A 130,918-nucleotide genomic window follows, 5' to 3' on the forward strand; every position below is an offset into this window, starting at 1 on the left:
TCCCCTTTCTTCCCAAATTTTTCCAAAAGTGTGAATTACTCCAAAGGCGTACTTAGAGTCTGTATAAATGGTTCCCTCTTTTTCCTTTAAAATCTGTAACGCTCTTAGTACTGCATATAGTTCACAAGCTTGAGTCGACCAGCTAGGACTCAGTGGTCCTGATTCTACTACCTCTAGGGTGGGGTTCCACTAATAATTGCATAACCTGATTTTCTTTTTCCTTCTACCACTCTAGAGGATCCATCCACAAACAGCTTTTCCCCTTCTTCTAATTCTGTTTCTTCTAAGTCTGGCCTGATTTTTGCCTGTTCTTCAATGGTATGGAGGCAATTATGGTTTAAACTTTCGCTTGGCTCCCCATATAGGAATTGTGCTGGGTTTTGAAGACTAGTTACTTCAATCTCTAACTTTGGTGAGTGTATTAATATTCCTTCATATTTGAGGAGCCTGGCGTCTGTTATCCATTTGTCCGCTTTTTGTTGAAGCACTCCCCTAATGTTATGAGGAGTCAACACCTTCAGATTCCCCCCAAATGTAATTTTATTAGCCTCTTCTACTAACAAGGCCACTGCCACTATCGCCTGGAGGCATGTTGGCCATCCCCTACTTACGGGGTCTAACAATTTAGATATGTATCCCACAGGCTTCCTTTTCCCAGCCCATTCTTGGGTTAATACCCCAAATGCCGTGCCATCATCAGTATTGGCAAATAAATAAAAGGGCCTTCTTATATCTGGTAAACTCAATACTGGAGCGTTGACTAAGTCAGTTTTTAATTTTTCTAATTTTTCCTCATCGTCTGGGATCCATTTAAGCAACCCGTCTTTTGTTAATTTCTGGTATAAAAATTTAACTTTTGTACTATAATTTTCAATCCATTGTCTACAGTACCCCAGTAGTCCAAGGAGCTGCCTAACCTGCCATTTGTTTTTGGGAGCCTGGAGAGAAAGAATTCCATTTACCCTCTCTGGGTCTAATTTCTTGCTCCCTTTACTAATCCAGTGACCTAAATACTTCACCTCTTCTTCTACAAATTGCAATTTAGATTTGGATACTTTTAATCCTTGGAGGCTTAAGAAATTTAACAATGCTTTCCTTTCGTACCATCTCTGGGTTGCCTCCTGCTAACAGAAGGTCATCTACATATTGTACTAAAGTAACACCTTCCCCCAAGTTATAATCTTTTAAGATGTGTTCGAGGGCTTGTCCAAAGAGGTTAGGGGACTCAGTAAAACCCTGAGGCAAAACTGTCCACCTCAGCTGTTGTTTCCTAAAGGTATCTGGGTCTTCCCATTCAAAAGCAAAATAATTTCTACACTCCTCTTTTAGAGGACATGCCCAAAAAGCATCTTTCAAGTCTATTACGCTATACCACTGATTTTCAGGATTCAATTGATAAGTAAAGTATGGGGGTTCGCCACTACAGGAAATCTGGTTACAGTTCTTTTGTTGATTTCTCTTAAGTCATGCACTAATCTATAACTCCCATCTGCCTTCTTAACGGGCAATATTGGAGTATTAAAAGGTGACATACAAGGTTCTAATAGCCCCTGATTAAGGAGTCTCTCTATTTCAGGCTTTAAGCCTCTCCTGCCTTCTTGCGGTAAGGGATACTGTTTGATTCTAGTCGGGATCTCTGGGTTCCTAATGGTGACTTCGAAGGGGGTGATATCCAATCCACCCACTGTCTCTGGGGTATACCATACTTCTGGGTTAATCTTTTCTTCATCCGCCACTGTGAGGGGGCATAATCTGACTTTGAGTTCTCTTTCTTCTACTTCCAGATTAATTCCCAATTCTATAATCAGATCCCGTCCAAGTAAATTATAATCTGCTTCTGGTAATAATAAAAATGTTCTAATCACATATTTGCATTTTGATTCAACAATCACATCATGAAGAACCGGGGCCTCAAACGGTTCACCTTTAGCCCCTATTACACTGATTTTTTTCTGATGATACTTTACAGCCTGGAGGCAGAGCCTGAATGGTAGATCTTTCGGCTCCTGAGTCCACAAGGAACTCTACCTCTTGTCGCTGAGGACCCACTTTAAGTTTTATCAAGGGCTCTTTGTTCTTTGAGTTCCCAGCACATAGAGTTCCTGACCCCACTAATCTTCAGAAAACATTTTCTCATCTTGGATTCTCCTCCAGCAAACCTTCTTCACATGCCCCTTCCTTTTGCAATAAAAACATTCCACTTCCTTCATATTAAAGCAGGCAGAACCATTCAATGAATGAAAATCTCTGATCCCAAAGAAACCATAGTCTCCAGGTAATCATCACATAAAACATCCATGTTCTGCACAGCTTTATTACATGCAGGTACTGGGGAATGCACAGAACAGTTTTCAGGCTAAAATAATGTAGTTTGCTGCATGTTTGAGCTGTTACACACTCTGCATTGCCTCCTCTCAACCTGAAACTCCTACTGGGTCTAGACATTTAGAGCAAGGGTAGTTTAAATCTACCGAGACTGTTGCCCATGTACTTCCAGATGCCATCAAATAAAGCATCTGGGCAGCTATACCACACACGCGCTGCGCGGTGTTTACATAGCACATCACAAATTACAAAACTGGTAAGCTCTAGGCCATGGCCTGTGAGGAGAAAGTCTGCAAAGGGCACAGCAGCATCCTCCTTCTTTGGAAAAGACACAACATTTATGAGCTGCCTAGTCAGTGTGTTACAATTATGTCAGTTCCCCATCTTTTGGCTAAGAAGTACAAACCAGATTAGCAGCTCCAAAAGAATGTGGTCTGGGGGCAAATTAGCTTGAACTTGGCTCCCCAGCCCATATACCTGCCTGTATGCTAGAACCCTGATTCTTTTTTTTTTTTTTTTTTTTCCAACTCCTGCCAATGATGTAAGAGAGCTGCCTGCTTGAAGAACAGGCAGCCAGATTAAGCTGCAGATCTGCTCACTTCTTTCCCTCTTGGACTATTGCTTTCACTCTGATAATGTTTTACTCCGATTTTCTTATTTAAATTGATTCATCACTGTTAAGAAAAAAAAAGCTGCTGAAGCTAGCCAAGGGCTTGTATCTATCACAGTATCTTTTGATCCTTGTCTACAGTCCTTAAAATACCAAGAGGATAGAAAGTTCTAAGCTGTCACCTTCTGATCACCAAGTCAAGCAGGCAAAGGTATACTGAATAATAAACGAGTTATGAAGAAGTGAAACAACATTTAAATAGATCATTATCTGGGTATCCAAACTGATAACGAGAACAATACCACCACTTCAAGTAGGAATCCACCTAAACTTTCTGAGCTTCTCTCAGCAATTCCTCTCCCTTGCCAATCTTCTATCTTTTCTAGCTTCTTCCTAATATTTGCCCAAGACTTAGCCACAAACTGAGTCTTTAATAATGCCTGCCCCACAGGGGTGGCAGGATCTATTCCTGAGTACAACTGTTATTAATATTCTGCCCTTGGGGAACTGACTCTCTTAATTCCTTGAATTATGATAATTCTTAAATTTGCCATGTGGGTTTGGTGGCCTGGGTCTTGATTATTCCAGTTGGGTTTTACCAACAGCCACTTCTGATCTGCTGTGGGACCCACTTGATGTTGCTGGTCCCAAAGTCTTATACCTGCCCTCCTGATCATATCTCGTTCCTCCATAGTAAATAGAATTCCTAGGATAGATTGTAATTTATCCCAGGTATATAAATCTGGGCCAAGAAACTGGTCCACCTGTTTGGCTACGCCAAGCGGGTCCTCTAATAAGTTCCCCATTTCTTTTTTAAAAATCTCTCACATCTCCAGTGTTGAGGGGAACAGTGACATACCCCGCTCCCGGTTCCCCTTGTGCCCCCACTCCTGGCACAAGCATTTCTCTAAGGGGGTATAATCTCCCTTCCTTAACTTTGCTTCGGGTAACCCGCTGAGGGGGTCCGGGAGATTCGGGGTCAGAATCATTGGTTACAAGTATGAGCGGGTTAGAAGGGGGGGGGGGGGGGGGTGGTGCTCAGCACAGAGCCCCCTCGAGACAGTTTACTGCAGCCTGTCTCTGAGCAGAAGCCTAAACGCTAATTTGGGGCCGCTCGGTGCCCCCTGCTCCAGCCCCAACCCCCACCCCGGGGCAGCTGGGTGCTCGGGATGGGCCCTCCCGGCTGGGGAGTGGGCAGCTCTGCCCCCCCCCTCCCCCACGCTGGGCCAGGCTCCGCGACACTGCTCCAGGGCTCGGCTTGGGCACGCTGCTCGGGTTGGGCCGGTGGCGCCGCGGGAACAAGCCCTGTCCCAGCTGGAGCCAGCAGCGGGAGGAGTTCAGCTGCCCCCTGCCATGGATCCAGAGGGCTTGCTTTCCCTCTGTCCCATCTTCCAGAGTGCCACTCACTCGCACTCTGGGATTATCAACCTCCTAGTGGGATATCCGGCAATTCTTCCTTGCCCCCACCCATGGATCCAGAGGGCTTGCTTTCCCTCTGTCCCATCTTCCAGAGTGCCTTCTTTCACACACACACACGCTCCCCTTATTCATGACTCGCTCCCTCACAGGCTACGAGAACTGCACTACTAAAGGGTTCGCACTCGGGTGATCTCTTCGAGACCTCTCACTCATTCGCACTCTGGGATTACCAACCCCAACCGAACAGATAACTGCACAAACGCAAATACTTACTCCTCCCCGGAGTCTTCGATCGGTCTTCGTGCACAAAATTTAAGGGGTTCTGCAGATTCTTTTGCTCACTCCCGAGTTCGAATTAAAAGGGGTTCGGATATCCAGCGTTTTGGCCACGAGATCCTCAGACTGGGGCTATCCGAAGATAGGGCGCCTCCCCTATCTGGGGTTTCGCACCAAAAGATCTGGATCCGAGTCACGGCACCAAATTTGTTATAGATTAAAAGTAATTTAGTGGGAAATAACCACTTCTCAATTTTTAGTGATCAATAATAAATTTATTAGCAAGCGGCGAGTGAGCAAAACAACACTGGGTGTGCCGGGAGTCTCTGCTCTACCAGGACACACACCTGACCCGGCAGAACCGAGTCCCTTTATAGTGTAGGCTTCATCCATATTCATGATGGGCGTACCCTGAGGGGTCTGCAAAGGTGTAAACAAGTTTCTCGGGCTTTTCGCAGGTTTCGGCGGGCTTGTCTCAGGTTTCCGTCACAGAAGGGGGGATGACTCAGCACAGGGGTTTTTGTAGTGGCTTGAAGATGGGGGCCATTTTAGCTCCCTTCTAACAACTGATTTTAACAATAGAAACTATATACATATATCTTATTTCTTATTTACATAAGAGAATTACAAAACTGTTCGGCCACAACATCCTGACTACAACTTCTTTTTCCCCTTGAGATTTGAATAACAAATACCATATATGTTTTATTACAGTGTGTGTCGTTGGTGAAAGGATTCACCCGCACACCCGGCCGTCAATAAAGAAGTGTCTGCTTATCTACAGCAAATTGGTGTTGATAAGTTTTATTCCGAGTTTTTCGGTAACACCACCACCCAGCAAGAAAGCGCATGCGTAATTAGGACGCAGATATTGTAATTAGTTCCAGGAAATCTAATGCATATGCAACTCATTTCTCAAAAAAGTTATGAATATGTATGATTTCACTGTGTATTAGCTGTTGCTTATAGATCTTGGGCACACTCACTTTTTGCGAAGCTATTCACGTGTGCGCCCTGTACTGCAATAAAGAATGCCTGCTTTCTAAAACTCCAAAACGAGTCTTAGAGAGTTCCTCTGCTGGCTTTTACGGTAACAGGGCCGGGCGGCCATTTCATTGCTGTTTCTATCACACCCGAGGCTACGGACCCCAGACTAGGCCGCCGTTGCCAGGGTGACCGTCCAGTGGCACCCCCGCCCTCCCCACCGCGCCGAGTCCCGCCCCCTGCCACCCCGCCCCCGGCTAATCGGAGGGGTAGTGGCAGCGGAGCGAGGTTCCTTTTGTTCAGCCATTTCAGGGGTTGGAGCGGGTTCGGGTACAGAGCTGTGGAGGGAGAGGACGGGTTGCTTCCTTGTTATTCCTCTGCCGCCAGGTTCTGGGATGGTGTGGGTAGGTGTTCGGATTGCGAGGGGCGGACTGAGACGTCACATCTCTGGTATCCGGTGCCTGCGGGCGGGGCGGGGCAGGGCCGGGCCGGGTCGGGTCGGGCCGGCAGCCGCGGGTCTGGCTGCCGTTAGGGGTTTTCGCGCTACCGTTGTGAGGGGAGCTGTGCGGGTCCCTCTGTGGGCTATCCTTTCCCCTTCCCCTCCTGTTGTCGCCGTGGGCTCTGCCATCTCGTGCCGGTGGATGGATGGGTGGGTGCGCCTAGGGGCGGGGTGGTCGCGGCATGAGGGGCGTCTAGGGCCTGAGGGGTCGAAGTCTGAGGACCCGGCACCCACCCCAGCCCCGTCGGCTCCTCCCGGTGCTACAGCTAGTGCCGTCTCTGCAGCCGGGCCGCAAACTCTGCCATTGCAGCGAGCCGGAAAGTGGAAGTCGCCTTGGGAATATAAGAAAGTGGCCATATTTCCTGCCTTTTTTTTGGGCTGTGTAGGGTCCCTGCTGTCCAGGTCTGTCTGGGTAGGTTTTCTTTAATTACTTTTTTTCCGAAGAAATATTTCAGATGCGTGAAATCCCATGTTTGTCTTGTACTTTTGTTTGTTTGGTTGGGGAGGTTGTTAATTTAGGCGCTCAATGGAAATAGCTGATGAAACTTGTAAAGTCTTTGTGGGGTGACTGTACAAAGGGCCCAAACACTTTTTGGGTTGGTATAAATGGCTTGCTCAGTCTTTGAGCTCTTTATCTCCTTGCTCTGAAGGTAACAATTCCTCTCCCTTGAATTTATGCTCAGGACCCTAGAGATCCTCTTACTGTGAGGCTTGTTCTGGTATGCGCTCTGGCCACCACAGGTTCATAACTTGTTTGCTTGCCTTCTTGCATGTTTAAGCAGTCCTTAATGTGGTATTTCAATACTTCACAGATATTGTTCAGTCCTTACAACACTCATTGAACAAAAAGTTAACTTGTGTCCCTTCAGTATGTGAGTAATTAAGCAGAAAAAATAATCACATGCCCAAGATCATACCAAGAGCCTTTGGTAGAATTGGAAACTGAGCTTATATTTCTAATCCAGAGTCTCAGCTATATTTAAAAATGACAGTATATGGTTTGTTTTTGAAAGTCCTTGCTTTGTATCTACTGCGTGAACTGTAGTTATTTTTGAGTTATATGTGGGAGGATGGAGGAAAGCTGGCCACAATTGGGAGGAATAGTTTCTATACAATCAGAATTACTTTAGAATGCATTTCTTCAAAATATCTAGCTAGCTTATACTCAAAGCAGTATAATACAAAGGGATAACTATGATCCTGCAAAAACAGGGATAAAAAGCAGTTTGCTCTGTCTTAAAGGAGGAAGGTTCTGGTTAGAGTTAATATTGACTAAGGACCATGTTTACCATTGGATATAGGCAGTGACACAGACTTCAGTGACTTTTGAAATTGATATAGATGTAAGCACAACTGCTAAATTGAGCTAAGCATGCCTTGTGGCAGGAACGTGAAAATAACATTAATGACGGTTTATGAATGTAGGCTTTTACTGGATTATCTGACATACATTTTTTTCCTAGTATATTTACTTAGATTCCAGTTTAGAAGTGCTTGTATACGGATATTCAAGAGAACAGATATATGTGCTTAATTTTAGGTTCATCATGTAAATTGGAGCAACCCCAGGGACTGAGCTACCTTATAATCAGGTGATAGGTATGCACAGAGCTGTCCAGCAGACTGGCAGAGCTGGAGTAGAGTTTTAATTCCACCAAGTTTCCTTCTTACTCCTGCCTCGGCCACACTAAGATGCTATAGCTACAAAGGAGGGTGGCAGAAGGCCAAGTATAATCCTCCTTCATCAAAGCTGATATTCAGAACCTGTACAGTTTAAAGATCAGGGCTGAAATCAATACTGAGTTTTTTTTGAGATGTTTCATTGATGGAGATCTCCTTTTGTAGACTCAGTGTTGTCACTGCATATAAAAATTTGAACCACAGGTTTGTGAAACTTACACACTGATCAGTGCCTTATTGTCAATGGAGTCATGCCAGTGATATGCAACAAGGGGAGGATTTTTCTTTGCTTTGTTTTTGAAAGGGCTGGGACTGTTTTTTTCCATTATTTTCATGTCTTAGTTATGTTGCAAATTTGATTAGTTTTGACCACAGAAGTTAATTTTACTTAGTTCCAGATTCTATGAACATTTAAATACATAAAACAGTAGTATGATTTGATCACCTATTCCATTTCTTTAAACTGTTTTATAGCATTGGTTTGGATAGCTTGGATAGGTTTTCTATATCTTTTCATAGATTTCATATCTATATGATAGTTAAAAATACATATATATGAAAATATGCAGAAACTATAGGGGCCCAAGATCAGGGCTGCAATTCATACTGAAATTTTATTTTTAAAATATTTCAGTGGTAGATATATACTTGTATAGACCCAGTGTTGTTGGGTTTATGTGTGTGATCTATCATATACAGGATAAATCAGTGTACATAATGATCCATTTATGCATGTACATACGGATGCCATGGAATGTGGCATCTCTTAATGATATAGAAATAAACTTTCAAACATCACTTTTAGCCTCCTGGTTTTCCAAACCAGATTTCAGAGTGTAATTTAAACAATTTTAAAAAATTACTGTTAATTTCCTGTGTACTGAATGCTTTTGAAATTTTGAGTTTGTAGAGAGATTATATATATATTTTTAATGAGTCAAATCTGAGATAAGGCCTAAAGTCAAACAAAATTCACGTGTAAAGAAAACTTATGGTTTTTAAGCCTTGAGTATAGAATATAAAAGTTTCTGTGAAATTATTCCCCTATTAAATAATTTAATTTTATATAGCATTTTCTACAAGCCATTGTGAAAACCCTTAAATATGCAAAATATGCTGCTTATGAAGAACCTGCCATTAAGGGCATTGATTTAAATAATTAATCAATGCTAAATATAAAAGCAGAGGGAAGGGCAAGACAAAATGGTTTTGGCAGAGACTAGAAAATAGATAGTAGGTGAGTAGGTACAAAGATGCAAGAAAATTGTTACTCTTATCAGAACCCAAAAAGGAAATACTTGCAGAAATGATGGTGAGGTAGCACAGACATGGGGTTTTCAAACCTAGTTAGTGGGTATATGATAATTATTGGTAACTTCTGGCATCAGGGTCACATGCTTTTTGGACCACACAAAACCAGAGCCTCATCTATGGCTCTTCTCCTCCCAGCTTTCCTACTGCATGTTCCTGTCTTCCAAGCTAGGATTGCAGTCCAGTGCTCACACTCACCTTCCCCATCCATTCATGCACCTGCAGAAGTTTACTCTAATTTTGTGCTTCAGCCACATCCTCTCCCCTGCACACATCAAATCATGAATCTTCTCTTCCAGCAAGTACAAAGCAGAACCTCAGCTGTGCATGCCATCACCCTAATCCTGGTTTTTCTACTTCAATATGTCTTGGTCCTCTTCCTGCATCCTGAACTAGAAGTGCAGGTGTGCCTGGGGGCAGCTAGAGCTGTTCATTATTGTTGGATGCAGGTGGTGGCTGCAGTAGTTCCTAACTGTGTTTACAGAGGCTGCACAGGACCTAGTAGGCAATTACTCTGCTGCCTGTGCAAGAGCAGTGAGAGCCAGGAGCTGTGGCTCAGTTGAGCATTGAGTACATCGCAAAAGCAGGCATGAGCGGTATGTGCACTACAGTTTGTCCACCTCTTATAGAGAAAGAAGGTAAGTCAGTAGAAGACAAGTGTGGAGAGACAAGAGTCTAATTCTCATCAGAGAATAAAAAGCACAGGTCTGCTTTTTAAGCCAAATAAGCTAAATCAACACAAAAGTCCAAATAGATGCCTGTATTTTAGTCTGTTTTACATCAGTTGAGCTTGAGTCCATTCCTTAAAAAAAAAACAAACATAAGCCAGCCTTAAATTTAAATAAATTGTTTCACACAGGACTTTGCAAATTGATGTATAGGCAAGTTTAAGCTAAATTGGTGTAACTTGTGCAGTTAAGTCCTGAGCTACGTGTTTGGAAATCAGGAAGGACTTCACTGCACTCTATTAGGTGTAATGTAGTTGGCATAAGAGGTGAAAGCTTCAGTTGTTGAATCAGGTCCATAAATAGTTAAAAACAAACAAGATCAGGTTTGAATGGACCTTTTGAACAAATGGGAACCAATTGCATTAACAAGAACACTAGAATCATGTAATTACATTCTTCACTGGTGTGAGAAACTAGTAAGCACTAAGCTGAAAACACTGGAGTCTAAAGTGGAGATGCTTTTGGAGCCACATGGAAAAGGAATTGAAGTAGACAGACTGATGAGAGGAAATGATAGGTTTTTAAAAAATAAAAAGAAGTCTATGGTTGTTTCATGTTTCTCTCTAACACAGAAGTGTATGCACTAGTGCAAGTATGTGTGTGTTTGCGTATCACATCTTCAGATATCTGCTTATCTTAAAAACTTTTAACCTTTGATATGTAAAAATCCAGTTGGTCATTTGGTCACATTACCAAACATCTTCAGACAGCCTCCCTTCCAAAATTTTCCTCTCTGTGGAAGACTTTCTATAGTCTTTCTCTGTTTCTTGACTAAAAACTGGGTAATACACTGTAATTTTACACAATGTTTTCCTTCTGGAGAATACCCTATGTCACAGATGAAAGTATTGACATGGTAATATTTAGTAAGAAATCTAGGTTTATTAATAACTAACAGCAATTTATTATTATAAAATAATTCAGAAATACTAAAAGAAAAGCAACTTATTCACAGATTCTAAAATGACAAGATTCACACTAACTTACTTAACAGTACCTTTATATATACATGCACATAATAAAACAGACAAACATACAGAAACAAAGATGTTTGGATTCAGTAGAATGAACACAGAACGGACATACACACACAGAAACAAGGGTACGTACCCACACACACACACAGAGTAAAGAGAAGCTAGCTCAAAGAAAATTTCCCTCTCGAGTTTAGAGCAAATGCTCACAATGCCTTGGCATTCCTCAACGGGCGATAATTGAGACTCGAGCGGGGAACTTCGCCCTGGCCTTCCGTCTGGAGCAGACGACACCTTAAGGGTTTGGTACCTGAGAGGCATCCCAGCTCAGGGGAGGTGCTCGTCACAGGCCCGCTGCAATCCAGGAGAACTCAAAGGGTCTCCCTGGTGGTCACCATTTATAGGGTCCAAGATAATTGACTTTTGTCAGATACCTTCTGGTGCCTTCCAGCAGTTACACAAGAATTTGATTAATGTGCGACTCTGTTATTGTTCCCATTTGACCACATCCCAGGCACAGGTGTGCCAGGCCCTTAGGAGTTGATGGGCCATTTTAACCATTTCCAAGCAATTGGGAGGGGCAGGAGCCAGGCTCGTTAACATTGTCAGTCCTTATCTCCACAGACTGGTGTATAGCTCAGGGGATGTGGGTGGAATTGCACCTAGCACCAAGCAGCCCAACAAAGAGAGGGGGTGGGGTGGGTAAGAATTGCACCACCACAATCCACCCCGTGACTAAAGTCAATTTATCTTGTCCATAGAGTGGCAGTGTGGTTGCCTCTTGCCTCTATGCCTATAAACAGAGGATGCCATTATCCAATTACAGTTGAAGGAAATTTTGTGTTTGATTAGCTTCAAAAAAAAAAAAAAATATTTTGGGATGGTGTACACACGGGGATACTTCTGCAACTGAGTAATCTGTTTAACCATCCTCCAAACCTTAATATACAATACAATTATGGGCAGTAAACATATTAAAATTAGAATTAAGAAAATCATGACCGGGTGGAACATGGAATTAAACAGCCCTGGAAGTAAACAGTCCTGTTGCGGTGGGTGACCATCCAGATAAGCTTTCCCACCACTGATGTTCTCCATCCCTTTTGACTCTTGTTAACACTTGATGTATTTCTTCTATATCATGTTGGACCGTGATAAGAGTCTTCTGTCCAGTTTTCTGTGCTTGTTGCAGGAGGTCGATTAAGTCAGGATGTTGGAGGAGTTGTATGGACAGTACCATCTATTAATAAGGAATCACATTGTGTTCGCATGCAAACACATCCTTTTCCAACATATATGACTACGGTTTCAGGGGTTTTGTTTGGATGGATCTCAAAGTGACAAATGTTTTGTTCAGTATCAAGACAAATGTCTTGAGCTTCAAGAGTATTTCCTTCACAAATGAAGCCTCGTTGTTCTCGCACAGTACATGCATTTACATCAATTGTTTGCCATTTCCCCTCCTTCTGGTGGGCCCATACTTGTAGGAGTCTGGGCCGCGCTGGGAGAAAGTTAGTGCAGACAGATGAATGCAAGGACGAAGACAAGGCCAGCAAAATAAGGCTGGCAAAAACACACAAGATAGCAGATAAGTGAGAAACACCTGTGGTCAGCAAAAGCACACAAGTCTGAGCAAAACAGGGTATGAGACAAGGGAGTTTTGGCAAGTTTTGGGCTTTACATGCTAATTGCAATTAACCAATGCAAATGCTTGTAGAGGCGCGTGAACAGCGCGTGTAGATGACCTGTAGCCTATTAGAAGATAGATGAGTGCGTGTATGGAACTTAGTAGAGTATAAATGTAACCAGAAAAGGAATAGAAGAGGACAATAATATATAATAAAAAGATGGACGACCTGATCATCACATTGGTGTTGCGTCGTTTCTGTTCCCTCACGGAGAAATAAGGACCCCGGCTAATGGTGACCCCGACACATACTTTATGTTCTGAGGGACAGAGTATGTTTCCATTGTGATTTAGTCCTAATGCAAGGATTGGGTATATGTTGTACACTGAAGCATTGCATATAGTGAGGACAAATGCAATAATCCTATCACCTTCTGTGTAGTGAGTAAAGTTGACCAATTAGACCTGCCTTTTCTTGTAGTGTTTTGATTCTTCCAGTGTATCTCAGTAATGCAAGATCCCAAGGATTTGATGTGTGAGCCATTGTAAGTGTCTTTACTCTCATGAGCAGAAAAAGAAAGAAGAAGAGGCGTATAGACACCGTTGTTGTAGCAATTGAGATATGATGGTGAGGAGAGAAAGGGTAGGCACAACGCTGTGAAGAGTCTCATATTGAAGATGAGGGTTGTTCCCACAGTGCTACTGGTGGACTTGCTGGGTATGGTGTCTGTGATAGACAGTAAACTGTTTGTTCATCAAATTCCATTGAAGATACTGGGAGCTCGTGACATGTTATTCCATAAACTATGTAGGCCTAAGCTTAATCTTAACTATTACATTGTGTAACGACTAACTGACTGCAAGTGCTTATCTAAGTTGAAATGCTGAAGCAAGGACTCCTACTAGGCAAAAGACTGAAAAGAGGGACAAAGGGAAGAAGGACAAAGGGGAGAAAGACAAAGGGGAGAAGAAGAAGAAAAAAAAGGGGGTAGTGTCTGTATTCTGTAAGATATAAACAAAAGCTTTGTGAACCACTCTCAGGAAAGCAGGAAATACGAGGAGCTGGTGACGTGAGGAAGACCCGGATGGAGCGACCCCCTAACTGCAAAGTGCGCAGACGCAGGGTACACCTCTCAGAGAGACCCGATACCGGAAGGCGGAGGATATAAAAAAGACGGACCCTCGGGAAGTGAGTGCGCGCCGTTGGTGGAGCAAGGACTCCCCGGCCGCCCAGCGCTGTTTTGCTTATTGCTGCTTGCTAAAATAAATAAGGGAAATTTAATTTGTCCTAACTTGCATCATTTTGGCAAAGATAGTCTATAACAGTGTCTGCTTCCACGGTGTCGTTGGTGGAGTCGGTTATTTCTGAAAAGGAAAGAAAAGAGAATGGTCTCGGGGGTGGGGGGGAAGCTGAACAGGTTACCCCTTAGGATGCTGGATAAATCCATCTAGTACTGATTTTATGTTTTATTCCATTATTATCAATAGCATCCCATGCTAGAAATCCTCTTGGCTTGACCAGGGTTACTGGTATTGCTCCTACAGATGGTATTTTTGCCATCACAGGCTGTCCTGCTTTCATTGAGGACCAGGTGAGCTCATTGTTGAGGGTTTTTCCTGAAGAAGGTGTTAAGAAGGCTCGAGTAATTGGACTTCCATAGGGATCACACTGATTATTTAACTGCTGTAAAATTTCAGAAAGACATCTGTCCCATTGTCCTTCATGTGGTTTAAGATATTTTTTCAGCAGTCCATTGGCTCGTTCAACTATACCATTAGATTGTGGGTAATAAGGTGTGTGAAATACCCACTTTATTTCTTTTTGCTTTGCCCATTCCTGTACTTCTTTACTAGTAAAGTGTGAGCCATTGTCACTCTGGATAGAATCAGGGACAGGTAAAATTGAGAACCATGAGGAAAGGCCTCGGATAGTATTCTGTGCATTAGCCTTTTGGCACTTGGTAGCTGTAAGGAGTCCAGATATTATCTCTACACCTGTTAAAATATATTTGTACCCAGCAGAGGATTTTAAAGGACCAATGTAATCAATTTGCCAAGTAGACCACAAAGTTTTCCCCTCTTTAATGTGTAAAGGTGATGCTTTGGCAGGATGGTCCATCTGCAATTTTAATTTACACTGGGGGCACTCAGGATGGTTTCACATGTTTTCCTACTGAGGGGCCATCCCTGGCTTCGAGCTGAAAAGTAAAGTGCTTCTCGACCCGTGTGGCCTAATTTTTGATGTAACCATTCTCCCAATCGATACCATGTGGGGTTTGAGGAATCTTCAATGTCTATTTTCCTAATTTTTGTCAATTCATCCACCCTTTGGTTCCAATTTGTAGCTGGTTTATTGTCATTAGCATGAGCTTTTACCCATCCTATTTGGAATGGTGTTTTTCTGGCCATGGTTAATAGTAATTGCCAGTCTTCAGTTCTCCAGATTGGTGATTTATTTATCTCCCAGTTTAGGGCTTCCCATTGACAAAGCCACTGTGTGGCACCTGCCCAGACAGCATAAGAGTCTACATAAATGGCTTTTGCTTCATTTTGTGCTGCCAAAACAACTGCTCTTAACTCTCCTACTTGAGCACTGCCTTCACCCTCTTCAATAACTTGTTTGCCTGTTTTGATTTCTAATGCAACAGCTCTATATTGCCATTTACCATCCACTCTTTTTGCCGAGGCATCAGAAAACCAGACACCCTCGGTTGGTGAATCTTCAGTGAAGGGAGGTGCATCTAAAATTGGTGAAGGTTTGAATGGTTGTTGTAATGCCAGGGGGTCAGTATTAACAGGCATTTGCAATTTAGAAACTTTTGTGTGTCCTTCAGTTAATTGCATTTCATCTGCCACACCCACTAGATAGGCATACCATTTCCTAATTGTAGGGTTTTGTGCAATTCCCTCTGGGGGAGCAGTCCCTTTTAGGATTGTGTCTAATAAATTGAAGGGACCTCTGGTCTGAACAGCTTGTTCTTGACGTATTTTCTCAACTTGTTTAACTGCACGGACTAGAGACAAAAGACCCTTTTCCCACTCTGAATATCTTTGTTTGGTCTCTTTAAATGCAGTTGAGCTAAACAGTAAAGGTCTCTTTGGCCCATTAGGGCCGATTTGAAATAAGTTACAATAAGTACCATGTTCTGCAAAACCCCATTCTGCTATAATAGGGTCACGAGGATGAACAGGTCCTAGGGATTGATAGGTTTTTAATTCCAGTATTAGAGTTTTAATGGCTTCTTCATGTTCTGAATCCCATCTCCACGATTTTCCTTTTCGTAAAAGTGAATACAGTGGGCGGGCAATGATGGAGAATCCAGGTACATGTTTTCTCCAATATCCTAAAGTGCCCATTAGCTGTTGTAATTCTTTTCTAGATTGGGGCATTTCTGATTGTTCTATTTTATTTAGAGTATCTGGTGGGATTGCTGCACTTCCAGCAATCCACCAAGTGCCCAGGAATTTCACTTCTTTACTTGGTCCCTGACATTTTTCAGGTGGAATTTCAATTTTTGCCTCATGCAATGTTTGCCAAACTGTTGCTGCCACTTCTCCCACCTTGTTAGGAGAGGGTCCTCCAATTAGAATATCATCTATATACTGATATAGTTTTACCTCTGCAGGGAGTGAAACTGTCTGTAAAAGTTCAGCAAGCGCAGCATGAGCAATTGTGGGTGAGTGTTTATATCCCTGTGGGAGTCTGTTAAAGGTATATTGGATACCCTCCCATGTAAACGCGAATTTTTCTTTATCTTTTTCCCTTAAAGGGACCATGAAAAACATGTCTTTTACATCTAGCAATGCCATCCAAGGATGTACGGCGGCGTTAAAGCTGCAATGTTGGGGACTGCCGCTGTCAATGGGGCTGTATTGGCATTTAAACGCCGATAATCGACTGTTAAACGCCACCTCCCGTCTGGTTTACGGACTGGCCAGACAGGAGAATTGTATGGGGAGTGAGTTCGGGAAATAGTCTGTCGTTTTTCTAAGTTTGCAATTACTTTAGAAATTCCAGTTCGTGCTGTAGCAGAAATTGGATACTGTGGGACATTAGCAATTTTTGATTCGGGAAGTGCTGGAGCTGCACGGAGTACATGCACTGTGGCAGTTTGTTGATTTTTATTATGGCTGGGGTTGGCAATTGAACCAAAAGACCACAGACTGCTGTCTGGCAAACGCCAGGTCCGGCCATTCAATGCGTCAAAACCCAGGATATTTTCATAATGCTCCTTGATCGCAAAGCGAAGAGATGTTACATGTTTTTCGCCAGGGAGCTGTAAATTAACTTTTGCTGTCTGGCACACAGTGCTAGTTCCTGTAACTTCGGTAATTTTAACCTTTCGCCGGCCAGGTCGTATGCCTAGCTTAGCGGCATCTCGCTGTGTAATTATTGAAATTTGTGCACCAGTATCAATTAAAAATTTTATTAATTGTTGTTGAGGACCAACTGGAATTAAAATGTAACGGCCGTTCTCATTTATCCACTGATAAGCTTTTACTTGCCGGACCAGCAGGCCCAATTGCCGTCCAGACCTTAACAGTTTTTTGATCTTATGTTTTGCAACTGATCCTCTTGAGGGAGGAAAGGCTTATCTTATTTTTTTTCTGGGAGCTGGCGATGGGGGGAGTTGGAGCATTTGAAGCGATACCTTTTTGAAATGCCTGAATCAGACTCAGAATGACGCCGGTAGGCTGTCTCTGAATCGCGGCTCTAGGAATTCCTAGTGACAATGCTTGCTTCCATAGTTCATTTCTCCACTCCCGACCCCTAGATTGTCGGTCAGAGGGTTTTTGTTCCTGAGAATTATTTTGATGCGACTGTTTAATTTGCCTAACAGTGCGACCTATATTTTTTGTTTCATTGGGGATTTCATTCCATCCCATTTCTCAGGCATGATTTATAGTTTCAGGCACTAAAGTTGCCCAAGTGGGTAATACTCTCGGTTCTAATTCTTCTTCCCCACTATTTCCAATAGTTTGTGTTAGATTTACCAATTTGTTATAATTTAAGTCTTTCTGGATCTCATCCCATTTTGCAATGAGAAAAGGTTTGAGCATGGCAGGGGCTCCTTTTATCAGTACTTTAAGTATAGCAGGAGCTACAGTTGCCAAAAGAGGAACATCAGTAGGTTTACGTTGATGCACGGCTTGAATACAGGCAGCTTTTGTAAAAGCTGCGGAGAGGTCATTTAGAGATTTGATAGGTATTAACAGAGGTTCTCCTCTCTCTAAGGCATCAATGCCACCAGCCCAATATGCCACTCTGCTTGTTAGTGAGTGGGGGTCATTCGGGGGGTTGGGACCAGCATCCAAAAAGACACCAGGGCCCCAATAACCACTGGCTTCATCACCATCTAGTAAAATTCTATCTCCCCCGTTTAGAGACACTCTCCATAGGTATTCAGTTTCAGTTTCTCCAGGTTTACAGCCATAACGATCTTGTAAATGGGCTATTTGAGTTGGATCAAAAGGGGTTGTTTTGCTGATGCGACTTCTCACACCACCCCCAGGTCCTGTTGTTTCTTCTGTTTTAATAATTGGTCTGACTGCAAGAGGGGGAGACTCAGGAGGCTGCAAATAATTATTTTCGTCTGAGTCGTCATTATGTGTATCACTCCAAAAGTTACCATCCCAGTCTTCAGGGGACACAATTCATTTTCTGATTTGAACAATGTCAGGGGGGTTCGGAGACTGCATTAGCATCATTTCAACGCGTTCCCCCAGTTTTTGTTGTTTCAATTGGGATTCCTTAAGTTGCTGTTGCAGCTGCTCGATTTTAATTGAGAACAGCAGATTGGTGGATTTGTGCCCTGTAATCTCATCTTGTAAATTTTGTATTTTACAATTAACTTTCTCTCGTTCATGACAGGCAGCTTCCAGGCACACTCCCAACATTTTACAAATCATACCTTTATTTTTTCCAAATTTAGTTGCACCTCTAGCAATAGTTAACTGTTTTTCTACCTCTTCCCAGTTGTGCCAATTATTATAAGCCCAATCCTCTGGGAAGGTGGGATTTGGTTGGATACCGTGTTTTTGTAAGTATTCGGTGATTTTGCTTGTCATCCTGCCGACTATGCCAATTTGTCACAGATGAAAGTATTGACACGGTAATGATTTAGTAAAAAAATCTAGGTTTATTAATAACTAACAGCAATTTTTTATTATAAAATAATTCAGAAATACTAAAAGAAAGAAAAGCGACTTATTCAGATTCTAAAATGACAAGATTCACACTAACTTACTTAACAGTACCTTTATATACACATGCATGCACATAACAAAATGGACAAACATACAGAAACAAAGGTGTTTGGATTCAGTAGAATGAACACAGAACAGACATACACACACAGAAACAAGGGTACGTACCCACACACACACACACACACACAGAGTAAAGAGAAGCTAGCTCAAAGAAAATTTCCCTCTCGAGTTTAGAGCAAATACTCCCAATGCCTTGGCATTCCTCAACGGGCGATAATTGAGACTCGAGCGGGGGACTTCGCCCTGGCCTTCCGTCTGGAGCAGACGACACCTTAAGGGTTTGGTACCTGAGAGGCGTCCCAGCTCAGGGGAGGTGCTCGTCACAGGCCCGCTGCAATCCAGGAGAGCTTAAAGGGTCTCCCTGGTGGTCACCATTTATAGGGTCCAAGATAATTGACTTTTGTCAGATACCTTCTGGTGCCTTCCAGCAGTTACACAAGAATTTGATTAATGTGCGACTCTGTTATTGTTCCCATTTGACCACATCCCAGGCACAGGTGTGCCAGGCCCTTAGGAGTTGATGGGCCATTTTAACCATTTCCGAGCAATCGGGAGGGGCAGGAGCCAGGCTCGTTAACATTGTCAGTCCTTATCTCCACAGACTGGTGTATAGCTCGGGGGATGTGGGTGGAATCGCACCAAGCAGCCCAACAAAGAGGGGGTGGGGTGGGTAAGAATTGCACCACCACACCCTATTATAGTTGTTCTCTGAGCCAATGAGTACTTCTAATATTTTACAATTTATGATGATAATATATCTTTGAGTTTAGCAAGGAAGCATATTTTAGGTTAGGCACTATCCATTCTAGTGAGTCTCTTAACTTTTCGGTGATTGCACAGAATCAAAATAGCAAACAAAAATTAAATAAAGCACAATTGGCAGTATTTTCCCAACTTCCTTCATTTGGAGTATACATTTCAAGGTGTGCTTTGTTTTGTTTGCTACTTACATTTGCAATTCTTTAAAATGTGGATTGGAAAAGATCATACTGATAAGGGAATTTTATGAGACTGAGGTGAATCTTGCATGTAACAACTACAGAGTTCAGCGTCTCATTAATAGTTGTACAATGTGTTTGAAAGATGAGATGGGTTTCTTTTAGATAAGAAAAAATTAATATAATATATGAAGCTGCATGCTTTAATATTTTTCCCTTTTCAGAATATGGACTTTTATATCTGTGCATGAGATTGAGATTATTGCCATTGCTTTGTTTCTTTTATGCTAGGTAACAGGGCTAATGGAGCATAGTGAGGCTTTGATAACCTCAGCTCCACTGGAGTAGAACTTTCCTTGTTCTTAAATAAACAAAATATGATAGCAGAGGCTGCCTTTTAAGGATCTTCTTGTAGGTCTTGCTCTGGATAAACGTATTTCAGGATGTTTCTAAATTCAGAAGTAATGCAGATTTAATTGGACATAAGGATGATTTCAAACTTTACCACACTTATTTCTTAAAGCTTTGGAGAAAGAGTATACCCCTGAAAACAAATAACTATCCTAAATTATCTGAGGTCATACAAGGTGAGCTTATACTATGATAGAAACTTTAAAAGTTGGCCTGTGAGTTGTTAGTAACCTGAGTTGCTATTTTCACAAATAACATGATACTTAGATTTTTACATTAGAGCCAAATATTTCTACATGTAGGGAAAACAATGATAGAAAATAAAATTTATATATTTGGCAGCAATAAGAATTTATTTATATTTTTCATCCAGTTTTCTTGATGCTCTTGTTTTATCAAAGGTAATAGCAGAAAACATAATGAAGTGTTAGAATTGAGTGATTTGGTGATAAAGTGATAAATAAGGAGGTGAGGTGTTAATTTCAGAAGTTACCCAGTACAGAAGAATTTAATATCTGTGATAAAACATTACATCTGTTGGAAAAAATTCTAGAAAAGATGCTGTAGTATGTGCTTTTGAGCTCTGGAACATCTGCTCCACTGTTGACCTCCATGGGCTGCAGGGGTGACAACCTGCATCACCAGTGTTGATTATTATCTCAGCTTTGGCCAGCAGCGGGTCCATCTTCAAGCTGGCTGGTACTGGCTCTCTCTGACATGGGGACAGCTTCTGGCATCTTCTCACAGAAGTCACTCCTCCAGCCCCCTCCACCCCCCCAACCTTGTCATATACACCCAATCCATTTTATTAATTTCTAAAGCTATTTCTTTATTCCTGCTGAGTTAATGTTGAAGCACTTGGCTAATACTGTGTTTTTATATTAAACAGTAATAAATTCAACTTGTATTTATCCCATCTTAAATTACTGGTGGTTAGAGGAGGCAAAAATATTTTTTTGAACAGTTCTGGAGGGGGGTTGTGTATCTATACTTCCACTTACACTTTGCACTCTTTTAATTCTCTTCTTTATCTGATGCTTACAAGACAAGAAATGTCTGTAGTCATTCTTTAGCTCTCTTGCTAAGATCAAGGAGGTTCTATTTGCTTACTTAAGAGTTTTGCTTACTTCATTAAGCTGGTTAGGGCATCATTCCTTTAGTTTATTGTTGTGGTTTAAACCTGGTCAGCAGCCAAACACCATACAGCTGCTCACTCACCCTCCCCTGCCCCAGGGCTGGGGGAGACAATTGGAGAGGTAAAGGTAGGGAGACTTCTAGGTTGAGATAAAAACAGTTTAATAATTGAAATAAAATATAACAACAGTGATAGAAAGTACAAACAGGTAATGCACAATGTGCTTGCTCGCCACCCACTGACCGATACCCAGCCCGTTCCTGGCTATCGATCCTGAAGAAAACCAAGATCCTGAAACCGCAATCCCGGAAGTGAGAACCCCCTCCTTCCCAGACAACCTTCCTTTATACACTGAGCATGATGTTACATGATATGGAATATTTCATTGGCCAATTTGGGTCCGGTGCTCTGGCTGTGCTCCCTCCAGGTTCTTGTACACCTGCACACAGGCAGGACATGGGGAGTTGGAGTCCTTGATTCCTTAGCAACAACTGAAAACATCAGTGTATTATCAACATTCTTCTCGCACCAAATCCCATACTGAATCCAAAGCACAGCACTATTCTAGCTACGAAGAAGAAAAATTAACTATCCCAGCCAAAACCAGGACTTTTATGTATATGATTGGAGTATTTAATTCCCCTCACTAATGATCACATGCACAGCTTTATCTCTTTTGGAGAGAACTCCATTTCAGTTCAGTAATTATTTGCTTACTCTTCCACAAGGATGGAAGTTCAGAATGTTTATCTGAGATTAGAGAAGGCCAAACAACTGTTCAGGCTCATAGGGCAAAAGATTGAATTCCAGTCTCTTGTCTGATGCTTTTGAAGTCTTCTTCCATTTGTGTGCCTACCAATTCATATATGACTCCAGTTACTCCCTGTGCAGGACACATACTAGCTCATTGGAGTCACACAGGGACTAATATAAACCCAAATACTGTCACTTCCTTGAGGCAACAGCATCTTAAGGATATGTCAGTGAGGTAAGGAAATTCATCAGCCCTCCAGGGAACAATGTGCCAGCCTTCTATTAAAATGACCAGTGATGTTGGTTTAGCCTACAATATTGGTGTCAGTATTGCAAGTATCACCAAACCACCAATGTTACAATCAATGACAGATCTGACAGTGGTGGTAGTATCACTTACAGTTGCATGTGTTAATGCATATTGTGTGTGAATGTTTTAATACATATTGAATATTCAGAAAAAAAACAAGGGGGAGGGAAGTAGGTGAGTGTGTGATTCTGAGTTCTGTACATCCTGAATGCAAGATATTTTGTCAAGAAGCAAAAATAAAACAAAAACCTGACTAATCAGATCTTTGTGCCCCCAATAACTTTTTTGCCTTGACCCCTATACTGAATTCCTAATAATGCTGGATAAGTTTTGACCAGAAGAGACTTCTCAGTTTTTGGAGACTGTCGGAGTCACCATTAGCCGGGGTCCTTATTTCTCCGTGCGGGAACAGAAACGACGCAACACCAATGTGATGATCAGGTCGTCCATCTTTTTATTATATATTATTGTCCTCTTCTATTCCTTTTCTGGTTACATTTATACTCTACTAAGTTCCATACACGCACTCATCTATCTTCTAATAGGCTACAGGTCATCTACACGCGCTGTTCACGCGCCTCTACAAGCATTTGCATTGGTTAATTGCAATTAGCACGTAAAGCCCAAAACTTGCCAAAACTCCCTTATCTCATACCCTGTTTTGCTCAGACTTGTGTGCTTTTGCTGACCACAGGTGTTTCTCACTTAGCTGCTATCTTGTGTGTTTTTGCCAGCCTTATTTTGCTGGCCTTGTCTTCGTCCTTGCATTCTTCTGTCTGCACTAACTTCCCTCCAGTGCGGCCCAGACTCCTACAGGAGACATTCTTTGTACTCATTCCTTTACCGTTGGTGCTAGTACATACTCTGAAAAGACACTGGTCTGATTTAAACTTTGTAAAATAACAAATTTTAGTAATTTAAATCAGAAAGCTAAAGTGCTTAATTTTGTGTATTTGGGTTTAATCTTGCTTTATACTTGTAGCTTTTCCTCAATAAACTGTTCTTATCTTATTTATGCATCAGAACATACTTGCAAATAAACATACCATTTGTCTTGTATTTGTTACTTCTTTCTACTAGCAAAAGGACCTCTCTACCTTTACATTTCTGTTTAGTATTTTATTAGATTCTGAATTTTTACATTATGTTAAAAATACCAAAGATGTTTCTACTGGATAATTTCTATTTGTGATTGTTAAGGTGATGTTTTATAAAAAAGCATTGAAACTATTTTTGTTAAACTGTCTTATGGTGGATATGTGATTTATACATATTTTGCATTAAAATTGATTGGTTTATTAAAGTATGTAATAATTACAGTTAGAGAACTGGTGATGTATTTTGGTTCATCGTGGTGCAAATTGTTCAAAGTTAGCTTAAAACCAGAGATAGCCACTTAGATCATCAATTTTTTTTAATAACTGTGAATAACTTAATTTAAAGGAAGGAATTTTTAATTTTTTTTTAACTAATCCCTTTTAGTTGAGGAAGATGACTACATAACTGAACAAAAGTAATTTCAGGGACCACATCTCTTTTCTCAGACTTCTATTATTCTCATCCATGAATGTGGCTTTTTTTCAGCCATAACTGCATTTTTAAATTATTTCTGCTACTTTTCTCAGGTATTCTCAGAAGTCTCAGTTCCAATTTATTAATGAGGAACAGGTTCAAAAGCTGTGTATAATTTTGTTTTTATCTCTGCCTTGGGAGGGCCTGAATCATCAGTTACAGAATTCTAAATTTATCCAAAATCTTGTGGACACCAGCTGCTTTGCCTCCTACAGCTAAAAGAAAGAATCATGGAATCACTTAGGTTGGAAAAGACCCTTAAGATCATAGAGTACAACTGTTAACCTAACACTGCCAAATCCACCACTAAACCATGTCCCTAAGTGCCACATCTACACATGTTTTAAATACCTCCAGGGATGGTGACTCAACCACTGCCCTGGGCAGCCTGTTCCAATGCTTGATAACCCTTTCAGTGAAGAAATTTTTCCTAATATCCAATCTAAACCTCCCCTGGTGCAACTTGAGGCCATTTCCTCTCATCCTATCACTTGTTACTTGGGAAAAGAGACCAACACCCACCTCCTACAACCTCCTTTCCTGTAGTTGTAGAGAGTGATAAGGTCTCACCTGAGCCTCCTTTTCTCCAGGCTAAACAGTCCCAGTTCCCTCAACTGCTCCTCATAAGGCTTGTGCTCTAGGCCCTTCACCAGCTTCGTTGCTCTTCTTTGGATGTGCTCCAGCACTTCAATGTCTTTCTTGTAGTGAGGGGCCCAAAACAGTGTTTGAGGTGTGGCCTCACCAGTGCTGAGGACAGGGGGACAATCACTTCCCTAGTCCTGCTGGCCCCGCTATTTCTGATACAAGCCAGGATGCTATTGGCATTCTTGGCCACCTGGGCACACTGCTGGCTCATACTCAGCTGGCTGTCGACCAACCCCCCCAGGTCCTTTTCTGCCAGATGTTGAATCTCATACAACTGGCCTTGGGCATCAATCTAGCCTGTCCAGATCCCTCTGTAGAGCCTTCAAGGAGGCTACCCTCAAGGAGATCAACACTCCTGCTGAACTTGGTGTCATCTTCAAACTTACTGAGGGTGCACTTTATCCCCTCGTCCAGATCATTGATAAAGATATTAAATAGACTTGGCCCCAATACTGAGTCATGGGGAACAAATAGTGAGTTGAATACAGTTCATGTGCACCTGACACTAATCTTGGTATGCTTGAAAGACTTTTAAGCTGGCAAAAAACACACACTGAATTACAGTGACTCAGGAATGACTCCTGCCTTTGAATATCCACTTACCTGCTTGGAACAGATTTGGTCTGTTAAAATGAGTGGGGCTTGTAACCTAGGGCAGTGCATTCTACTTTGACCTCCCAATCCATAGTTATCCTTTATTTTCTATGTCTTCCAAAATCCCATTCATGTTAGGCATTTAAAGAGGTTCATATGTAGGAGTTCTAAGTAGTCCAGAATTTGGAGAAAGAAGCTTATGTACTGGGGGGGAGTGAAAGGAAGGTTTTACTATTTGAATTCAGCTGATAGATCTGATACTTTCTGTCACAAATTCAGGAGGTGATGATTTTCTCAAACAGCCCTCTATTCAGTTTCAGAATGTTTTACGACTGTCAGCATTAAGAATATGTACTACCATTTTAATAACTAATATGTGTGATTACAGTGGGGCAAAGCATTAGCAACACAAGAACTTTCTGTTTGGTATCTCTATCTGTGGAAATGAAATAGCAGCATATTTAAAGAAATGATGCATCCAAATGTATCCTTGTCTAGAAGATTAGTTGATCAAAGGCATTTTAAATCAAGAGATCTTTGCAAGTTTGCATTATGCCTACCGCTTATTCACTCAGCTGGACTTTTTAATGAATTGTAAGAGCAGCGTTTCATCCTATCAAAATAGAATTCAAAGCATTCCTGATGATTTCCAAATTGGTGAAAGCTTAACAGGTTTCTGTCTCTGCAGCTGACTATATCATGTATCTAATTGAACCCAACAACTGCAATAGACTTGGTTTTCAGTTCTGGCTTGTATGTAAGCCTGTGCTATGTGCTGATGTTTATAAACCTAATTTGCATTGTCTTAATTATTCTACAAAACATCAAATGTTTATGCATTGTGTGGCCCATCATCCATTTTATCTGCAATGGTGTGGTGGTTTTGCACCTTCGTATGTATGGAAACTATTTGGTCTGTGTCAAGATTGGAGGCAGTTTGGGCTGCAGTGATTGTGCACTGGTGGAGTTCGCAGTCCTGATACGGGTCTGGCAAAGAGTAAAGTCAGGACCCTGAATTTTAGGAAAGCAAACTTCTAGCTCTTCAAGGAGTTAGTCAATGGGACCCCCTGGGAAACTGCCCTCAGGGACAAGGGAGACGAACAGAGCTGGCAGATCTTTAAGGATGCTTTCCATAGAGCATAAGAGCTGTCGATCCCCAGGTGTAAGAAATCAGGAAAGGAAGGCAAGAGACCAGCATGGATGAGTCAAGACCTCCTGGTCAAACTAAAGGGCAAGAAGGAAATGCACAGGCAGTGGAAGCAGGGATAGGTATCCTGGGAAGAGTACAGGGATGCTGCCTGGTTGTGTAGGGATGGGGTCAGGAAGGCCAAGGCGTGGCTGGAGCTGAACTTGGCAAGGGACACAAAGAATAATAGTAAGGGCTTTTATAGGTATGTCAGCCAGAAAAGGCAGGTCAAAGAAAGTGTACACCCCCAATGAACCTGACTGGCAAACTGGTAACAACGGATGAGGAGAAGGCTGAGGTACTCAACAACTTTTTTGCCTCCGTCTTCACTGGCAGCCTCTCTTCCCACACCTCTCGAGTAGATGGACTGCAAGATAGGGACTGGGGGAGCAAAGTCCCTTCCACTGTATGAGAAGATCAGGTTCAAGACCACCTGAGGAACCTGAACATACATAAGTCTCTGGGACCCAACGAGATGTATCCCAGAGTCCTGAAGGAATTGGCTAATGTAATTGCCAAGCCACTCTCCGTGATATTTGAAAAGTCATGGCAGTCGGGTGAAGTCCCTGGTGACTGGAAAAAGGGAAACATTGCACCCATTTTTAAAAAGGGTAGAAAGGAGGACGCTGGGAACTACTGACCTGTCAGCCTCACCTCTGTGCCTGGGAAGATCATGGAGCAGATCCTCCTAGAAGCTATACTAAGGCACATGGAGGACAGGGAGGTGATTTGAGACAGCCAACATGGCTTCACCAAGGGCAAGTCTTGCCTGACCAACCTAGTGGCCTTCTATGATGGAGTGACTACATCAGTGGACAAGGGAAGAGCTACAGAGATCATCTATCTGGACTTCTGTAAGGCCTTTGACACAGTCCCCTGCAACATTCTTCTCTCTAAATTGGAAAGAGATGGATTTGATGGATGGACTATTTGGTGGATAAGGAATTGGCTGGATGGTCGCATCCTGAGAGTAATGGTCGACGGATCAATGTCTGGATGGAGATCAGTGATGAGTGGTGTCCCTCAGGGGTCCATATTGGGACCAGTCCTGTTTAATATCTTCATCAACGACATGGACAGTGGGATTGAGTGTACTTTTAGCAAGTTTGTCGATGACACCAAGCTGAGTGGTGTGGTTGACACACCTGAGGGATGGGATGCCGTCCAGAGGGACCTGGACAAGCTGGAGAAGTGGGCCCATGGGAACCTCATGAGGTTCAACAGGGCCAAGTGCAAGGTCCCCCATATGGGTCAGGGCAACCCCCAGTATCAATACAGGCTGGGGGATGAAGGGATTGAGAGCAGCCCTGCGGAGAAAGACTTGGGGGTGCTGGTGGATAAAAAATTGAACATGACCTGGCAATGTGCACTTGCAGCCCAGAAAGTCAACCATATCCTGGGCTACATCAGAAGAAGTGTGGCCAGCAGGTTGAGGAAGGTGATTCTCCCCCTCTACTCCACTCTGGTGAGACCCCACTTGGAGTACTGCATCCAGCTCTGGAGTCCTCAGTACAAGAAAGACATGGACCTGTTGGAGCGGATCCAGAGGAGGCCACAAAAATGGTCAGAGGGCTGGAACATCTCTGCTATGAGGACAGGCTGAGAGAATTCGGGTTGTTCAGTCTGGAGAAGAGAAGGCTCTGGGGAGACCTTATTGCAGCCTTTCAATACTTAAAGGGGTCTTATAAGAAAGATGGGGACAGACTTTTTAGTAGGGCCTGTTGCAACAGGACAAGGGGTAATGGTTTTAAACTAAAAGAGGGTAGATTCAGACTAGATATAAGGAAGAAATTTTTTACAGTGAGGGTGGTGAAACAATGGAACAGATTATCCAGAGAGGTGGTAGATGCCCCCTCCCTTGGAAACATTCAAGGTCAGGTTGGACGGGGCTTTGAGCAACCTGATCTAGTTGAAGATGTCCCTGCCCATTGCAGGGGGGTTGGACTAGATGACCTTTAAAGGTCCCTTGCAACCCAAACCATTCTATGGTGATCCTATGATGTTTCTATGATGATTCTTTCCTCTGTGCTTGTTGGATACATGAGGAGCAAAGCTATTCATTAAATAAAGAAGGAACATACTTCTGTCTGAAGAGTGGAATTACAGGCTGTCAGGTTATCATGTGTACTATTTCATATGCTCAGTGGGATTACACAGTGCAGGCTTTTATGGACATTATCTGCAAAAATAAATACTGCTCTTCACCTTTGGGAAAATAAACCATGAAATTGTGGACAGTGATGCCACATCAGTGATGAGCCAGAACAGTGCTCTGTTTCTCACAAGCAACAGTCTACCAGATTTCCTGAGCAGGTGCATTGTCATAACTGTAGGTATTCTCAGAGGAGAGTTGATATTCCATGAAGAGCAAATTATATTACAGATTTATTTGGTTCTTATATTGAAATGTCCAATGTTCCAGGAAATTTGAGTTCAACTTCATTACAAGGTGTTGTACTATGGGATCAATTGCACATGTACAGTTTCTAGTATGATACACAACATAAGTCAAAACCAATTATAGAGAAAGATAACATAATTTCTCTTAGATTCTTCAGCTTCTTATTCTACATGTAGACCTACCAGCCATAGGGAATGAATAAGAATAGAAAATGAAGGTCAAATAACTGTACCCAAATCTGAAATTATATTATCTGAAAGCCCATACATTTGCTGCTTTGAATGTTGCTAACAAATTGCTCCTTACGGATAGAAGAAATTCTCCTGTAAAAGAAAGTTCTTTTTTAAGATAATCTTAACCATACCCATGAAGCAGATTCTTAGTTTGGTACATTCCACAAAACTTTTTACTTGAGCTCAAGGCTTACCATTGTACATTGGATCATGTCAGATTTGTCTTACATTCCATTAGGTGGATTTCCTGTTGGTACTGTCTTAGTCAGCCTTTTGTCATCCTCTGATATCGAAGAACTCTTAAAAATGTTTTTTGCGTCCTTGGTTACCAGAAGAGATCCCACTTCTGCATATAGGAACTTAATACTATTTGTGGAAATCTTACGATCAAGTCCTGTGTTCAACTTTTGGGGAATATTCTTTACATAATTTTACTTTCAACAATGAAATTAGTTACTGTTGCATTAGCCAAAAAGTAGTAAGCTTACAGCCTCTTATGGCTGATATTTTTATATAATTCTCCACAAATATAAAGTAATGTTGAAATCCCATCTGTTGTGGTTTAACCCCAGCCGGCAACTAAGTACCACACAGCTGCTCGTTCACTCCCCCAACAATGGGATGGGGGAGGAAATTGGAAGAGTAAAAGTGAGAAAACTCGTGGGTTGAGATAAAGGCAGTTTAATAGGTAAAGCAAAAGCTGCGATGCGCAAGCAAAGCAAAACAAAGAATTCATTCACTACTTTCCATCAGCGGTCAGGCATTCAGCCATCTCCAGGAAAGCAGGGCTCCATCATGTGTAATGGTTACTTGGCCTTTTCTACTTCCCATATTTATATTTCAGCCATTGTCCACCATATCAGAAAGACTTTAACCATTTGGCTTGCTTAACTGCAGCACATGTTTCACGTTCATGGATTACCTGTGCAATAGTGTCCATGGTCAAGTCCACCACTCGATCATGAGCTCATCTATATGTTGCATCTCTTCCCTGATGGCCTGAGGTGTCATGGGCCCACCGAGCTATAAATAATTCACCCTTATGTTGCCAGTCCAAATACACCTAAGTGTAATGGTTACTTGGGAAGACAAGCACCATCACTCTGAATGTCCCCCCTTCCTTCTTCTTCCCCCAGCTCTATATGCTGAGCATGATGCCATATGGTCTGGGATATCCCTCTGGTCAGTTGGGGTCAGCTGTCCCGGCTGTGTCCCCTCCCAGCTTCTTGTGCACCCCCAGCTCCTCGCTGGTGGGGTGGGGTGAGAAGCAGAAAAGGCCTTGACGCTGTGTAAGAACTGCTCAGCAATAGCTAAAACATCCATCAATACCGTTTCCAGCACAAATCCAAAACATGGCCCCATACTAGCTACTATGAAGAAAATGAACTCTATCCCAGCCAAAACCAGCACACTATCTTAAAAATATTTTTATGACGTTTCCTCAGACTTCTGTTTAAAACAATCCATCAATGCACTTGTGTTCTATCATAATAACTAATCAGTTCTGGAAAAGTAGAAAATTAACTTCATAGATGTTTCAGTCATGGACAGAAAATCCTTTCAGACCATCTTTCCATCTGCCTCCTCAGTAACCTCTCCCGTGCTTCACAGGGTCAAATTATCTTCTTCTAAAGGCTATTCAAATAAATCATTGTGTAATAAATATTAATCTTCTATCATATGGCTGAACTCAGGAAGATTGCACTAAATGTTTTAGAATGGATTCTCATTTGATATGCTGGGTGTGAGGACTAACATTATTTTTTTAAGTGAAAGCTTAGGGCATGTCTCCAGGCAGAATGTATTGCAACATAATGCAGTGATAGCTATTCTGCATGAGCTCCTTCGCACAGACACATTTATTCTGTGTTATATTTTTTTCTGCTTAGTTTAATTCACATCTCTCTTAGCCTGAAATAAGAGAGTTTACACAGAGAGCTATTATGGAATATCAGTGATTTCTTCTGTGCATACAAACCTTCTATACATAGAGGTACAGAGAGACACTATAAGCAGTCTGCATGGAAACTTGGAAGTTCTAGCATCTTAGCAACGGATTGGATGATTGATTCCCATTATAAAATACCAATATTACAGATATCAGTGTCTGAACTTTGTGACAAGAAGGAAGGTAGCTCATTAGAATTCTCTCTAAAAGAAAAAAAATAAATCTGATATTACCAATGTAGTAAAACTAAAGACAGGGAAAAAGTTTCCAAATGGTAAAGTGGCTGAAACTGTCTAATAATTCTGAAATTAGGACAAAAATGAGAATTAATTTTGATTAGAGAATAATTATTTGAATCTAGTTTAAAAACTGCTAGCAGTGACAAGTTGTACTTCCTAAAGGTACAGCTTGGAGGCTATAGCATTTGAGGGATGGGACATCTTCCTACTAGTTCAAATCTCTTTTCTGGCTGGATGTTGGCAGGGATTTGCACCAGAGTCTCCTATTTCTCTTTTCAGTGCACTGAGACTACTGGAGGGGTGGGGAGGGTATTCTGTTATAAGTCTCCTAACTATTTGTGCTGTCTACATTTGTCTTTTAAGTATTAACTGTCAATTATTATACAGGATGCTGATTAGTAAACAGTTTCTAATCCAAGTTCCCGTTAATACCTGTTTATAATGTAAGGGAAAACAACTTAACAGGAGAGATTAAAAGACCTAGCACCAAATACACTGTAATGTGATGGTAAGGATACTTTCCAGAAAAAAAATTGGGAAGAAGCAAGACTTGAAGCCTGCCTCATGCATTTGGAGCTACTACTGTAACTACTGCATTTTGAATGAGACAGCAATACTATATATCTTAGCCATTCCTTTTGTTTCCTTGTATGAAAAATGCCAGATATGCATCATTTCAGCCTGATCTAATGGGACATTCTGAGAGAGAAAGGGAAGAGAGTATTGGCAAGAAAACCAAAGATAAAAAATTTACTTGTGGGCTCTTTGTGGATACTCAAGTAGAACAAGGCAAGGTTTGTGGAGAGAAAAATAAAGATATAGATTAGTTTGTTTGCTAGATTTTTGATAATCTTTTAATATTATGCACTGTTGTGATACCAGTGGATTCTGGATAGTGTGTGACATTTGAAGCTTGGATAATAGAGAAATCAAAGATTAGCCTCAGAATTTGTGTAAGACTCCTGTCTTCAGTGAACATTTGTCTTCTTAACATACATAGGTGCAGCGTTTCAAATTTATTTCTGGTACATTCTACTGATTGAGTGGGATGAACTAGGCCATCATATGCTTTGATGAGTAGCTTTCCTGCTTCTGCCTGGTACTTAGTTTAACACTGATTCCTAATTCCTTTTTACACAAGAAGATCCTTGCTTGAGGGAAACAGGTACTAAGAAACAAAGACAAAGGATACAGAAAGAAACAATTTTCTCATTTTTTTCTATAATGTTCTTTGCTTTCAATCTGATTTTTTTTCTTGACTCAGTTAAATTATTTTCCCCTCTCCTGCTTCCTCACAGAATTTAAAGGATTAGAGATGGGTAAGAATAACTTCAAAGTAATGATCAAGAAGAGAAGGTATCCAGCAAGATGAGGTATCTGCTTGGATTTCTATATATGCTGAGTAGTTCCCAGTGACAAAGGATCCTGTATGGAACCTAAGGAGGAACCTACCCTGGAGGACAATCGTCTAAAGCTTTTAGATGTCCCCACTAATTGTAGAGGCTCCTATTCATGCTCTGATTTGTAGGCCTTTTTCTCTCTTTTCCACCGCAGAAAGATCTTACCAGGATTTAATTCTCATCATGTTCATGGAAAGGAAACCTATGTCAGTTTTTCTTAGTTATGGATCCACAGCCTGCTTATCTTCCTGCTTTTTCCTGTTCCATCTCTTAACCTTCCTTTCTGGTCTCCTCCCTTGTTTTCCATATTTAATCTTATTTTTGTCTAGTGCACTTGGTTTCCTGATAAAATTAGACATGTAATCCTTGTGTCATAATTTCTGAATAGTAACTTTTGAAGCTCTAATCAATTTCAACCAAATTTGACAGTGGACCAAAAGTCTCAAAGATAATAAAATTTCTACAAACTTCCTGGCAAGGCAGCAGTTAGGGTGATGAGACCCAAATTAGCACTTCCTTGATTTGTTGGACCTCACCTTTCATCTGCTCCACCTGTGCAAATATCACTATGGAGAACTCTCCTGACCATATGGTTGTGAGCCTTGAACATAGGTTTTAATGGCCTGGGTCTAGCTAACCCAGATCCTTTGCTTGACACTTTCCTGTACTAGAGGGAAACTAGTGGAGATTCCCACTGCTCACAAAAATCATATAAACCTTTGTGCCTGTCCTTTCCTACTAACTGGTGGCAAGCCTTTACTCTCCTGCCTTACTGACTGCATCTTGTAGGTATTTCAATATGATAAGCTCTCAAGAGGTGTGCTGCATTAGCTGTCTGTCTTCCAGATAGCCCTGTGATAACTATGGCAATTGCTTAAACAGAAGAGGTTAAGAAACATCCCATTTCTTGGTTGTTTTTTTCATACTTCTCTACTATGTAGCTGTTTCCTGCTTCTTATTCAGGTGTGCATGCTCTCCTGATTCATCAAGTACCCTCTTTCACTGTCCTCATTATCCAGATATGTAGATATTATAAGTACACTGCCTGTCTTACTAGTTGCCTATGATGGTTCCCTTTGCTGTTTTGCTGGAGGCTATGCTGTGGGTACTAGTTTTGGCTCCTTCAAGAGTGGTGGCTCACAGTAATAGAAGGAAAGTTGGCTCAGGACAGTTCTTAGCACCTGAGACTGGACAACTGACTGTAACTTAAATACTGATTTAATTGAAAGCGTTGGGGAGGTGAGATGAAGAGCCACACAGCAAATTACTTGGGCTACACCATTAGGAACCACTAATGTTCCCTGTCCTCGATGCCTCTGAACAGTTAAGGCTGTGATGTGCAGCATGTGTGTGGCACTCATATCTAGTACTGTGCTGCAGCAGAGGAAGCAGAAAGTGAAACTAGTTTTCAGTTAAAGTGGGGTGTAGGCAGGATGATTACAAACACAATAACTAAAAATAAGATTGTAAAAAGCTAAGGAATTAGTTTTTCATTTTCATATTTTAGACCAGTTTTAAACAGTGTATGTTATACATACTGTATATGTATAATATATATAAAATAGCAATATATATAATATGTATGTAATGCATATGTATTTATATATAAAAAAGGATTGGGTAATCATTAATGGCATGAAACTTAACAAGTCCAAATGCTGGATTCTGCACCTAGGATGCAGCAATGCCAGGAACAAGTATAGACTGAGAGGGGAGTGTCTGGAGAGCAGCCCTGCAGAAAGGGATCTGGGGGTGCTGGTTGGCAGCAGGCTCAGTATGAGTCAGCAGTGTGCCCTGGCAGCCAAGAGGGCAAACTGCAGCCTGGGGAGCATTAAACATGGTGTAACCAGCCGGTCAAGAGAGGGGATGATCCTGCCGTATTCAGGGTTGGTGCGGCCTCACCTTGAGTATGGTGTGCAGTTCTGGGCCCCACAGTTGAAGAAGGATGTGAAGGCCCTTGAATGCATCCTGGGGAGGGCAACAAAGCTGGTGACAGGGCTGGAAGGCATGTCCTGTGAGGAGCGGCTGAAGACTCTGGGCTTGTCTAGTTTGGAGAGAAGGAGGCTGAGGGGAGACGTCATTGCTCTCTGCAGCTTCCTGAGGAGGGGAAGTGGAGAGGGAGGTGCTGAGCTCTTCTCCCTGGGATCCAGCGACAGTATGTGTGGGAATGGCTCAAAACTGCACCAGGGGAGGTTCAGACTGGACATTAGGAAGCATTTCTTTACTGAAAGGGTGGAAAAGACATTTAAGATCATTGAGTCCAATTGTTAACCTAGCACTACCAAGTCCATCACTAAACCATGTCCCTAAGTGTCACATCTACACATCTTTTAAATACCTCCAGGGATGGTGACTCAACCACTGCCCTGGGCAGCCTGTTCCAGTGCTTGACAACCTTTTCAGTGAAGAAATTTGTCCTAAAATTGTTATAGGTCTCTTCCAACTGAGCTATTCTATATAGACAAAAATTTCTAATTTTGACCTGAGATTTCCTCTGATATATTTTGAGACTAAGGATAAGATACACTAGGTATTCAAAGTAGTTTCTTTTAAGTTTCTTTCCCCCCTTCTTGTGTAGTTGGTCTTATTCCCTCTTTACACATGAAATTGAGAACTTATGAAATCTACCCAGCATTAAACCAAATCACGTAGAAGTAAAGCAGACGGCAAAGGGGGTACCACGTTCTTAACTCCTGGGTCTGCATTTGCCTGACCCTCTTCTCCGTGGGTGGCAACCTCCTAGTTTGCTGCCAGGCGCAGGTGCGCGGCCACAGCTGTCCCGAGGAGGCTGGGCTGGAGCTTCGCTTTGCTCTCACCTGTTGGGGCTGCTGGAGCTTTCTATTTTCGGGTGGTGGGGAGGAGCTGTGTAGGGAGTGCTACGTTTTCCGACGCCCAAGATTGAGGGGCTCGTGTTTTGTTATCCCCAGGCTCCTGACGGTGTGGGACGCACTGGGGAAAGGCTGACGGCAGGCTGCCAGGTCCGAGGCAGCCTGGGAGGGTGGAGGCGTGCCCGGCGCTAGGACCTAGGAGGACGCGAGGAGGCTCTTAGGGCCAGATTGAAAGCTTGCTGTGACTCAGTCTGCTCGGTGTGGTTTACAGCGGGCGGCGGCAGGAGCAGGTTAGTGCTGCCCGTCTGTGGGGCTGGGCTGGGCTGGGCTGGGCTGGGCGAAGCGCGCGGGTGAGAGCGGGCCGGGTGCCGCGTTACTAGCCTACTTCCTTTCCTCCCACCGTACCCTCCTCCCTCCCTCCGGTCTGGGGCCTGCTGTGCCGCTAAGCGTGGCTGTTTCCTTGGTGTTTTTCAGCGAGCCAAGATGGAGTACGAGTGGAAGCCTGACGAACAGGGGCTTCAACAGATCCTGCAGCTGCTCAAGGAATCCCAGTCGCCGGACACCACCACGCAGAGAGCTGTGCAACAAGTATCCTTGGTCGAGGCCTGCGCCGTGCGGGCGGGTGGGGCAGGCAGAGCGGGGCTGCGGCGGCCCGGGCGGGCGCTGGGGGCAGCGCGGCCACAGGCCGGCGCGGCGGCCGGCCCAACGAGCGCTGGGAAGCCGCCCCAACGAGCGCTGTGAGCTGAGCCTCCGCCGGAGCGGGTGGCCGTGGCGCGGCGTTTAAACCACCGAGGCGGCCTATGGGCCGCGGGGCCGCCTGTCCCCGCCGGGAGCCCGGGCACCTGTTGGGAACTAGGAGCCAAGGTTCGTTTTCTTCTTTTTAAAGCCCTGGCTTTGGTGTGGCTGCTTCGGTATCTGCTGCTTTCTCAGGTTACCCCACGCTGGGCCGCTGCCAGCGCCTAGTTCTTAGCCGCGGTGGGTCTCGCCGAGAGGGCTGGGGTGGGAGAGCGGCAGGGCCGCTGCGTGTCGGGCTGAGTTGGCGGCGCGGTGTACCCGTCGCACCTGCGGCAATGTGGCGGTAAGCAGGGGCTTCCTAAACTAATCCGGCGCTGGGATTCAAGGTGAAAGCTGTAGCTGGTGGGAGGAGTGTTGCTGCTGGAGTCGTTGCCTGCATACTCTCGTTGGCCTACTGGCTCTGACACTATCACGTTGTGAGGATGTTTCTGCTTGCCTAGAATCCTGAGCCTGAAATACCACCCGTTACACTCTGTACATTTCCCGAGAAGGGGGAAATCTACGGTATGTGGCTTCTTGTGCAGCTTTGCAGTGCATTTTATGTTAGTGTTGTGGTTGGTTGTTCAGGTCTCATGTCTAGTATCTTGATCCCTTTTTACTTAAGGCATTTGCCTGAAGATCTTCACAGAAAGCAACAGAATTCATTTACATAGATAAGAATATATATGTTATTTTAGGAGGTTAGCTTGAAGCCAAATTTTCTTGACTTCTAGGCTTTCTTAACAGATGTGGTCAAACTTTGGAAGGCTTCTATTCTTATCTGAAAGGTGAAGGTAGTTTTCATCTTGTTCTTGCAGCTATGTTTCAGATTCTTAAGATGCTATTGCTTCCTTTGAAAAATACTATACAGCAGCGGCTAAGTGTTCTGATAATGCCTTGAACTTTAACAGGTGCTCTTCTTTAGTATTTCAAATGCAACAGTGTTTATAGTGTAATTTTCATGTAAAATTGTATTTTAAAGCTCTGCTTCAAGTAACTTAATGGTATCTGGTTAGTTTTTTGAAAAATAGCAGTGTATGTGTAGGATGGGCAATACAGGTGATGCTGTCTGTCTTGAAGATGAGTAGAAATTTACTAACCATAAGTGCTGTTAACTGATATTCGAAATTCTTCTTAAATGGCAGTGGTTACTCCCTGCTGTGCTGAAATACCTGTGCTTTCAAGGAGATCCTTATATGTTGGCCTGTAAAGGTTAGGTAAGTGGCACATTTTTACCACTGTATTATCAGTTTGGGAAAATGTTCTAATATAACTTGACAGGCCATGTTCTATAGTTTAAAAAAGTGTACTTTGAGACAGTTTCCACAAAAATTTGTGATGGCTGTTGTATTGTGGAATGCTACTTAGTAGCACGCCCAAGTAGGATGGTGATTAATGATTTCAAATTTAAAGTACTTCCAGTCCATAATTTCTTAAATAAGATTATCAGTGTGTTGACTCTCTCATGCTCTTCATGACATAGTTTTGGCATATTTAGGTGTTTAGAACTCAAATGTAATAAAGTGAGCATAAGTTAGCCAAAACCCTTTGTTAACAAAGTTATGAATTGGTAAGGCTTTCAAACATTTTTCAAATGAAGATCTAGATTTTTCTTGGAGTAAAAAAGAACAAGTTGAAGTGGGTGAAAAAATAGATAAGAAAATATGGCCTATAAGCTATTCCTTGATTCCTAGACTGATTAGGTGTTTTCTAATTAATTAATACTGCTCTTCCAGTTTTTTCTGCTTGCAGCTTCTTATTTGAGCCATTGGAATTCAGTTGTTAGTAGTGTTCAACTGACTGTTTTGGTGATCATGTTTCTGAAGCTTGGAGGAGAAGAACAAAAATTTGAAATGTGCTACCCTACTTCTTGGCTGTTCCTGAAAGACCTCTTTGGCATGGCACCTTTGACAACAATCTTTGGATGTGTGTTTCTTTGTTTCTAGGGGCCGTGTAGAGTGTTCTATATTATTTTTCACTTTCTGTGACCATCCTTCTGTTTACATTTCATCTGTGTTTCACAGCAAAGGAGCTTGTGGCTGTGATAAGTGCACTTTACTCTTATTAAGTGGAAAGAGGGCAGGTTTCTCTAGTAAAGTTACTACTTGATGTAAGTAGCCTAAATATCTAAAAATTAAGTTGAAGTCTGTGATTGAGACACTGGCTGTTGGTCATTGGAAGGGCAATCAATGTCCTAACGTAGATACATTTGGCTAAGGTTTAGTGACTTTGAATATTTAGAGATTTTAGCTATACAGCAAGTGAATGCATATGAAGCAAATAATCTTCTTCTAAGAATAATTTTTTATAAATGTCTTGATTGTTTGCCATACTGATGATATCTAGTAGGTTGAGTAACTTAAAGATGACACTGCAGGCTTATGACTTAAAATATTGTTGAGCATAATACTAATTAATACCAGGGTGTGAGAACAGGATACAAAGAGAATACCAGATCACTGTTCTAGCCAAGCAGTGGCAGAATACTTAGAAATTTGAGGCAGAAATAATGACAAATTTTAGAAAAACAACTATGTGCTTTCTAGCTGTTCAGAAACATCATTCTTCCTGCAGTTTCTCCAAGGACATAGTGAAGAGGCTGGTATTGCTAGTAAGATACTTATTCAGAGAGGTGTCACTCTAGAAAATGGTTTGTGCACAGAAGGATTTATTTTCTTTTTTCTTTTTTAAGAGATCATGGATAAGCATGAGCTGCTTGGTACAAATATCTGGGCATTTACAATTAAACAGGTTCTCACTGTTGAAAGCTCAGGCTGTGGCTAGTTAGCATCATAAAAAAGTATATGACTAATATTAAAGTGAGTAGCTTATCAAAACCATAATAGCTGTTGTATTTTAATGCTGAAATTATTTATTATGGAGAAAAAAAGATGTATTATGGGATTGTGTCTTGGTGGATTCCTTAGGTTTGACTGGCTTCTAAGTGTAAATATTGAAATCTAAAACTGTACAGATAAAGGTGGGGAAATTTGTTTGGTTGGGGTTTTTTTTGCTTTAAAAATATTTTTAAGGGTTTTTAATTTCTGTGTCTGTCCCTGGATTCTTTTTTCAGATTTCAACATAACTAAAAGCCACTGCTTCAGTATGAAAAATACAGAAACTGTTTTCAGGTGGTTCATACTCTGTATGTTTTGACCTTATAGTCACAGCTGTTTGAAATGATGCAGTAGTACATAACTCAATAATCATAGTATCCAGAAAGCTATACATGCTGCATGTGAAGATTCAAATTTCCTTAACAGTTTCTCTCTTCAGAAACTAGAGCAACTCAATCAGTATCCAGATTTCAACAACTACCTGATTTTTGTTCTTACAAAGTTGAAGTCTGAAGGTAAGTTCTTGAGATACTGTTTCATTCTATTTTTTTTTCTTGCTTTTTAAATTTACTTAGCTTGAAAGAAATAGGAAGCTGATTTCTATAGTCAGTTTGCTGTTTGGTTGATGTCCATAGTCACATAGAACTTTTTTATCCTCTCGGGAGTCTTTGTGGAAAAAGATCTGATAACATGGTGGTGTTTGTAGTTTCAGTCTTAGAATAGATTCCATTCTAAATGTCCTATGAAATCTTCCCAGAAATGTGGGAGCATCATACTTCTATCAGACTATAGTAAAATTGTGGAATAACTGCACTTCATGGTGATGAATCATGACTATACACAATATAAAATGTGTTGCTAAATCCAGCTGTGATTGTGATCTCCCTAGTAATCAACCCGTTAAATATTTTTAGGATCACATACTAGAGTTGTCCAAAGATTATGTCTATCAGAATCTTCATCCTGAAGTCTTAACTCTAATAAAATGTAGTTACTTCCTGTTGGCTTATTTTTATGGACGTTAGTACAAACTGTTTATGGCATACTGTGTGGCCTCTTCCAGTTGGTAAATTCAGTCAGTTCTTTAGTAATGGTCAGGGTGTGTGAAAGACTTTCTTTGCAGTGTACTACAGCTAATGATTTGTGAGGTCTTTGACAGTGAAAGACTTATTTCAAGATCTGTTTTGGCATATCTTCTGTCTTCTTTATGTTTGCTTGTAATTAATGTGTTTGATTTGGGGGGGTGGTTGTTTTTTTATTCCTTAGTGTCCTGCTACCAGTGCTCTTTCTGTCTTCTAGTGCCTTACCTCTGAGTTTTTGAATGCTTGCTTTTTTCACTTCGAATTAGATTTTACTTACATGTGGCCCTGTAACGTTCAAAGCATCAGCAAAAATATTTATATTATGTTTGAACTAGTGTTTTGGTTGTGCTGTTAGCTTACTTCAGGAGGAAGGAAAGAGAGAGGAGGAAAGTATATTTTCATATTTGAAGGCTGGAGTATATCCAAATGTTTTTGTGTGTTTTATGTGGGAAATCTCCTGATAATCTTTAGGGCCTCGGGGGAATACCTCAAGTTTGAGAGAGCACTTTCAAGACCTGAATCAGCCAGGATGTTAAACTTTTGAGCAAGGTGCTAGTGTAGATATAAAGTATACTTACTTGATAATGTGTATGCTATCATACTTTAATTGATCGTGTGCTTTATACCGTTAACAGAAACATGAAAAATTGAGTAAGTCTGGTAGTGGGTTTTGGAGTTTGTACAAAAGAGATGACAAGAAGGTTGCTCCATGTCCCCCCCCCCCCCCCCCAAATGTATTTTCTAATATTGCCTTACTTGACAATTTCCCTTTCTTCATTCTGTTCACCATTTGAGGTTCTAGATACTGATGTGTGTTTAGTGATGTATCAGAATATCTTTCCAACATATCTCCTTAGACTATCAAATAGTCTTTTTTTTTTCCACTTAATATTTATACACATCAGTTCATTTAGAATGGAATGAAGGGTAGGAGATTCTAACCATTGAAAAATGGTTGTTTTAAAGTATTAAATCTGGGGGGGAGGAATTAGGATCTGGCAGGTTGAGGGGGGCAAGCAAGCTGGGGAGAAAGAAGTAGCAAGTTAACCTCTAAGAAGAGGTGTTTGGGATCAGACTGCACTGATATCTCTCACAAGTACATCAGGTAGGTCTTCTGTGAGACTGCTGAGAAGCAGCTGTTGCTTCAGAGAAGCTCTTGTCCTGTATTAGTGACATTTTTAGTCATAATCTTTTGTCCAAGGCAGCTGTGTTTAACTTTGTGTTTCTAGTTCAGGAAACTTGCAGACTATTGAAGGTGCCATAATTGAGTCCAGTGTTGGTGCTTTTCATAGTACTTGTCAAGTTCCAAGTACATTGTTACCTTGCTTGGGTAGGACTAATGAGGGATGATGGAAGACTGTTGGTTGGATTTGCTTTGAATCCAACCAGCAGCCCTCTGTTGTTCCTCGTTAGTCTTGCCTAAGCAAGGTAAAGAGACCTTTAGAACTGCTATTCAGTAGTTAAAATATTCTTGCATCCTCTTTTGGACCAGCAGCAGAAAATGTGATGGAATCAGGTAGATAACAGTATTCAGTATAACTGGGAAAGTATTCTTTCCTCTCCCCTCCTGGAGAGGGTTCTGTTGTCAGCCTGTCCTACAGCCTTGCCAAGGTTGTTGGCTAGGGGAAAGAGCTAGTGTGCTTTACACCGCAGACCAAAGTAGAGGTATTTGTACTGTTGGAAGTTTACACTTTTGCTATGGCCATACTGTCTCAGCAGAAGGAGCCATGGAAATAAGCTTCCAACATCACTGACAGCTTATTCAATGTAATTTAAGGTGGTTTAATAGCTAGTGCATGAGAGAGGACTTGATTTGATAGCAGGTGACTAACCTGTGATTCAGTTTTTTGTGACTGCTGTAACAGCTGCTGAGAAAACTGTGCTTAAAGAACCATTTTGGTGACAGCTCCTGAATGTGGGAATTCTGTAATGGCTAATTAAAATCTGTGCTAAATACTCTTTATTTTACTGCAGTGGAGGTTGTAGCCAGTCGCCTGCAGAGGTGTAAGACTCAGGCCAAAGACAAATAACTTTGCAAGCAAACTTTTATTTGAAAACAAATAATTTTGCTTGCAAAGCTAGCTGTTTCACTGAGGCCTGCCTCTAAGATATCTTGGATATCTTGTGTAGGTTAGGGATTTGCTTTGTTTTAGCACTGGATGTATTACTTTTCAGTTGCAAAAAGCATAACTTTTTTTCCTCCAGCATTAGCTTTGCCAGGTTCGTGTGTCTGAATGCTTATGATTTGCTGGATTTAGGTCTGTTGTGGTACTCCTACACATGTATGTGGTGGTTTTTCTGTTTTAAAACTTCTGTGGGCCTTGTTAAGCTGTGAAAACTTGTTAAGCTTGTGTCTTCCTGGAAACAGGTGTTGCCATTTTATGATTTCATCAGCGGAAATATATGGCCTGGCTCGCAGCTATGGCGTATGCATGCCTTAGCTTTAAGCACTTCCTCTATTTTTTTTTTTTAAACTACAGTGCATTTCTAAAGACAAACCCTAATGTTAAAAATATCACAGAATATAACAAATACTGAGAAAAGAGTATGCAGTCCTGAAAGTCAGACAGTAGGCAAGCTGATGGGATAAAATATGATCCCAAACTGTTAAAGATTGAGGTATAGGTCACTAGAAGGTACTTCCTGGGAGGTATGGTGCTTGGAGATCTTCCTTAGTTGGGCAAGATGGAATTCAGATTAACTGAAAAATATCTGAATGAAATAAGTTTGTTTTTACTCATTTGTTTGTAAATGAAAACTATCATTTAGATGCTCTGTCAGTGTAGCTGTTCCTTCTTGGTTTGGCAGGCATAAAACCTGACAGATGGTGTAGTGGCAGTGTTGTGGTTTAGGCCCAGCTGGCAACAAAGCACCACGAGGCTGCTTGCTCGCTCCTTCCTGTCCTGTCGTCGTCGTTCCCTCCCCACCAGTGGAATGGGGAAGGAGAAGGGGGGGGGGGAGAGTAAAACCTTGTTGGTTGAGATAAGGTCAGTTTAATAGAACAACACGAGAAGAAAATGATGACAATAATGCTAATAAAATGAATATATGAAGTGAGTGACACACAAGGCAATTGCTCACCCAGGTACCCCATGGCCCTTTCCAAGCTGTGATATCTTCCCCCCCCGCGCCCCCGCCCCCCCCCCCCCCCAGTTACATACTGGGCATGACATCAGCATGGTGAAGAACAGTCCGTTGGCTGGTTCAAGTCACTTGGCCTGGCTGTGCCCCCTCACAGCTGCTTGTGAAAACTAACCCCCCCCACTGATAATGCGTGGAAACAAACTCTACAACTCGAATAGAGTTATAAAGTGGGTATGTTTATTCCAGCCGGGGTGCAAGGGGATTTCTCCACAACGCTTGCACACAGTCTCTGGCAAGTAGCCAAATATTTATTACACCAAAGCATACATATTCATTAGGAAAGGCCGGGTGATTACAATTAGTTTGGGGAATAGGCGTGATTATTATAATTATTTCTCAGAACTCATTTGCATAGTCTGAGGGTGTGTAGTAGAAATAGGGTGAGGGTCTTTGGTGGTCAAGGGAGAAGTATGTGGCTGTCTTCACGGTGTCCGCTCTTTCCAGGGCATGCGCTGTGAAGCAAAGTCCAGGTATCTTCTTCCTAAATCAGCGAGATCATCCTCCCTAGATAGCATCTCGGAGTCCTTTTGTTCAAGTTTAAGTTTGAGGGCTTTGGGTCGGTGCCCGTTGAGGGCTTTGGGTCGGTGCCCGTTGAGGGCTTTGGGTCGGTGCCCGTTGAGGGCTTTGGGTCGGTGCCCGTTGAGGGCTTTGGGTCGGTGCCCGTTGAGGGCTTTGGGTCGGTGCCCGTTGAGGGCTTTGGGTCGGTGCCCGTTGAGGGCTTTGGGTCGGTGCCCGTTGAGGGCTTTGGGTCGGTGCCCGTTGAGGGCTTTGGGTCGGTGCCCGTTGAGGGCTTTGGGTCGGTGCCCGTTGAGGGCTTTGGGTCGGTGCCCGTTGAGGGCTTTGGGTCGGTGCCCGTTGAGGGCTTTGGGTCGGTGCCCGTTGAGGGCTTTGGGTCGGTGCCCGTTGAGGGCTTTGGGTCGGTGCCCGTTGAGGGCTTTGGGTCGGTGCCCGTTGAGGGCTTTGGGTCGGTGCCCGTTGAGGGCTTTGGGTCGGTGCCCGTTGAGGGCTTTGGGTCGGTGCCCGTTGAGGGCTTTGGGTCGGTGCCCGTTGAGGGCTTTGGGTCGGTGCCCGTTGAGGGCTTTGGGTCGGTGCCCGTTGAGGGCTTTGGGTCGGTGCCCGTTGAGGGCTTTGGGTCGGTGCCCGTTGAGGGCTTTGGGTCGGTGCCCGTTGAGGGCTTTGGGTCGGTGCCCGTTGAGGGCTTTGGGTCGGTGCCCGTTGAGGGCTTTGGGTCGGTGCCCGTTGAGGGCTTTGGGTCGGTGCCCGTTGAGGGCTTTGGGTCGGTGCCCGTTGAGGGCTTTGGGTCGGTGCCCGTTGAGGGCTTTGGGTCGGTGCCCGTTGAGGGCTTTGGGTCGGTGCCCGTTGAGGGCTTTGGGTCGGTGCCCGTTGAGGGCTTTGGGTCGGTGCCCGTTGAGGGCTTTGGGTCGGTGCCCGTTGAGGGCTTTGGGTCGGTGCCCGTTGAGGGCTTTGGGTCGGTGCCCGTTGAGGGCTTTGGGTCGGTGCCCGTTGAGGGCTTTGGGTCGGTGCCCGTTGAGGGCTTTGGGTCGGTGCCCGTTGAGGGCTTTGGGTCGGTGCCCGTTGAGGGCTTTGGGTCGGTGCCCGTTGAGGGCTTTGGGTCGGTGCCCGTTGAGGGCTTTGGGTCGGTGCCCGTTGAGGGCTTTGGGTCGGTGCCCGTTGAGGGCTTTGGGTCGGTGCCCGTTGAGGGCTTTGGGTCGGTGCCCGTTGAGGGCTTTGGGTCGGTGCCCGTTGAGGGCTTTGGGTCGGTGCCCGTTGAGGGCTTTGGGTCGGTGCCCGTTGAGGGCTTTGGGTCGGTGCCCGTTGAGGGCTTTGGGTCGGTGCCCGTTGAGGGCTTTGGGTCGGTGCCCGTTGAGGGCTTTGGGTCGGTGCCCGTTGAGGGCTTTGGGTCGGTGCCCGTTGAGGGCTTTGGGTCGGTGCCCGTTGAGGGCTTTGGGTCGGTGCCCGTTGAGGGCTTTGGGTCGGTGCCCGTTGAGGGCTTTGGGTCGGTGCCCGTTGAGGGCTTTGGGTCGGTGCCCGTTGAGGGCTTTGGGTCGGTGCCCGTTGAGGGCTTTGGGTCGGTGCCCGTTGAGGGCTTTGGGTCGGTGCCCGTTGAGGGCTTTGGGTCGGTGCCCGTTGAGGGCTTTGGGTCGGTGCCCGTTGAGGGCTTTGGGTCGGTGCCCGTTGAGGGCTTTGGGTCGGTGCCCGTTGAGGGCTTTGGGTCGGTGCCCGTTGAGGGCTTTGGGTCGGTGCCCGTTGAGGGCTTTGGGTCGGTGCCCGTTGAGGGCTTTGGGTCGGTGCCCGTTGAGGGCTTTGGGTCGGTGCCCGTTGAGGGCTTTGGGTCGGTGCCCGTTGAGGGCTTTGGGTCGGTGCCCGTTGAGGGCTTTGGGTCGGTGCCCGTTGAGGGCTTTGGGTCGGTGCCCGTTGAGGGCTTTGGGTCGGTGCCCGTTGAGGGCTTTGGGTCGGTGCCCGTTGAGGGCTTTGGGTCGGTGCCCGTTGAGGGCTTTGGGTCGGTGCCCGTTGAGGGCTTTGGGTCGGTGCCCGTTGAGGGCTTTGGGTCGGTGCCCGTTGAGGGCTTTGGGTCGGTGCCCGTTGAGGGCTTTGGGTCGGTGCCCGTTGAGGGCTTTGGGTCGGTGCCCGTTGAGGGCTTTGGGTCGGTGCCCGTTGAGGGCTTTGGGTCGGTGCCCGTTGAGGGCTTTGGGTCGGTGCCCGTTGAGGGCTTTGGGTCGGTGCCCGTTGAGGGCTTTGGGTCGGTGCCCGTTGAGGGCTTTGGGTCGGTGCCCGTTGAGGGCTTTGGGTCGGTGCCCGTTGAGGGCTTTGGGTCGGTGCCCGTTGAGGGCTTTGGGTCGGTGCCCGTTGAGGGCTTTGGGTCGGTGCCCGTTGAGGGCTTTGGGTCGGTGCCCGTTGAGGGCTTTGGGTCGGTGCCCGTTGAGGGCTTTGGGTCGGTGCCCGTTGAGGGCTTTGGGTCGGTGCCCGTTGAGGGCTTTGGGTCGGTGCCCGTTGAGGGCTTTGGGTCGGTGCCCGTTGAGGGCTTTGGGTCGGTGCCCGTTGAGGGCTTTGGGTCGGTGCCCGTTGAGGGCTTTGGGTCGGTGCCCGTTGAGGGCTTTGGGTCGGTGCCCGTTGAGGGCTTTGGGTCGGTGCCCGTTGAGGGCTTTGGGTCGGTGCCCGTTGAGGGCTTTGGGTCGGTGCCCGTTGAGGGCTTTGGGTCGGTGCCCGTTGAGGGCTTTGGGTCGGTGCCCGTTGAGGGCTTTGGGTCGGTGCCCGTTGAGGGCTTTGGGTCGGTGCCCGTTGAGGGCTTTGGGTCGGTGCCCGTTGAGGGCTTTGGGTCGGTGCCCGTTGAGGGCTTTGGGTCGGTGCCCGTTGAGGGCTTTGGGTCGGTGCCCGTTGAGGGCTTTGGGTCGGTGCCCGTTGAGGGCTTTGGGTCGGTGCCCGTTGAGGGCTTTGGGTCGGTGCCCGTTGAGGGCTTTGGGTCGGTGCCCGTTGAGGGCTTTGGGTCGGTGCCCGTTGAGGGCTTTGGGTCGGTGCCCGTTGAGGGCTTTGGGTCGGTGCCCGTTGAGGGCTTTGGGTCGGTGCCCGTTGAGGGCTTTGGGTCGGTGCCCGTTGAGGGCTTTGGGTCGGTGCCCGTTGAGGGCTTTGGGTCGGTGCCCGTTGAGGGCTTTGGGTCGGTGCCCGTTGAGGGCTTTGGGTCGGTGCCCGTTGAGGGCTTTGGGTCGGTGCCCGTTGAGGGCTTTGGGTCGGTGCCCGTTGAGGGCTTTGGGTCGGTGCCCGTTGAGGGCTTTGGGTCGGTGCCCGTTGAGGGCTTTGGGTCGGTGCCCGTTGAGGGCTTTGGGTCGGTGCCCGTTGAGGGCTTTGGGTCGGTGCCCGTTGAGGGCTTTGGGTCGGTGCCCGTTGAGGGCTTTGGGTCGGTGCCCGTTGAGGGCTTTGGGTCGGTGCCCGTTGAGGGCTTTGGGTCGGTGCCCGTTGAGGGCTTTGGGTCGGTGCCCGTTGAGGGCTTTGGGTCGGTGCCCGTTGAGGGCTTTGGGTCGGTGCCCGTTGAGGGCTTTGGGTCGGTGCCCGTTGAGGGCTTTGGGTCGGTGCCCGTTGAGGGCTTTGGGTCGGTGCCCGTTGAGGGCTTTGGGTCGGTGCCCGTTGAGGGCTTTGGGTCGGTGCCCGTTGAGGGCTTTGGGTCGGTGCCCGTTGAGGGCTTTGGGTCGGTGCCCGTTGAGGGCTTTGGGTCGGTGCCCGTTGAGGGCTTTGGGTCGGTGCCCGTTGAGGGCTTTGGGTCGGTGCCCGTTGAGGGCTTTGGGTCGGTGCCCGTTGAGGGCTTTGGGTCGGTGCCCGTTGAGGGCTTTGGGTCGGTGCCCGTTGAGGGCTTTGGGTCGGTGCCCGTTGAGGGCTTTGGGTCGGTGCCCGTTGAGGGCTTTGGGTCGGTGCCCGTTGAGGGCTTTGGGTCGGTGCCCGTTGAGGGCTTTGGGTCGGTGCCCGTTGAGGGCTTTGGGTCGGTGCCCGTTGAGGGCTTTGGGTCGGTGCCCGTTGAGGGCTTTGGGTCGGTGCCCGTTGAGGGCTTTGGGTCGGTGCCCGTTGAGGGCTTTGGGTCGGTGCCCGTTGAGGGCTTTGGGTCGGTGCCCGTTGAGGGCTTTGGGTCGGTGCCCGTTGAGGGCTTTGGGTCGGTGCCCGTTGAGGGCTTTGGGTCGGTGCCCGTTGAGGGCTTTGGGTCGGTGCCCGTTGAGGGCTTTGGGTCGGTGCGTTATCCTATTAATTCATACCCCAGGGCTACCTGCTACTTTCTTATAGCCAATCCCCAAACTATCTGGTAAGCTACACTGAATCCACAAAACATACTGGGCACGCAGAATGCTTAGGCAACGTTCAGAAATCATCATATGTTGCTATAAGTAAATAATTTGCATGGAAATGGTCACTTCTCTGTATCAATTCCCCCCTTTTCTTTCACATTTGCAAATTCTTTTGCTATATCATGCCATTCCCTTTAAGGGTTTTGGCAAGGTATGCACCACTCTCCACCTTTTGGCGTAGCTGATGTCTTTTCCAATCCCCATAATGGTTGCTAGTATACTTGCATATCCACATAAACCACTGTAGCATGCAACATATCCATATTCCTAGAATAATTATGAAGACACAGGCTATAAAGAGCTGTTTTAACCATGTTAGGTCTGGTAGCCAAGATGTGAGTTTCTCCCATAGGTTTGTAAATCCGAATGATGTATTCTCCTGAGTTATTTGGTGTAGTATTTTTGACTGCTGCCATATTTGGGTCATATCTGTTTCAATTCTTTTATCTTGACTAATATATGAGAAGCAGCTTTGATTTATTATCAAACATACTCTTCCCTCTTTAGCTGTTATTAAATCTAAAACCATATGATTTTGTAAGACTACTTTACTAAGTGAGGAAATTTCTACTTGTAGCCCCTGGATGGCGTCTACAGTGGAATTTACTATTTTTTCCATTGTGGCCGAAATATTTACTATGGCCTTTTCTGGTTCACTGACTCCTAATTGAGGAAAGAGCCATCTTACAAAACTATGATAAGCTGTCGGTCTTTTTATAAGAGGGTTTTCTAGAGCCCTACACACCTTCCACCAAGGGGTCCATATAAATCCAGGTGGGGGATGTAAGTGGTTATATATTTTGTCCTGGGGAATCACATATCCCAGGGTGCAATCCCAATCCCAATATTTAGGCAGAGATTTCCTTGCCCTTCCATCCCCACACAACCACCGGTGACCATTAGGGATACAGTCATAAGAATAGTTGAACCATAGTCCTTTCAGTATAGCTGGTGGACAAGTGCTGTTAAGGGTGGCATGGAGAGTTTCTCTTATTTCACATTTGGTTATTTTTTCTAAAGGAAATCTTCCAAACTTCAGGGCAGTCTTGTTATTTTGTCTGATGATGATTGGCTTTTCTAATATTTGCAAATCAGATTTAAGTGGATAGCCATTTTTGCTCCCACAAGAATGATTGGGGACTGATTCCTTAGGAGGCAGTGGGCTCTGGGAACCCCAACATATGGTTTCTCCTGAGGGTAATTGGCTCTCCTGTTGGCCAGGGCCACAACTAGTACCCACGTTCCAGATTATGTTATCCTCTGTGGGCAGAGTGGAGTTATTTAAGCTATCGTGGGGCCAACTCCATTTGTTATAAGACACTGGAATTCCAAGGAGTGAAATCTCTAAATTTACCTACGATCCCTACCCATAGTCCAATCGTGTTGATAATCAGTGTCCATCCTTTTGTTGGATTCGGAGTCTTAGGGGTCCAGTTGATTTTGATTCCCATTGCTGTTTCAGGGCTCCTTTGACTTGAGTGTGATGTATCCATGATGATCGTTTTTTAATCTTGATTGCTGTATGGGACGTTAACACCTGAAATGGACCCTCCCACTTTGGTTCCAGAGGTGAATCTGAAAAAGATCTGATATATACATAATCACCAGGTTCAGTGTTGGGTACAGGCCTGTCCAGACCTCGAGCCCTGGTCCCCAGGACTAATTTCTCTATTTCTCGCAGTTGCTTTTGTAGACTTATAACATAATCTGTTAGTATTTCATCTCCAACCTGGGTTGATATTCCTGCTTGTATCATATATGGTCTCCCATATACTATTTCAAAAGGACTTAATCCCTCCTTAATTCTGGGTTTGGTTCTGATTCTTCGAAGGCCTAAGGGCAATGCTTGGGGCCAGGACAATCCAGCTTCCTGGCCTAGTTTTACTATTTGTTGTTTGATTAAATGATTCATTTTTTTCTACTTGACCACTGGCTTGTGGATTATACGGGGTATGTAATTATGTAATCGCCAGTCTATTCCTAAAAGTTTACTAACCTGCTAGACAATTTTTGCCACAAAATGTGATCCCTGAACTGAGGATATTGTTGCTGGAACCCCAAACCTTGGTATTATTTCTTGTAACAATACCTTAGTTACTTCTCTGGCTTTATTAGTTCGGCAAGGGAATGCTTCTGGCCACCTGGAAAAGGTATCTGTCAAGACCAAAAGGTACTGAAACCCCCCTTTTCTTGGGAGTTCAGAAAAATCAACTTGTTTTTTACCATCTGGAACCAAAGACTGCACTTCTACTTTACCTTCCTCAGCCACTCTTTTGGCCTCATGATCTGCCATCATTGCCAAGTTCATGGGTGGAACTTCCTCTTTGGTGAGCCTTGCAATGCATTATAGCCACCTTTTCAGGTAGTTGCACCGCTTCCAGGAGTTTGAGGATTTCTTTGGCATGCTTTATATGTTTTCCATGTGCAGACAGGAGTCCTCTTTCTTTCCACACTGCCCCATGAGCATGGACCACTTTGAAAGCGTATTTAGAGTCCGTCCATATATTGTTTTTCATGCCCTTGGCCATCTCCAGTTCCCATGTTGGAGCTATTATTTCTGCCTTTTGTGCTGAGGTATTTGGAGGAAGAGCTTTAGATTCTATTACCTGATCTTCGGTGGTTACCGTGTATCCTGCCTTGCGGATACCTTGTCGGACAAAACTGCTCCCATATTTATGCCAGGATTCATCAGCTTCCTCTAATGGTTCCTCCTTGAGGTCTGGCTGGCTGGAATAGACTGCTTCAATCGTTTCCAGGCAGTCGTGTGTCACTCGTTCTCCTGTGGTTCCACTGAGAAAAGAAGCTGAGTTGACAATATTAGTAACCTCTATTTCTATATCATCCTGTTCCACTAGGAGGGCTTGGTATTTCAGGTACCTTTGAGGTGAAAGCCAGTGTCCTCCTTTCATGTTTAGTACTGCAGACACTGTGTGGGACACTAGTACTGTGATTTTATGACCCAATGTGAGTTTGTGTGCTTCCTGGATATTTAAAACTACTGCTGCTACTGCCCTCAGGCAATTAGGCCATCCTTTGCTTACTTCATCGCGTTGTTTAGAGAAGTATGCCACTGCCCTTCCATCTGGTCCCAAATTTTGGGCCAGGACCCCTAGGGCTATTCCCTGTTTCTCGTGGGAGAATAACCAGAAAGGCTTAGTGATGTCTGGTAAACCCAAAGCAGGGGCATCCATCAGCTTCCTTTTCAGCTGATGGAATGCTCTGTCCGCCTCTCCATTCCAAGTGAGGGTTTTCAGATTTGATTTTAATAGTTCATAAAGGGGTTTTATCATGAGTCCGTAGTTATATATCCACAGGCGACACCATCCGGTCATTCCTAGGAACGTGCGGAGCTCTTTAGCTGTCTGTGGCTGAGGGGTCTGACAGATGGCCTCCTTCCTTGCAGTTCTAGGGTCCATTGACCAGCCGTGACCTCGTATCCAAGGTAGGTTACTTGCTGCTGAGATACTGGAGCTTTCTGTGGAGAGACTCGATAGCCATTAAGTCCCAAAAATTTAATAAACTAATAGTCCATGTTATGCACATTTCTTTAGTCTCTGTAGCTATTAATAAATCCTCTACATACTGCAGAATTTCCCTGATTCCATGCGGTCGCTCCCATTGCTCCAGGTCTTTAGCTAGTTGGTTTCCAAAAAGAGTGGGGCTATTTTTAAACCCCTGGGGTAGCACAGTCCCTGTTAATTGTATCTTCCTTCTGGAGTCCGTGTTTTCTCTTTCAAATGCAAACAATAACTGACTTTCGGAGTTCAAAGGCAAGCAAAAGAAGGCGTCTTTTAGGTCCAGTACGGTAAACGGAGCCAATTCAGGTACTAGTCTGATCAACAGTGTATATGGGTTTGCTACAACAGGATGCAGATCATCTCCTCCCTATTGCTGTATACTCTCCATGCTATGTCCAACAAGGTCTCCAAATTCCTACTCTCTGGCACTTTCAGCTTCTGCAACTTCTTTCGAATGTCACGTGCTGATTGCCCTATAAATAATGACAATGTTGTATTCCCACCTCTGATCCTGGATCTAAGGGTGTGTGTCGCCTCACGGTATCCCGGAGCTTCTCCAGGAATTCTGATGACGTATCTTTAGGTCCCTGTCAAACGGTGTATAGGGCCGCACAGTTAATTGCTTTCGGTACAGCCCGCTCCATGCCCCTTACAATCCAATCTCTATATGCATTTAGCAATCTCATATGGGCTCCTCTGTTGGGGTCCCAGCGTGGGTGTTGTATTAGAAACTGAAAATGCTTGGTCACCCCAACAGAGTCACTTCGATACCCCTTCGCTGCACTTTTCCGAGTTGCAAGATCAAAGGAAGTGAACGGGACTTTTATTCTGACAGCCCCACCCCACCCCCCCCCCATCCGGCCCTACGGCCTCCCTCAGAGCAGCCGGCACCACCGCTCGCTTCTCCCGTCCCTGTCTCCGATACGGGGAGCCTGGCTCTGGTTCCTCCAAACTTTTGCTCTCCTCCTGCCGGCTTCCTACCGGTGGTTTATAGTACTCTGGTAAATCCTTTATTTCGGCCCCTTTCCCTTTCCCTTCCTTCTTATTCTTTTTCCAGTGCCAGCACTAGTGGATCTCATGGGGGTGCCAGGCCACAGTCTGTTTGAGATTCAGGATGGTCTCGGAGGGTGAAAAACATGTCGGCATAGGAGACTTCATCCCTCCTTAAAACAGCATCACTTGTAACAGGGTGCTATAATTCAAGGACTCATTAAGGGGTCATTTTTCCCCTCATCCAATTTATATAGGGGCCACCACTGATTGCAATATGTTATTAGTGTCTTTTTATTCACACTTGCACCTGGAGGTCCCCCTGTCTTCTTCCAGAGTTTTAAAATACAGCCTAGGGGACTCTTTTTGATTATGCCCCCACTCTGGCCGCTTCCCATCTCGTCTACTTTACCTTAAAACGCTACCTGATTAAGCTGACAATATCCCCTCAGGCAGATGGTACAAAGGTGCACTCTCCCCACAGAGTATGCACCTAAATTCAAGACAACAATTAACACAGAATTACTGCCTCCTGCTAGAGGAGATATCTCACCTATGACACTTCAAACACTGAGCCCGAACAAACAGGCAGCACCGATGACCCAGTGGGCGGGCACTAGGGTGCTCTGTACTAAGGAATGTTCACTCGTCCTGCACTACCCCCCCACTGGTACAGAGTCTGCCCTGCGCTTCGTTCCTCTCCGGCCGCTTCCCTCATGGGATAACGGAACTGCGGGTCAGAGAACTCCGCACTCCGCAGCTGCAGCTGGGCTGCGCCTCACACCCGCAGAACAGTCACACACCCACACAAAGGGGCCCTTACACTTATTACTCACACAACATAAAATGACAAATTCTACAAACATCAAAACACCAATTACAACAATTGCTAAATCATAAAAGTCGTAAATCAAAGCCAAAAGCATAAATCATATACCATGAGCTGTTTGCCATTTATCATTTACCACAAACCTACACCTGATCGATATCGACTAAATTATTATAAACGGTACCAGATTTTACATTTGATGGTAACATGGCAATGCCCCACCACTCCCGTACCCCCGTACTAGGAGTACCCAGGTTGACCCAGGATACCAATGTGGTCAGAGTGTCGAAACCACTCTGTCACCCACGGGCCCACTACCACTCTACTTGGGGACTCGCACCCCAACCCCAGGGACGGGACGAGTACAGATGCTCTTTACTTCGCGTAGGACGTCTCCTTACAACTTAAAGGTCTCCCCCTTCTCCAACATACCTGATCCACCACTGATAGATGGTCCTTCTCTGCCCCTGCCAAGATCGGGAGAGCGAGGGAGGCTCTCCTAGAAAGAAGCCTCAGGGTGTGCCTGGAGCGTCCCCCTCTCAGCCGGTCCTGCAGCCGGACAGAGAGGGTCCCATCTGGGGTGCCAACTGACTTGTGGAAACAAATTCTACAACTCAAATAGAGTTATAAAGCAGGTATGTTTACTCCAGCACCGGGGTGCAAGGGGATTTCTCCACAAAGCTTGCACACCCACCGCACATCTTACCAAAAACTTATCGAGTGTGGATATACATATTCATTGGATTACATAACACAAACATACATATGCATGAGTGAGGCTGGGTTAGTTCTAGAGGCTGGTGTCAGCAGTTTATGTTCTCTTTGCACCTGCGCATTGCCTCCTGGGGGGCATCTTTGGGGGGCTTTGGGAGGAAGGCTCGTAGTCTTTCTCACCTTGTACTTTTCCCCGGAGCATGCGCAGATTCTCTTAGCCAATTTCTTGAACAACAAAAATGTTTTTCAGCCGGTTTACTCATTCTATCTTATCTAAGAGAACCAATGAAACTTCTACCATCCGTATATGGCTATCTTTACTCATTACTGAGGCCCAACTAGTTAGAGCACATCTGTTCCTCAAGGACAAAACCATGATATTTTGCTGAACACTGCAGTTCTTGGTAGATTTTCACAGTAAACTGCTTTGTTTTGATGGACACAGTAGTCCTTGGTAAAATTCCACAGAACAGTCTGGGCAAGCAGGATTCTTAGCAATATTCAAAAATACTATAAGTAATACTCTAACTTGCTATAAGTAAGGAAATAAGTTGCTAAGCGGTTTTTTATAAGTAAATAAGTCTTAAAACAAGTAACCATTTCTCTGTATCAATACCCCAGGGCTATCTGCTACTTTCTTATCATAGCCAATCCCCAAACTATCTGGTAAGCTACACTGAATCCACAAAACAGTCTGGGCACGCAGGATGCTTAGGCAATGTTCAGAAATCATCATATGTTGCTATAAGTAAATAATTTGCAAGGAAAGGGGTCATTTCTCTGTATCACTGCCCTGCCTTAGGTTTTTTTGGGTTTTATTTTGGTTTTGTTTGGGTTTTTTGTGTTTTTTGGGTTTTTTTTTTTTTTTACATATCCCCTGACCTGAGCTCAGAAACCTATACACCTCTCCTCTGTTAAAGAGTTATTTTCTGGAGTGTGTACACATTGGTGCTGCTGCTTCTCAGATCACTTCCTTTATTTTATATGTGTGTGGTGAGTTGACCTTGGTTCATTGCCAGGTGCCCACCAAAGCTGCTCTGTCAGTCCCCCTCCTCACCTGGACAGGGGAGAGTAAATATATTAAAAGGTTTGTGGATTGAGATAAGTACAGGGAGATATCACTCACCAATTACTGTCATGGACAAAACAGACTCAACTTGGGGAAATTAATTTATTGCCAGTTAACACCAGAACAGGATAATGAGAAATAAGAACAAATCTAAAAACACCTTCCCCCTCACCCCTCCCTTCTTTCTGGGTTTAACTTAACTCCTGGCTTCTTTATCTCCTCCCCCCAAGCATCACATGGGGACAACGAATGGGTGTTGTGGTCAGCTCCTAACGCTTTGTCTCTGCTGCTCCTTCCTCCTCACGCTCTTCCCCTGCTCCAGCACGGGGTCCCACACATGGGAGAAAGTCCTTCACAAACTGCTCCAGCGTGGGTCCTTTCCACAGGGTGCAGTCCTTCAGGAACAGACCGCTCCAGTGTGGGTCCCCCACAGGGCCACAGGTCTTGCCAGAAAACATCCTCCAGCGTGGGCTTCTCTCTCCATGGGGTCACAGGTCCTGCCAGGAACCTGCTCCAGCACAGGCTCTCCACAAGGTCACAGGTTTCTTCAGGGCGCATCCACCTGCTCTGGTGTGGGGTCCTCCATGGGCTGCAGGGGGCCAGCCTGCCTCACCATGGACTGCACCATGGGTTTCAGGGGAATGAATCTCTGCTCTGGCACCTGGAGCACCTCCTCCTCCTCTTTCTTCTCTGACCTTGGTGTTTGCAGGGTTGTTTCTCTCACATATTCTCTCTCCTCTCTCCCAGCTGCTGTTGCACAGCAGTTTCTACCCCTTCCTAAATACACTATCACAGAGGTGCTACCACTATTGCTCAGCTTTGGCCAGTGGTGGGTCTGTCTTGGAGCTGGCTGGCACTGGCTCTGTTGGACATGGGGGCAGCTTCTGGCATCTTCTCACAGAAGCCACCCCTGCAGCCCCCCTGCTACCAAAGATGTTGCCACAAAAACCCACTACAGTATGACAATTCTGTCAGTTCCCTGGGACTTTATTATTGTTATTTTTATCCTGTAATTACACCTTGCTTTATCTCACACAGCAACCTGAACTTCGTGAATGAGAGGTAGATCTGGTGTATGCTACGTGATTAAAAGATGATGGCCGTTGTCATTCACCAAGAATACTCTCCAATCTTTAAAAATTTAATTTGTCAGGGAGTATTGGGTGTGATGAGTCTATTGTGATCTTGCCATCTGGAGTACTGTGTCCAACTCTGGGGCCCCCAGCATAAGAAGAACATGGACCTGCTCAAGCGAGTCCAGAGGAGGCCACACAGGTGATCGGGGGGCTGGAACACCTACCTCATGAGGACAGGCTGAGAGAGGTGGGGTTGTTCAGCCTGGAGAAGAGAAGGCTTCAGGGAGACCTTATAGCAGCCTTCCAGTACTTAAAGGGGGCCTACAGGAACGATGGGGAGGGACTCTTTATCAGGAAGTGTAGTGATAGGATGAGGGGTAACGGTTTTAAACTGAAAGAGGGTAGATTTAGATTAGATACAAGGAAGAAATTCTTCCCTGTGAGGGTGGTGAGGCACTGGAATAGGTTGCCCAGAGAAGCTGTGGCTGCCCCCTCCCTGGAAGTGTTCAAGGCCAGGTTAGATGAGGCTTTGAGCAACCTGGTCTAGTAGGAGTCCCTGCCCATGGCAGGGGGGTTGGAACTAGATGGTCTTGAAGGTCTCTTCCAATCCAAACCATTCTGTGATTCTGTTGATGCAAGGTTGTATTAGCATACACTGAGATTATGCTGTCTACTTGCATCAGCAGACACTACTGTGTTGCCTCCTGGTAACATTTCTTTATTGAACTCAAAAGATAAACTAAATTGAGATTTGTAATCTCTGCAGACTATTCGTACTATGTTTATGCCTGTATCCTTTCCTTGAATGAGGTCTTCACACCTCTGAGAGCAAAGAAGGAAGCTGTCTTTATATGGTGTCAGAACTAATGTGGAGTTCTACTTAGCCTACTATGGCCTTCATGTTCATGGCTGTTTTATATGAAAATTGCTAGAATAGAAATGGCGTCAAAGCTTACTGCTTTTTAGGTAATATATGACATACCCAATTTCTCTCTATGTGCTGAAAAAAGAACAGAAGTATTGATGAGAGGATTTAGTCTAGTGAAGATTCAGACTGTCCATCCCTATTGCCAAAATATATATGTCCTTTCTCAGATCTACCTTTTATCATTCTTAGACAAGAGATAGAGGACATGGTTAGTTTGCACACACTTTGTCAAGTTTTGAGTTTGGCTTCTCTTCTCCTGTCCTTTATGAGTGTTGCTGGACTCTCTGCAGGACCTAGGCTTAACGGGAACATATATTGAGACAAATGCATGATGTTCCTGATCGCTTTCTGCTGGCCCATATAGCCACAGTTATCTATCCTGTTGCAGTTATACAAAGTCCTTGTGATCCCAAAAGGATGGATTGTGTTGTAGTGACTGATTCTTCACCCAATCCTAATGTGGGAACTCTAGTCTTTAGTCTTACTGGAGTGTTATCTTGGTGGACTGATCATGGCCTGGCGGGAGGCTATCACACTCAAGGATCAGAATCCTCAAGATGAACTTTTAGTCTGAAGGTGGACAAGCTGGGATTGACAACACTGCTTGAGTACTGCCTTTGTCATTAGCTTTAAGGATGGTCTTTTAAGTTTATTTCCAAAATGCTTTGGATTTTTAAAACCAGATTAAGATAGAGCAGTGTCTCTGCAGCTCTTGATCTTGTTCATATGATGACTTAGTCATTCAGAGTGCCTTACTTTGACATAAAATATTACCATGGAGGAAGGTCCTGTCCCCATCTTCCCCCAAGTTTTTGTTTCAGCAGAAGTCACCACAGATGGTAATTTATTTTCTGGTAATAATTACACTAACAATTCATCTAGCTCTGCAAGCAGAATTTGAAATGGCTTTTTATAAACTATTACTGGGATCCAACATGGTTTTGTGGTTTTGATGTTAATGTTTTCTGATGAGTGTTGGCATTTAAATTTGATCTGGACAGCAGTTTTCATGAGTCCATTCCATTAAGAACTTTCTTGGTGTGATGATGTTGAAAGATCTTTGAAGCTGAGCAAGAAAAAGACCATTGTATGAGGTCAGGTGTTGATTAACCAGCTTCCAGTTTCAGAAAGGTATTTTTCATAAGCAGGATTAATCCTGATTTTAACTGTTTTAACTAAAACACCCCCCTACTACCCATCCCACACCCCCCTATCATCCCATGCGATGTCATCGTTAAATAGACTAAAATAACTGCCAAGGAGTGAATCTGATCGGTTTACAATTCGGAAGTCGTTAGATTAATGTACCCTTAAGTTTGAAATGCTACATAACATGTATAGTGTCCTATTTTCCCCTTAAATTCAGATATGTTAAGAATTACAAGAAGAAATTAAGCCCAACTAAGTTTTAGTAATCAATGGATAAAGTAATTGAGATGCATAAACATATTAAGGGAAACCAAGTTATGAGATAATTAATTTTGTCATATCAGACCACTAAAAACTTCATTCCCCCCTTATGATGGCTAATTCTTCCTTTCCATGCTTCTGTATAGATACTGTAATGCAGATTTAAGGAAAATGCTTCTCCTAAGTAGTTCTATGGCATACATACCGCATGTGAAAAGTGACAGATTTTTATTTCTTCATTTAAGAGTCTTGAAAGAAACTTTGAAGTTATCCAGTGGATTGAGCTCAGTGAAGAGAACTCAAACTGTTGCCTAAACTTAAATTATTACTCTGTTTAGGTCAGTTCTGGTAGCTTTTTTCTTATGATTCACACTATATAACACTTACTTGTTAACATTGTTTAAAGCCTTTTTTCTTCTCCCTCTAATTATTAATTTAATAGGTTAATTGAATAGCTGGTATCTGAAGGTAGTGCAATACTGTATTTTGTAGAAAAACTGAACACTATTTTTGTGAGAGTAGGGGGTGGCCCACTTACTGCATAGTCCCTACCTCATTTCTAGGTCTTACTATGGTGAAAGCTGTGTTGTCATTTATTTCATACAGTCATAGTACTACAGCAAGCCTGTTAGTATAATCAGAATGTTTGAATGTCTTTGGTTGACTCATTTCTTTCATGAGTCTCATGTATCCCATGAGTTTGGATATATTCCTTGCTTATATCTATACAAAACTTTTTTAAAACATAGGATTTGCGATACTAATATTCCAGTTCTGAATAAATAGAAATCATAAATTCTGAAATTCAAAAACTTTGCTATGTGAATTGATAGGTGTATTTGGAAGGAGAGATAAGGAAATAAAGATTAATATTCCCTACTATAGGATTTGATCTTGTTGCATTGTTCTGGAAATTGGTTTTATCTTAAGAACTGATTGAAGTTTGAATGTAATCATTTTCCGTTGCAGATGAACCGACACGTTCTTTGAGTGGTCTCATCTTGAAGAATAATGTAAAAGCACATTTTCACAGCTTTCCAAATGGGGTAACTGACTTCATTAAAAGCGAGTGTCTGAACAACATTGGTGATTCCTCCCCCTTGATTAGAGCTACTGTAGGTAAGTTTACTCTTATTACTGTCTTCACACTAAAAATGTTACTGATATAAGTAAGAGCTGCACTAGTGAGACTTAAGCTCCTAAAACTGTTTCCTTCTGGTAATTGTCACAGCTACACCATGTTTTGATGCTGATATTAATTTTTGGTGTGAATATATGAAAGTCTGTGGGGACGAATTCCCGTACAGGCCACAGCAGACAAGACCACAGACAATCAATATGATTGGAAGTCAAGCTCAAACTTTTATTAGCAAGCAAGCCCTTATATACTCTTGTGCCTTCTAAAAATAGCAGCAAGCCCTTATATACTGTTGTGCATGCTTATTTCTAAAAATAGCTCCCCTCGGTACTTTCCACAAACATTGCTACCTGCACACAGCCAGTAGAGAAGTTCCTGCTTTTGCAATTCCAAAAGGTCTCTTCTTTATCAGTTTCTTCCTTAACGAGCACATTCTTTTCTTCTGGCCTTCTTGTAACTATTTGTTTTCAGACATCGTTAATGTTCTGACCCGAGTGCTGGTTGTACTTTTCCATTGTCAGTGTGGGCAGAAAGTTCAGTAAACCAGCATACGCACCCACAAAAGTCACACTTATTTTTGCTTCCTGTTCTTTTATAACTGATTTAGCGATTTGGTTCATATCTCGTGAAATGTGACTGAACATAAGTTTACTTGAATCTACTAAAATTGAGCTTGGTGCCAATTTTTATACCTAAACCCAGGAACAAGCTAAAGGTCTGATTTCGGAACTATTTTGGCACTCCATCTGCATCAATGAAACACTTCTGTTAGCTGATTTCCTCTCTGCACACCCCTTCAGCAAATCACTATACCATGCATGACACTAGTATAAGTTTGTTTTTTAAATACTTTCTGTCAGGAAACAGTAGATAAACTGTGATCAGAACATCAGCTAGAAGTTTTTGCTGCATGGATTTCTGATTTCTTAAATACTGTATTTAAGTACACCTTTTCCATAACATGCATATTTGTATTATTTTTACTTATTTCTAGGTAATGTTGCTTTTCTGTCTGTTTTTTGAGAATATTATTTCCCCCATAGTAATACATTCATAGTAATTTTCCTCATCCACTCCAAAAACTAGAAAAAAAGCAAAATAAATGTATATTTATGTACAGTAGAAAAAAAAAAAGAGGTGGGTACAAGTTCAGAAAGGAATTCAGCTTGTATCAGCTGATTTCTGTTGTAAAATAATCTACCAGTTATTGCTCCTTTTAGAATCATTTGCTTTTTCTATAGGATTCCTTCTCCAGACATCTGGGTTAAGGACTTTGAACTAGAGAAAAATGTCCATCTCTTTGCTTTTTCCTGCTGTCTCATCCCTTTGAAGCTGCTTTACTGTGAATTTTATTAATGCCCCATTTCCTTAATGACAGTAGAAACAAGTCTTTGAGTGGCAGGTACTTTTGTGATTTCACCTTGTAGAAGAGTTGTGCTTGTTTGTTCATAGGAGTTGTCAGTGGAGTATAATGAAGCTGACTAAAGAATATAAAAACATATTACAGCTCTGTTTGGATTGCTGTCTTAAGGTGGTGTGGTAGTGGTGGCAGCTGGGGGAGGGGGTGGGGTGCAGGCTGTTTGTTTTTGAGCAGTTTATTCTTTGATTTCTCCTAGTAGGAAACATTTGTGGATTAGTAGCTGAATTATTGTTGAGCTTTAAGCTGCTTTTTATTATTCAAGCATATATGAACTCTGAAGATGCGAACCAACTGATGAACTGGTATGCTTACATAATAAGAGTTGCTATTTAGCGTGTGTTTTGTATCCTCCTGTGTCAAGTAATTAAATGTTGGATCATTGTAGGCTTCTGTCTTAATAGTGAGGTTGGTCCAGTACTCACTGGTCTCTTGATATCCAGATCAGTATAGGTATAAATATATTGCTACCTGGCTAGGCTGCCTTGTTAGCATATGAGTTGACATGTTCTAGTCAGAGCTGCTCACTGAGATGTGTACATGGTTTTGCTGTTCAAGCACTATTAATTTAATGAGCCAACCTCAAATAAGATCTCTGGAATTCTGAGAGGAAGATGAGAAAGTACATCAAAATAGCATCAGGGAAGAAGTAATGCAGCCTTTGTGGTCTCTGGCATCTGGTGCTAACCAGACAAAAGCTGATACAATTTGATCAAGATGGAGGCAAGCTGATTGATCCCGTTCTCAGAAGTCGCCTCACTGAGGACAGTGAAGATGGCAATAGAGTCTATTTTAGAACTGTGATTCAAGACCAAATGGTAACTACGCACTGTTATATCCTTACTTAGCTTTTCCTTGTTTTAACCCCCCAAATGAGTAACAGTGTGGAACTTCGCTGTGCTGTGTGGTACAGGTTTTAAAAAACCTCGTGTCAACATTGAAATATGGATTCAAGTTCAAAAAAGATGGCTGCATGTGTTGAAGACCCACAAACTTACCAGGAAATAAATGCATCTGTTTAGGAGGTATCTATGACTGTTCTTAAAAGTTTCTGGGGATTCTGTCTAGGCAGGACCTTAGTGTAGCTCCCTGCTGCCTGCTGTCCTGGTTTGAGTGAGTGGCAGGGGTTTTTTGGTAGTGGGGGAGGGGGCTACAGCAGTGAGAAGCTTTTCTAAGTTCCCCTGGCTCCAAGTCAGACCCGCACCAAGGCAGGGCCAATTAGCTGCGCCTCTGTGATAATGTATTTAAGAAGGGGAACCTGGGAGGAGTTGTGAGGAGAAGTTTGAAGGAGAACATCTGTGTGGACACCGAGGTCAGTGGAAGAAAGGAGGAGAAGGGGAGGTGGTGTGCTGGAGCAGAGACTCCCCTGTATCCCATGGTGAGACAGCAGGGCTGCCCGCCCCCCACCCATGGAGGTTTACGGTGAAGACCGATTTACAGCCTGTGGGGGGCCCCACGTCCTCACGCCAGGTGACTGCACCTGAAGAAGTCCAGGACCCCATGGGAAGAAGGCCCCGCTGCTGTAGTTCAGCGCTGGGAGGACTGCAACATGAGGGGGTGACCAACACGCCCGTGGGAGTGACTCATGTTGGAGTTAGTTTGTGGAGGACTGTCTCCTGTGAGAGGGGGACCGTGCTGGAACAGGGGAGGAATGGCAGAACTTACCCCCCCACCCCGAGGTAGAAGCAGCTGAAGGACTGACCACACCCCCTATTCCCTGCCCCCCTGCGCCCTGGAGGCAAGTAGGCCTGGGAAGAAGGGAGGGAGGAAGGTGTTTTCAAGATGTGGTAATGCTTCTCACAGTCCTACTCTGTCTGTTAAGTGCTGTTGTTGTTAGTGTCTGTATTAAATGTATGTTTTGTTTTTCTTTTAATGAGCCTGTCTTTTGCCTGTGCCTTAAAGGAATAGGTCATCCCTCCTTGTCCTTATCTCAAGTTTTCCTCCTTCCCAGTGCTGGGGGGGGAAGGGGGGAGTGAGTGGCTGGGTGGTGCTCACTTGCCCTCTAAGCTCAAACCACAACACCTGCTTAAAAGCAAGAAGGGGAAGTAGAAATAGAGTGTTTAAGAGTAGTGGCAGGATTGGAGAGCTTCATTGCAGAAGGAAAGTGAAAGTTAGTGATTGCCCTATGAGGGGGGAATTTTGTCATGAATTTCAACTTAGAATCAGGGAGTTCAGAAATCAACTTTAGGAGCTACAGAGGCAAACCACAACCCCAAAACCTCCAACATTTTCCCTGTCCTGTTGTTGGCATGAAAGTACCGAAGCATAGTTGCTTTTTCTTTATGTTCAATTTTTTTATTGTAGAGTTGATGCTATAAATTGGGATTGTATGTAATTGGAATAGTGATATAAAAGATGCTGTCATGACAATTACAGTTCTGTTTTTAACTATTTCTGACATCCCTCCGGAGTCTGTTCTCTCTTGTGTTTACTGCTCAATTAGCTCAACTGCTGTAATTGTTAAAGTTTACATTTGTAAAGTGAAATATCAATGGATTCTGAAATTTGAATTTGTAATTGATTTGCAATGAACACAAAGACCACCTTTATAAAGATTTTCAGTTTCCAGTTTCTTACCTTGCAGTTTAGTATGTTGGTCAGAAGGAAAGGCCTCCCATCCAGAGGGAACTTGACAGGCTTGAGAGGTGGGCTCATGCAAACCTCATGAAGTTCAACAAGGCCAAGTGCAAGGTCCTGCACATGGGTCAAGGCAATCCCATGCACAAATACAGGCTGGGCGATCAGCGGATTGAGAGCAGCCCTGTGGAGAAGGACTTGGGGCGTTGGTTGACAAGAAGCTCAACATGACCTGGCAATGTGCGCTTGTAGCCCAAAAAGCCTTCTAGATTCTGGGATGCATCAAGAGAAGTGTGGCCAGCAGGTCGAGGGAGGTGATTCTCCCCCTCTACTCCACTCTTGTGAGACCCCACCTGCAGTACTGCATATGGCTCTGACGCCCCCAATATAAGAAGGACATGGATCTGCTTGAGCGAGTCCAGAGGAGGGCCACAAAGATGATCAGGGCGCTGGAGCACTTCCCTCACAAGGACAGGCTGAGAGAGGTGGGGTTCTTCAGCCTGGAGAAGAGAAGGCTCTGGGGAGACCTTATAGCAGCCTTCCAGTACTTAAAGGGGGCCTACAGGAAAGCTGGGGAGGGACTCTTTCCCAGGGAGTGTAGGGATAGGATGAGGGGTAATGGTTTTAAACTGAAAGAGGGTAGATTTAGATTAGCCATAAGGAAGAAGCTCTGTACTGTGAGGGTGGTGAGGCGCTGGCACAGGCTGCCCAGAGAAGCTGTGGCTGCCCCCTCCCTGGAAGTGTTCAAGGCCAGGTTGGACAGGGCTTTGAGCAACCTGATCTAGTGGAAGGTGTCCCTGCCCACAGCAGGACGGTTGGAACTAGATGATCTTTAACGTCCCTTCCAATCCAAACCATTCTATGATTCTGTGAACTGTCAATTCTAGCCCAAACCTGTCAAAAAGCGGAAAGCTACTAAATTGATTATTCTTGTGATGTCCTTGTTTCTGCGTCTGTGTTGCAGAGAAAGCCACAAAGGGAAATCTCTGGTGTCTTCTGTTCCCTGCTGGCCAACTAAAGCACCAGGCGGATGAGAAATATTTCTGTTACGGATGCTCTCAAATAAACAACCAACCACTAAAAATAAAAAATTAATTATTAATACAGTTAACTATCTCTCTGTAAATTACAGGTTCGAATGTCTGTGAGAGGAGAACAGAACAACTTTCTAGGGTTTAACGGCAACCCAAAACGCTCTATCACTCACCTGACAAGTGAGGGCTCTCAACCTCGAGGACCTGCTCAGGGCAGCGTCCTGACCCAAGGCACCTCGAGGAGTTTCCTTGGGCAGCGTCCCGAACCCAAGGGGAGAGTCCTCAACCGCAGCGTGCTGCTCCAGGGGACGAGCTCAAAATGGCTCCCCCAGGGGACTCCATTTATACCCAGGCCGAATCTGACCTGTAGTCAATAGCGGCTCCCTTTGACCAAAGGCCCCAATTACCGCGAAGCCCTGAGAACAAAGGCAGCCAGGAGCTGCTGCACTTCAGCAGCCAAGAAGCTCTGCTTTTACTGGGTGGATGTACCTGCCACAATTTCATATAGATTTCTTAACTTCAGCATAAGTGCCTAAAATGTTATTTTATATGGCTGTTTCCTCATTGTTCTTAAAACCTTTTGCAAAGCTTCAAATTCTGTACCTATTGTCTCTAAGTTCTTGATTGTCTGGTATTTATTTATTTATTTCTGTCCTCACCAATGTGTCTCTTCATTTAAAAAAGAAAAAAAACCTGGCACAACATTAAATGGCTTCTCTGCAGACCTTTACAGAAAGCTCATAATGACATGTACGGTTTGAACTGCGTGTGTCTCTGCAAGGGGATGATGGCCTCAAGTTGCTTTTTGCCTATATATCTGGAACCTTTTCTTCCTAGTTTATCCTGCTGCTGTCTAGGATAAGTCTTTTTGAAGAACACTTACAGAATCATAGATTCTTAAATTTGTTTCTCAACTTGTGTTAACTCTACAAACCTGTTCCAGATCTAAGTCAGGGAGACAATTTTGCAATTTAAATACATTGTCTAGGAGGCAAGAAGATTCATTTGTTTTGTTCTCTTTATGAAGTTCAATTTAATTTTTTTCTAAAGCAGATGATTAAGATCGAGATGTATTTTCTGTTAATGCGTCTGATATTCTTCACAGGACCATAATATTCAGGAGGAATAGTCTTTAAGACTCCATAGATCTCCATAGGCTTTTGGGTATCTTTTCTATTCAATTGCAATTACCAAGACAACTGGATAAAATACTAGAGCTCTAAAATTGTGGTTTACCTCTATCTTGGTTTTTGCCCTTTGTCTTCTTGGGTTCTCTGTCCTTATTGTATCAAAGGAAGCATGATGCAAAATATCTTTGTGTCTTGCCCAGAATGTCCTTTGGTCTGTAACGTTGTCCTGTATTCTTGTATATTTAATAAGAATTTTAACATTTTATTCCAAAGAAAAAGGATATATATCGTGATTAGTTCAATGAAAAAGCTTAGGAAAGCTTTTTTCATCCTTTGTCACTTGGGAGGTTACTAGTTGAGGCAAAATGGACTCAGGTCTAGTTTATAAGCCACCTTCCCCATTCCTGTCACCTAAGTGGTTTTTCCTGCAACTTCTGTATGTGCTGGAAATGGAATTAGTGACTCTTTGGGCCATCCTATCTGTTTGCTGGATCTGAATCAGCCAATCCCTGCAGCTGATCACTGGATGACCTGCAATAGTGTGTAAGATCTTAGTAGGTATCTCAGTCTTAGAATGTGTCCTTAATGTTTTGTGTAAACGTAGTAAAGTTATGAACACATAATTTACCATTGGGTTATGACATCTTCCTGTGTTCATGCTTTTGTATCATAATAAAGAGGAGGTGACTTGAGGTGGATACTCTGTTTATTGGAGGTCAGGATTTGTATGGTTTTTAGTAAACTTAGAGCAGAACCTGCCCTGTAGTGTTTGGGCATGATTATTTCTTTAACTTGAATTACTTTGTGCTTGAGTTCTCACATCTGAGCTCTTCATGGTAGCAGGAAGGAATAACCTGCCTTTGCATTTCAAAGCCTTTCAAATACCATTAGTAATTAAATATACTTCTTTTTTTTTATGCTTGCCAGCTCTTAATATAACAAGAAATTTCTTAACTCCTTAGATCTTTGAGAGGAGTAAAATGACAAAAATTGATGTGAGACCTGTGAAGAGATGAGATCTCCTTTCCTTTATTCCTCTGATTAACTTAGGTATTCTGATAACAACCATTGCTTCAAAAGGAGAATTACAGAATTGGCCTGAACTCTTACCAAAGCTTTGCAGCCTGTTGGATTCTGAAGATTACAATACCTGTGAGGTAAGGAGACTAATTTTGGAATGGATTATCATCTAAATTTGATTATTTTTTTTCTTCATAGATACTATATGTATGTATATTATTTTGTATGTATGTGTATGCATGTATATAATCTCTTCAGAGAACAGTGGCTCAAATTTGATACTTTTATTCTACCTGCATTCCATATTCTTAGTGTTCATTCAAATGAATTTGTTTTCTTTGCGTAAAAGCAGAATAAGACTGTAGATGGGTAGTCATAGTATTTTGGCTGAGAAGTACCCTAAAGTTTGTGATGCATAGGATAGAGTTAACTTTCCTTGAGCTGGGAGGGAGCACAGTTGGAGTGCTGGGCCTGGATTGGCCGTTGGAGTATTCCATATCATGTGACGCTATGCTCGGTATATAAAGGAGGCAGGTTCTCTCTCATTTCCGCTTCCAGTTGGCGCAGTGGGATCTTTCGTGCTGTCAGGATCACTGCTGGTGGCGGGCTGCGTACTGGTTGCTGGGTGGTGAGCAACTGCATTGTGTATTACCTGTTTGGACTTCCTATTGTTATTGTTGTTTTGTTACCATTACTAAACTGTTTTTTTTTAATTCAACTTATGAATTCTCTCTTTTTGTCCCTCCCCTATTTTACTGGGGGGAAAAAGAAAGGTAAGCAACTGGCTGTGTGGTGATTGGCTACCAGCCCAGTTCAAACCACAACACTAATCTTTTAGGCATCATCAAGTTGACCGTGAATTTTCTCTTACTTAAAAGTAGTGTTGTTCATTCTTCTTATAAGTTAATCTGGAAATGTGATATGTCACTGCTATATCGGGCTAGTTTGAAATGAACTTTTTTATTCAATGTTTATGAAGGAAAATAAATAAATATCACCTCAACTGTTTGAAGCTATGAGGAGAAAAAAGTCTTGTCTGATTTTTAAAAAATAAAAATCTGTGATCTCACAATCTTAATTACTTGATGCTGTCTCCATAAGTGTGTGAAGCATTTTGTATAAAATAATCCTTAGAGATATGACAGTGGTTTAAGATGTCATGCTGTTATGTAGTGTTTTAGTGCTGCTTTCTTAAGAAAAAGGGGGAAAAAAAAAAAAAACACCTTGAAAATGAAGCTCAAATTGACCATCATGTCCAGAGTTCTGTTTTGCACTATAAAAAACCATTAAAGGAAATAAAATCATATATGAAATTAAATTGGATGCTTCTGCAACTTGTCATTTATTTTTCAAATAAGATCTTGCTTTTAAGCATTTTTAAAAATATGATTGAATAAATGAGCATCTAATGCTAAAACTAAAATTGCCAATTATCTATTATAGGCTCATCCAGCTCGAGAGCTTACAGATGATGGTATAAGGTGCTGAAATAAAAAGCCTTTAAGGATGTTTTAATTTAACTCTGTATTTAGTTATGTTTACTTTGATAATTAGCTACGTTTACTGTGGTGTTGTGCTAAATTACCTGTTCTGTACAAAACCTAAAATGTTGCTTTTTTCGAAATGTAAAAGAACAGATTTTTTTTTTTTTATTTTTTTTTTTTAAAAACAGGGTGCATTTGGTGCTCTTCAGAAGATATGTGAAGACTCTGCTGAAATTTTAGATAGCGATGTATTGGACAGACCACTCAATATCATGATACCTAAATTCTTGCAGTTCTTCAAGCACAGCAGTCCAAAAATAAGGTAGGTTCAGGTGTTGTACTAGTTACCTTTTAAAAATTTATTTATGTGAGTAGCGAGGTTGATATTTTGTAGATCTGTTTAAAACATGCTTAGTTTTTTAAAATTATCCTGCATGTGCAAATGGGAGGAGAGAAGGCACAGAAATTTCATGCATCAATAATTTCCATGCTTATCTGCTTAGTTTATAGATCAGCCTCACGTCTTTATACATCTTTGAAATCTAGAATGTCTGACTTCTGAAAATCAAACTGTTCCTTTTAAAATTTTGCATATTATTACAGAATTTTCAATGCTATGGTTAAAATTTCGTATTCTGATTAGAAAGAACTATCTTGCATTCATTTTGTAATAACTGCAGCAATGGGAGAGTAAAAAATTGTTTCCTTATAATAGTTTCTGAGTTCTTGCATAAAAATATTTTTTTGCTTTAACTGCACCAAAATGTAGAAAGCTCTTTATCTTTCAGCTGGATCAAATTAAACGGGTTCAACATCTTTTTACTTTAATACAGTATTAATCTCTCCAAAGTCACAGTAGTATAGGATGGATGAAAAATTACAGAATTAACTTGTTATTGCTAATATTCATCAACAAGAACAGTAGCTTTTACCCTGAAATGAGCCAGCAATGTGACCTTGCCACAAAGAAGGTGAATGGTATCCTGGGTTGGAGTGTTGCCAGCATGGGAGATGATCCTTCCCCTCACCTTCCAGGTGAGGCTGCACCTGGAATACTGTGTCCAGTTCTGGGCTCCCCAGTACAAGAGAGACACGGAGCTACTAGAGAGAGTCTAGTGAAGGGCCACAAAGATGATAGAAGGTCTGGAGCCTCTCTTCTATGAGGAGAGGCTGAGAGAGCTGGGACTGTTCAGCCTGGAGAAGAGAAGGCTCAGGGAGGGATTTCATCAATGTATATAAATACCTGAAGGGAGGGTGTAAGGAAGATGGAGCCAGGCTCTTTTCTGCAGTGCCCGGTGACAGGACAAGAGGGAGTGGGCAAAAACTGAACCACAGGAGGTTCTGCCTTAACATCAGGAAATGCTTTTTCTTACTGTGAGAGTGATCAAGTGCTGGCACAGGTTGCCCAGAGAGGTGGTGGAGTTCCCATCCTTGGAGTTCTTCAGAAGCCCTCAGGATGTGGTCCTGTGCAACCAGCTCTAGGTGGCCCTACTCGAGCAGGGGCATTGGACAAGAAGACCTCCAGAGGTCCCTTCCAACCTCAACCATCCTGCGTGATTCTATGAAACGTGTTTTTTGTACTCCTGTTTGAAAACTATATTGAAAAATTCTACAACTTGGAGGTGACAATTATTGCCAAGAGTAGAGATGGTAAAGACTAAAAGGAAGAGTATAACTGGCAATATATCATGATAGGATTTAAATAGGAACTTAGAAAAATATATAACAAAACATGAACTTGCACTTGTGGAAAGATAACCTTAATACTTGATTGGAGCTGAGAAAGATGGATGCTGTGATGTTTGTGGCTTTGAGACAGTTAAACCAGTTTCAACTTTAAAGCAGATCACCTGCCAACCCCATGGCCTGGTTTCAGTACGTAGTGCTGAAGTATGAAGAATATTGGTAGTGTCAGTAAAATACTTAGTATTTAAAACTGTCAAGAGATAACTTTTGCACACTCTTATGAGAATTTCTTCCAAGAAATGTCTGAACAGACTAGATGTTTGGAGTTACATTAGTAAAAATACTTGAATGGATCTCCAAAGGCAGCTTTGCCTTGTGCCTTTACTTACGTAATTTGGCTTTTGTATCTCTGAGAATGAAAAAGACTTTTAAGTAATGGCTTTGCATGAAGTAGAATAGAAGAACCAATTCTTCACTTTCAGTATGTTTCTACCACAAGTGTTTTAGGTATGTATCCTGAAGCAAGTGTGTATTTGTTCTAAGCTACAACTATATTACTGATGCATATTGGTCTCATTAAATACTAAAAATATTGCAAAGGCATTTGGATACTCAGCAATGAAGAAGGGCGTGCTAAAATTTCACCATGTTGATTTGTATGGAATTGTTAATATCAGAAAAGATCAATAATTATACTGAAAAAGAACATCCTTACATACTATTTGGAACAAATCTGCCAGGTATAGTCATCCTGCTCTGTTTTTATTTACTGAATATTTTATTTTAAATTATTTAATAGATATATTGGAGTATAAGCTGGTACTTAAAAATGTGGTTTAGTAATTTTTCTTGGTAACAATATAGATGTGCAGATTTGTTCTCTCTTGCCTCTAGAAGATGCTTGGACAATGTGGTTTGCTTCCTAATGTTTTTGATGCCTATGTACAGTTTATAAAATGTTTAAGTCATGAAAAAGGTGTATTTTAACTGTTCCATTTGTAGGTCTCATGCTGTTGCATGCGTCAATCAATTTATCATCAGCAGAACTCAAGCTCTTATGTTGCACATAGATTCTTTTATTGAGGTGAGTGTGTATTCTTGGTTGGGGGGATTAAGTTAAATTACGTATCTGATTTATGAAGAGCTTTGAATAATGTTTTACAACCACCACGACCCCCAAACTCCACACTGCTGGCTTCCCATTCTTAGCTTCAGTTCCTGTGGATTAAAGTTCATTCTGTATGCTTATGCTCAGATTAGTCTAAGCACTCTCCCAGCCCAAGGAATAGTATTTTGAAAGATGTTTCCTTTTCATAAATAGAGGAAACTCTTGTTGCATAAAGGTACTGGCAACAGTCTGTCTGGACCTGTGATGGAGAATTCAGTACGGGGATCATCATGTCACTGAGTCTGGATGATGGGTCTCTCTGAATACCGCTACTGAATGTGGATTAGAAGGGTGATATTTTGGGTTCTCTAGAGTATTTTATTTGCTGCTGTTATGTACTGAAGGAGTTTCCTAGCTTCAGAACTTCATTAATGTTTAGGGAAAAAAAAAAATTCAGGAAATAATATTCTTGTGTCTAATGTACATGTGACAAAATACTGGATAACAATGCACATTGAGAGTCTGAAGAGTTCATTTGCTAAACTGTATGTCTTTAATAAATAATATGGTATTTTGAGGTGTGGGCTGGGAGGGTACAGAAGTACATGTTTGCATGCTTCAGTTTGGCAGTAATGTCAATTTAAATACAAGTTGAACTAGATGAAATGAGGCTTTTCAACTGGTATTACTTGCCAACAGAATCTCTTTGCACTGGCTGGTGATGAGGAGCCTGAAGTACGCAAAAATGTTTGCCGTGCTCTGGTAATGTTGCTAGAAGTTCGAATGGATCGCCTGCTTCCTCATATGATTAGTATAGTTGAGGTGAGTCTCATTTTCCCAGATTGCATGCTGAAACATGTTTGGGGTTGCAGAAATAATAACAAATTAAAAGTATTCATCAGAACAGGTGTGTTACTCTTGCGCTTGCCTACTCCTCATTTTCCTTCAAGATTGAGGTTGCAAAAGTTTCTTTTTAGTTAATTGCCAGTTTGATGCTGTATTTGACAGACAATGCATATGACAGTTGTTCATTCTTCATTAAGTTAACTGATCCTGAAATGGCCAGGATCAGCTGTACCATAGAGCAGCCAGGCATTGCCTGACCACGAGTAAGAAGATCATGTTACAAATCTTAGTTCTAGTGTTGATACTGCTACAGTTTACATATTGAAGCTGTCACCTTTTTTGATCTTTTGAACACAACAAGGATAGGGAATGTTATTTTATATAGCTGAGATGCTCTTTGAGCTACTAACGAAGCTGCCTGCCATTGCATTCAGTTGTAGCGCTTAGTGTCATTTGATAGTTCCTTTATCATTCTAGATTAGTGTAGACTTGCCTACCAGAGGACCAATCAGCTGCTTTTTGTCTGCTCAACTGTTGTAATTTCCATTTTTCTGGGAAATACTGGCAGTTTCTAGGTAGCCTTTACACACACTACTTGCTAGACTTGAAATATAGCAAAAATCAATATGTTTCTCATACAGATTTCATGTGAACAAGTGGATCATAACCCAGTGTCAAATTCCATAAGGGCTAGATCTAGACAACGTGAAGAAGGTGTTAAGTGTTTTGTTTTGGTTTTTTTTGCTCCTGGACAAAGACATTGGGGAGGCATAAATTTGAAGTGACCCGTGACAGCCTTGGCCTGCTGTCTAGTCTTCCTATGTGTTATCTGGAATTCCATGACACCAACCCTGGCAGACGTGTTCTCATGTAACACAGGACAAGTAGGGATTGTTGGTACTTGAGGTGCGTGGGTTTGGTGTTTTTTTTTTTTTTTTTCTTTTGGTTGGGTTTGGGGTTTTTTGAGAGAGAGGAAAATAAGGCTTTGGAAATTATACTGTCAACAAGTGATAACTTCTCTGGCTTTTCACCCTCCTAAGATCAGTAAGGAACTTTTGGATTCTGCAGGTAGAAATGTCACCAACCAGAAGAAGATCCAAGATTGTATTCTCATTGTATCTGGTATTTTGTTGTTGGGAAAACTATTACTAGGCTGCTTCTCTAGAAAAGACAGTAGCAATGAATTTTTGTCCTATAATCAAGTTTAGACTTTTTTCACCCCTGGTTTTGGGACTACTGTTTACTGTTACTGATTTCCCCAGTTCCGTATAAATATTGGCATGTGCAAATGTAATATCCCAGAACTGACTATTGTTCAATGCTCAAATGAGTCTGGTTTTGCCCATTTTGAAGCTTGAATACCTCTAAGCTGAATGCTGTTGATGGTGGCTGCTCTAACTGAAGTAAGTCTTAAAAAGAGAGAAACTTGTATCCACATGATTTTTTTTTTTTATGCTTATGGAGAATCACTTTTAAAGTGGTTAAGAATTTTAATGATCCGGTAGTGATTCTAAGACAGAAGGTCTTGACCAGCATCATGCTTTTGAAGGAGACAAGTTTAGTATTAACTTTCTTGCCAAGTTCCTGCAGCATACAGGAATGGTTGAGTTAGGATTTCAGTGGGGTTTTTTACCGTGTACTTTCAGGTGATCAGAAACAGATGTGTATTTTTTTTTTGTGGTGGGTTTTGTTGATTTTTTTTTTTCTTCTTCTTTTGTCTGAGAATATGACAACAGGATATCAGGAGTAGACTGACCTAACAGATTGCAGTTAGTAGATTGCACTTGTATGTTTGTAGAGCATATTTAGCCAAACACATGGCTCCTAAGATCTTTCTCAGAAGTCCTGACTTTTTATTGTACCATGCATAATGAGATTATTTGTAATGAATGAATAGTTTATTGATGTTATGAAGTTATAAAACAGAAACTCAGCTTGTTGCTGAAGTCATAAGATTCTGTGCATCCTGTTGCTTTTTTCAGATAAAGACATCTGATACTGCTCAAAGGATGTGTTCTTAATGCTTTGTGCATCATGCTATTCTTTTCTTGATGGTTTGGCATAACAAGACTAACACAACAATGTTTATTACAGAGCATGCAAACCAGTTCTGAATAATCTTCCTATGCTATTTTGTAATTTGTTATGAAGCAACTATTTCCATTGCCTAAAGTCAATAGAACTTAATAGCTTATCATTCAAAGTACTTAATAAAATTTGGCATGATAATATTAAAAAAAGCATGCCTTCAAATACTCTTCCCACACTTAACTTTGTTACTAGTATCATCATCATACTATTACTGTGGGGACCTACAGGAAAGATGGGGAGGGACTCTTTATCAGGGAATGTAGTGATAGGATGAGGGGTAACGGTTTTAAACTGAAAGAAGGTAGATATAAATCAGACCTGATGAAGAAATTCTTTACTGTGAGGATGTATACAACAAAACAGTGGATTTTCAAGCCTTCTGGGGAAAAATGCTAAATCACTTCAGGCGCATTAATGAAGCCTTGCTTGCAATGTGTAGGACACTTTTCAACTTTTTCAAGCAGTAATTTGTTGACAACTCAAAACAGAGCAATATTTCTGTTACTGTGAGTTCTTAGTCACAGTAGTGACCCTTCAGGAAACACTTGCTATTTAGTGCGGTTCTGTAGGAAGGGGTGTGTTTGTGGCAAATCTTGCATCCCTGAAATGCATTAAGGATAATATAGGTTACCCCATTCTATTTAACTTTGAGAATAAAATGGTATTCTGAGGAAGGATTTCCTTTGCTTGTTTTAAATCCATGTATGAGGAAAGGTAGCTGCATGGACTTTCATGAGGCTTCTAAAATGAGTAGAAGAACCAACCGTTTCAGAAACAAGAGTTAGCATGGAAGAATGCAGAAATTACTATTTTGAAGTTGCAAGCATCTAAATTGTTTTGGCAGTTGTGTATAAGAAACTGATGTAGCCGTGGTATACTTAGGCTTTCTGTTTATGCAGGTATTTGATTATTTTTTGTTTAAGGGGGATTAAATTTTAACAACAAGTTTAAAGTTTTGATACTGAATTTCTGAATTACCATTCATGCTAGAAAAAAGTGAGACTTTTTCCTGTTATGGGTTCTACTTAATTTCATCCTATCCAGTAATCAGGATTTGAAAGGGAAGCTTTTTTAATGGTACTGGATAATGTCGCAGTAGAGACGGACACGACAAACATCAGATTGTGTGAAAATGACCAAAATGGCTGCAAAAGCCCCTTTATTGTTCTAACAAGCTTTTTTATAACCTTCTTCAAAGTAGGTGTTCATACAGGACTGGTTTACTTTAGTAACTAACAGTTCGTGATTGGGTGATAGTTTCTCGCCTGAATCGTCAGGACAGTTCTTCTTATCTTAGTTCTCTAATCTTGTTTCCATGGCACTTCTCGGGACTTTCCGGCCTCTCATGGATACACTGGAATCTCGTCAAGGTTAAATTCTTCTTCAGTTAGACTAGAGGCAGACCCGCTGCCTCCCCCGACAGGATAAAAAAAGTATTTCCATCTTACTAAGTGTATAGTTGTTATCTTTTTCATTCAGAAGGACAAAGGGGAGTGGTGGTAAAACAATAATTTAAGAAAAAACTATTCTCAGGAAGCTGCTGTTTATTATCTTGGGTCTCTGTCTATAGCTTTTCAGCAATAATGTTCTCACTTAAGCAGTGAAGAAACTTAGAATCTGAATCATCTAGCATTAATAAGTCTCTTGGCTTATTCTCACCATAGCCTTAAGTAGTGTCTTATATCTGTTTCTTCTCCTCGCCCCAAAGAAACAAAATTACTCTGGTATCATAGTCTGTTTTTGAAAGCATGCTTTGCAATGTTGATAGCTTCTTCTGGGCACTTAAAACTTATGCAAGTAACTCTTTTTTTTTTTTTTTTTTTTTTTTTTTTTTTTTATATTGTGTAGTATATGCTTCAGAGGACCCAGGACCAAGACGAAAATGTGGCTTTGGAGGCTTGCGAGTTTTGGCTGACTTTAGCTGAACAGCCAATTTGTAAAGATGTATTATGTCGGCATCTTACTAAGTAAGTATTAAGAATTACAACTCCCAGTTATTTTGAAATAGTCATCTTTAAACTTCAGTTGACTTGTTCCTGGTTACTCGTATAGAGACTGTATCTAGCTTGCTGTATGCTTAGGAGTTTCTTGTAGCTAGTTCTTGTGCATATTAAAAATGGCTGTAGTACAGAGGTCACTGAAAAGACTTCTAAGGATTTCAGACTCAGCTCCAGAAGCAACCTAAACTGTGTCACTGGTGCTTTACCTCGAGCTTAACAGCCTGTTAAGCATCAGATTGATGCAAAGGTATACATGCCCTTATAAGCTTAAACGAACATCTTCGTGTGACGTTACCTGTAATATCTGGTGTATCATGAACGTGTTGTCTTGACAACTGCTATTGTGAGCATTTCTGTTCAGTGCTTCTATGTGCATAGATGTTGTGGTTTGAGCCCAGAGGGCAACTGAGCACCATGCAGCTGCTTGCTCACTTCTTCCCCAGTCAGGAATGGGAAGGAGAAAATAAAGCAGAAGGCTCAGGAATCGAGACAAGGACAGGGAGGGATGACTCACCCATGATGGTCACAGGCAAAAGACAGACACATTAGGGGAAGAAAAAGGAATGTCAATTTAATTTGAACATCACCAACACTTCATTAAACAGAGTAGGACAGTGAGAACTACAACCACATCTTAAAAATATCTTCCCCTACCCCTCCTTTCTTCCCCAGCTCAGCTTTGCTCCCCATTTCTCTCCCTTCCAGGGGGGCAGGGATGGAGGTTATAGCCAGTTCATCACCCATTATTTCTGCTGCTCCTTCCTCCTCAGGGGGAGGACTCCTCACACTCTTCCCTTGCTCCAGTGTGGGCTCCCTCCCATGGAGGCAGTCCTCCATGAACTTCTCCCATGTGAGCCCTTTCCACAGGCTGAAGCTCTTCACAAACTGTTCTAGCATGGGTCCCTCCTATGGGAGACAGTCCTCCACAAACTTCTCCCATGTGAGTCCTTCCTATGGGCTGTAGCTCTTCCTGAACTGCTCCACTGTGAGTCCCTCCCATGTACTGCAATCCTTCCAGTGACAAACTGCTCCAGTGTAGGCTTCCCTCAGAGTCCTGCCCTTCTCCAGGCACAGCCACCTGCTCCAGCATGGGGTCCTCCACGGGCTGCAGGGGGACAGCCTGCCCTCTCACCATGAGTTGCAGGGGAATCTGGGCTCCCCCACTTCCTCCTCCTTTCTTCTGCTGACCTCAGTGTTTCCATAGATATTTGTCATCCCTCTTCCTCCTCCCAGGCTCTCCTCCTTAAATTTGTTATCACAAAGGTGTGGCCACCATTGCTAATGGGCTCAGCCTTGGCCAGAGGCAGGTCTGCCTTGGAGCTGGAGGAGCTTCGAGAAGCTTCTCACAGTAGCCACCCCTGTAGCCCCTTTCCCACTACCAAAACCCTGCCGCACACAAACCCAACACATTAGTTATGTCAAGGGTTCCTCAGCTTTATGAAGAACATAACAAAATTACAAGATCACTTAGATTTAGCAATCAATTTCATATCAATTGCCAGTGCAATTTAAACTTGAAGAAAGCATTTATAATATGTTTCTTCATACTTCTTTAGACTGACAGTAGTTTAAGTTTCAAAAGCTTTTTTTTGTAAGCTTTAAAAAGTTATCCTAAGCGTTAAAATGTAGATCCTTGATTGACTGGGAATGAATATCCATGTTTGAGATGTTTACATCTGCATGTCTGCAACAGTGCTTGTAACATTTTTCAGACTAATCTGAAGACTTTTGCAATAGGAATCTAATTCTTCAGTATTCTCAGTAAATGGAGACTCTGTTTTTGACATATGCATGGAAGGTTTTTGAAAATACTAGAGCAGTTCTGTCTGTGATTCTGTTCTTCCAGTCAAGATGTTGAGAGAAGAGACGTGTTCTTTTTTGGCAAAAATGACCACTTCAGATGTAAAGCAATTAAAAAAAAAAAAGGGGGGGGGGTGTCAAAATTTCAGTTTTCATAAGCAATTAGAAAGCAGAGAATCAAGATTAAAACACCTACTGTAGCAGTACAGGAATAGAAGTTGAAAACAGGAGAACCAATGTTATGAGAAATTATTTCTAAGTTTTAAAATGTCTTTACTGAACTCCTACTCTTATAGCCCAGAAGACAGAAGAATGATAGCACAGTCCTTGATTCTACCCTACCCCGTTCCCACCACACGTATTAATACTAGTCATCTTCTCAGTATAAACCTTAAATCTCTTCTGGCCTATGTTATAAGTAGATTTCTCAAATTGATGTGAGTCAGAGCCAATCAAAATTTCAATAGTTTACTTAGCAAGCGGCAACAAGCAAAACAGCGCTGGGCAGCCGGGGAGTCCCTGCTCCACCAACGGCGCGCACTCACTTCCCGAGGGTCCGTCTTTTTTATATCCTCCGCCTTCCGGTATCGGGTCTCTCTGAGAGGTGTATCCTGCGTCTGCGCACTTTGCAGCTAGGGGGTCGCTCCATCCGGGTCTTCCTCACGTCACCAACTCCTTGTATTTCCTACTTTCCTGAGAGTGGCTCACAAAGCTTTTGTTTATATCTTACAGAATATAGACACTGCCCCTTTGTCCTTCTTCCCTTTGTCTTTCTCCCCTTTGTCCTTCTTCCCTTCTCCCTCTTTTCAATCTTTTGTACAATAGGAGTCCTTGCTTCAGCATTTCAACTTAGATAAGCACTTGCAGTCAGTTAGTCGTTACACAATGTAATAGTTAAGATTAAGCTTAGGCCTACATAGTTTATGGAATAACATGTCACAAGCTCCCAGTATCTTTAATGGAATTTGATGAACAAACAGTTTACTGTCTATCACAATCCCCCCTTTTTCTTTTTATCATTTTGTTCATCAAATTGTTGCAATTTTTGTTGAGTTAACAGGAGAGTTGGTTTTTTGGGTTGGTTTTTTTTTTTTTTTTTTTTTTTTTTTTTAAAGTCGTCATCTAATTGGTCGTTTTTGGTTTTAATGAGTATTGGACGGGTGACAGACATCAGATATGTTACCCGCTGCATCATTTTCCAAGTTATGACATATAATATTATTGACAAAGTTAAACTGATCAAAATTAATATCAAGAGAACCACAATGGGGTGACACAACTTATTCAAGATGTCTGTAGCAGTAGGTGACCATCGAAAAAGGGTGTCCCACCAGTTATGTTCTGCATTCTTTTTGCTCTTTCCAAGACTCGGTGTATTTCCTCCACATTGTGATGAACAGTTATTAGTTTTGGGGGGTTTTTTTGTCCGTTTTCTCAAACTTTCTCTAAAATTTTAACTAAGTCTTTGTGTTGAAGTAACTGCTTAACCAAAGTGAGATTCATTCCAATGGGTGTAGGTTGTAGATTATGTATTAACGTATAATTGGATTGCAGGAGTTGGTGAGACATGACCGGGGCTAAATAGGAAAAGTCACATTCGATTGTCTTTGTGAAATTGTAAAATCAGAGATTTGAATAATTTTTAGTCTCTACTATGACCTTGTCTATGGTTAAGAATTCACAAACCGTCCTCAAACATACACAACCTTTGCCGATATATATGAGTACTGTTTTAGGACTTTCATTGGGATGGACCTCAAAGTGGTAAATATTTTGTTCGGTATCTAAACAAATATCTTGTGCCTCAATTGCATTGCCTTCACAAATAATTCCTTGTTGTCCTCGTACAATGCAAGGTTCTAAATTGACAGTTTGCCATTTTTCGTTTACTTTTTGGGCCCATACTCTATGCTCAGAAGGATAGAGTATGGTCCCGTTGTGATTTAGTCCTAATGAAATGACAGGGTAAATTTGGTATATGGTGGTATTATGAACAGTGAGTACAAAGGCCGTAGCTGTATTTGTGATGGGGTCATAGGTAAAGTTTACCAGATTCCACCAGGATTGGAGTTTCCTTTCAATATCAGTGGTACTGTCCCAAATTATTCTCCGAATTTCAGTAGGGAGGGTTCCTTCTTCATCTTCTCTTATAATTGAAGTAGCTACCGACTGCATCCATATTTGGGCCTGGATGCAGCTGAGAGCCAACGATAGGTTATTTTGGAGTATACCGAGTGTACCTGTAATCAATTCGTGATCTTTGATATTTACCTTTTCCCCTTTTGGTAATATATTTGACAACAGCTACTGATTTGTCCCCAAAGCCAATAAGGAAGATTACAAAGGTTGTTGTAAATCAGTTAAATTATTAACTGAGGTTGTCAATTTGTTCATTATTACCTCCGAGTCAATATTATTTAAAACTCCCAATCCTGTTCCCAAAACGCCGGTTAAGTCTCTCTGTATTCTTTTCATAGGAGGAGTTCGTTTTTGTAGCCAGGTTGTCCAACCTTTATAAGAGGTTTTTAGGAAAGGTGAACAGGTTGGTTGAATATTTGAAACATCATTTTGTATCAGCAATTCAACTTATTTGAGAGACCACGCCGGGTTAAATAACATTTGTTGTTGACCTGTATTTCTAATTGCATATGGTCTGATTCCAAAGATTCTTGGGTTAAACACGGCAGTTGGTTGTGTTGGAACAGTATGAGCAGGAGTAGTTATAGTTTCCTCCTGTATGTTCAATGGGAATCGGAAAGATACAACCTGGTCTCCTGACCTGGTTCCCCCCAAACAAACTATGGACACTGGTTGGGTTGCAGTAAATGCATACCAACAGATCTCAGTCTCACAATGGGTTTGAGCTATTTTAGATCCCGTCTTGTCTCTTATAACGATTTGAGTCAAAGGGGGCTGACGGGTTATCACACTTACATTGAATGTTCTGCAGTCTATTTGTATCTCATCTCCTTTTTTAGTTGTCCAGGTATGGGATGTATTTTCCCATTTATATGTTTGGAGTGTTCGGTTATTATTTAATATGGTGGTTGTCAACCTCATCCCATACAAATTTGTACCCATACTTCCTGTATGTCCATAATAAGTGTCTGACCAGGGTCATGGTATTAGGTTAGTTAGGGTATGTTCAAAAGGCTGGTGGGATTCTATAGATTTATGTAGTTTCTCTTATATATATTTTTTTTTTTTTTAATCAGGTTGTTTGGCACTCCTATCTGGCCCTTCCCTCTCAGAGGTCCTTTTCCCCTCAGAGTAGGGTAGCAAAGTTTTCCCCACTTCAGTACGTCTCTGCCTCCTCTGCCTACTCTGTTGCTTAGAGCAGCAGGGTGTTCCATCTTCTCGGCAGCAGCCGTATTCTTCAGGGGTACGCTTACCTCTGCTCCGGGACACGTAGGCCTCCCAGTTTTTAGCTTTGACTTCGGGTCCACGGCAGGGGACCCAGGGGATCTGCTTTCTACAGATCACCCTTAGGATCTGAGGGTGATATTCAGTAGGCCAATTAGGGTGAGTGCACTCTATTTCGGGATTTATCTCTTTGGTAAATATTTCCCACCAAATTTTCGAATCCTCAATTATTTTTCCCATTTTTACTCCAATTTTTAGGGCCTGATTAGTTAATCTTCGTTCTCGTTGATAACACTGTTCACAACTAGACCGAAGATTTATTCCATGTGCATTATGAACCCACCAGTCTTCTTTACATACATTACACTTTATGCAGATAAAGGGAAAACAAATACAAGTTTCAATTGGACAAAATATCAGGGTCTCACTCATCGAGTCCTTCGTAGGTTCTTTCAAGTTTTCCGAAGGGTGACTCGTAGATCCCCAGGAGGGCTGGTCACTTTCCAGGTCGGATCCTGTATAGGTCCCTTTATGCGACTTGCGTGTGTCCACCCCTTCTCAGCAGTCCGAACAGCAGTTTCTGTAGTGATAAGAGTAACATAGGGTCCTTCCCAACGGGGGGGTCAAAGAGGATTCTTTCCATGATTTGATTAGTACTTTATCTCCTGGTTGGATTTGATGCATGGCCACATCCAATGGAGGCCTTTGTACTACCATCCCCCGGGCCTGCAGTTGTTTTCTCCTTGCCATTAGCTGTATCAGATAGGATTTTATCTTTAATTCTTCAAGTTGGGGGTGATCCGGTGGTATTTCTAAATCATAGGGCATCCCATATAACATTTCGAAGGGAGAAATACTTACATCGGTTCGGGGTTGAGTTTTGATATTTAACAATGCTAAAGGGAGACACTTTATCCATGACATTTTGGTTTCTAACATCAATTTGGTAAGGGTTTTTTTGGGTTTTTTTTTTTTTCAATTTTGTTTTTTTTTTCCTCCGTTCATACGTTCAACTTTTCCTGAGCTCTGTGGGTGCCACAGGGTATGGTATTGCCACTGTGTACCCAGGGCAGCCAAAGTCTCTTTGGCTACTCTGGATACAAAGTGTGGACCCCTATCTGAGTCTGTTGCTTCTATTGCTCCATACCGAGGTATAATTTCTTCAAGTAATATCCTTGTTACTGTGTGAGCTGTGGCTCGAGCTGTGGGAAAGGCTTCTACGAATTGGGTTAAATGATCTATAATTACTAATAGGTATTTATACCTCCCCACCTTTGGTAATTCGGTGAAGTCTATTTGTATTCTTGCAAAAGGTCTATGAGCCAATTCTCGCCCTCCATATACTTGTTTTCTTATTTGATGTTTATTTACTTTTTGACAAACGAGACATTCTCCTATCACTCGTTTGGCTATATCATATATCCCAATGCACATGTATTTAGTTGCAAATTGATCCACTAATGCCTGAGTTCCCCAATGAGTGTTTTTATGGAATTGCTGCATTATCTTGGTAGCTATGGGTTTTGGGAGAACTTCTCAGCTGTCCGGGAGTTCCCATTTTCCATTAGCTTTCTGTTTAATCCCCATTTGATTTAATTTTGCTTGTTCTTGAACAGTAAAATTTAAAATTTCATAGGATTTTCCATGGAAAAAGCACTACTTAAACCCTGGTCTTTCACATACACATTCTATGCTGTCTACCCCGAAATCGTCCCAGCAAGCATTACAGGGGAGGTAATTATCTCCACAATTAACACACCGCTGTCTGGCCTCTATCGGATCATCCAAGTGCAGTGCTAATAGCGCTGCTCTCTTTGCCTCTTGATCAGCAAGGTTATTCCCCCGTACTAAAGGATTTAGCCCCCTCTGGTGTCCCTTTAAGTGTACTACCGCAATTTCGCTGGGCCCTCGTATAGCTTGTAAAATTTGTGATATTAACTCCTGATGTCCTAGGGCCTTCCCCCGAGAATTGATTAAGCCTCTCTCTTCCCATATTTTCCCAAAGGTATGTACTACTCCGAAGGCATATCTAGAATCGGTGTATATAGTTCCCACTTTTCCTTTTAGTAATTGTAAAGCCTTTACTACTGCATATCATTCGCATGCCTGTGCATATTCACTTTCCTCCAAACTAAAGGGTTCCTTTGAATTGACATAAATGTTTAAGGCTTGACAGACCCACTCTTCAAAGGACCCAAAAAACCCAGGCCAATAGAGATGGTCGCCCCTGATTTGTTTCCCTCCCCAAACCTCCATACAATAATAAATCATTTCTACTTTGTCCTTACCCCGCCTAGAGGGGTAATCTTCCCAATGGTTTAACATTAAGCCTAAAGGGCTATCTGGTGGTATTTGGGGGTACCTCACCTTGGGTCCCACACCACCCATGGGATCAGAAAGCTTGCTCTTCTTCTGTCCCATCTTCCGGAGCGCCTTCACACACTCACACAATTCGCTTCCCCCTTTTCGTGACCCAGTCCCTCGCGGGATATGGGAACTGCACTACCGAGGGGTCCGCACTCGCTTCGCCCTGCTGGGCGTCTCACACACCACGCTCCGGGAAACCCAACCCCAACCGAACGGTAACCGGCCTATACTCACGCAACCCTGCGTCTTCGTCCGGGGCTTCGTGCACAAAGATTACGGGGTTACCGGTATTCTTTTGCTCGTTGCTGAGTTTTGGAGTTCGTTGGTAGAGGGTGTGATGTGATAGCACTCAGCCGGGGCTGCTGAACTCAGCGGGGCGCCTCCCCGTATGGGGCTTCCCACCAGATTGCCTCTATCCGAGTCACGGCACCAATTTTGTTATAAGTAGATTTCTCAAATTGATGTGAGTCGGAGCCAATCAAAATTTCAATTGTTTACTTAGCAAGCGGCAATAAGCAAAACAGCGCTGGGCGGCCGGGGAGTCCCTGCTCCACCAACGGCGCGCACTCACTTCCCGAGGGTCCGTCTTTTTTATATCCTCCGCCTTCCGGTATCGGGTCTCTCTGAGAGGTGTACCCTGCGTCTGCGCACTTTGCAGTTAGGGGGTCGCTCCATCCGGGTCTTCCTCGCGTCACCAACTCCTCGTATTTCCTGCTTTCCTGAGAGTGGCTCACAAAGCTTTTGTTTATATCTTACAGAGTACAGACACTTCCCCTTTGTCCTTCTTCCCTTTGTCTTTCTCCCCTTTGTCCTTCTTCCCTTCTCCCTCTTTTCAATCTTTTGTACAATAGGAGTCCTTGCTTCAGCATTTCAACTTAGATAAGCACTTGCAGTCAGTTAGTCGTTACACAATGTAATAGTTAAGATTAAGCTTAGGCTTACATAGTTTATGGAATAACATGTCACGAGCTCCCAGTATCTTTAATGGAATTTGATGAACAGTTTACTGTCTATCACAGCCTACGTTGATATTGTAACAGCTTCATGCTCGGTTGTGGGTTTTTTTTAAGAAGCTTTTAAATTTCTAGAAAAATGGATAAGAGTACTGTTGCATATCTCTCACCTTTCAGTGTCATATTTGTTGAAAGCAACTTGTTCATGAGTCCTTTTTGACTAGAAAGCTATATAAATTTGCCAACACTTGATGATAATCTTATTTTTTTTTATATTGTGGCACAAGATCTTTTAAAAACCTGTTTATTTAATATCTTGTTCCATTTTCTTTCTGTAGGCTTTCTTATAAAATATATAGCTCCTGCATACTTCATGAAGTATGTTGCAGAAATGCCAATGAATGGGTGTTAATCCGAATACTTACTATTCTTTCATTAAAAGTTCAGAAGGTAATGTGCCATTGAGATGCGTGAATATTATTGCTGGCCTGGGTACCTTCAGAAACAATAGTCCTCAGCTGCAGAACATACAGGAGTTGAATCTGTCACTGGGTCAGTCCATGGTGACTTCAGTATTAGCTTGATTTGGCTTATAATACATATTTTTATTTTTATGGGTTTATTTTTGTAAGAATGTGTTTTGATGTGAAGTATTTGACTTTTTTTCCCCCAAGTACTACTATTTTTTTTTTTTGCTGTACATCAGTACCATTGGAGTCCCATGGCCATAACCAGTTTAATAACTATGTAAAGTTCTAATGTAGGCTAATGACTTGACTAATGTCAAGATCTCTGCAATGTTGGGGGCTTGTCTTAAGGGGTGATACTTGAAGTAATCACAAAAGGATAGGAGGGCTTAATGTAGTTAGACTTCCATTCTTAAGAGTAGTGAGGTAGAATCTTCAGCCACAGATAAATTGACAAATACTGTTCGTGAGAGTCCACTTCTTTATCAAGCATATTTTGGGAGTTTGGACTCTTACTGAAAAGCTTTAGACTTTATTCTGAAGCACCTTTCAGAAATTAATTTCATCATGTGGAAGAACATCCTGTTTTTAAAGTGTAAAACTTGGTTGTGCCATCTGGCTACCTCTAGTTAGAAACTAATGTTTTTTCAGATTGTCCTGGTTCAGCTAGGATAGGGTTAAGTTTCCCCAGCAGGGGGGGGAAGCTCTAGCCTGGTTATTCAATACCATGCTGAGGTCACCTCCTGGCGCCCAAGCACAGGAGCACGGGAGAATCAGTGAACGCGTGTGTTGTGCGATCTCTCTCTCTCACTGCTGTATTGGTAGATATCTTGCTCTGTTCATTGTTATTACTGTTATTGTTGCTGTTTGCTGTGTTGCTGTTGCACTGTTGTATTAAACCTCTCCTTATCTCAGTCTCGGGGCTTTGTATTTCACTCCCTTTGTGGGGGAGGGGCAGCGGCCGCGTGGTCTCAGACCCCGGCAGGGACTAAACCACCACAACTTTGGCGCCCAACGTGGGGCTCGAGAGGGCTGAAATAAGGACAAAAGGAGAAGTGTGTTAGGTGCAATTTTTCTGTTTTTATTTGTATTGTTTGATAAGGAACATTTGCAATGCTGGCCAACTTGCTGGCGTGGTGGGGCTGGATTAATCCTCATATCCCCTGTGTGTTCCCAGTGCTGGTGTTTGTTCTCGGTGGAAAATGTATCAAGGGTCTTGTTTTGCTGTACTGGCTGCAGACTGCTTATAATGGGCTTGTATCACTGCTTGTGGGGGTGAACCTGTGTGCTGCCTGGTCTTTTGTTCGGGGTCTCACCCCCTCTATGGGTGAGCCAGGGGAAGAGATCCTGTCGGTTTTTGAGAGTTTCAGCTATCCCTGGAGCACCCAGACCAGTGTGTTTGCGGCACTGTGCTTTCTAAATGTCTGCCAGATCTTGTTTTGGGCCATGGGGTACTTCTCCAACAATAGCACCACCCGGAAACCTGCCCCGAGGGCAGATAGTTATAAATGGCTAGGTGTGTGGGAAGAGATGGGCAAGTGCCCGAGTCAGTGGTCACCTCCAATGCTTTGGGATCTCACTCCCAAACAAGTGCAGAGTCCTGATAAACTGGTGGAGCATTTGGAAAAGGTGTGCTGCCAATCTGACAAACCCCGGGAAACACAAATTCTTGCGATGTGCTGGGGGCTTGCCCATGCCTACCATGTCATCTTTAACACTGTTCACTGCCCTCAAGGGGGAGAAGGGGCTGCAGGATCTGAAAGTGAACCTGCTGGTACAGCAGCTGGGCCAGGGGGACAGGCAGTGCCAGTATCAGTCGCCCCAATACGGAAAACCAAATATACCAAGAAATCCCCTCGCAGTGTACAGGGTGATGATGAACCAGGCCCATCACGAGAGCAGGAGGAAGAGCCGGAGGTAATCATCCGATCTCTATCCCTGAGTGAGTTGCGAGATATGCGGAAGGATTTCAGCCGCCTTCCAGGCAAGCAAATTTGCACCTGGCTGCTCTGATGCTGGGATAGTGGAGCTGCTGGTTTGGAATTGTGAGGGGAGAGAGGCCAAGCAGCTGGGATCTTTAGCCAGGGAGGCTGGTATTGACAAGGCAATAGGGAAACAGGCTCAAACCCTCAGCCTTTGGAGGCGACTCCTGCTCGCTGTGAGGGAGAGGTACCCCTACAAGGATGATGCTCTATGTCGGTTAGGCAAGTGGACCGACATGGAGAAAGGCATTCAGAACCTCAGGGAAATGGCTGTGTTTGACATGATCTATGGTGATCTGAATGATGAGCGGTCACCAATGGATCCAGATCAGGCCCCTTGCACACAGCTGATGTGGCGGAAGTTCCTGCAAAGTGGACCAGAGGGACATTCCAAAGCATTAGCAGTAGCGTCCTGGTGGCGAGACACCCAGACTCAGACAGTGGACGAAGTGATTGGCCAGCTCCGGCAATGAGGGGAGTCTCCCTTCCTCCCAACATGCTTTGGTTTCAGCTGTAGAGGAACTGTCTCAGAGGCTCCAGAAAGTGGAAGAGGACATGTCCTACATTCCACCTGCACGGGCTGACGTCTCAGCCATTAGAAGCAGGCCTTTCCCCACCCAAGAGAAGGGCAGTGGAAGGTACACACCACGGGGCACCCTGTGGTTCTTCCTCTGCGACCATGGGGAAAACATGAGGAGGTGGCATGGACAGCCCACTCCCGCCCTAGCTGCACGAGTACAGCAGCTGAAAGGGAAGACCACCATGAAAGGGGAGTCTTCCAAGAGAGATGCAGCTCCAGTGTCTAGTCGGAAATCCCCCAGACAAAATCGAATGGCCAACATTATGCTTGGCCCTCTTGAGGGGACCAGGAAGTCATTCTTGCAGGAGTCACTCTTAGATCAAGTGAGTGATGGTGAGCAGGATTAGAGGGGCCCTGCCTCCAGCCAGGTGGAGGGAAGGGATAATCGGATTTACTGGAAGGTGTGGATCCGATGGCCTGGCACATCAGACCCACAAGAATATAAGGCCTTGGTAGACACTGGCGCACAGTGCACCCTGATGCCATCAAGCCACAGTGGGGTTGAAGCCATCTGCATCTCTGGAGTGACAGGGGGGTCCCAACAGCTGACCCTATTAGAAGCTGAAGTAAGCTTAACTGGGAAGGACTGGCATAAGCACCCCATTGTGACTGGCCCAGATGCCCCGTGCATCCTAGGTATAGACTACCTCAGGAGAGGGTACTTTAAAGACCCAAAAGGGTACCAGTGGGCCTTTGGTATAGCTGCCCTGGAGGAGGTTGAGTAATTGTCCACCTTACCCGGCCTCTCAGAGGACCCCTCGATGGTAGGGTCGCTTAAGGTTGAAGAGCAGCGAGTGCCAATTGCTACCAAGATGGTGCACCGGCGGCAGTACCGCACTAACCGAGATTCCCTGGTCCCCATCCATCAGCTGATCCGTCGACTAGAAAGCCAGAAGGTGATCAGCAAGACTCACTCACCTTTCAACAGCCCTATATGGCCAGTGAGAAAACCTAATGGCGAATGGAGACTGACCGTGGACTACCGTGGCCTGAATGAAGTTACGCCAGCGATGAGTGCTGCAGTGCCGGACATGCTAGAGCTCCAGTATGAGCTGGAGTCGAAGGCAGCCAAGTGGTACGCCACGATTGACATCGCTAACGCGTTCTTCTCCATCCCAATAGCACCAGAGTGCAGGCCACAGTTTGCATTCACTTGGAGGGGTATCCAGTACACCTGGAATCGATTGCCCCAGGGGTGGAACCACAGCTCCACCATTTGCCATAGACTGGTCCATACTGCACTGGAGAAAGGTGGGGCTCCAGAACACCTGCAGTTCATTGATGATATCATTGTATGGGGGGACACAGCTGAGGAAGTCTTTGAGAAAGGAAAGAAGGTAATTGAAATCCTCCTGAAGGCTGGTTTTGCCATCAAGCGACAGAAAGTTAAGGGGCCTGGAAGGGAGATTCAGTTCCTAGGAATAAAATGGCAAGATGGGCGTCGCCACATCCCAATGGAGGTGATAAACAAGATAACAGCCATGGCCCCACCAACCACTAAAAAGGAGACTCAGTCTTTCCTGGGCGCTGTGGGGTTCTGGAGGAGGCACATCCCAAACTACAGCCTGATTGTGAGCCCTCTCTACCACGTAACCCGCAAGAAGAACAATTTTAAATGGGGCCCAGAGCAACAACAAGCCTTTGAACAAATTAAGGAGGAGATTACCCAGGCAGTGGCCCTCGGGCCAGTCCGGACAGGGCAGGAGATTAAGAACGTGCTCTACACCGCAGCCGGGGAGAATGGCCCTTCCTGGAGCCTTTGGCAGAGAGCACCTGGGGAATCCCAAGGCCAACCTCTAGGCTTTTGGAGCCGGGGATACAAAGGCTCTGAAGCTAACTATACCCTGGCTGAGAAGGAGATACTGGCAGCGTACGAAGGAATTCGAGCTGCCTCAGAAGTGGTCGGCACTGAGACACAGCTCCTCCTGGCACCCCGACTGCCGGTGCTGGGATGGATGTTCAAAGGAAAGGCTCCCTCCACACGTCATGCAACAGATGCCACGTGGAGTAAATGGGTTGCGTTGACAACACAACGGGCTCGAATAGGGAACCTCGACCCCCCAGCAATATTGGAGGTGATCACAAACTGGCCAGAGAGCAAAGATGCTGGGATGTCACCAGAACAAGAGGTGAAACGTGCTGAGGAGGCCCCACCATATAACGAGCTGCCAGAAGAGGAGAAGCGATATGCCCTGTTCACTGATGGGTCTTGTCGCATTGTGGGAAAACATCGACAATGGAAGGCTGTGGTGTGGTATCCCACATGACAAACCTCTGAAGCTGTTGAGGGACAAGGTGAATCGAGCCAGTTCGCAGAGATGAAAGCCACCCAATTGGCTTTGGAGATTGCTGAGCAAGAAAAGTGGCCGAGGCTCTATCTCTACGCTGACTTGTGGGTGGTGGCAAGTGCCCTGTGGATGTGGTTGCAGCAATGGAAACAGAACAACTGGCAACGCAAGGGCAGACCCGTCTGGGCCGCTGAGGTATGGCAGGACATTGCAGCCCGGGTGGAGAACCTCGTTGTAAAGGTGCGCCATGTGGACGCCCATATACCCAAGAGTCGGGCCACTGATGAACATCAACACAACCAGCAGGCAGACCAGGCTGCTAAGATCGAAGTGGCTCAGGTGGACTTGGACTGGCAGTGTAAAGGTGAACTGTTCATAGCCCGGTGGGCCTATGAGACCTCGGGCCACCAAGGCAGAGATGCAACATATAGGTGGGCTCGAGATCGAGGGGTGGACCTCACCATTGACACCATCGCAGAGATCATCCACAGATGTGAGACGTGTGCTGCAATCAAACAAGCCAAACGGGTGAAGCCCCAGCGGAATGAAGATCGATGGATGAAATATAAATATGGAGAGGCCTGGCAGATCGACTACATCACACTGCCACAGACCCGCCAAGGCAAGCGCCACGTGCTCACAATGGTGGAAGCAACCACTGGATGGCTCGAAACTTATCCAGTGTCCCACGCCACTGCCTGGAATACCATCCTGGGCCTTGAAGAACGAGTCCTGTGGCAACACGGCACCCCAGAGAGGATTGAGTCGGACAATGGGACTCACTTCTGAAATAACCTCATAGATGCCTGGGCAGAAGAACACGGCATCGAGTGGGTCTACCACATCCCCTACCACGCACCAGCCTCTGGGAAGATCGAGCGCTACAATGGACTGTTAAAAACTACATTGAGAGCAATGGGGGGTGGAACCTTCAAACACTGGGATACACATCTGACAAAGGCCACTTGGTTAGTCAACACAAGAGGATCTGCCAATCGAGCTGGCCCGGCTCAGTCAAACCTTCCACGTGTTGTAGACGGGGATAAAGTCCCTGTGGTGCGCACGAGGGACCTGCTGGGAAAAATGGTCTGGGTTAGTCCTGCGCCGGGCAAAGGCAAACCCATCCACGGGATTGCTTTTGCTCAAGGACCTGGGTGCACCTGGTGGGTGATGCAGAAGGATGGAGAGGTCCGATGCGTGCCACAAGGGGACTTGATTGTGGGTGAAAACACACCGTGAATTATACTGTGCTTTTGTTAATTTTTCTTTGTTATTGCTAATTGCTGAATGGCAGCTGGATGTGACGCACATGGTATAGACTAAAGGGGTGGATTATGTCCTGGTTTAGCCAGGATAGGGTTAAGTTTCCCCAGCAGTGGAGGGGAAGCTCTAGCCCGGTTATTCAGATACCATGCGGACGTCCCATCCTGGCGCGTGAGCGCGGGAGAATCGGGGAATGCGTGTGTTGTGCAATCTCTCTCTCTCACTGCTGTATCAGTACATATCTTGTTCTGTTCATTGTTATTTATGTTATTATTATTGTTGTTTCTTGTTGTGTTGCTGTTGCACTGTTATATTAAACCTCTCCTTATCTCAGCCCGGGGCTTTGTATTTCACTCCCTTTGTGGGGGAGGGGCAGCAGCCACGTGGTCTCAGACCCCGGCAGGGACTAAACCACCACACAGATTACGAAGTATTGATGAACCTCATGAAATGGAGTATGGTTAAGGTACTACCTTTTGTTATCAGGCTAAGTTTCTGTTTGGGTTTTTTTTGTGTGTTTTCTGTTGTTGGGGGGATGGTTACAACCAAAATTATGGCTAAGGTAACTAAAAACCAGCTTACTTGCTTTATGTGTTATTTTGACATAGAATTATAGAATATCTCATGTTGGAAGGGGGACCCATAAGGATCATCGATTCCAACTCCCTGCTCCTCTCAGGACTACCTCACACTAAACCATATGACTAAGCATCGTCCAGATGCTCCTTGAACTCTGACAGGCTTGGGGCCGTGACCATTTCCCTGGGGAGCCTGTTCCAGTGACTGACCACCCTCTCAGGGAAGAACCTTTTCCCAATGTCCAATCCGAACTTCCCCTGATGCAGCTTCATTCCATTTCCTATTGTCCTATCACTGGTCACCAGAGAGAGGAGATCAGTATCTCCCCTCCGCTTCCCCCTTTGAGGAAGTTGTAGACTGTAATGAGGGCACCCCTCAGCCTTCTCTTCTCCAAGCTGAACAAGCCAAGTGACCTCAGCTGCTCCTCATAAGTCTTGCCCTCAAGACCTTTCACCGTCTTGGTTGCCCTCCTCTGGGCACACTCTAATAGTTTGATGTCCTTCTTGTATTGAGGCACCCAAAACTGCACGCAGTGCAGTGTGGAGTGGGACAATCGCCTCCCTTGACTGGCTGGCTATGCTGTGCTTGATGCACCCCGGGACACAATTGGCCCTTTTGGCTGCCAGGGTACACTGTTGACTCATATTTAACTTGCCATCAACCCAAACCCCCAGAGCTCTTTCCGCAGGGTTGCTCTCCAGCCTCTCATCCCCCAATTTGTATGTATACCCAGGATTACCCCATCCCAGCTGCAGAATGCAGCACTTGCTCTTGTTAAATTTCATACGATTGGTGATTGCCCAGCTCTCTAGTCTATCCAGATCTCTCTGTAAGGCCTCTCTACCCTCGAGGGAGGGCACAGCTCCTCCTAGTTTAGTATCATCAGCAAACTTACTTAATGTACATTTGATTCCTGAGTCCAGATCATTTATAAAAACATTAAAGAACACTGGCCCTAAAATTGAGTCTTGAGGAACCCCACTGGTGACTGGCCAACAGCCTGATGTAACCCCATTTACTAAAACTCTTTGAGCCTGACCCATCAGCCAATTGCTCACCCATCGTATTATGAACTTGTCTAGCTGTGTGCTGGACATCTTGTCCAGAAGGATACTGTGAGAGACAGTATCAAAAGCTTTGCTAAAATAAAAAAACCTAACACGTTTACTGGCTTCCCTTGGTCAACTAGATGGGTGACCTTGTCATAAAAGGGAATTAAGTTGGTTAAGCAGGACTTTTCCCTCATGAACCTGTGCTGACTATGACCAATGGCTGCATTGTCTCTCAAGTGTTTTTCAGTAACTCCCAGAATAACCTTCTCCATAATTTTACCAGGAATTGAAGTGAGACTGACAGGCCTGTAATTACCAGGGTCTTCCTTCTTGACGTGTATCAATATTTCTTTGTAGACTGATACCTGTGCTGGTAAATGGTATGAAATATTCAGAGATCGATATTATTCTGTTAAAGGTAAGCATTGATGTCTTTTATACTTGGTAAGAATATCTGGTTAGCCTCTGATTTGTAAATCAGAATGATTGATCTGCTAGGCCAATCTGGTCTGTCATCTGTTCAATGGAGATTTAGCTTTCTGGGGCAAGACGTGCTGTTCCAAAAACTAAATGCTACTGCTGCCATGTTTGCTGGAAAATAATCTGTGGGCTTTCCTGCTTTGCCCCTGTACCCTTCCACCTAACTTTAGCAGAGTTGGGATACTTTTACCCATGAATTACTACAGCAAAGCAGCTGAAAAAAAAGATCAGAATTAATTGTAATGCCCTTCTAGCTTGAATTACACAGCTTTTTTCCACCACAGCATTTTAGAATGTGCCTGTGTACTAGAATATCTCTTCTTTTTAATTCCTTCCCATTAAGAATAATTTCTTAACAAGAAGGATAATTTGTGCTTTTGTGTGAGCTTACCTCTCTTGCTTCTTTTTTCCTGTCATTTATTCTGGTAAATGCTGTAGCAGAATACAAGAACAATGGCGTTTTTAGTTAGCTGGGCAGCACAAGTGGGATGTGAATCTTTCATATACTTATAAAATCTTGAACTAAAATTTACACCACATTCTTAACTTCCTTGGACAATGTAGTTGCACTAGTTTGTCTGATAAAACATTTTGATGACAGGGGGATATTGAAGAAGATGATGCTATTCCAGATAGTGAACAGGACATAAGACCTCGTTTTCATCGTTCACGGACGGTAGCTCAGCAACATGAAGATGGTATTGAAGATGATGACAATGATCTGGATGATGATGATACTATTTCTGACTGGAATTTAAGTATGTTAAAGTAATGTGTGAAATGTTTTAAAATATAGCTACTTGCATAATACAAGAACCATAGTAAAAAGAGGAGTTTGTGTATAGGAATACTGAGGCTTTGTTTTTGAATGGAAGAACAACTATCTGCTGATCTATTGGGGGTTGGGGCAGAGGGGGAGTATTTCAGGTGACATTTTGGCTGTGTAACTGTATTGACAGAAGCTAGCCATCTGTAAGCTTATTTCAAATACGGCCGATAGTTGCAAACATCTACTGGATGCAATTCAACAGAAGCTTTGGATTTTGAGTTTTAATTCTATGAGGTTATACAAGTAATGGATCACCTGTTCACTTTATAAAAAATTAAGTCTTACGCATTGTTCTTGGCTTGAGGAAGCTTAATAATGCTTTCTTTTACTTCAGTCTTCCCTCTAAATCTGGTTTGTGTGTTTGGGGTTTTTTTTTCCCCCCTCCATTTGAACATGCTACTACTGACAGCCATTACCAGTAGTTCAGATGTAGTACAGATGAATATACCTTGAAGTTTATGGATCAAACAACTTTGAGACATATCTAAACCTTTTAAATTATTATTTTAGAAGAATAACAAGCACAAATACACTTGCTGTTGTGAAGTATTTTTTTTATATACCATTAAATACATATTTTCTGAAAAACATAGCTGAAATGACAGAGGGTGCTCTGTGGTCCACAGTTTTAGTTAAGATGGTGAGGAAGCTAAAGCTGACTAGGAAAGAGAGAGAACAGACCAGTTAAGAAATCTGTTTTGATGTATGGCATCTGGACTTCCGAGAATTTGGATTATCTGAAATTCAGAATTGTGTGCTGTATTTCTTATCCAGTGTTCTATATTTGACTTTCAATTTGAACAGAGAGGAAACATCAGCACAGCCAGACAATTAGCAGCATTGCTTACTAATGAGACCTGGTAACTAAATATGGGAGTCTGCCATTTTTCCTCTAGTAGAAAGCTGAAACGTTCTTAGCTGAAAGCAGCAGGTGCTGGTCTTGGGGAGTCTGTGCTGTTTGTTATTGCTTTGCAGCGGAGATCTGCTCCGAGTTGAGGGCTCATGTTTTGTTTTATTCAAACCTGTTGGACATCATCTAGAAGCAGATCAGAAAGTTTTGTATTTGTTATCTATTCCAGTAGAAAATTTCGAGGGTGGTGTTCCTTGTTTTGGTGCATCACAGAATTAGGAGTAAGATATAAAATCTCAGAGCAGAGGTCAGTGAATTTCTTTCAGTCTCTAAAGATTGATGTTTTTGCATTTTTGGGGGGTTTTTTGCTTTGAGACATGGATCATGTTTGAACATTTTCTTTTTAATCAATTCCTAATATTTTTAGGCTATTTCCCCTTAGTTTCTACAGTATGTTACATTCATGTTGCAGACCTTTCCTCTTCTGTAGTATTACACCATCCTGAAATTATGTAGTGTATATAATGGTGTGGTTCCTGTCAGTGAGTGTTTTAATATCCCCAGCATATAAGTCCTTTTAGTAGCTATAAAAATGCTGCAAAATTGGCTTTCGAAGAGCTGTGGCTTTGTACCAGAGCACAGTGGATCCCTGTGTATTGTGATGAAATAGAAGTATCTTTCTTCCTAATGCCCTGGCAGCTCGAAGTTAAAATGAGGATTATACTGACTAACTACAACTGCGTGTATAATAAGCAGATTAACACTGTTAATTCCCCTTAGGGAAATGTTCTGCTGCTGCTCTAGATGTCCTGGCTAATGTATTTCGTGATGAACTTCTGCCACATATCTTGCCCCTTTTGAAGGAATTGCTCTTCCATCCTGAATGGGTAGTTAAAGAATCTGGTATCCTTGTTCTTGGAGCAATTGCTGAAGGTAAGGCAACAGTGCATATCAGGTTGCTGAATTTTTGATTGGTTTCAAAGCAGCTCTGTGATTCCTTCTAGGTGAATTTACTTGTACAAACAAGTATATGTCCTTAGCTGATTTGGTTTTAGCGATTAATCTCTATATCTACTAGTTTGTGACTGCAGTTATTTGTTTAATTTTTCATTTTCAAATCTATGTATGTTTTGGAGGCTCAATAACTTAGATAATTTCTTTTATTCCTCCTCTTTTATTTCCTAACTCTGCAGCATATATTTATTGGTCTCTCATGAACTACTACCTTGATATGATACAACAAGAATACTTGATAAATTTGAGCCTTGCATTTCATTCAGTGTTTTCAGAAATGGAGAAGACCGGTCCTGTGACTTCAGTGCCCTGAGCTGCTTTTTGTGGATGGTTCTCTGATTTAAATGTGATAACTTCTATTTCTTTGTATTTACTTACAGGCTTGGCTTTTTGCCTGTATTTTCAGCATCTCTGTCTGTTTTGCAAACTGAAGGAATATGTTTGTGTCTATGCCTGGATTATCTTTTCCTGCAGTGCCTAGTGAACATACTTTTTCTTTGTTGCTAGAAAACTTTTTGTTGGTTTTGATTTCAAGTCAAGCAAGGTGAAAGTTAGTACTTCTGGCAAATTTCAGTGTATTACTGCCCTTGCTGACTTGAGGTATATAGCTTTTATTGCTAGTCAGTATTTGTATAATATTAGGAAAAAACAAGATGACAATTAAATTTCTTAAGGAATCCTTTTTAATGATATGGTGATCAATTGATAATGATATGCTGATCACGATATATGATCAAGGTCTAATCTTTCTCTACTTGTCTTGATCAATCTGAGTAGACTGGCATAAGACTTCTAAGCTTTATAAACTAATTTTATTTGGCTGTTCTTGCTATATTCCATTTAATAAAGAAGAATTTCTGGGCATTGGGGAAGCACTGAAGTAGAAATGTAGTTGAAATGAAAGTAAATTTGGGGATTTCAATTGTTGTTTATGGTGAGGTTTCTTTTAAGGACTTAACATACGTTAGGTAGAGTTCCTTTGTATATTGTTAAAATGTATTACTACATGATAGAGGATGAAAATATGTCCCATCTAGGAAATAACAAGAAGTTCAATTACATTTTCTAATTCTCATACTGTAATAGCTATATTTTTCCTTTTAGGCTGCATGCAGGGTATGATTCCATATCTTCCTGAGCTGATCCCTCACCTTATTCAGTGCCTCTCTAACAAAAAGGCTCTTGTGCGCTCCATTACGTGCTGGACTCTTAGTCGCTATGCACACTGGGTAGTTAGTCAACCCCCAGACACGTACTTGAAGCCATTAATGACTGAGTTGCTAAAGCGTATTCTGGATAGCAACAAGAGAGTACAAGAAGCTGCCTGCAGGTGAGCCAAAGCTTAAACAAAAAGCACTATCCGTGACACTGCTTTTTCATGGGAAGCTATTTTAATGCCTTTATCGATGAATACATGACTCCATTTCTAGCTCTTAATGTATTTTATCTTTTTCCTTTAAAATTGGAGTAGGTTCAGCTTCTTCTGAAGTAGTCACAAATTACTCTGAGTTGTAATAAAATGAAAACAGATAATTTGTATTTCTCTTGTCCAGTTTGTTTTCAGAATATATATATTGCCAAACTAAACAATCTATTGCAGTAAAAGAAATGATCTGTATGTGACACCTTTTTCAACATTTGAAGTTTCATTGACCACAAATCTGGCTTTTATATGGCTATGAACAAGGTCCATACTGATGACAAAGGAAAACTATTCTGTCATTGCATTAGTGATGTTGTTCATATTTAGCTCAGGATTACCAAAACATTTGGGTTACAGTTATTTCAAGGGATATTCCCTTTCTCTTGAAGAGAGATCCTTGGAGGTAAGATTCCCTTCTCCCCCTTTTCTGCTGATATTAAAAATAATTAATGGGTACACCTCTTGTGTGGGAAGCTCAGCAAATAAAGCTTTTACGTGTCAGTTTGTGTGGGGCAGGAGTGTACACAGCAGACTGCCAAGAAAGTTTCTTCATAAAGCAGAATTAGATCTGTAACATGTATACATAACAGGTTTTACAGGAATATTTTTAAATTTTGCTCATCACTGTTTAAGAGCTGAATCTTTGTGTTCAATCAAAATAGATTGAGTTTGTCTCAGTAATACCATTTTTAAAACATACCTTAGATGAATTTGAAGACTAAATACAGTTCTGTGTTCAAACAGAAATGGGTGGTGTGGGGCATTTTGGGGTGGTCTTGTTTTGTTTTTTCCAAGATACTGACTGACCTGTTTGGGGTGGGTTTTTTTCATTCAGTGCCTTTGCTACTCTAGAAGAGGAGGCTTGTACAGAGCTTGTTCCTTATCTCGCATATATACTTGACACTTTGGTCTTCGCATTTAGTAAATACCAGCATAAAAACCTGCTCATTCTTTATGATGCTATAGGAACTCTAGCAGATTCTGTAGGACATCATCTAAATAAACCAGTGAGTATACCCTGTGTTCTGTAGAAGCACTTGTCATATATTGGAAAACTGGTTTGGTGGTTTTTATAGTGTACTTTACATGTTATAAACCAGAAATGCTGACCTTTCTGTGTAGGCTTCAATAATAATAAATATTTACATGTAAAATACATAAACTGCATGTAATTTTTCCACTACACAAATATTCCCCATTTTGAATAAACAGTTGTGTGTGTGGTGGCCTGTGAAATGTGCTTCTCATTATTGTGACTTTTTTCCTCATTCTCAGAATTTTTCAGCTCAGAGGAGATAAATATATCAATATAGGTATGAAATGGGACTTTAAATAAATTTATTTTTTTTGGTAACCACTTTTGTAACTAATAATGATGGAGCACATCATCGTTAGAAATTGCTTTATCAGAGAGTGGGACAGATGTGCATTTTATATATAAAAACACAGAATCCTTTGGACAAAGCACACATAACACAGGCAAATATAGTGGGCTTTTTGTAGTGTACATGTATGCATATCCTATTAATGAACATATCACGTGCATCTTATGATGACTATTGAAATTTGTTTTATTTCTCTGTAGTGCTTGACATGACATAGACACACTAAAATAAAACAATTTGGGTTGTTGCCATGGCATTTTACTTGCTGTCCAAGAATCCACACCATCAAAGGACATCTTTTCCAATCTATCTGGTCCTGGCCAGCTTGACATTTGACAGCACCAGGAGGAAGCTAAATGGGAGCTCTTGGTGATGGTGGGACTTTCTTCAGTCACTTAGAATATTCTATCTTCGAGCATAGCATTAGCTGGCAGCATCTGTTGGCTCTTTAGATACTTCCTGGGAGCAACAGTACTACAGGGATGCCTTGCTTAATGTCCTTATGACTGTGACAGCAGTGGCAGAGAAGATGCGACATCTTTATACAGAATTAGTAAGTGTGCCCTTCTGGATGGATAGAAATTTTACTTTCTTCGTGGATGGGTAGTTGCTTGAGGAAGAGGTTTCAGGAACTTGGGGGGATAGGATTGTAGCATCAGGGCGATAGGAGATGGTTAAGAAAAGTAGGTGGCAGATGCACAGCCAGATTGCATTGCTGGTAAAAACATTTTCTGTATGCTGTTGAGTTAATCCTATAGATTTGTAACAACCCAGGCAGCTATTAAAAGTTGCTAGGCTGAAGCCAAACCTGGAGGAAAAGATTTGTTCTACAAAGGTACTTATGTGCCTCAGCAAAAAATCTTAAGACATACATTGTAAATTCTAATAATAAACTATTACATATTGCAACATTGATTGAATTACAGTATATCAATTTTCTTTTGCTGAAAAAGTAGAATATATCCATTCTTAATATATAAATTTTCTAGCTTTGAAATAAACTAGTATGCAATTAAATGTTTCAGTAGCTGATGCATTTTCATTGTAAACAGGAATATATTCAGATGCTAATGCCTCCATTAATCCAGAAGTGGAACGTGTTGAAGGATGAAGATAAAGATCTCTTCCCTTTATTAGAGGTAAATATTAAAATTTGAATGTTTTATCAGCTTCTTTTAGAAATTACCCCTTCTACTAAAGATGCTCCTACTAGGAAGTGTGACTGTAAAAGCTAACAGCATTAGGTATTTCCCATTGTGGAGAAATTACGATGACTGCAGTGAGAAAATCTTGTGACTGAGGAAATGTCTTTAGGTTTTAGCAGAAATCTTTTAGATTTTTTTTTTTTTTTTGACATAATGTTAGGGCTTGTACATGGTTAGGATACTGAAGTGTAGTGTAAGTGCTAGCTGAATTATAGTAACTGTCTTCATATGAGCTTTCTTGGTGACCTCTAAGATGATGCTGCTTCTGAGAAATTTTCTCAACTTGCATATGTAGGAGAGAGTAACAATTAGCTGACAGTTGCCTTGGTTCAGCTAATCAGTACTGCCTTTCTAGGTTGTTTTTACTTAATCAGTTACTTGTGGGTATACTTAAAATGCTTTTAATTTACCTCTCCCAAGTAAAAGGTACTTCAGGGAGGTGAGGAAAGTTAGTGTGTGTGTGTGTGTCTCTTGCTCCTTTTTTATTCTTTTTTCTTTATTATTTTTTTTCTTTTTTTCTTTGTTTTTCTTCCGGCACGTGTTTTGGTTTTTTCTTTCTTTTTTAATTTATTCCAGTGCCTGTCATCAGTTGCTACTGCCTTGCAATCTGGCTTTCTTCCATACTGTGAACCTGTGTACCAGCGTTGTGTAAATCTGGTGCAGAAGACTCTTGCGCAAGCCATGGTATTTTTCTATTGCTATTCCAATATTTTCAGAATATCTCCTTAAACCAATGTATTAACTATGTAAAGTTACGGGTTTGAAGGGAGATTTGTAGTATTAAACAGTGAATATTTAAATGAAGCTGCAGTTCTGAAACAAATTTTTGGTTTGGTTTGGTTTTACTTTTATGCGTACCACTGAGAAAATCTAATACTCATTTTGAAAATGTGTACTTATTTGTTGCAGTTGCACAATGCTCAGCCAGACCAATATGAGGCTCCAGATAAAGATTTCATGATTGTGGCTCTTGATTTACTCAGTGGTTTAGCTGAAGGACTTGGAGGCAACATTGAACAGCTAGTGGCTCGCAGCAATATCCTGACACTAATGTACCAATGCATGCAGGTGAGATGAGTAACCTGTTTAATCCAAGGATTTTCTTTAAGAGGATTGGAAACACTTCTAGAATTGTCAGGTTTTTTTCTTCCTCTCTTTAGGATAAAATGCCTGAGGTACGGCAGAGTTCTTTTGCATTGTTAGGTGATCTGACAAAGGCGTGTTTTCAGCATGTTAAGCCTTGCATCGGTACGTTTCTTTTAAATATTAAATAATTAACATGTTTTACAAACTGATAAGAGGCTGGTTTAGCCATTGTTAAGCCTTTTCTGTGGCTTGCCTTGTCATGTTGTAAGTTTTCATTTTTCTTTAACGGCAAGGGTTTGTAGTCTTTTCTCCTTTGAACTGTGTGTTTAAGACGTTGTTCTTTTTGTAGACAGTGCAAAAGTTCATTTTGCTGCTTGATTTTTTATAATGTAACGTGCTTTCCGTTGTGCTGGAATACAGCAAAACCAGATGTACTTAGACTTCAATTAGAACAGTTGCTTTCTTTGATAAATTCTTGAATTTGTAGCTTTTTTGTTCTACTATAATCTATTGTTCCATATAATTTATATATATTGCAAATAGAAAACTTGGCTAGAAGGTAGGTTTTGGGGTTTCTTTTTGTTTTTAATTTCAATAGGGAAGTAGCATCAGTTATACACTTCCACAATATTCACTCTCTTCTCTCAGATACTCTTGAAATACACTTTACTTGACAAATGAATGCTTGGATAGGCTTGGAATTTGAAATATATTTGGCAGATGTTCTAATCTATCTTTGTGGTTAATATCTTATTAAAATTTAACCAAGACTGTGATTTGCCTTTTAGACTTCATTGGTTTTGGCTGTTGTTTGGGGGGGGGGGGGTGTTTGGTGTGTTGTTGTTGGGAGGGTTGTTTTTTCGGTGTGTTGGTTTTGGTTTGTGGGGTTTGGTTTCATTTGGGTTTTTTAGCGTAGCTAGCCAGGTGTGTGTGTTCTTCCCTCAGCCCCAGGAAGGGGGGGGGAAAGCTTCTAGAGTTATATAAAAGTAAAGCCTATTAGAAATATTTTAAAAACATAAGTTTGAAAAGATTTACATTGATGTGCTTAGGTTGTAAAATCCAAATTAATCTGATATATAGCAGAAATACAGCTCTTGATAATCCAGGTGTAATGCTTTACAAGAATTTAAATACGCTTACATGATTTTTCTAAATACTCCCCCCCCCCCCCCCATGATTTTATAGTAATGGGACAAGATGACTGTATTGTGTGATGAGATTTTAAAATGTTGTTCTTTCTAGCTGATTTCATGCCCATTTTGGGAACCAACCTAAACCCTGAATTCATTTCTGTGTGTAACAATGCCACCTGGGCAATTGGAGAAATCTCCATCCAGATGGGTAAGATTTTTAATTTTTTTTTTTTTTCTTTGGATCTTTGCACACTTAGAACAGTTTGTCTGGGTTGTTTATTTTTAGTGATACATTCATGTTAAAATTAAATTTGATGTTCTTGACATTTAGATCTCGTACATTGAATTTACTAGATTATGTATGTTAATGGTCATTTTCGTCTGAACGTTTCTTTTTGGCTGTTTCAGGTATAGAGATGCAGCCTTATGTTCCAATGGTGTTGCACCAGCTTGTAGAAATAATTAACAGACCCAACACACCAAAGACATTGTTAGAGAACACAGGTACCCAAAAACTGAACCATTCATGGTGAAAGGAATTAGAGATTATTTTTTTTATGATTTAAAAAAATTACATGGAACTTACTTTATTGCTATGTATTTGGCTTTTAAAAGAAAAACCAACTCTGTCTTGCAGAAGCTCTTACAAGTCTCAGTCTTGCAGCAAAACATCTATCATGTATCTAGATTATTAAAGTTATTGCTTTCTCACCTTTATAACACTTCATATTTATCATCTGTTTAAGTATTCTTCCAATTCTATTTATGTATACAATATGATAAATATTGTAACACTTAAGGACTTAGTGGCTTTACACTGATTTTTATATGCATGTCCTTACACATGTGTACTGTATATATGTCTAGTGTTTGAAACAAATGTAATTGGCATATATAAAAAAATGAACTTTTTGAATTTACAAAAAATTCACTTTTTTTTTTTTTAACATTAATTGGTAGTAATATGCACAAAAATCTAGATCTGTGACAGCAGTTTTACCCCAACATAACTGAAGTTATGTATACCTTCTATTACCTGGTCACTTAATAACAAATTTCTGAAAAGAAGTCTAAAATTAGCATGCATGTTTTTATGTTCTGGCCAGCAGCTTTGCCTTGCAAATTGGGAGCAGTCCCCAAATGCCTTACTGAATCAGAATTTCTGAGGCTTGTTTCTTTTGCATTTATAGAGGGCATGTTCTGGTATGAAGAGCACCTTCCATACTTCAGCAGATCCTTATTAATAATTTAACAGGTTTCTGGTTTACTGTTTTACTAATTGAGAATCTTTTGACTCTTTTCTGTTTGAAAACTGTCTTGTAAGAAAAAAATACAGTTTAGTCATTATACTTGATACAATTGAAAATTATACAAATACTGTGTTACAGTTACTTTTATTTTTTGAGCCAAGTATGAGATAAATTGGAGAGAGATTTCTTTCAGTGCATATTTTTTCTCCAGTATTCTCTACACCCCACCCCCTCGTTTAGTATGGAAAGGTGAACTTGAAGGAAAAATTTTCCAGTTGCCTGGCATATTATAGGTACTGCTTTTTGAAAAGATAATTTTGGAGCAAGTAACTACTTGTTATGAAATACAGTGTGGAATAATATAGTAATATAAATTTTCTTTCCCCCTGCCCCAACCCCCTTTGATGGATGTGTTTATACCTGTAACTGAGAAGCATCCAGTGCTTCAGTCTGCTTCCATCACTGCTAGAGAATTTTTTGAAGCATCCGAACACTGACTTTTCTTTTTTTAGTATCTTAATAGTTACTTTAAATGTGAATGTATAACTGCAGATAAATGTTGAGTGTGGTGTACTTCTATTATAAGTTTGTTGTGGGATATTGTGCTGCATGCTATTGGTATGTTCAAGAATATTACTTTTATTCTGCTTTAGGTTGTTATGTAATGAGCTATGGAAACATACGAGATCACCCTAAGTAAAAGCAGTTGCATAGAAAATATTGAGTACATGCCAAAAAGTTAAGCTTTGACAGAAATTACTAGTCCTTGTACAGACTGTAGCTGTGAGAACTTAAAGATAAACCTTAGAAGTATATTTTCATTGGAAGTAGTGCTTCAAATGCCATTTTATAAGTTAAATCTGCTGAAAATTTGAGACACTGCATATTTAGATTAAGTAATGTCTGGGCAAAATAGTGCATTACTAGTGAACTGCAGCTTTCATGGAATGAGTACATTTCAAATTGCTAGTATATCCTACACTAAACTTTTATTGGAGAGAGCATCATCTGCTTTATTGCATGTTTCATGAAACTGTTTACAAATGCCTGTTAGTGTTGCATAGTATGTCCCTTGAACGTAAGTTTCCTTTCTCTGCTTCATATAAATCTGCTGGATTTTAGTATTATTCATGTATTTTCCTTCAAGTAATCCTGATATATTATTCTCCGCCCTCTCCTTTTTCTAAAGATTAATCTTTTGTGAGTTGAGCAAACACCATTAAAACACATTTGCATGATAATATTTTCTTCAGTCTGTCACTCAGAACAAAGGATCACACTTACCTTTCATCCAAAGAAGTGGTTTTGCTTTTCATGTGTCCTTATGCTTTTGTATCAGAATCAGATTCTTATAGAACTTTTATGAGGAAGCCTTTTCTGAACAGGAGAAATATTGGGATTAAAGAATTAATTTTCTACAGTCAATTGCTGTGAGTTAGCAACCACTTTAAATTCTTTACAAGATTATGAAGAAAATAAATATTTGGTGCTCTTCGAGAAGTGTTTAATCTATTTATCGTTTATTAGACCACAATATATTCAATGTAAAAGTATTTATAAATGTATTTTTACTGATAGATAGTAGGCCTATTAATCTTGAATTCAAAATATTGAAAAAATAATGTTTAGGACTACTTGATACTAAAACTGAAAACAGTTAATTGCTTTCTGTCAGGAGTATCCATAATAGTACTTTTTATTACAAATTTACTGTAAGAGATGATTCTGAAGAGGGCAGAATGACTGCTTACATCAGAAAGCCTTTGGATTTAAATTTGTGATTTTGGTGTTCTCTTATTTTCTTCTTTAATTTTTCTTTTACCCTGGAGAGTATATCATGTGTTGCTGCCTCTTATTTAGGGGGTGGTAATAAACAGCATTGGTGAAATCTTATGTTTACTATCATACACAGATTCTGTTGGCTTCTGTTTCTGAGTTATTTGTTGTTTTTTCTTTATTTTTTTTCTCCTCCCCCCTCATTTGCTCATGTCTTGGTTGGCGTTTGGTGGTGTATAACCGTGATTGCATTACCTTAGCAATAACAATTGGTCGTCTTGGTTACGTTTGTCCTCAAGAGGTGGCCCCCATGCTACAGCAGTTTATAAGACCCTGGTGTGTATTATTCAATCTTTTTTTTTAATTCATTTTTCTTCACTCTCTTTCTTCTATCTCACTTTTAGATATATTTTCAGTTGGTTACAAAATCTCAATCCTTAATCATTGCCAACCATGTGACTAATCTTGTCCTATCAGGTTTGTGAGTTTTTAGTAGCACCATAATGTATTCTTTATGTTGTGGCTAACGACTAATTTATGCATGGGATAAGATTGTCACATGCTTGCGTGTTAAAGCTTGACTACAAAAGAGCATTTTAAAATCCACCAGAATGATACAATGCATGCAAATACTGTAAAATTAAACTGTGCATTACTTCACTTAAAATTCAGTCTGAGGCTTGAATTGCTGTAAGGAATATATTTCTAGACTGGTTATGTATAAAATAGCTTGCTTGCTGCTGTAAAAGTTAAATAACTGTTCTGTAAGTGGGATCTGACATAATACATACTGTGATAATATTATATGTTCTGCTTCTAATAATGATAGTTTCTATAAATATTTCATATACATGTTTCTTTTGTATTTAATGGAATATGGGTCACACTTTCTAACTGTATATAGTGCAACAGGAAAGCAAGATTCTGGAGATGATGCCTAATGGGAATATACTAGTAAAGACTGTGTGCAACAAGTATCTTTCTAAATATTCAAAATAGTGTTTCAGATAATCTTATTAGTGTGACTTATTCCATCAAATACTGTCATCTAGTTCTAACTTGATTGAATGAAAAAGTAATAGAATTAGCTAAGTTTTGTTCTCCAACGTACTAGGTGCACCTCTCTGCGAAACATAAGAGACAACGAGGAAAAGGATTCAGCATTCCGTGGGATATGTACTATGATCTCAGTCAACCCCAGTGGAGTAGTCCAAGTAAGATACATAACTAGATCTTAACTTTTTTTTTTTTTACTCATGTGAAATTTAGTGAAAGCTGTATATGGAATATGAAAAAGTTTAGCTTGGTGTTGATTTCCTGTAGTATATGCTGTAGCTGCTTTTTTATGTCAAGGAGACCAAAATGTTTATATTTCAAATTATATATATCATGATACTCCAGGATTTCTACTTCAGTAATTATCACTTATGGAAAAGAGAGGACAGTATTGTTAAATTCATTTTTTGTCTTTTACTTACAAAGAATATGTAAATAATGAACTTCAATTAACTGTATTTTGATACTTCTGTCAGTCTTTTTTATGTTGAGGATATGTATGAAAATACAAGGCAAAAGTTGACTTACTAAAACCTATTTTTCAGATGCAATCGAGGCTTTTAAAAAAAGAAACAGAACAGAAACAATAACCACCCCTTCATTCTTAATACTTGGGTAGGGAAGATTCTGTTTCAACTTTGGATATATTGCTTAAATAGTTAATATGACAAGGAATATGCTTCTCTTTAAAATAAACAGTACGTCTCAAGAATAGAATATGACTTGCTCTTTAGTGTCTCTGCAGCTCCAAAGTAAAGCTGTACCAATATAATATTTTTCTAAGAGGAAAATGAAGGTGAATTTCCCTCTCTGCCTGGAATACTTCTCCCTGAAACACAAGAGTTGAGGCTCTATCTTGTTTTGAATTTTTTAGTTCATTTTCCTTATCCCTTATTTTGTACCTAGCATTTCCCTCTCCTGCTGTCCATTTGTTCCTTCACACAGCTTAAAGGGAGTAATTAAGAACCCTCTTCATTATTCCAGCTCTCTTCCTATGTAGTTATCCTCAGTTCCTATCCAAAAACATGTGCATTATCAACTTAATGATTAAGACTGACTTTTTAATGGTGTAGTAGGAGGTAATGCATGACAGCAGATGAACTAAATGTAGGGATTTTGGGGTAGCTTTAGTTTTGAACCTGTATGATAAACATTCTGTGTATCACAGAAACAACTTCTGTCTCTGCTTAAAGAAACACACCAGCTTTTTTCCCAATTGGAAATACATGAGAGAGTTGCGAGTGTGGTCTTGAATTTGTCAATTGTTAAGATGATTGGTTCTCAAACTCAGTATGTGTACTGAAAGAATTACACAAGTGTGGTGTGGGAGGGGAGGAGGTGTTTGTTTGGTTTGGTTTTTTTAACTGTGGTTTTATTTAATCAAAAACCTGATTAAACAAAGCAATTCCTACACTCAGCTATTTCTATTTCCATACACTTAAGCATACAATAACTTACCGTTATTGTTTGAATTAACTGGAAAATAAAGACATAAAACCAAAAGCAGTTGTGAAATAGGATCAAGTACCACACATAGTTCATAGAACGAACATCAAGCATTGTTTCCAGACCTATAAATTGAGATTTCTAATTTATGTGATTGTTTAATCTTATAGGACTTTATTTTTTTTTGTGATGCTGTCGCATCGTGGATTAGCCCAAAAGATGATCTCCGAGACATGTTCTGTAAGGTAATGTTTCTAGTGTGACAGTATATCTGAACTGTGGTTGTTTTGGATCTTCTGTTTCTTTCTTGCTCTCTATTTCCACTATTAGCACTTACTGTATTTTTGGTCATGAAGGCTTTCTTGCAAAATCATAAGCTTTCAGACAAAGCATCATAAAAATCTGAAGTTTTTTTACCTATATTTTCTTACATGCTTTCAGGTTATTCCAAAATTCTTTTTAACAGTGTTGAAAAGCTCCCTTGAGATTTTACTTGAAAGGATAATCATCCTCAAAGAGCTTTTCATAATGTCCAGCCTACTACATTTTGTCTGCATTTGGAAGAACGGGGATTTTTTAATACCACATATAAGACTCTTTTTTTCTGTTCTTTTTCTTTTCTAGAAAATGAGATCTGTGTGGTTCAAGACACCCCCCACCCCCCCAAAAAAAAGATGCCTACTTTTTTTTGAGAACTCTCTAGAAAATTGCAAATTAAAAATCTTCCAGCAATATCCTGATCTGTTTATCTTGCTTCAGCTGAAAATAAGTTTTTGGGATTGCTTAACCCTCCTCAGAATCCCTCTTGGATAAGCAAGTCTTCAAGAAACTAATGTACAGTGATAGCCAGGAATGCATCCCTAGACAAAGTATCAATAGAATTTAAGAAAAAGAACTGTTTGCCTTGTGTAAAATAAGCAAGGAAAGAAAAACAAACAAACAAACAAAAAACCCCCCAACAAAAACCCAGAAAGTAATACATTGTGTTTTGGTGCTAGTATCTTAGGTTAAAAACCAGAGCAAAATAAACTTATTTCAGTTTCATGAACAGATGCTGTTATTGTTCAGTATGTGGCTCCCCTCTTATGTTGTAAAATGAAATCTGCTTTTAGGAAGGATGTATGTCAAAAGTTAACGGTCCTCTTAAAGCTAAAACAGAGCATATTTCTAAGTACATACATGGATTGTGGGTCAGTATTGGCACTTTCTCTTCAAATAATGCTAAGTGTGCACATCAGAACGAAAGCTAGAACTTCTGAATCCCATCTTGAGGAGCAAAGACAAAAATCTTGCTGTCCTAGTGTGTGAGCTGACATAGGCAGGATGCAGGAACAACCACAAAACCACAGATGAAATGCAAAGAGCAAATTTATTCTCGTTACCTCGTGACCCAGGGCATCTCTGCAGCAACACCTGGCAGAGGCACGCAAGTGGGGACGCGGGCATCGTGGAGCTTGGTCCTTGCTAGCCAGAAAGAGGAGAAGAAAGAAAAGATCTTGAACCTGCTGCTTTCGCCTGTATATCGGGGATTTTCACAGGCATGCTTTTCCACTGTTTTGATCTTTCCCACAGCAGGGCAGGAATCTCAAGGATGTTCAATAAGGTGCCTCTGAGTCTCTCACAGGCCTATGTTATCTAAATGCAGACATTGTACCTGTCAAGCACACAGAGCTAAACAATAATTAGTATGATATATGTGTTTTTTGGCACCCTAACTGCAAGTCATTTGAGCGTGTTTACAATCCTCTTCACTAATCTTCCATTGTGTTCCCACACCTAGTTAGAAGACCAGTTATCTGGCTTTGAAAGAACATCAGCGTCGGGAAAGGGATGGATGTGAGTATTCTAGCATCAGCAGAAAGAAACAGGAAATGAAAGCTTAAAAGAAAGTCCAGGATGCTGTCTGTGGTGACTGTCCAAAGCAGTTTCAGTACATGTTTCTGTCCTGGTCCTTCAACATTCAATACTTGTTTCAAAAAGCTATGCTCCCTTTTTTCAGATTCTTCCCAGGATATCCATGTGGGATCTAATGCACTCAAACTAGGCACAGTGTTTCTTGGTCACTTGGTATGAGGACATCCTTGCTTTTTAAAGTGTATTCTTTTGTGCTTTTTGCCATGCAAGGAAGGAGACAAAGCTTTTTTCAAGTGATGGCATGCTAATCTTCTAGATTACTTCCTCATTGGAGTGAGTGTTTATGCTAGCTGAATACATTATTATTGTAGTCCAGTGTCATGGTTTGAGCCCAGAGGGCAAATGAGCACCACAATGCCTTTCACTCACCCCTTCCCCCTCAGGAATGGAAAGGGGAAAATAAAGCAAAAGGCTTGTGAATTGAGATAAGGACAGGGAGGGATGACTCACACATTATGGTTATGAGCAAAAAACCAGACTTGTTAAGGGAAGGAAAAAAAAAAAGTCACTTTAATTCAAACACTAACAACAACAACACTTAACAGACAGAATGGGACAGTGAGAAGCATTACCACATCTGAAAACATCTCCCCCTACCCCTCCCTTCTTCCCTAGCTCAGTTTTGTCCCCAATTCTCTACCTCTAACCACCGGAGTGGTGAAGGGGGTAGGGAATGGGGTTATGGTCAGTCCGCTGCTTCTTCATCCTTGAGGGGGGGAACTCTGTGCATTCTTCCCCTGCTCTGGCATCGTGTCCCTCTCATGGGAGACAGTCCTCCACAAACTTTCTCTGGCATTAGTTCTTGCCACAGGATGCATTCTTCCCAAGATGCTCCAGTGTGGGTCACCCCCCCGTGTGTTGCAGTCCTCCCAACACTGAACTACAACAGCAGGGGCTGCTTCTTCACATAGAGTCCTGGTCTTCTTTGGGTGCAGTCACCTGCTCTGGTGTGGGGTCCTCCATGGGCTGTGGGTAGACATCTGCTCCACCTGTGACTTCCATGGGCTGCAGGGGGGTGGCCTGCCATCTCACCATGGGATACAGGGGGGCTCTGCTCCGGCACACCTCCCCCCTCTTCCTCCTCCTTCCTTCCACTGACATCAGTGTTTACATAAATGTCCTTCTTGTATCTCCTCCTCTCAGGTTTCCCTTCTTAAATACATTATCACAGAGGCGCAGCCACCATCGTTAATTGGCTCGGCCTTGGCCAGAAGCAGGTCCGCCTTGGAGCTGGGGGAGCTTTCAAGAAGCTTCTCACAGGGGGCCACCACTGTAGCCCCACTCCCTTGCTACCAAAAAACCCCACCACACAAACCCAGCACATCCAGTTACATGTTTTTCCAACAATAATTATGCCTTTTAGGAACAATGGAAAAAAACTTTTTGTAGTCCCATATGCTCTTTCTCTGGCTAGTGGATTGTCCAATGTTTGGTTTTTGGGGTGGGTTGGTTGGTTTGTTGGTTTTGGAGCACTAGATCTGAGAGAGAAAATACCCCTCCCAAGAGCATAGGTAAATGAGCTGCTAGTGTTGAGATCTGATAAATACTTTAAGAATTATATCACGTTTTATAAAAGCAAGGTATCTGAAGACTGTAGCTGAAGTTCACGTGCTAAAACTGTATTAGAAGATGGTTTTTAAAAAGTGTTCCTTCTGTTGGACCTGAACGTTCTTAGATTTTTTTGGTAGTTTCTTGGCAGATGGCTAATCAGACTCTTTGGGTTAGGAAAGAGGTGAATCTGCCTGTGGAAGGTCTCTTTCAGGGACAAAAGCAGTAAATTAACTGTTGGCACTGTAATGTTGTTATTACTACATGCTGTTTAAGAACAGCTCTGCTTGAGAAAGTTGTGTTGAGGGTGAGCTCAGTATCATGAGCTTTAACTCTGACATTGCCTTTTTGGTGAAGATGTTTTCATGACGGATTGTTACACAATTCAGTATCCTTGAGTTTAAAAAAGAAAAATAAACCAAAACTTTAGAGACTATTATTTTCTATTAGGAGGAGCCATTTCATCTGCTTTTGTTCTTTTGTACATTTGCCTTTTAACCTGCTTTTTTCAAGCTAAAATACTAAGACCTTTTTGACAGTATCATTCAATTTTTGTAGTTTCCAGTTCATCTATTACATTGGAGGGTCCAGACTGAAACCTGTTGGGTTTTTGGGGATTTTTTTCCTCTTCCTCTTATACTGGCTTTTGACTGCTGTGTATCCCTATTCCTTCGAAACACAAAAGATTTTAATAGCTTCCTTTTTAGTAATAGTTGTCTACAGGTTCCATGGAAAAAACACATTTGCTAGAAATTGACAGGCATTCATTCTGTCAAATGCTGGTGGTGGTTCTGGTTCAGCTTTTCTCCCAGAACATATTACATGTTTAAAAAAATAAACGTGAATACAGTAATCTTAACATATAAACTGTCAACTGGCAAAACATTTAGCATTCTGAAATGGCCTAACTCTCGGTTGTAAGTCACCGTAGTCATTAAAAATACATATATGCACATGTATATTTATATAGAATATATATTTATATATTTTATACTAATTTGTGTGGGTAGCTATATTCTATATGTTATCCTTAACTGAAATAATTTTCTTTTTTCTTTTAAGACAGATATTACTAGACTTTCTTTGTTTCTTAGTAACATTAAATAGTAAGCTGGGGTGTTCAAATGGACAGATGCACAATCCAGCAGTTTGTGGCTTACTGCATATGTTGCTGGTAAATAATGATCATGTATCTGCTGTGTAATGATTATCTTGACTTCCTCCCTCCCCTCTTTTATTTGTAGATTCTTCATGGATTTAAAAATCAGGTTGGGGATGAGAATTGGAGGCGTTTCTCTGACCAGTTTCCTTTTCCCTTAAAAGAGCGTCTTGCAGCTTACTATGGAGTTTAACCTTATGTACTGTAGCTGCAGTCCTATAATTAGAGGTAAGCACATGAATCTTCCTTGCTAAACAGAGTTGTATAACACACTTGCTCCCCACTTACATTATATGAAACATAATAAATTCATTAGACTAAAATTTTTCAGATACACTGGAGCAGATATCTTTCCTTCCTTTAAGAAGAAAAAAAAAAGATGATAGTGTACCTAAATGGCAGTAGCTGTAGCAAAAGCAGTTGTTTGAGACTGTTCTTTTATTTTTACAGAGAGAGAGAGAGAAAGCGAGTAAGTGTACGATATGCACGGTAGCGTATCAAGATAAGGTTGAAAGTGTAGGTGGAACAAAGTGCCTGTTCAGGTTTAGTAAGCAAAATTATGATTATAATCCTCAAACCATCATACTGAAGTCGTAGGCTCCCTTATGTCTTATGAATTACTAGATGGCGGATGTGGTCTAAGCAGGAATATTTCCCTAGGATAGGAAAGCAAGTTTGTGAAGACACTTTAACCATGGGAAGTCAAATACATTCCTAACCATGTACCATATGATCTTTGCACTGAATAAAGGATGCTAATCTGTAATTCTACTGACAGTAGAGCTTGATGTTTTGGGGAGGCTGATGTGTTTATTATTGCCATGTTCCACTTTATGCACCAATTCGGAATTGTTACAGTTCTGTCTGGAGAATGATTTAACTTCAGCAAACAATAGTGATTGTGCATTCTAGGATACTTGTATTCTTATACCACCTTACTTTGTATGCTTTTTGTGCATGCTGTATAAAGCAAAGTTGCCACATGTAAAGTAGTGTGATACTGTGAAGAGATGATTACGCTACCCAAAAAAGAAGGCAAATTAAGTTTATGCATTCAAATTTTATATAGATTTGATACCTGCTCTAGAATTTTTGTACTGAAATTATGGGTGAATCATACAATTCTGTTTTGTTGAATGGATAACTATTTAAAAGTCAGCCTAATATTTGTCAGTTAGTGACATAAGAAATTGAATTACATTTTTGTTCTGAACAATGGATTAAAAATAAACCAATTTCAAAGTTTTACATATTTATAAATGACAGCATTTTAGTTCTGAAATAAGTGGGTTTTTTCATCCTAATGAAGAAGAATCCAAAGTGGTAAAATTGTCAGTTATCCTCAGTTTGTACTGAGGCGACACTATGGCTATCTTGTTTAATCCACCTAAAAGCAAAATTGTTAGGTCAGTAGAAGTATTCTTTCTCAATGTCATAACTACTTCATAAAGCTTGGTAGAATATATAGGACTGCTTTTATCTTAAATCTAAGCTTAGCCACAATAGTGGAACTGTCAATGTAGCTTTAAAGTATATGGTGTTAAGGCCAACAGGGTAGATGCTGTAGTAGGAGTCTACTATAGGCCACCCACGCAGGACAGAGAGGTGGATGAAATATTCTATAGGCACTTGGGTGTAATCTCACGGTCGATTGCCCTTGTTCTTGTGGGGGACTTCAACTTCCCAGACATCTGCTGGAAATACAACACAGCAGAGCGGGACCAGTCCCGAAGATTCCTGGAATGTGTAGGGGACAACTTCCTAACACAACTGGTAAGAGAACCAACCAGAGAAGGTGCCCTGCTGGATCTCGTCTTTGTGAACAGAGATGGACTGGTGGATGATGTGGCAGTTGGAGGCCGACTAGGGCACAGCGATCATGAAATAATAGAGTTCTCTATTCTTAGGGAGGCCAGGAAAGGGCTAAGCAGGACTGACATCCTGGACTTCCAAAGAGCTGATTTTGTCTTGTTTAGGCACCTGCTTGAAAGGATCCCTTGGGAGACGGTTCTGAAGGGTATAGGGGTCCAGGAAGGCTGGGCGCTCCTTAAGAAGGAAGTGTTAATGGCTCAGGAGCAGGCAGTCCCCAGGTGCTCTAAGAGGAGCAGGCGGCAGAGAAGACCACCCTGGCTGAACAGGGAGCTTTGGCTGCAACTCAAGGAGAAAAGGAGAGTTTACAGCCTTTGGAGGAAGGGGCTAGCCACTCACAGTGATTACAAAGAGGCTGTGAGGCTATGCAGGGCAGAAATCAGGAGGTCCAAAGCCCAGCTGGAAATTAATCTAGCGTCAGCAATCAAAGATAACAAGAAATGTTTCTATAAGTATGTCAGTAGCAAAAGAAAGACCAGGGAGAGTCTCCATCCCCTGCTAGATGCTGAAGGAAACTTGGTAACAAGTGATGAGGGGAAGGCTGAGGTCCTTAATGCCTTCTTTGCCTCAGTCTTTAATAACAAGACTAGTTGTGTTGAGGGAATCCAGCCCCCTCAGCCAGATGATAGAGACTGGGAGAACGACCCCCCCGCAATCCAGGAGAGAGTCAGTGACCTGCTACACCACATAGACACACACAAGTCTATGGGACCGGATGGGATACACCCGAGGGTGCTGAAGGAGCTGGCTGGGGTGCTCGCCAAGCCGCTTTCCATCATTTACCATCAGTCCTGGCTGACCGGGGAGGTCCCGACAGATTGGAAATTGGCCAATATGATGCCCATCTATAAGAAGGGTCGGAAGGATGATCCGGGAAATTACAGGCCTGTCAGCTTGACTTCGATACCCGGGAAGCTGATGGAGCAGCTCATCCAGAGTACCATCTTACAACACATGCGGGACAACCAGGGGATCAGGCCCAGTCAGCATGGGTTTATGAAAGGCAGGTCCTGCTTGACAAACCTGATCTCCTTCTACGACAAAGTGACCTACTTATTGGATGAGGGAAAGGCTGTGGATGTAGTTTACCTTGACTTTAGTAAGGCCTTTGACACCGTTTCCCACAACATTCTTCTGGTGAAACTGGCTGCTCGAGGCTTAGATGATCGCACACTTTGCTGGGTAAAAAACTGGCTGGATGGCCGGGCCCAAAGAGTTGTGGTGAACGGAGTTAAATCCGGTTGGAGGCCGGTCACGAGTGGTGTTCCCCAGAGCTCGGTTTTGGGGCCACTCCTGTTTAACATCTTTATTGATGACCTAGACGAGGGGATTGAATGCACCCTCAGTAAGTTTGCAGATGACACCAAGCTGGGTGGGAGTGTTGATCTGCTCGAGGGTAGGGAGGCTCTGCAGAGAGATCTGGACAGGCTGGAGCGATGGGCTAAGGCCAACTGTATGAAGTTCAATAAGGCCGAATGCCGGGTGCTGCACTTGGGTCACAACAACCCCCAGCAGCGCTACAGGCTTGGGGAGGAGTGGCTGGAGAGCTGCCAGTCAGAGAGGGACCTGGGGGTGTTGATTGACAGCCGGCTGAACATGAGCCAGCAGTGTGCCCAGGTGGCCAAGAAGGCCAATGGCATCCTGGCTTGCATCAGAAATAGCGTGGCCAGCAGGGACAGGGAAGTGATCTTACCCCTGTACTCGGCACTGGTGAGGCCGCACCTCGATTACTGTGTTCGGTTTTGGGCCCCTCACTACAAAAAGGACATTGAATGACTCGAGCGTGTCCAGAGAAGGGCAACGAAGCTGGTGAAGGGTCTGGAGCACAGGTCTGATGGGGAGCGGCTGAGGGAACTGGGGTTGTTTAGTCTGGAGAAGAGGAGGCTGAGGGGAGACCTCATCGCCCTCTACAACTACCTGAAAGGAGGGTGCAGAGAGCTGGGGATGAGTCTCTTTAACCAAGTAATAAGCGATAGGACAAGAGGTAATGGCCTCAAGTTGCGCCAGGGAAGGTTTAGACTAGATGTCAGGAAGTATTTCTTTACAGAACGGGTTATTAGGCAGTGGAATGGATTGCCCAGGGAGGTGGTGGAATCCCCATCCCTGGAGGTGTTTAAGAGTAGGGTCGATATAGCGCTGGGTGATATGGTGTAGATGGAAACTGGCAGTGCTAGGTTAATGGTTGGACTAGATGATCTTCAAGGTCCATTCCATCCTAGTTGATTCTGTGATTCTGTGTTGTTCCATGAATAATAATTTATCTGGTATAAATGGGCTCTTTCTTTAAACAGACTTATAAGGGAAAATCTAGGCATAAATTCGTTTTTAAGTTAAAGGTTGGCATGTACTGCTTAAAAAAGGCAAAAAAGCTCCTTGTTTATGCACTGATTTGTCAGTTAAGGTTCAAGATAAGATTTAACTATACCTCTATCTTTTCTTTTACAGGTCCTTCAGTCTGGGAGACTATGAGGGAGCCTCTGCACCCAGGGAAAATGTTACCCTTTACTGGGGGGAAGGGTAAACCAGTAGGGAATACAGTACATTCCCAACCCTACTGGGAGGGGTGGGAGGGAGGTGTTGCCATCACTGTATTAAGTCGATATTGGGAAATGTTTTAACATCTGGAGCCTTTGTGGGTGGAAATCTGTCTCCTATTACAACTCTGCACTGGATATGAAGAAGAAAAAAAAAAATCTGTTAACAAAACAGCACATTCTGGACTATTGTAGGGAATTGTACCAAAATAAGAACCATATAATTGAACAATAGGGATACGTAAAGAGGAAAATTATTTTGTGCAAAATAAAGGAAATCTAAGAATGGGGGGTCACAAACAGTAAAAGGCTTTCTTTTTTCTTTTATGGTGTTTTTTTTAAGTAAGGGTTTTCTACATTATTTCATCCTGCTTGATGGGATTCCTAGGTAATTTGCATGTTAATGAATAACTAACCAAATTAAGTTAGTGCAGTTAAAATGCAGCTTGTGTCTGTATTAGGAGCAGGTGCTTGCAGTATACAATATAGAAACCCTGTCATAAATTAATAAAGGTTAACTTGGACAAAATGAAGCAACCTTCAAGCTGCCAAATGAGTCACTTCTTTCATTTTTGGGATAAGGGGAGGGACACTTCAAAGGAAAGATGGACATCTTAATTTTTACATTTAAAAAAAAAAATGAAGATATGATTTGGTTATTGTACTTAACTAGATTTAATTTTTAGAGTAAGACGTTATTCTTAATGTGCAGTTCAAGGTTCAGGCATGCATTCTGGCTCATAGTGATCAGAAGTAATTTACATTAGTGGGAAAGTAGCATGCTTGCATCACATAGAGTGAAATTGGCATACATTTACCTATGTTGCACCAGTGCTGTGTTGCAGTTTACCAATTCAGTATAGCCCTGCATTTAAAATTTCTGAGATTCTGTGGATCTTATTTTTATTAAGAGTATAAAGTACTATAGTTAACAATTAGGCCTTGAAACACCTTTTTAGGATCTGTTAAGATTAAGATTGGTATTGTATTGTGTGTAATCTGCACAATGTGGAAAGCTGATAAAACTGCAAAATATTTGCCTCTGTGCTGTCAGTGTGATGTGCTTTCTGCATGATTATATACTAGTGATTTTTAGCAGAATCTCTAAAAATGAGTTACATGGTAAGACCCGTTAAAGGCTGCGTAAATGTTAGTTGACACGTAAAGACAATTGTAGAAGTTGATGATGACCTGATTGCTATATTTGTGTTTATTCCTGCTCAAGGTATTAGCTTTTATGCTTTGTTTTTGTTCACAGCATGATCTTAGAGATGTTTAAGTTAATGGATGTAATGCAGGGTATCTACAATGTATTGGCACGTGTTGGTGGCCCTTTGTGATGTAGTTAAATGCACAAGGGTGAAAGTTTAAAGCTACAGAGTGAAAGTTGGTTTCTATCCTCTTCATTTCATTTGTTTAGCTTTTCTGTTGATGGGGGGGTTTTTGTTTCTTTTTTTTTTTTTTTTTTTTTCTCTCTACTTACATGTATTCCTGTGAATAAATCCTTGTTAAGTTAACCCTTCACTTTTCTTTCCATGTGTATTTTCTTATGTGCTGTGAATGTGAAATCTTAACTGGTACACTTGATCTCGTGTTCATCTGAAAGTGGCAAGTCTTTATTAATTTAGATTGCCTAAAGAGTATCCCATAATGATAAAGGAAAATGGAGAGACTTTTAACTCTGCTGATCAGAAGTGAAGCTGCACCTTTCCATTTTTCAAGTGCTGCACAATTAACCTGCAAAACAAAACTAAGCCATTATAGCCTTTTATGGATTTAGTTTCTCACCTTTGCATTGAAAAATTGGATATTGGATAACAGTTTGGGGGTGTTTTTTTTGGTGTTTTGTGGTTAGTTTGGGGGCTTTGGGGGGTTTTTTGTGGGGTTTTTGTTGTTTTGATTTTAAGAACTTGCTGCTCTTTGCATGGTTCTGTTCTTTGAGTGTTAAATGATTTAGCCATTGCACTGAAGTTTGAGCTGTGTAAGTGTGGACTTTTAAATGCTGTTTAAAGAGTTTTGGGGTTTTTTAATGCATGATAGCATGCACATTTTAAATGTGTCCCGTCCCGTCCCCCCCCTTTTTTTTGGCTTTGAAAATTTGAATGGATTATGACTGGAGAATAGTTTGGATGTGTACAGTATGAAGTACATTCAGTAATGCTAGTACATAGTATTTGTTCACTTTAGACAAAATTTCATGGGATAACTTGCTTTCAAATTACATTGCTTTGGTAGCAAATACAAAATTCCTTCTTAACTAATAACACTGAAGTAAATTAGTAATAGTTTTAGTAATAGTTTTAGTCACTAAAAACTTTAAAATCAAATTCTGGAAGAAGAAGAAGAAAAAACCTTAAAATTTAGCAAGGTAGGATATTATTTTAGATGCAAAGTTGCTTTAATTTTGAGTGTGTTTGAACATTAGGGAAGAGTTTGAGAAATAACATGTAAAAATTTGTAGAATAGAAAACCTACCCAAATAATACTGTAGCATTACAGCTAGAATCTGACTTGAACTAAATAAACTTTTTAAATTTCAGAAAGCCCCTTTAACCAAATAAAACCACTCCACCTCAGATTAATTTAGGATGCCACTTTTGTACATAGTATTTTAATAGGTATTTGTACAGATGTGAACTGATCTGGTATAACAGCAAGGAAAATAATTAAGACAGAAATAAACAGTACTGACAAAACAGTCTTTTGTATCAGTAAGTTCTCTTACAGTATATTTTAAAGCAAATAAACCATATTCTTAATGCATAATATAGTGCAGAGATTTGCAGAAGCCATTTAGGGTTTAATCTGAGGTAAGAAAAGTTCTGAATCTGCATTAACAGTTATAATTATTGCATCATGGGATATATAAAAAGCATTTTGCTTCTTGTGGTGTACTCTTGACAGTTCTTGAATGTTGACTGAATGTTTATACTGGTAGAATTGTGAGTTTGTTACATCCTGGTGTTTCTGCCTCTTGGCATGCTAAAAGCACAGCTTCGTTTGCTCCTTACACACTGAATAAAGTGCTGTTAGTCTGCAAAACTACAGAAATGGCTGCTGCTCAGTAATGGTGTAGATTTTCTACTTCAATATTTTTGTTGTAGGAACCTCAGGAGGTCAGTGTTTACTGTTTTATATATGCCTTTTTCCTGTTTTGAGTTCTCCTTTTTGAAGGATTCAGAGAGTGAAGAAAAGCTGCTGATCAACCGAAGCTGGTAACAGAAAGGGTATTTAAAATCCTTATAAAATGCATCTTTTTGGCAGTTCTAATTTAATAGCAATTTAGAAGTTCAATACTAAATTTTTTTTCATTACACATTCAGAAAATGGCTCTTCATTTAGGAAAAAAAGATTAGAATAGTTCACTTTTAAGCAGTGCAAGCAAAAATAATCAATTTTGTAATTTTTTTTTCAAAGCTTGATTATTTTCTAAATTGGTGAATATGTATTTAAATTGTAATAAGCTTATTCTTATGCTTTAGTTTATTGCTCATTAAAGCTTGTACTCAGAATATCAGTTTTGGAAGAATGGGTTTAAAATTTATAATCAGTATAATTTTTAAAAGTTATGAAGTAGCATAAATTTTGTAACTAACAATATTGATACACTGGTTTTGGTTGTTGTTTTTTTTAGGACTTTTACCATCAATCTTAATTACTTAAACTGCATATAATGTATAATAGTAAAGTGTATATTTTAAAGCCTCAGGTGGCTTTCCTCAAGTGAAACTCATTGCTACTTAGAAATATTCAAATACTAGCTTTACCTCAGGTGAATACTCTTGTACCCTTTTTGTTCAGAACACATCCTTATAAAAATATGTCTTAATTATATCAGTTTATGTATTTCATATTAGGCAACTCCTCTGTCTTAAACTTACTCTAAATTAGCCTTCTACTGTTGGACAATAATGACTTTTGCTTCACCTATTTTATTCATATTGAATATATTAACAGATAAAGGTGCAAAACCATTCTTCCCTTGAGAATGCATCCATATTCAAACAGCTGAAATATTTCTTGAAAAATGCTTTAAATGTAACATTGTATTGGAAATCTTTTGTTTCAGATTTTGCCAAGGAAAGACGTTGCAACTTAACACTAATTGCTTCAATATTATCTCTTTCATGAGGATAAATGCATAAAGCATTTAGGGTCTAAAGAGTAACTTTTTATCTTAGATAAAGGTTAAGCTCTACAGTGAAATGACTGCTGTAAATTGCAAAGCATCCTGCAGTTATTTCAGATAGATGTTAATGTAGTTTGCATACATATTTGTGATATATTATGTAAGTATTTCCAGTAACCTCATCTTGAGTAAATAAAGCTTGATCAGTAGCTGTGTATTCCACTCCCCTATGCATTCTCCAGAATGACTTGCATCCATCAGTCTACTAAGTATTTTTTTCCAATAGAAACTTTTTTTGTCTGCTGCTGATGCTTGCTCTTTGCACTTAATGGTTGGAGCAAGCCAGTTTTAGATAATTAGCTTAAATGGGAAACTCTGAGGTGAGTACTCTTGTTTCTTGCCTTGTAGAGTATATTCTGCTAAAACAATAAAGATACTTACTTGAATGTATTTATGTAAGGGAAGTTAAAATGGCTCTATAAAAGATGAATCCCTGTGTGGTCTTACAGCATACTTTTTAAGTAAGCTAAATCCACATCTCATCTAATTCAGCACTTATAGTACAGCATCACTTTTCTGTAAGCTGGTTCTATTGTGCTAATTTGACCTTTGGGTGAGCAACAAAACTGAAAAGGCCTGGGTAATTTTTGCAGGTATAGTGATTAGAAAAAAAAATGGGTATAAGCAGGTTGGTTTGGTTGTTGAAATCTCCAGTGTAATACTATATTTTTTTCATGGGAAGAGATAGGTAGCTATGTATGTCTGACTTACTAATACAAAACACTTCTAAAATTTTTGATTGGATGTAGTATATAAAGTAGTTTAAAATGAAAGATGGCCAATCTTTCTGCTGACAACTTAGGTTGTATGAGTTTTTCTTGAAAGCTTTAAAACTGATGTTTCTGTGTCTGCCACAATGTTGGAATGTTTCCCTCAAACATATCCTACTGCAACCTCTCAAACTGTATTAAATTGAGTGATATTTCTAGAAGTCTGCCTATTTGATAATAGAACTTCATTTTAAATAGAATACAGTTTTAATTTCTGATAACCTGCTGAATTTTAAAGAGTTTTTGAGGCCACCAAATATTTTGCATCATGCAGAGAATATATATTGTACTGTAGTAATTTTGTATTTACATTTGTATGATGTGACATAATAGATGTGAATTTTAATCACTTCTTGACTATGTTAATAAAGTTGTTGAAATATAGATGTTGCATTCCAATTTTTAATGAAAGATGAAAATTTCATGTTCAGTTTGTGTTTTGCCTGACTCAGTAGGGCACTCTTCTGGTTCACACATGTAAGTTCTGGAGTCTCTTGAATAAGGATGATTTTCATTTTGTGAGAAACGCTCAGTTGCCAATTATCCACGGCTCAGACAGGATGCAGTGTGAAGCACTCTTTATTACGTTCTTGCAAGACCGGGCGCCCCCATCAAGTGGACGCGCCTACCAGCCATCATGCAATGGTTTATATCCCTTTCTCCCAACCGCCAGTTCCCTCCCCTGATTCCTCATTGGCTGAGTACTACAGGGTGTACAGACTTCCCGAACCGCCTACCGATACGCCCCTTCATGTATGTGTTCATACGTCGCATGTTCATGGAAATGAACCTTGGCTTTCTCCAGGGCGGAGAAGTTAATATGCATGAGCTCATCACACAAGCCTACTAAGATGGAAAAGTTCGAAATTCAGGTTCCCCAAGTCTTTCGGTATCTGCATCCATCTAAAGCCAGTTCCAAGTACTGGGTCATCACAGTTGACAAAAAGACCACTTGTCTTCTAGCCCTAGGCCAGGGATTTCAATGGTTGTGAATTGCTCTTGTTGATTGCTTTGGTGAATCGCTCCTGCCCTTCCCATCAGGCTTATTATGCGAAAACAGCATTCTTTCCCTTACAATTACCCCCTGTTTTTATTTATACTCTTGTTGCTTTTCGCATATTCTTAAGAGTATTGTTCTATGAACATTTTGAGTGTTGACAACATGATTTTACATCTTTTCTCTGATGACAAGTCATCTCTTGCATCTTCATCTCCTTCTTCCTCTAGTAACAGCATCTTGCCAAGATAGGGGGGGTGGTTCCAGAGGCATCTGTTTTGACAAGGCGGTTTCAATGAGACGCTGGACCAATCCTCGGACGCAAGGGATTATGTAGCATCCTACGGAGACAGTGGAGAAAGTAGGTGGTATCTTGACATCCTTGTTCTTCCCCAGTCCGCACATGTGCAGTAGAGTCTCTCGAACTTTCCTGGGCTTTCTGGTGTTGCTAGGGGCTTCTGACAGGGGTCCCTCCAGTACTTTTCCATTGCGCAATAGCAGTCCATAGGAGTCTGTGTTTACAGAAAAAGAACTCCGAACCATTTTAAAAACAAAACCACAGTAAATCTCCTTTAACTTATGTACATGGCAAAATACCAGCAGCATACCTGCTCCTCACATTAAAGTCACTATATTTTTAACACGAATCACCACCATATTCTTCACAATTTTATCTGAACGAAAATGATCTTTGGATAAGTTAAGGTCAATTCAGTTTTAGATGTTTTATGTCACATATCATGTGACGTCATGCTCAGTATATAGGTGGACGTGTGCTCTCTCACGCCCCGTTTCAGTTTCCGGGTCGACGTGATGGGATTTTCTGGTGCAGTCAGAATCGCTGCTGGGGACGGGCTCCATACTGGTCGCCGCTCGGTGAGCCACTGCTGTGTTACCGAAAATCCGGAATAAAGAACTTATCAACACCAATTTGATGCAGATAAGCAGACACTTCTTTATTGACGGCCGGGCGCGCAGGGGAGTATTCTCACCAACAACGCGCGCCAAGCACTAAAATCACTCATCTTATATAGAACTTTTCATATACAATTTCCAAGGACACAGTTTCATACACAAACACAATTCCCAAGGACACGGCTTCATACACAAACACAGTTTCCTTGGCAAGTACTTGTAAGCTGTTACGGTTGTTTCCCCAAGTTTCTATTAATCCTAGACTTTGACAACTACTTGTATTCTCCTGGTCCTATCTATATATTATAAATCAACTTACAGATCAGTTTGTATTTGGTTACCTAGGTTCCAAACGTTTCTACTAAATGATTATGACCAATCTCTTCGGCCTTGGTATGGGACTGTATAGGTGACTCTAAAGCAGCAATCGGTTGCCAACACAAACCACAACAAACAAAAATTTTACTAAATATTTCTTATGATTTTATATTTCTATTTAATCAAACACAATTTCTTCTACTTATTGGTAAATCAATAACATTTCCCCCCTTTGAAAGTGTTGAAAATTATTTCAATACTTTCACATTTTATTCATTTTCATTTTCAAAGTTAGTATTTGTTTCACCATATTTTTGGTGATGGACTGTATCCAGGTGGCATATGTGGTACTTCTCTCATAATCCTTTGGTGTGCTGCAAGTCTGTTAATAAACTGTCTTTTAAGACAGGCATAAATTAACATGATCATCACAAAGACAATTAACAGCAAAAACAAGGTCTTGATTAGGGATTTCAGCCAAGAGCTCAGGTTCCATCCTAATCTACTAAAGATCTTTCCCAACCAATCTTCGGACATATCTTCTCGAATTGTTTCTGTTTCTTTTTCAATTTTGCCTAAGAGATTTAGATCATGTTCTACATCCTGAGTCACATTAGGAATATGAATGCAGCAATGATCTGGGCTATCCTTGAGATATCCGCACACTCCATGCTCCTTTAACAGAAGCATGTCTAATACCATCCTATTCTGAAGTGTCATTCGGGAAGTTGCCTGTAATTAGATGTTTAATTCTTTAAATCCTTTCCTTGTGACGTTGGCCAATTTTTCTACTTGTCCTGTTAACTGATAGAGTCATTCTCTGTTTCTATATGAAGCTATTGGGTTCAAAGGGACTCTAAAGCCCAGCCAATTTTCACTCCTGTTGATGGTTCATTCCATGTGTCATCATCTGTTTCAGACCTCTTGGTTCGTTTTAATCTTAAATCTTCTAAGGGTCCTTTGAATGGCGATTTCTTCCAAATTGGACGCAATGTCGGCATGCCTAAAGTAACTTGTTTCACCTTACCATCTACTGGCAAGTGAGTTGTCCAGGTTCCATCACTTAATGCCCAAACCAAATGTCCTGGACTTTGAATGGTAGATTTCTTACAACTGAAAAAGTATCCTCTCCTGGGCGTAAATATGCTTGTCAAAGTGAGGTTATTAGAAAACCTCAACAATAACAACCAAATTTCAAAGTAGCTGCTAAGGGAAAAATTTTTTAAATTATTGAGTCTGCGTTGCTGCAATCATACACCTTTTCACACTTCCACCATGGTACTACATGTTCCTTTTCTATTCGTGTAGTACCTTTATCTACTACTGAAAAAAAGAATTGCGAGTACACCTTTAATCCAAGTACTGTCCCAAGTAAAACACCAGGGAGTTCTTGTGTTCCAGGTTGATCAGATTCACAGTTAAAATTCCCCAAAGAATAGATTCACCTACTGCTCTTGGTATTGGTAAACAAGCAGTAATCTGTGTAACATTCTGCAAATTGGCAAATCCCTTAATCAATCCTAACATCAAATTTTCTTCAGACATTTCTTTGGGAATGTTGATCAGTTGTTCTGTGTCTTGTTGTCTTTTGTTTCTCACCACTGAATCAGTCCACACCAATATCACCTGCTTAGCTAACACAAGGAGAATAATCACAAACTGATATGAAAAATTAGACATGTTTCAGAGTCAGTTTTAAAGTCTTTGGGTCACGGCTAGTAATCTTCCATGGAGTGGGCGCCTTCTTCACCCGGGTTTAGTGTATCCAAGCATCTGATTCTGCAATCTTGATAGCCGTAAAGGTGGTTAACAGTATCTGGAAAGGTCCCTTCCAGCGTTCTTGCAGAGGTTCGGAAGTCCACGTCTTCACATAGACATAGTCTCCTGGTTGAAAGTCATGCACAGGATTTTCAAGAGATAATGGTCTGTTCCACAGTATTGCGCTCCGAATTGCAGTCAAAGTTTTTCCTAAGGAAAGTAAATAGTTATACACATCTTGTTTCCCTTTCACATGCATGTTTGGATTTGGTTCTGGGGATTCATAAGGTTTCCCATACAATAATTCGTAAGGACTGACTGAGGTTCCACTCTTTGGTTGTACTCTAATTCGTAACAATGCCAATGGAAGCGCTTGAGGCCATTTTAAATTAGTTTCTTGACAGATTTTGCTTATTTGTCTCTTTAAAGTTTGATTCATCCTTTCTACTTTTCCACTGGATTGTGGCCTCCATGAGGTATGTAAGTCCCAAGTGATGCCCAAAATTTTGCTAATATTTTGGACTACTTCTGCAACAAAGTGTGGACCTCTGTCAGAGGAAATTCCAATAGGAACTCCAAATCTTGGAATTATTTCTTGTAGTAACCACTTTACTACTTCTTTTGCTTGTGTGGTGCGACAGGGAAAAGCTTCCGGCCATCCTGTAAAAGTATCAACCCCCACCAAGATGTATCGATACCCATTTTGTCTAGGTAATTCTGAAAAATCTACTTGCCAATAATCTCCAGGTTCCGTACCAGATTTTAACCTACCCATTTGAATTATTTTCTTGATCACTGGATTATTTTTCAAACATACTTCGCATTTTGCAGTTATTAATTTAGCCATGCTCATCATCTTTACTGATATAACTTGTTTTTGTAAAGATGTTACTAGAGCTTCTGCTCCCCAATGACATTCTTGATGTTTGGTTTGCATTATTTCTCTCATTAATAAAGGTGGAACTACTACTCGTCCATGAGGAGTTATCCACCATCCAGCTAAATTTTCCTTGGCATTCAGAAATTGACCTAGTTTCTCATCTTCCACCGAGTATTTTGGCTTTTCTTTAGGAAGGGTTACTGTCTTGGAGGGAATTAATGCCATTTGGAATGCTCGTTCCTTTGCTATTTTCCTTGCCGTTTGGTCAGCCAAATTATTTCCAACAATTTCTTTTGTGTTCCCAATTTGATGTGCTTTACAGTGCATGATTGCTACTTGATCTGGTTTTTGAACTGCTTGTAATAATTGTAAAATTTCATTTTGATGCTTAATATTTGATCCCTGGGAGGGCAATAATCCTCTTTCTTTCCACAAAGCTCCATGGACATGTACTACCCCAAAAGCATACTTTGAGTCTGTCCAAATATTTACTTTCTTCTTTTCACTTAGTTCTAAGGCTCGAATTAAAGCAATAAGTTCTGCTTTCTGAGCTGATGTGGTACCCGTCAATGCCTTTGCTTCTATAACTGTGGTGTCTGTTGTTACCGCATATCCAGCGTATCGGACCCCTTGCTCCATAAAGCTGCTACCATCTGTATACAGTTCCCAGTCTGGTCGCTCCAATGGTACGTCCTTCAAATCGTCTCGACTGGAATAAACATACTCAATGGTAGCCAAGCAGTCATGTTCCAGTTGTCCTTCTTCCTGTATGGAACTTAAAAACACTGCAGGATTTACCAGGTTAGTTGTTTTTAGAATCACATCATCTTGTTCAGTCAGTATTACCTGGTACTTCATCATCCGGCTCGGAGACAGCCGATGTCCCCCCTTTTGTTCTAAAACAGTTATCACCATGTGTGGGACATAGACTGTTATTGTTCTTCCCAAAGTCAATTTCCGAGCTTCTTGTATGAGCATCACTGTTGCAGCCACTGCTCGAAGGCAGTTCGGCCACCCTTTACTCACTGTGTCCAGTTGTTTGGAGAAGTATCCAACCAGTCGTTTCCAGCTTCCTATCCGCTGAGTCAGCACACCCAACGCCAGACGCTGTTTCTCATGGACAAACAACTGAAAATCTTTGGTTAAATCCGTAAGTCCTAAAGCAGGTGCAGACATTAAGGCGCGTTTTAATTCCATAAAAGCCTTTTGCTGTTGTGGGCCCCATACGAAAGGAAAGTTTTTCTGGGCCTCATACAATGGTTTAGCTATCAGACCGTAGTTCATGATCCAAAGGTGACACCACCCTGCCATTCCCAAGAACGCTCTGAGTTCATGAATATTTTTCGGCTCAGGTATACTACAAATAGTTTCTTTGTGATCTTTTCCTAATTGTCGCTGCCCTTTTGAAATTTCAAAGCCCAGATAAATCACAGTCTGGCAGGCTATTTGGGCTTTCTTCCGAGATACCTTGTACCCATTCAGTCCCAGAAAATTTAAAAGGTCTGTTGTTACCTGTATGCAGGTAAATCTTTCTTCTGTGGCAATCAGCATGTCATCCACATATTGTAAAAGTAAATGTCCAGGCCTTGGTTTATCCTGTTTCCAAATTTCAAGCTCTCTTGCCAGCTGATTTCCAAAGATTTTAGGGCTATTTTTAAATCCTTGGGGTAGTCTTGTCCATGTCAACTGCATTTTTCGTCCTGTTTGTGGATTTTCCCACTCAAAAGCAAACAATTTTCTGCTTTACTTCTCCAAAGGTATACAAAAGAAAGCATCTTTTAAATCAAGCACTGTAAACCACTGATGAGTCTCCTTTAACGCTGTTAACAATGTATAAGGATTTGCCACTACAGGGTATATGTCCTTGACTATTTGATTTACTGCTCTCAAGTCTTGCACTAACCTATATTCACCTGAGGGTTTTCTAACTGGTAAAATAGGAGTATTATACTCAGATTCACATTCTTCTAAAATTTTGTACTCCAAAAATTTATCAATTAATTTCTTCAGCTCCTGTCTGACTTCTGGTTTGATTGGATATTGCTTAATTCTTACTGTCCCTGCACCTTCCTTTAAATCTATTTTCACAGGCTCTGCCAATTTTGATTTGCCAGGAATATCTGTTTCCCATACTGTAGGAATCACTGCAGAATCCACCTCTGGTGGAATTTCTTGCTCTTTCACTTTTTCCTGTATCATCAGGATTTCTCCTGTTTTTGATTCAGGTATTTTCAAGAAAAGTTCTCCTTCTTCAAAAACAATCTGTGCATTTAATTTGGATAACAAATCCCTTCCTAACAAGGGTATCGGACACTCTGGTACATACAAAAATTCATATGTAATTATTTTATTTCCAAATTTTAAATCCAGGGGTTGCAGGAATGGTCTATTTTCCTCCTTCCCTGTTGCTCCTATTATGTTTGCTGGTTTTGTTCCAATTTTTCCTTTACAAGTATTCAATACCGAAAATGTTGCTCCCGTATCCACTAAAAATTTAACTTCTTTATCTCCCAGCTTAATTACAACCAGAGGCTCAGCTGGGTTCCCCTCCGGTCCCCTTCAGTCATCTAAAACCATCAATTTGGCTATTTCTTGCTGAGCATTCCCGTTTCTTGGGCAGTCTCTCTTCCAATGCCCTTCTTGTTTACAAAAGGCACACTGATTCACTCCTAAGGGGGTATTAAAGTTTTGATTACCATAGTTCATAAATCCTCCCCTTCCACCAATTCGTCATCCTCTCTTCCTCTGCCCCTTCCTCTGCCTGCTGTCCCTGTCATTACAGCCAACAATCTACTTTCTTTATTCTTCTTTTCCTCTTTTTCCCTGTTGTTATATACTTTCCATGCTGCTTCTAGCATTTTATTCAAACTCCTTGAATCCTCTCCTTCAAGTTTCTGGAGTTTCTTTCTTATATCTGGTGCCGATTGTCCCATAAAAATCAAAGCCAACTGTATCTGAGCTGCCTCTGTTTCTACTCTTAAGTCAGTATATTTTCGGGCTGCTTCCTTCAATCTCTCCAGAAACGCTGAGGGAGATTCATTCTTATCTTGTCTCACCTCATATAATTTAGACCAATTCAGAGACTTAGGCATGGCATGTTTAACTCCATGCAAAATCCATTTCTGGTATCGATGCAGTCTTTCTCTGTGCTCTACATTATTTGGATCCCACTGCGGATCCCCAGATGGAAAATTCTGCTCTACTGTTCCACCTGTTGTCCCACTCAATACAGCCACTTCTACCTGTGCTTTGCCAGCCTTTAATACCATCTGCTTTTCTGTATCATCCAGTAAATTATCCAAGATCACCTGTAAATCACTCCAGTCCGGATTCTGTGTTCTGATTATAGTATCTACCACTCTGCCTACTCTTTCAGGATCTTCTCTCTATATACCTGCTGCCTGCTTCCAAGCCATCAAATCCGTAACTGAAAAAGGCACTTTTACATACACTGGCCCATCATTACCGACGCCCTGCCGTAGAGGAGCTATTGTTTGCACCTGCTGCCGAGTTCTTCGGGAGACAGGAGTATGAATTACAATCTCAGGCGGCCCTTCCTCCACATCCTCTATTCCACTACTCTCTGGTTCCTCTACCTGTTCCCTATATTCTCGCCCCCGATGCCTTTCTCTCCGCGGAGGGGATATATCTAATTCTGGCCCTTCATCCTTTTCAGCAGAAGCAATTCTTTTCTTTAAACAATCTTTTCCCAACTCACATGTTGAACACCACTTTTTCACCTTTTTATCGTCAGAAGTTATAGCCATTACTAAATTATCCCTACTAATCAACTTACATTCTTTCTGCCAATCTTTCCTCTGTCTTAAATAGAAAAATAAATCAACATATGGCACTTCACTCCATTTCCCTTCCCTCCTACAGAACAGCATTAACTGCAGAATGGTGTTATAATTCAGTGTCCCATTCACAGGCCATTTTTCCTGATCTTCCAAAATATACAGAGGCCACCACTGATTGCAATATTCAATCATCTGACTCTTTCGCAAATCATCATGCAAATCTCCCCAATGTGCTAACAAACATCCTAACGGAGAAGTTTTCGGAACTTTGTCATTTGCAGTCAGATTACCCATACTTTTACTTTTAAACAAATGAGTCAGCTTAGATGCCATAATAAATCGCTTTACAGTACAATACACAATTAATCACTCAAATCTGTCGCTTTGTTCTTCTCCGGCTGCACCCCTCGCGGAGTAACAGAAACACGGATCCGAGCTCCGCACTCGCTTCGTGCTCAATTGCACGTCTGACACTTACAAGCACACTCACACCTTTCCACAACTGTTACTATATGCAAAGGTATATAACACAATATTATACAATTCTTAAATTCTTATACAATACTCTCCAAAACAGTTTTACAACATAACACATGTAAAACTTCTAACTTCTTGT

General features: G+C 41.8%; 2 protein-coding genes across 7 annotated transcripts; one reads left to right on the forward strand and one right to left on the reverse strand.

The window, feature by feature from the left end:
• Positions 1-5,924: 5,924 nt before the first annotated feature.
• LOC141917786 (transportin-1-like) lies at positions 5,925-118,199 on the forward strand. Of its 6 annotated transcripts, XR_012621453.1 has the most exons (26): positions 5,927-6,018; positions 35,771-35,884; positions 39,347-39,422; positions 59,463-59,612; positions 66,840-66,946; positions 68,482-68,615; positions 70,982-71,063; positions 71,787-71,909; positions 75,873-75,991; positions 93,076-93,136; positions 93,800-93,956; positions 95,658-95,810; positions 96,996-97,221; positions 98,150-98,321; positions 99,752-99,838; positions 100,481-100,588; positions 100,814-100,972; positions 101,065-101,152; positions 102,233-102,331; positions 102,532-102,627; positions 105,410-105,485; positions 106,264-106,363; positions 107,822-107,896; positions 109,432-109,487; positions 112,358-112,500; positions 116,587-118,199. XR_012621453.1 is itself a non-coding variant. In XM_074811303.1 (25 exons), exons 1-24 carry the CDS (start codon positions 6,010-6,012, stop codon positions 112,463-112,465), a joined length of 2,679 nt encoding a protein of 892 aa, XP_074667404.1. In that variant the 5' UTR covers positions 5,928-6,009; the 3' UTR covers positions 112,466-112,500; positions 116,587-118,199. The 6 variants fall into 6 exon arrangements, 5 of the variants coding, with proteins under 5 accessions (XP_074667401.1, XP_074667405.1, XP_074667404.1 ...); XM_074811303.1 differs by lacking the exon at positions 109,432-109,487 and having other exon boundaries at positions 5,928-6,018; XM_074811300.1 differs by lacking the exons at positions 109,432-109,487; positions 112,358-112,500; positions 116,587-118,199 and adding an exon at positions 108,276-109,418 and having other exon boundaries at positions 5,925-6,018.
• On the reverse strand, positions 48,075-49,452 carry LOC141917839 (syncytin-B-like). The gene is made up of 2 exons (XM_074811425.1): positions 49,314-49,452; positions 48,075-49,219 (listed from the first exon to the last, which is right to left on the reverse strand). Exons 1-2 carry the CDS (start codon positions 49,450-49,452, stop codon positions 48,075-48,077), a joined length of 1,284 nt encoding a protein of 427 aa, XP_074667526.1.
• Positions 118,200-130,918: the final 12,719 nt, after the last annotated feature.

This window comes from Strix aluco, chromosome W (assembly GCF_031877795.1).
Source record: "Strix aluco isolate bStrAlu1 chromosome W, bStrAlu1.hap1, whole genome shotgun sequence".
Taxonomy (NCBI): domain Eukaryota; kingdom Metazoa; phylum Chordata; class Aves; order Strigiformes; family Strigidae; genus Strix; species Strix aluco.

Coding starts and splice junctions, on each gene's coding strand:
- LOC141917786 (XM_074811300.1), top strand. Junction 106,364..107,821: donor ACCCCAGTGGAGTAGTCCAA/GTAAGATACATA, acceptor TTAATCTTATAG/GACTTTATTTTTTTTTGTGA. Junction 107,897..108,275: donor TCCGAGACATGTTCTGTAAG/GTAATGTTTCTA, acceptor TTTCTTTTCTAG/AAAATGAGATCTGTGTGGTT.
- LOC141917839 (XM_074811425.1), bottom strand. CDS start 49,452: ATGGATACATCACACTCAAGTCAAAGGAGCCCTGAAACAGCAATGGGA. Junction 49,220..49,313: donor ACTATGGGTAGGGATCGTAG/GTAAATTTAGAG, acceptor CTCTGCCCACAG/AGGATAACATAATCTGGAAC.